This window comes from Mustelus asterias, chromosome 12 (assembly GCF_964213995.1).
Source record: "Mustelus asterias chromosome 12, sMusAst1.hap1.1, whole genome shotgun sequence".
In the NCBI taxonomy this organism is placed as follows: Eukaryota; Metazoa; Chordata; class Chondrichthyes; order Carcharhiniformes; family Triakidae; genus Mustelus; species Mustelus asterias.
The window spans coordinates 74,341,225-74,485,403 of NC_135812.1; the positions used below are offsets into that span (position 1 = coordinate 74,341,225).

Sequence of the window (144,179 nt, forward strand, 5' to 3'; positions counted from 1 at the left end):
AATGCTGCTACTCCACCTCTTTTCCCAGCTTCCCTACACTTGCTGAAACATCTATACCCCGGAACGTCCAACAACCATTCCTGTCCTTGTTCTACCCACGTCTCCGTAATGGCCACAACATCGTAGTCCCAAGTACCAATCCACGCCCCAAGTTCATCTACCTTGTTCCGGATGCTCCTTGCATTGAAGTAGACACACTTCAACCCACCTTCCTGTCTACCGGTACCCATCCTTGACCTTGATACCTTCCCTAATATCTCACCACCCTCAACACTGACCTCTGGGCTACAACTCCTTTTCCCACTCCCCTGACAAATTAGTTTAAACCCCCCTGAAGAAAATGGCTGCTCATTTCCTACAGTCCAAAGATGTGCGGGTTAGGTTGATTGGCCAGGTTAAAAATTGCCCCTTAGAATCCTGAAATGTGTAGGTTAGAGGGATTAGTGGGTAAATATATGGGGGTAGGGCCTGGGTGGGATTGTGGTCGGTGCAGACTCGATGGGCCGAATGGCCTCCTTCTGCACTGTAGGGTTTCTATGATTTCTATGATTACAACTGGAACTAAAGTTCAAACATACTTCATTGTCTGTAAAGTGCTTTCGACATCTGGAGGACTTGAAAGGTGTTATACAAATTAAAGTTTCTTCATTTGTTTCCAATTGTTCATGTTGTGTGAGGCTATTAACGTTCCCTAGCATTTTGGCTGTTAGAGTCAGTGAATCACCAGCATAGAAGGAAGCCATTTGACCCATCATGTGGGAGTTGGCTCATTGAGCTATGCTATTTGTCCCAATCTCCTGTTCTTTCCCCACTGCCCTGCTCAAGTTTCTTTTTCAAGTACTTATCCAATTGCCTTTTGAATGTTATTAATGCAATCTGCTTCCACCACTCCCATTTAGTGCATTTTATATCCTAATGACTCACTCTGTAAAGAATTTCTCCTCATCTCACCTCGGCTCTTAATGCCAAACATCTTAAATCTTATCCTCTGGTTACCAACCCTTCCGCTTGTGCGGATAGAGGGAGGAGACAATCATCAGGAGAGGACAAGGTTCTTTTAAAAAGAACACATTAAATTAAAATAATGTACTTTTGACTGGCGCCCATAAGCAGCACCAAAGAATTCTGATTGGGGTAGGCCCTGATTGGGGTAGTTATTGTGACTGTTATTGTAAAGGGGTCTTTCAATGGTTGTTAGGCGCCGTATTGACATACTAAAGAAGCCCTACATGGAATCGACCCATGATGCTTAATTATAGCCCCAGCCAATGGCAATGAGAAATGTGTAGAACATCCCATTGCTGAGTTGGTTTGTTTGTGCCCAAAGGAAGTGAACAATAAGTGCCAATTTATAACTGACTGCCTCTAGGAGTGAAGAGGAAAGTTGCCAGGGAACAACTGGTGACAATTTGTTTTTGAATAGCCCTCCCAAGGAGCCTGGGATTTGTCACGAGCTGTCAGCCGCAACAAATAATAGCAACTCTCAGGATACTTGAGATTATACTGGATATAGGAATGTTTGTTTTCCTTGCACTGCTGGAGTCAATAATACATCTAAGCTATTTGCCTTTCAGAGTTAAAATGGACCAGAATTCACTGCACTGGTGATATTGGCAACAAAAGCCCTAGGTTAGCCCAAAACCCTGCTCTTTGATCCTCTAGCGATGAATTCACACCCCAATTTGTTGGGAAAATAATCAGAATGTGTCGGGGTAAATATAGTGGCAGATTGGTAACCGTGTGGCCTATCCACATCTTGGGTACTGAGGTGGATTTAGAATGAATGAATGGACTACTGAATGTTTTCATATGGACAAAAGAGCCGGACAATTTGCTAAAGTTGGCCATTTTCATATTTTTGAGATTGATGGGCATGACTGGAGTTTGTTTTCTTTCTTATTTTGTAACGACTGGTAATTTTTATTGCCTTTGATTGGTAATTCACTAAAGGGCGCCGGTCGGCTGAAACAAGGGCCGTTCATTGCAGCTGCAAATCCCAGTGTCTGTTTAATTTCATTTCTGGCAGTCTGTCTGCGCAGTAAGTGGCCGGTTGCATTATTTTAAACAAAGTTACAACATTAAAGTGAAGCCAATTTGACAAAGACTGAAGCTGTTATCACTTTGTACAAGTACTCCACACCTCCATATCGTACTGGTTTATATCAATTCCGTTATACCCCACCGACATGATTTTGGGTTACAGATGCTTTATTAGTCTAATGCTGAGGGTTCAATATATATTTAAGACCTATACTTCACAACTTCAAAAGAATCACTGCCTCTCTGGGCCATGGGTCTCAGAAGTGACAGAAGTTAATTGATTTGCTTTTGAGGACAATTTGGTGAATAAACTGCAGGCTGCGGCGAGGGAAATAATTTCAATAGCCACTTGTTCACTGTGGTTTCTGAGGTTTCATATGAATGGCAGCATAGGCGCTGGTCTTAAACTCTTCTTATAGATAATCACAATATTTACTGATTTAAAGGGAACTAGGAAGCAAGTAATTGCTGACAAAGAGCTCCGATATCACAATGACCTGTTACATTTGAGACAAATCACTTCCCAGCTGCAAACTTGAGAGAGACATTTAACTTTCCTTTGCTGAATCTTTACTTTAACTGATTGAATTACACAACTTCAACAAATTATTTGATACTAAACCTTGAATTTGATAACCTTTCATCAAAATAGAGCAAGAACATGGGAGGGCAGTGGCACAGTGGTATTGTCGACTTGTAATCCAGAGACCCAAGGTAATGATCTGGGGACCTGGATTCGAATCCCACCACGGCGGATGGTGAAATTTGAATCCAGAAAAAAATCTGGAATTAAAAGTCTAATGATAACCATGAAACCATTTTCAATTGTCGTAAATATCCATCTAGTTCACCAATCTGCCGACCTTACCTGGTCTGGCAACCTGTAACTCCAGATCCACAGCAATGTGGTTGACTCTTAAAATGTCCTCTGTTCAAGGGCAATTAAGGATAGGCAATAAATGCTGGCCTAACCAGCCAGACCCAGATATCATAAACGAATAAAACAAATAGAGTGTATTCACAGTACAAATATCTTGTTATTAAAAACTGGCATTTACTATGGTGCTGTACTTAGTAACCATAGCAATTCTTCCTTGTAAGTGTTCAACAGCCCCCTATCTTCAGAGGTATAGCCCCAGATCAATTCCTGATATGTTTGAATCTGATACGTAAAACAAATTGGACTTGTTTTATCCTTGGAACTTCACTGGGAATCAGAGTTTGGATCCGATCTCAGACTTGTATCTTGAGGATCTAATGACGGGATCATTTAATATCAAGGCTTAGGTTTGCCTGCTCTTCTGGTGATCACTGTATACTGAAGCATTATGCTGTTGACTGACCCAGCATACTGTACATTAAACAATACTTTGCACAATTCTCTGCAATATTGAGTGTGATTTCTTTTTCATTTGAACAAATGACTTCAGTATAATGGTGGAAAAGTTTGATACTGACGAGTCAATCGCCGGAGTTCTACCGCCTCGCCCGCCACAGCAATCAGAGCGCATGAGGGGCGGACAATGGAAATGTCCGTTGACCTTGGGCGGGATTTTCCAGTCACGGGTTGTGCGAGGCCATAACATCCTGCCCAGTAAGCTCATACTAATATTGAACTGCATGCTTTCAACTCTTTAATTTTGCATATCTAAAAGTTAACTACTAGAACAGTAAACAAGATGAAAAGAGACGGAGTACAGGAAAGACATAGAGAATCTGGTGAAATGGTGGACGACAATAATTCTCTCTCAGTGCCAGTAAAATGAAGGAGATAATCATCAACTTTAGGAAATGTAGTGGAGGACATGCCCAGTCTACACCAACGGAGATGAAGTGGAAATGGTCGAGAGCTTCAAGTTTCTCAGTCTCCAGATCACCAACAACCTGCCCTGGTTGACGCCATGCCAATCTGGCAGTGCTACCTAGTGCCAAGGGCAGACCCCAGTGGGAGCTTCATGGTTGGAAGGTGGACTCATTTTTTTGTGGTGGTGGGAGCAGACGTGAGAGCTGGGGATGTCGATGATGTCATTTGGCTGTGGGTGGGGGTGGGTGGGGGATGCCGGCAGTGAGTGTGTGGGTGGCGGGTTGGGGGGGAAGAGTCTGATGATTGGTATTTTGCCGGCGTGTTGAGACCCCACCCCCGGACTCGATGGCGTGAAACACCTGTTTTATTGTGGCAGAGTGTGGTGAGATCTGGAGAGAAGACTGGCGTGTTTCTATGGAGAGATACACATTGTTTTTCTCACCGGAACCAACACTCTGCCATATTTCGGTAAGACTTTGTCCTATGTATGAGCAGACTAAAGCGGGTTTGTTGATTGGAGATATATGATATGCAATGTCTCTGTAAATAAAAACTCTGAATGTCTTAAATTTCTAAAAAAAAAGTGACATTTTCCACCAGCATTGTAGCTTTGTAAAATATATCCTCGTCTGATCTCTCCTGTGGCTGCGACACTGTAAGTGAGAACGGAGAATTTGGCGTTCCAGCCAAAACTCCTTTCGCTCTCGGCAGCACCGTATAATCCCAGCTGTGAACAAGGATGAAGGTTTTTGATGTTTATCTTCATCCAACCACATAAAACAGAGCTTTGTTCCTTTAGTGGACGTGTCTAGTGTCTGTCAACAACATATGTCATTTTTCATCTTTGGAACAATATTCTTCCTCATTATTTTGGTGTCGTATTGTTCCTCTTAAGTATCTTTGTTTGTCCCTTTTATAATTGGCTGTTTTCTATTTTTGTTTTCCACCAATCATTTTATGCAGTTTCCCAGCTTTCGATTTACCCCCATTGTACCTTACCATGGAAATTCTGCTCCAATGCCATGCAGCCAATGAATTTTCTCATCCATCACAATCCTTCAACATGCATCTGTAACCTAACCATAAATCTTAACACTTCTGCTCTCTTTAAAGTACAAACAAGGTGGGTGAAATGACTTCAATTATGCCATCGAGGTTGGCCTATTGGAGTATGAACTTCCTGATTAAGGGTCCAATTGATGGCCAATCAGGGAGTCTTTGCTTTGTATTTAACTGGGAGTGTCAGTTCCTCTGACACCCCCAGAGACAGACTGCTAACAGATAAAACTCTGTGCACCTCTATTAGAGTTTGTAAATAAAGGGATTTTGGTGAAGGGACTTCTGCCTCTGCAGACTTATTACAGTAAGGATATTTCTAATCCGAATTTGTTTCACTTTGTACAGTGAAGATAGACTCCCACTGGCCTAGTTTCTGGGATTGCGTTTGATGGTCATGGATTAGTTTGACTATAATGTGATTTCTGGAGCAGAGTCAGACCAACTCAAAACACTAACTCTGTTTCTCTTTCCGTAAATGCTGCCAGACCTGCTGAGTTTTTCCAGCGTTTTCTGTTTTTCTTTCAGATCTCCAGCATCTGCAGTATTTTGTTTTTATTATTTATTATATATAATTTGATTTCTGCTGGCTCAGTCCTTTAGTTCCTGCCCAGAACTCCCAGCTAGTACACACCATGTTCAAACAGGCCACACAGGAAGCTTGAACTATGAGTGAGAACAAGGACTTCACCTGATGAAGGAGCAGCGGTCCGAAAGCTTGTGATTTCAAATAAACTTGTTGGACTACAACCTGGTGTCGTGTGACCTCTCATCTTGAGAACAGTAGATTCATCTGTTTGTCCAGTAAGTATTGCTATAGGTCTCCGTCAGTGAACAATATTGTAGTATAATGACCATTATCAATCTTAGCAAATATGCAGCTTAGGTTAATATTAAATTACATTTTGTGGTAGATTTTTATCATCACCATACAAGTGGTTGGGTGACCGAGCAGGTCATCTGCTATTTACATATACAGCTGTATTTCCATTCCACATTCAATTAAATGACTATCAGATGGTTTCTGTAAAGACTTGGCAATCTGTTCTGTCAGATCATTACCTGGACAGCAAAGAATAAAATCTGACAAAGGGTCACTCAGACTCGAAACATTGGCTCTATTCTCTTTCCACAGATGCTGTCAGACCTGCTGAGATTTTCCAGCATTTTCTGTTTTTGTTTCAGATTCCAGCACCCGTAGTATTTTGCTTTTATATTATTTATTAGTCACAAGTAATACTTACATTAACACTGCTATGAAGTAACTATGAAATTCCCCTAGTCGCCACACTCCAGCGCCTGTTCGGGTCAATGCACCTAACCAGCACGTCTTTCAGACTGTGGGAGGAAAACGGAGCACCGGGGGAAACCCATGCAGACACGGGAGAGAACGTGCAAACTCCACACAGACAGTGACCCAAACTGGGAATCGAACCCGGGACCCTAGCACTGTGAGGCAGCAGTGCTAACCACTGTGAGGCAGCAGTGCTAACCACTGTGCCACCGTGCCGCCCACATAAAATGTACCTCTTTAATTTTGCACATGGAATAATGAGTGAAGATTGTGAGCTCATTTCTAACATTTATGCAATCATGGAATCTCTACAGTGCAGAAGAGGCCATTCAGACCATCGGGTCTACACCCGTGCTCTAGGGTGGCACAGTGGCACAGTGGATAGCACTGCTGCCTCACAGCACCTGGGACCCGGGTTCAATTTCCGGCTTGGATCACTGTCTGTGCGGAGTCTGCACATTTTCCCTGTGTCTGTGGGGGTTTCCTCCGGGTGCTCTGGTTTCCTCCCACAGTCCGAAAGACATACAGGTTAGGTGCATTGGCCATGCTAAATTCACCCTCAGTGTACCCAAACAGGAACCAGAGTGTGGCGACTAGAGGATATTCACAGTAACTGCATTACAGTGTTAATGTAAACTACTTGTGACACTAATAAATAAACTTAAACTTAAAATACCGACTCTCTGACGGATAATTTTACCCAGGCCTCTCCCCATCCTTTCCCCGTAACCCCACACATTTCCCATGGCTAATCCATCTAACCTACACATTTTGGCAGACTAAAAGGCAATTTACCATGGCCAATCTACCTAACCTGCACATCGTTTCTGAATTTGAATTGATCTGATGGATACTGATAAGACCCATACCCTGGGTTGCTGGACCTTTGATTAATATTCATCTCTCGTTATTGTAACCATATTTGTGAGCTGTAATTTTTTTCTTGACTGTGGGCTGGGATTCTCCAGTCCCGCTGCGTTGAATGGAGATTTGGCTGAGCGCCAACTTCTCCGTTATCACTGGCAACGGTGGCAGGACGTGAACAGCTGGAAAATTCCGGGGCCATTGTCACATGCTCGTCTGAACTATCCTGTCCACTCCAGTCATCGGATCCTACGTACATTCCATCTTCCTTACAACTCTGCTGTGTTGAAAAATCAAAATAGAATTAGATTCTCTTCCTGTAACTCTTTGCCTCTGGAATCTGAAAACTGGGTAAGTTCTTACCTTCCTCAGTCCTTCCTTCCACTGCCAATCTTCAAACAGTTAAAGCCCAAGCTAATGACATTAGGTTACAGAACACCTACAGTGCAGAAAGATCCCATTCCACACATTGAGTCTGCACCGACTCTCTGACAGGGCATATTAGTCAGACCCTATCCCCATAACCCCACATATTCACCTCACTATTTCCCCTAACCTATACATCTTGGGACACTGAGGGAGAATTTGGCACACGGAGGAAACCCACGCGGGCACGGGGGGGTGTGGGGGGGAACGTGCAAACTTCACACAGACAGTGACCCAAGGCTGTATTTGAACCCGGGTCCCTGGTGTTGTAAGGCAGCAGTGCTAACCACTGTGCCATCATGCCACCCAAAGGTCATTACTCCGGAATTAACTCTGTGTTCTCTTTCATTCTTTTTCAACCTTGCTGATGTGGAATATGCTTTGCTCCTTCACTTTAGGTTCTTACCTTTAAAACATATTGACAAGGCAAAACAAAATTGTAATTATACTTTTCTGTAGCAATTAAGGCCAGATTGATTGGCCGAGATTCTCCCAAAAAAATTTCTGAGTCCCCAATTCGCGCGAAAACGAGAATAACTTCCGCTGTTTTTTTCAGTATGATTTTCAGAATGAATCTCCCACACTCTGTGCTTCCCAGAGTGCCCTGGCGGGATTGACACTGAAAATCAGTGGGCGGGGCCTATTCCGACCCGAGAGGCCAGCAACATAGCGCTGAGCGGGCCACTGCGCATGCGCCGATCTGTCAGTGCAGAGATCGGTGCATGCGCACCAACCCGCATTGCCGGCCTCCTGATCGCTGGCCTCTGATCGCTGGCCGGTCCTGCACCTCCCCATCGCTGGCCCGATCTCCCCGACCGTCCCCCTCCCTACCCAGCCAGCCCCGATCTCTCGATTCCTCCTCATCCTGTCAGCCCTGACCCCTTCTCCCCGACAGTCCTGACCCAACCCTGGCAGCCCTAATCCCCCCACCCTCTTCCCCCGCCACACCCGCATGGCTGGCCCCAATCTCTCGTTCCCCCCCACCGGGCAGCCTCAACCCCTCCCCTAACAATCCCGAATCCCCCCCACACCCCGCACCAGATGGCCAACCCCGATCGACATCCTCCCTCCCTCTGCCACCAATCCGAAATGCAGAGTGGCAGCGGGACCCCGTCTCCACCTATCACACCCTCAATAGGCCCCACCCCTTCTAGCCCTGCCCCCCTGGCACTGCCCGATGCCCGGTGGGCTGGCACTGCCTGGCTGTTATTAGCCCAAGAGGCACCCCTCTCTTACCCCCAACCTTCTGGGAGGGCCTCAGTGTCCTCTGTTCCCTCCATTGGGTTGGTTGCCTGTTCTCTATTCATGGGGAGCAGTTGTAAACCCTGCTGGAGTGAGCCACTCATGGCAGCGGGGGAGATGCTAGCAGAGACTTCAGTCCCAGACCTGCTAGTGACGTGGAAATGAGATTTCCATATTGTAATCAGCTCCGCACTAGACGTCAAATCATTGCCAGGGGGACATGAGGAGGCCATGGCGCCCAGCGGGAAGCCCACGAAATGGCCTCCGCTGATGTCTCCCAGCCGGCAGCAGCGCAGCGAGCTGGGAGAATCGCCCCCATCAACTTCAGAATGTTCCTTCAGTGTGATTTTCCAAATATGTAGCACATTTGAATTTTCCAAATTCACACAAAGGTTTAAGAAACAGTATCGACTTTACCTAAATGAGTACTTAGCTGAGTTTCAAACTGTTTTGAATACAATTTCTGCAACATCAGAATGAAGAAACTCCACCGTTTAAAAGCTGGTTTGTTTGAAGTTTTCATAAAATATACTTCATACAAAATTACCAAAATGATCGACTCCTGAAACAGCTTTTGATGGTGCCCCTGAATAAAGCTGATAACTACTGGCTAGAAAACACTAGCCAACCACTAAACATCTGCTTGTCAGACAACCCTGCAAACCCTTTATTGTCAGAATGTCTCATGTGATCCAAGTATTTCTCTGGCACGATCAAGCAAACACACTCGGCCTGTGGTGTAAAGAAGATTTGTGCTTTGGCAAACTGCTTCAACGGTTGAAAAAAAAATGTTTCATTGACAAACCAGAATCAAGTGTCAGTCTGTGCTGTAACCATCCTATGATTCTATTTTAAAACTAAGGCAACCTCGAACCCCATTGAAAACAGATGGAAGTGTGATGTTTGTTTGTTGAAAATGTGTCCCTGCCGGGTAGGGCGGGAGAACTGGCATTGCTAATGGGCAGGTTAAGCATTTGTTTTGGCTGGGCATCCTACGTCTAATCTTTCACAAATGGAAACATCCAGATCTCCAAAGAAGTGTCGCTGCTGATATATTTTTGTGCTACTTGTCCATTCATCAACAGCAAATGAAAATAAATGGCTTTTCATTTGTGATTCCCCTCCCCCAGACCCTTAAATTTCCCCCTTTAGCGATCCCCCCCCCCCCCCTTCATGTTGGGGTGCACTTCCATGAATATCAGCAACTCTCCAATACTTTGCTGAAATTGTTACTGCTCATGTGTGACTCTGGACAGAGAGAGTTGCAGGCTAACCATTTAAGGAATGTGACGACACTGTGCCTTTAAGAAACGTATTTTAATCATGTTTCTTTGCAGGCTTCTTCGATTTTATTTTGGTACCATAGTGTCTGCAGCCGGTGTCCTCTAATTGTTACTGAAGCAATATAATGAACATCGTGCTGATTTTAATCTGGATTAATGTAGTGTTGTGGGGTTTTATGATCCTTTTGGAATTGCTAGGTACCACATGATTGACAGCTCAGCTGATGCCTGTGGATAGTTTATTTCCACAGCAAGGTCCAAAATTTTAGTTTCAGTTTTCTCAGATGCTGTTTGGACTGGAGACAGAAAGCAGTGTCTCTTGTTTTCCCCTCTCTCTGGAGTTGGAAATTCTGCTGTCTGTGAGTTGCTGTGAGAAGCTGGTGAAGGCAGGCAGTGTCTCTGTCTCTCTTTCTCCCCAGAGGCTTTTTGCAAAATTCCAGGACTGGGAAGCCTCAGAGACTTAATCCAACATTGAAAGGACCAATACACAGCAGGTGTTAAAAAGCTGCAAAATCCAGCATCATGTGAACATACTTGCTTTTTGTGCCAAGTCTAGAAGAGAGTGTTTGTTTGTGGGATATTGTTTGACTTGGAACATCATAGATAGCTAGCTGTTAAGGTTTATACTGAATCACATTTGATTCTTGTAATTGGTAAAAGTTATGCTCATTCTTTTTACTATATTTTAACTGTGTTCTTAAATAAACTTTGTTTGATAAAAGCTTTCTCAAAGGTCACTTGAATCATACCTGGAGTGAAACACTTTATGCTCACCAATGCCAAATTCAAATGTAAATCATTAGGGTCTGGGCTTTCTTCATAAAACACCCTGGAATTTCTGGCCTGGGTATTAACAGGAGTATCACTCAAACGTACCTCATTTCAGTCTTTTTCACTTGGTTTAGAATTGACTTATCACATGCTTCCATTTATTGATATCTTCTCTTTCTTACAATCAGAAAGGATAACAAGTCATTGCATCATTTAACTAAGTCATATTCATTATTCTATATTTTTGACATGAAGGATGCGGTTTTGAACAAAATGTTCCAAGCCATTTTAAATTCTGGAAAGTAACGTCACATGTCTCAAAAGCGATTTATAAAAACTGGACGATATTACCATTGAACCCCTTTTTCAAATCTCAGTGTCCAGCTTTATGTTAACTCGCACTTAAATCTAAAAAGGCAACTCACGGTATACCTCACAGCCGGATTGCAGCAGTCTCTCCTTGACCTTTATGCACACACAAAGAGAACATTCAGTCTCAGGCACTGAGTTTCAAGGATAGGATTTACTTGAAGTTCCTCTGGTTAGGATCTTATTATTTCTTTGTGGAGGTCTGTAATTTGTGCAGTTAACGTATATGCCTGTGGAACACATGTCTTACTCTACACAAAAAGGCTACTGTAGTAGGAGCAGGCTGTACTTCAAAGTTCCAGCAAATTTCCAGTTGGTTCATTGCAATGCAGTTCATAATATATACAGCGTGTGATCTGATTCGGATAGTTGTTTCACAACTATTACATTCAGGCAAATTACTGCAGACTTTCTTGCTTGTAATTGAGTAATATGCAGTTGCAGTACAATATGGCAAATATACTTATAAAGCATAAATCAAAGTGGCCTATTACAATGTCTATAGTCAATAACTTTGTTAACTTATACTTAGAGCAGTAACTATAAGCTATTCAATAGGAAGTCATAATAATACAGCTACTTCACAAGTGAAAAGGCCTGATAATATATCAATAGCAATTTTCTAAATGTTTGATTTAAGTTATTGCTCATGAGTGAAGTCATGGTTTGCATTCCACAGTTACATAACTGATTTATTTCAAGAATTTGTCTACCAGGGCATTTCATGTACCATGTACAATCTTTTTCATAGTTGCACAGGTATTCTCACCAACTTTTACAGATACACCATAGAAAGCATCCTTTCTAGATGTATCACAGCTTGGTATGGCTCCTGCTCTGATCAAGATCTCAAAAGACTAAGCAAATGCAAAGGGTTGTGAACAAAGCCCAGTCCATCATGCAAACCAGCCACCCATCCATTGACTCTACCTACACTTCTCACTGCCTCGGGAAAGCAGCCAGCAAAATCAAGGACTCCACGCACCCCAGACATACTCTCTTCCACCTTCTTCCTTTGGAAAGAGATACAGAAGTCTGAGATCACGAACCAATCAGCTCAAGAATAGCTTCTTCCTGCTGTCATCAGGCTTTTGAATGGTCCTATCAATATATTAAGTTGATCTTCCTCTTCACCTTATTTGTAGCTGCAACACCCTATCCTTTTCCTTCTTTTCCTTTTCCCCTATGTACTCTATGAATGGCATGCTTTGTCTGTATAGTGCACAAAAAACAATACTTTCCACTGTATCCCAATGCATGTGACAATAATAAATCAAATCAAATTTTGATTTTTGATTGACTTGAAGCTTCATATATTCAGACATCCATGGAGTCAAAGTTCAAGTCATGTTTTCAGAAGGGAAAATTAGGCAACTGGATGGACGAGAAACACACCTTTGCCAACAACTTTGGAATTTTCCATCAGTGAACAGCTAATCATTACTCCAGGTAGAACATGCTTGCATTGAAGGATAGTATTTGATGAGTGAGTTTTTGTCAAGCTTCCGGAAGAAAGCAATCCTGCAAATGCTCACCCACAAGCAGTGCTACAAAAGCACTTAAGCTCTGTATCCAATCCTTCTCTCCTCCTTTTAACTGCCACATTTCCTGTGCCCTGAGAAAGCCATGCCAGAAATGTTAAATTTTAAGTTTTAAAGTTCAATGGAAAAAGACCCGGATGGCTTGATCCATCCCGCCTGATCCAAGACCAGAAATTTTCACCCACAGTCAATGGCCTTTTTGCTGATCCATCTAAGTTTCCATCCCATCCGAGATGATTCCCACAGCAAGCAGGAATTGTTGAGTTTGGCACCTCCCTGGTCTGCACTAAATTAAACTCCCATTGTGTAGAATACTTGCAGACCATATCCATATGTGCCTCCATTAATCCTGGAAATTAGAGGCAGAATTGTTTCTTGGCAAGTTCTTATGGTCTGGCAAACATGGAGTCATATTCCAGTTCAATTTGTGCTTTCAGAAGAGAAGAATTGGATGGATGGGAAACACACCTTTGCCAACAATTTAGGGATTTTTCCATCGGTGAAAATTCTCCAAATAGAACAACCATGTTTAAATTGAAGGATAGTATCCCGTGAGTGCATTTTTGTCAAGCTTCCAGGAGCAAGCAATCCTGCTTTTCTTGACCCACAAACAGTGCTGCTGGGTGGAGAGGTGTCCATGGTGTTGAGGAAGCCTACCTGATCTTCCTCTGCACTCTGCTCAGGTGATGTTTTCTCTAAGCAGTGAAGGTAAAATGTTTATTCATTTGCATTTTTCATGAATCAGTATGATTTAAAGAAAGTACTTGTTTCCATATTATCTCAGTTGAATATATAAAACTGTCAACATAAGGCACTTGCAGTCTCCACACATTTAGCCTAATCATTGACAAGGGATTTGTGCTGGTTCTTCAATCTGAATCTAACTACTCCTCTGAATAAACTGTGAATGACTTTCTACTGACAGTGCATATAGATTAGTACGTGCTTGTGAAGATGTTTTTTTACTCCAGGCATCCGTTTTGAAGGTTTTCCTGCTGCCTTCTACTGCACCCCTTCATTTTTTCTAGGAAGTTGGTGGTGGGCAGTGTTCTAGAAAAAGTGGCAGAATGCTGCTCTGCAAATAAGCATTTGTGTGAAGCAGTCATTTAAGTTGTCTATTTTCCTGCTGAAACACTGTAGCATACGAGGCTACTGACCAAGTGCTTGCAATTGGGATTAGAACAGATAGATGCTCGATGGCTGGCGCAGACATGATGATGGGCTGAAGGGCCTCTTTCTGTGTTTTAAAACTCTATGAAATGTTCCACATAAACTATTAATAATTGCGGTGAGATTGCCCTCATGTGTGCTTCAGATTCAAACTCAAGCTGGAGTGTCCCTTTCAACTGGAGCAGTGCCTAGCACTGCTGCCTCACAGCACCAGGGACCCGGGTTCAATTCCAGCCTTGGGTCACTGTCTGTGTGGAGTTTGCTAGTTCTCCCTGTGTCTGCGCGGGGAGTGATCCGGTTTCCTCCCACAGTCCAAAGGTGTGCAGGTTAAGTGCATTGGCCATGCTAAATTGCCCCTTAGTGTCTCAAGATGTGTAGGTTAGGGAGATTAGCGGGGTAAATACTTCAGATTACTGGGATAGGGTGAGGGTAAGATGCTCTGTCAGAGAGTCAGTGCAGAGTCGATGGACCAAATGGCCTACTTTTGCACTATGGAATTCTACATTAATTCAGTTCAGTTCAATGAATGGCACAGCAAGCAATAGTTTTCCTGGTGATATTGGAGAAATTAATACTTTTTCTACATGTTGATTAACAATCTGACTTCTTGAAAAAAATAAGCACTTTCTGGTGAGCCTGTAGTGAAAACTGTCGTATTTCATTTCATTTGAAGATATTTCAACTAACAATCTTTAACACTCTTGACTGTTACCAATAGCCTGTCAAGAACTAGCTATGAAAAGCATCATTCTTCCTTCTGTCTCTGGAATGCTTCAACAGGTATATTCCGAACAATGGGATATGGACCTATACTCATAACTGATTTAAAATGTCCTGCTGCTCCTTTCACTTATGAACTGGATGGTGGGATATGCCATCCCATAATGACATTTTTTCTTTTTGCTTCACTGGAGTAAAGACAACCCAAGACACTTCACACCTTCGTAACCAGGCAAGAACAGATGTTAAGGTAAAAAGTAAGTAGGAGGGGTTCATAGAATCATAGAATCTACAGTGCAGAAGGAAGCCATTTGGCCCATCAAGCCTGCACTGACAACAATCCCACCCAGGCCCTATTCCCTTAACTCCACATAGTTACCCTCCTAGACCCCCAACACTAAGAGGCAATTTTTCATGGCCTTTCATCCCAACCCGCACATCTTTGGTGTGTGGGAGGAAACCGGAGCACCCGGAGGAAACCCACGCAGACACGGGGGGAACGTGCAAGCTCCAAACAGACAGTGACCCAAGGCTGGAATTGAACCCGGGTCCCTGGCGCTGTGAGGCAGCAGTGCTAAGCAGTGCAGGGTTATCTAAAGCATGATCAAAAAGGTAGGTTTAAGGAGGATCTTAAATTAGGATTCAGTGTTGGGTGAAAGTGCTTATCTTAAGGCACAGTTATCAATATTGGGTGAAGCATGCACAGGAGGATATGGAATTGGAGGAAGGTAGAATTTTGGTCCGGCAACAGTGGGATGGTATAACGGCTGCAGTGGGGACAGGGGTGGAGAGGTACAAGGCCATGAAGGGATTTAAATAACGAGTGCAGAGAAAGGGTGGTGCAATGTCTGTAAGCAACAGCAGAGCAAATGAATGGGTAACCCATGGAATGGGCAAAAGCGGAAGAGTATTGGATAAACTGAAATTTATAGAGTGTGAAGGTTGGGACTGTAATGATTTCAATCAGACCATTGAGGTTGGCCTACTGGAGTATGAACTCCCCAATTAAGGGGTCAATTGATGGGCCAGTCAGGGAGTCTTTCACTTTTATTAAACTAGGAATGTCGGTTCCTCTGGCACTCCCAAAGGTAGACTGCTGACTGACAGCACTCTGTATACTGCTGTTGGAATTGTAAATAAAGGGATTTTGGTGAAGGGATCTCTGCCTCTGAAGACTTAATGTAGAACGTGATCAGCATATCATTGCAACAGAGTCCTGTAGCTGAAGCAGCTTTCAGAAGAAGTAACGGGGTCAGAGGGAACTGAAAAGGAGAGATGTGAGGCTCACATGCTATCTAATAATTGCCACAGCTCCAGATGAATAAAACTCTGGAAATCAGGGATTTGAACCAACAAAGTTAGCTTTTAAGTACTTGGTCCACATTTTCATGCATTTATGAATTCATGAGATTTTAAAAATGCATTCATGATAACTGTCTGCCATGATTTTGTAAGTGAGCAGATTAATCATTTTAAAATTTAAAACCCAGCGCTATTTGAAGTCTATATTTTTTAACTTTATCAAATATTGATTAAATAAATCATTGATGGATGCTACAAAACAGATGTCTTACTATTAACAGAAGAAGTTGGGAGAAAATTCTTAGCAGGTTGGGCAGCATCTGAGAAACAAGATTAAGGTTTCATGCCCGTGACCTTTCACCAGCATTTACGACTAACTTTTCTACTATTAACCTTACCTTACCAAAATGACACTAATGCCATTAGCACAGAATATTTGTTGTATTAATAAAGTGCAGTAAGTAGTCTCAACACCAGGTTAAAGTACAACATGTTTATCTGGTGGCACGAGCTTTCGGAGCGTCGCCCCTTCATCAGGTGAGTGATGAAGCGGCGCTCCAAAAGCTCGTGCTACCAAATAAACCTGTTGGACTTTAACCTGGTGTTGTGAGACTACTTACTGTGCCCACCCCAGTCCAACACCAGCAACTCCACATCATTAATAAAGTGATTAATCCTTTTCCTTCACTAATTTTTAAAATGGTGTTTATCCCTTTTGGGCATATGTTATAACACAAAGTAAGTGCACTGAAAGATTTTAGGGTTAATACCTTTTCAGTTCAATCACCCAATAATAAACAGAACAGGACAAGTTTAAGGAAACTGCTTTATGTTAAACATCACCAAATAATTCACAACTGTAACAAAGAGAGATGAGTTGTCGCAAGATTGTCTTTTGATTATCACTGCCCTAAAAGAAAAAGTCTTACAAAAATAAAGTTGTACACTATTGGAGGCTATTTGGCCCATCAGATTTGTACTGGCATTTTGAAAGAGCAAATCAATTCTTCTTACACTCCTCTTTTTACCCAGAGCTGCAAATTTCTTTTTCAGATATATATCCAATATCCTCTGGATCATTACTGTGAAATGTCTATTCTAAACTGATCTTTTTCATGGTTGATCTGCCCACGTGTAAAAATCAAAAGTGATAATTGGTTGTGTGATATTATCCATAAAATGTCAGCGCCATGTAATGTACCAATATGCATTTCAAAGATTATTCTATGAGGAACAGAGCACCCATAAAGTTTTCTCAGTGATAACGCTGAGGTTCAGATAGTCTTTAATTTGTCAAAAGATCATAACTCGCCGGTGCTTGCAGCATTTGTGAATTACGTCTTTTAAGCCCAGTAAAGAACTACAATAGCTCTCCAACACCAATGAAATAGTCTAATCTTAAGCAATCGAATTTATGATAATGCATAGTAAATCTGTTCATTGTGAACTAATGGAAAATTATTCACGTGTATCCAACCAGTCTTGGGGTGCTTGGAAAACTTTTGCGCATTCCCATACATTTTTCCTGGTCAATGAAGAGTGAGTTTGCTTTAACAGAGAGGTCATACTCCAGGGCTGATTTTGTGTGTACCAACACTTGTAGAGTGTCTTCTGCGTCCTTCAGCCTCTGCTGCAAGGCTTGGATGGTGTTGTCAAGTTCCCGGACTTCATTAACAAGGCTATAATAAACATAATGAAAATAATGACCACAAGATACTTTGTAATGTGTGACTTTAAATGAAAAAATAATTAAGTGATTTTTTTTTTCCATTCCATTGCTTTCCGCTCTTTCTATCTGACGACGATGAATATTCCTTACTTGTTTATTGAACCTCTGATTGGGAATTACTGGGCGGAATTTTACCAGTTCACCACGCCCATCGATGGGCGAAGCGAACCGGTAAAATGGCTCGGGCGATCTTACGGGAGCCAGATTTCTGGCGAGAGGCTGAATAATGTATTTAAATCTATTTAAAGGAAGATTTGCATGTGTTTAGCAAGCCCGGTGCTCAATTGTCCGGGCTCGCTTGCCTTTATGGCCTTGCTGGGAGAGGTTCTCTCCAGGGAGGAAAATACTTGCTCTCCATGAACAGGAAACAGTTGAGTTGGCCTCGCCGGTAGAACCAGAGGCCATTGAGGCCCCCCATGAGAAGTCAAGTGCAAGGGGGGGTGTCCCTTGGGTGGTACCAGCCTGGCACCTTGAAACTGCCAGCCTGGCATCTTGGGCAGGCACTGGGCAATGCCAGGTGGTGGGACCTATGGGGGCAGTGCCTACAGGGGGTGTGGCCTGAAGGGCAGGGCCTAAAGGGCATCCCGATTGGGGAGGGAAGAAGGGCCCGTTGCCACTCTGCCTGCATTGGGTATGGGGGGCAGTGGGGTCTGCTGCCACTCTGCATCCTATTGGTGGGGGGGGGGGCACGATTGGTCTGCCAGCAGGAGGGGGCAGCAGGGGCTACATTTCCGGGTGGTGTGCGGCATGTGATGGGCTGCGTGCCCCCACGATTGCAGGGTGGGGACTGTGTTCAGGGTGGCTGCGACATCAGATTCCAGACAGCTGTCTCTCTCTCTCTGTCAGGCCTCTGCTGTTGCTATTGCGTATGTGTAGCATCAGAGGTCTGCACATGCGCAATAGCTCCCTCTGCTGCTGGCTGGTGAATTAAGCCCCGTCCACTACCGTTGGCAACTAGCAATGATCTAGCCCACTTTTTCATGCACTATGTGTACAAGATTGGGCGTAAAACTCACCCATAAAATGGATCTGCAGCTCTCCCATTTTCACGCTAACTGGACACTTAGAATCATTCTCATAAAATTCTGCCCACTGAGCAGGCTTCTTTGGTCATTCATGCTGGTGGGATTCTCTTGTCCCGCCTGCAGTGCACTGGGTTTCCCGGCAGTGTAGGGTGGCTTCATGAGAAATCACATTGACAACCGCGAGGCCAGAGAATTCCACCACCAGTGAACAGTGCGCCACCGAGAAACATGCAGCTGGGGGGCCGGAGAACGGCACCCATGCTGTTTACTTATTTGGCCCATGTTGTATCATTCTATTATCGAGGAATAGGATTCTTATTTAAGTCATGAATCTCCTGCCTTGATGATGGAAGTACCTAAGGACTACATTTATCCACAACTCCTCCTAAAAGAAGATAGGTGGTTTAAATGAGTGAAAATATTGATCAGTCTCATATTAAATTAATCAGATTTTTAGGTCAGTGCGGTGGACAGTGCAATTTCTCACAAATAATTGTTTGATTTTACATAAAACCTTAGTTTTAATCATTCGTTTTTCTAACTGATTTGCTTTCTAATTACATAAGCTGTATTCTAGAAGCTCCTATAGTGCATTATCCTGTGCCCAGTTTCATTACGTACGTATTACATTAAGAGTAACAGAGAAAAATAACTGGCCTAAGTAAATGGGCAAAGAGGACAAGGGACCAAGACCACAGTGAATATGAAATTAATTACATAGGAGGGTGAACAATGTAACAAATGCCTTTATCATTATGGGTTAGTTTTGCGTTAATCTCTAATAGTACCAGAAGATAACATTCTCCACATGAGTTCTTTGGTGCCACAAAGTCCAAACGTTTGATTTAATTCCATCAGACATCAGTTATAAGTAACCGAACAAAAATAACATGGTCTTCAGTATAATCCAGCATCTTACGAGTCATCTTCCTGCACTTAACTGTGTAATAAACTTGGAAATAACTATAATTTTGCTAATCTGTGAAAAATAACATTTTTTGGGGTTCTGACAAATCTCACTTTGCAACAGCCAAATCAAATCAAATACAACCAAATATCACTCATTTTTGTGAATATAATTTGTGAGAAACATGAGCTAACATTATTACAAGTGTAACTAACGATTTGTGCCAACAGCAGTTTAATAGCTTATTTCTCATGGGATGCTGAACTTTCTCACTCTTGCAATAAGCTCCATATTTCTGCTGCCAATGAGTTAGCCTTCAGGCAATATCTACTTGGAAAAATAATTTGTTCAACAACAACGCCGTTTCTTAAAATGGAAAATAGAAGTATAAAATGTGTTTGGTACTCTCCCATAATAATATGTTTAATGTCTATTAGCTCTGCACGATGTAAAAATGATTTTCAGGAGTCAAAACTGTGACTGCTCACATTTCACTGCGGGATAATAGATTCACTGGAAATCTCTCTATTTATTCAGAATATGGAGGTTCCATACCTGACCCAAGCACAGTGGTACACACTGAGCACTTGGTCCAGTACTGCGTAAAAGTAGGCTCACAAAATAGCAACAAAAGCAGAAAATGTTGGAAAATCTCCGCAGGTCTGACAGCATCTGTGGCGAGAAAAACAGAGCTAACATTTCAAGTTCTGGATGAATCTTCGTCAGAGGGCAAAGAGTCATCCAGAGGTGAAACGTGAGCTCTGTTTTCCCTCCACAGATGCTGTCAGACCTGCTGAGATTTGCCAGCACTTTCTGTTTTTGTTTCAGATTCCAGCATCCGCCTTTATCGTAAAACAGAAAGTTAGCTTCAATATCCTACCAATGTGGGAGTCTTCCACAGTTGTAACTGTATTTACATCTCAAGTTGGAAGGGTTTTGTTTTTGAAGTTCAAACAGGTTCAAATCTTTTGTGAAGAATTCATGCGTGAGGCACTTTGAAAAGCTGCAGGGTTGCCTTGTTCATAGCAACAGTCTCTGTGTTTCCTCCATTCACACTGTTTCTACCTTTTTACAACAAACATTTCACAATGCGCTCAGTGACATCTTGGTGACTTAGATGGCACAATGGGGCAGTTTGTGTCATTTACTTAAAACAATGGATGGAAGCCGACAGACTGAGTTGGCACTGAGTTTTTTTGGAATTATTAAGAAGCAAACTTGTAATTTAAGAGATGAAACATTCAAATTTTGGATCCTTAGTTGATTGGGCTCATAGGAGATTCTAATCTGACTATTCACTTCGAAACATTATTTTGACTATGTGAAGAATCCTCTGTCTGACAATAAATATTTTCCTAACATTAAGTCTAAAAGAACGTGGGCAAAGGGTTTTGGTTTGATTTATTACCATCACATGTATTAGTATACAGTGAAAAGTATTGTGTCTTGTGCGCTATACAGACAAAGCATACCATTCATGGAGAAGGAAAGGAGAAGGTGCAGAATGTAGTGTTACAGTCATAGCTAGGGTGTAGAGAAAGATCAACTTAGTGAGAGGTAGGTCCTTTCAAAAGGTTTTTATTTATATATAATTATTAACACCACTGAAGAGCATGTTATCTTTTATATATAAAAGAAGCATTCTTCAGCTCACCCAGTGGCTTTGTGAAAAATGCACTGTTCAGTGTGTCACTGTGCAATGTCATGAAGGGAAATCCGAGATTTGATCTTCAGCCTGTGCTGTGTTAATGATTTCATTCAGGATGCCAGTGCGGGTGTTGTATTTGCCTGTGTTCCATGAAGAAAGAGGATGTGATCAGCTTCCTGATAGGAATGCACTGACTAATGCAAGGCTTGAGTGTATGGACTTTGCGATGACCAGATAGGGCTCAGTCAGGATGTTCCTTACGTTTGAAAAGCCTCCTGATACTGACTGGCTTGACACACAGGAGGAGCAACAACTTTATCAAGGTAATGGAGGGCTGCAACTACCCATGGAACCATAGGGGTTGATCCATCTGTGGAAGGGCTCTTTAAATTACAATTCCTGTTTCAATCCATTTGTTAAAGGGGCAATCATATCAATTGACAAGAAAAATATTTTGTTTGTTACACTGAGTACATGCCACATATCCATTCCAAAGTTTCCAAATATATTGAGCAAAGAACAAAGAACAGTACAGCACAGAAACTGGCCCTTCGGCCCACCAAGCCTTCGCTGATACGTTGTTTCTATTCCGTTGTTTGCCTCCCGTTCATGTATGATACACCTTGATCATTGCTAATGTGCCTGCTACCACCACCTCCACTGGCAGTGTGCTCCAGGCACTCTCAACCCTCTATGTGAAAAACTTTCCCCGCACGTCTCCCATAAATTTACCTCCTCTCATCTTAAACCTGTGCCTTCTTTGTCGACCCTTCCACCCTGGAAAAAGCCTCTGACTACCCACCCTATCCATGCCTCTCATAATTTTGTAGACATCTGTCAGGTCGCCTCTCAGCCTCTGTTTTTCCAATGAAAAAAATCTAAGTTTATCCAACCTCTCCTCATACCTCAAACCCTTCAGACCGGGCAACATCCTGGTGAACCTTCTTTGCACCCTCTCCAAAACATCAACATTCTTCTGATAGTGTGGCGACCAGAACTGCATTGTGATCCCTAAATTCTCAGTTATCTATTCTGGGTAGTTTTGTGAACTTTCCATGAAATAAAAATATTTCCTGTACAATTATCTGTAATGTAAGTAACTTTGCCAAGAGACACAGAACTGTTTTCATAGCCCTGAGTGTGACCTGTTACAATGGTTTACCGAGATAGAGCACAGTTAGTTCAAACCACAGCACGTCTCTCTTATGCTCAGATGATTGGCATCCTTTGCTGTGCAGCAGGTCACCCCACCTAGTGGATTTGATTAAGAACTGGCCAAAAATATAATCACTGAGGTTAGAGTGTCAGGCTTTGCTCTCTTTGATGCCAGAGACCCAAGTACTGTGGTGCGTTCAACGGTTCGGGCTATTTCTCTCCCGTGTTTACTTTAATTAATATATTATAGCGTATGGTTTTATGTGTTGCTTAAGGGGAAATTCCCCTGTACCGATTCATGTTAACCACAATATCAACAGATGTAATAGATAAAATACATGTTTAAAAAAGTGCATTTAACAACCTTTTATTTATTTTCTCTTTATTTGGGGTCAAAAATTGTGTAAATAATAATGAAATGATGAAAGCCTAACCAGCATGGTGGAAGCAGGATAATGGATGTGGTTAACATGAGCAAATAAACAGTTGTACAATGAGGCCTCACACTCCTTGATTAGTTTGTCAGGAGGTTTTTTTGCTCAATTTTGAATATTTTAATTTGAATCATGACTCTGTCTACACTTCCCGCTGCCTTGGAAAAGCAGCCAGCATAATCAAGGACTCCATGCACCCCGGGCATACTCTCTTCCACCTTCTTCCATGGGGAAAAAGATACAAAAGTCTGGGGTCACGTACCAACCGACCCAAGAACAGCTTCTTCCTTGCTGCCATCAGACTTTTGAATGGACTTACCTCACATTAAGTTGATCTTTCTCTACGCCCTAGCTATGGCTGTAACACTATGTTCTGTACCCTCTCCTTTCCTTCTCCCCTGTTTACTCTATGAACAGTATGCTTTGTCTATATAGCGTGCAATTTTCACACTCTACCAATACATGTGACAATAATAAATCAAATCAAATTGAATGGGGGAAATCATTTGGGATAAAATTAATAAACATCCACTTAGATAGAGAAGACCAGATCAAAAACTCCAAATGCAGTTCCAGGAGACGAAGGCCATCTCAAACCAATCTGATTAATTTTTACATTTTTTTCTTATTTTCTAATTTTCTTATCTGGAAAGACACCTGAAGAGATGGGGAATAGAGGGATACAGGCGGTTGGTCTGGATAGGACAACATGATCGGCGCAGGCTTGGAGGGCCAAAAGGCTTGTTCCTGTGCTATACTGTGCAGTTTGCACTACAATTGTACAGGGCGTTGGTGAGGCCACACCTGGAATATTTTGTGCAGTTTTGGTGTCCTTGTCTGAGGAGGGATGTCCTTGCTATAGAGGGAGTGCAGCCAAGGTTTACCAGGCTGATTCCTGGGATGACAGAACTGTCATATGAGGAGAGACTAAGGGCCCGATTTTACCAATCAGAGCCTAAGGGCGGGATCCGGGCGTGATATGGATCCGAGCCTGGAATCCTCTTTGCAGCGCGCCCATACGCGTTTTGCCGGCTCCAGTCCGATTCGCGCTGTGGGCGGGGCTCAGCGCTGCCGGACCGATCGGAGCTCTGAACTGCTCATGCGCAGTTCGAAAAAAAATCTGAAGCAGCGCGCCCGGGCACGAAAGAAAAAAGCAGAGGGAGCAGCTCTCTGACACAGACCATCTGCGGGGGGGGGAGGAGGAGAGGGGGTGTGACGTATCATCCTCTGGGGTGGGGGGGGGGTGGAGAGAGAGGGATAATCACAGGTTAAAGAGGTGTGAACTGTCTCAGGCCAAGACAGTACTTCCCGGAGTGGAGAAACTACGACATCTTCTTCGGAGCCTTCAACATGTCATGGATGAAGACGAACATCTCGCCAAGCCCTTCCCCATACCCCCACTATTTGCCTTCAAACAATCTCATAACCTCAAACAGACCACTGTTCGCAGCAAACTATTCAGCCTTCAGGAGAACAGTGACCACGACACCACACAATCCTGCCACAGCAACCTCTGCAAGATGTGCCGGATCATCGACACGGATACCACCATCTCACGTGAAAACACCATCCACCAGGTACACGGTACATACTCATGTGACTCGGCCAACGTTGTCTACCTGATACACTGCAGGAAAGGATGTCCTGAGGCGTGGTACATTGGCGAGACCATGCAGATGCTATTACAATGGATGAACGGACACCACGCGACAATCACCAGGTAGGAGTGTTCCCTTCCTGCTTCCTATTTCCATTCCTGACCCGACTGAAGGGGTTGGAGGCACGAACCACAAATTTGTAAACCATATGTTACATGCAAAGGTTTGGAATTTGTAAAGGATGCTTGACTACTACAAGCAGATCTTGTTGTAATGGGCAATTAGGCCGTGTTTGGCAAATGATATTTGAGTTAGAAAACTGCAATGCTGTACATTTAGGCAGGTCAAATCCTATACATATGCATACAACTCTACAGGGCAAGCAATTTTAAAAACTCATAGGGCAGGATTTACCATACAACCGGGAGCTAGCCCACCTCAGGCTGATGGTGAGATCTTCTAGTCCTGCCATTTTCAACACGGTTTCCCATTGAATGCACCCCTTGCTGTTGGGAAACCCGCTGCGGGGATGTGCCACTGGCAAGACTGGAGGATCCCACTAGCCTGAACAGCTGGCAAGTTCTGGCCATGATGTAAGAAGGAGATCTTGGCATGTTCAATTCATAGCATACTATGGCAATTGTGTGAACCAAAACAGATTGAGCAAATCGCCAGCATTTGTTTTTTCCAGATGGTTTCATTATAAATGCTTGGCTGAGCTCCAAAATGGATAATAGACTCAGGCCTGAAGGCCATGTTAATACAGTCTGCAGAGGAGTGCTAGCTTTTACTGATTAATATATTTATTAACTTGTTTTTTCTTCGAAGTGCTCTTTAACACCTGTGTATTTATTTACACAAAATTAAGAGATGTGAAGTAAATCAACGTTTTTTGTCATTGATGCTATGAAAAGCTGTATAAAACTGATACTTTTATGAAGGTGTAAGATAAGCACGTTTTTTTTTCCAAAGGAGTTTTTCAAAGTATATTTGCTTAAGTTATCAGATTCTTTTCGGAGCATTTCATGGAAGTGCCAGATTTGCCAATGGCACATTAGTTCTATGCATTGGAGACACTGGAAGAATAGATAAGGAAGAAGTACTTGGGGCATGGGGTAATGGGAGGGGTTATGGAAGAGACATGGGGTGGAGAATGCATCAAACCATGGAGAGAACATGACTGGCGTAGGGTAATGAGGACCTACAAGGGGACATGGAGGAAATGGGGCTGGCATGGAGGGGACATGGGTCATATGAGGAGGGGATGAGGAGTGACTGCTAGTGGTCCTAGCAGTAATGATTACAATTGGGCAGGTCTTCCAGTAAACAGAGGCAGGTCTAATAGCTTGCCAGTCTCACCAGCTGCTGACCTCTGTTGCTACCTCAGGCCTGCCTCTGGACATGGTGGGCCCGTCTCCCGTCCGTGCTGGCTTTCTCAACACAAAAATAGAGTGGGCGGAAACGGGCCGGGAAAATTCCCAACTCCTGATACCCATCTGCTTGACAAAAATCCAGCCCTAATATATTTGTATGGTGGAGTTTCTTATGTCTTTGGAAAAGGTGCAGAGGTCCATAAGATTAATTGACAGTGTGAAATACCATTGTTACCTAGATTGGGTCGCTGAGCTGCATCTCTATACTGCATAATTTGAAGAAACATAGATCCAAGGATGGTCTGATTGTGGCTTGTAAAATAATGAAAATGCTAGATTGGGTTTACATTGACCAATCACTGCAACGAAATGAGCTAGGGAGGACCAGGGGTCAGACTTACAAACTCTGAGAGGAGGTAACTGTTTAAAATTATTTCTTCATGAGACATGAGCATTTCTGGCAAAGCAAGCATTTATTGTCCATCCATAATTACCCTTTAGAAGGAGAGTTTCACGGATAATAGGTGTTTTTCTTTTCAGACAATTACGGACCTGGGGAATAAGTCATTGGCTACTACAGTAAATGTTAAATTATTTTATTCCTTCATGCAAGAGCAGGACCTGAATCTGGCTGGGGTGGAGATCTCCACACAAGAGGGAGGTATATTGGAATGTAAAGTTAGATCAACGAGATCTTCTGGACTGGTTTTGATTGTTTATAGGATTTGGAGCGGAATTTTAACATTCTGAGCATGAATTGACTGGAGAGAAGACTTCCGTCCCTCACTCAGAAGGAAGTCCCACCTCAGAAAGTTTGATTGAGCAACAGGTCTGTAGTCTCAGCAGTGCCAGAAGCCACAATGGACAAGGCTGGGACTACAAGCAATCCCTAACGTCTCGGTCCAGGACCAGGTAAGTGTGGAGGTCTCAGTGTGGGAGGCGAGGGGAGGTGAGGCCTAGGTGGCTGAGCAAGGGGTGCAGTGTGGGGATGTTGGTGCAGAGACCAGGGGAGCGGAGCACCTGCAGGGACCAGACCTTGTGGTTTCAGGGAGCGGGGCGATGTGGAAAGGAGACTGAAGGGTGCTCCCCCAACCTCACTTCCCACCCAAAGCCTGAGCAGGGTCACTTTCTGAGTTTCCCTCCTGGCCTTGAACTCTTCCCACCAGCCACAAAATTAAGCCTGGGTTACAAACAGCCTTTACATGGTCATTAAGTGGCTACTTAAGGGCTTCAATTGATCATGGGGCTGGCTTATCCCTCATCCAACTGTAAAGCTGTGTGTTTGGAGCAGGGGGCCAGTGGGCAGGCCACTTTCACCCCCTCCCACACATGCTTATATCTATTTCCAGAACCAGTGCTTCCTGAAACAAGTCACTAGTTAGAGGCTACAATTTGTGGCGGAGAAATGGGGGGGCGGGGGGGTGGGGGGCACCACTCAACAGGAGACTCTCCCACTCTTGCTGCCTGGCATATTGGAAGCGTTTAGAAGTTGGTAATTAAACTGCCTTTCCAAGCTTTGAATGCACCATCCATGGCACCTAGTCCCGGGGTGGGACTCGAACCCAGAGCCTTTGACTCAGAGGCAGGAACGCTACTGACTGTGTCAAAAAGACCATCCCTGAAAGTGTATGACAGGATCTTTATTTATTGACTTACTGAATCTGGGCTGCATCGCGGCACAGTTCCACGTTTGGTCTCCGAGTGCGTTCATCCAAACGAGTTTGGGCTACTTTCAGGGGTGCCTCCTTGTCTCTGATTGCTCTTTTGATGCTTTCGATTGTCAGCTCAGTCTGGAAGATCACTTGAAGGGTCTGCATAGCCAGAGAAAATACAGAGGAGGAAAATGATGGATGTTGTCCTTTGGTGTTGACTGGGAATGGTGTCCAGCTGCTTTTATTTTGTATCAAAAAAATATGTTGAGAGATCACAGTATCCAGTTTATTGGTCTTATCAACAGTAGAACGCAGCAATGTGCAATAGCATTTTCTTCATCCACAGACGAAACTGAGGTGACCTGCAATCTTTTTATTCTTTAGAAAAGAAAATTCTATGGCTAACCTCGGGATTGTGTATTGTTCAGCTCTACATTTGTCAGTGCTATTTATAGATAGGTAATCCATAAATCGATGTAGGAATTGGTTGTGTTCTTTTCTCTTTGAATACTTTCCTCCTTTATAAATTTATGTGTCTAGCAGACCATAATAATATTGCAGTTCTTATTTTGGTGAGGTCTTTCCTACATGTTAAGTTAGTACCTGGAGTAGTAGGTCGAATACCTTTGCAATGGGAAGGCAATGTTGGAGTATATTATCCACTAGCTTTTCTATTGATACGTTAGTAAGGAATGTAATGGTAAACTAAGTCTGTCTTATTCCTATCATTTGGTTAAATATGTTCTTAAATTTAGCAGAGCTGGTAAGATTTTCACAAACTAAAGATAATGAAAGATTCAAAGGGGAACACTCTTGTTTAAACGTCATTTTCTTTTGTACTTTGTACCTTGTGATTTTGCTGTGTTTATCTTTGCTTGATAATGTTTTATCTCTCTTTGAAATAACTTTGTCCCTTTGTTTTCTTTTAAAAATGCTTTCTGCCTTCCTACAAATCCGAGGTATTGTTTCCGAGAGGTATTTTATACATCTTCTATTCAACTGAGCCTTTCAATGTTATACAATCTCTCAAGTCACTTCACATCATTTTTTTCTTTGCAAACATAACTTGTAAAAGAGTTCCTGTATCGAGATGGTCCGGTTTATAAATGCATATCAAGCGTGTCACTAAGACCTTCAGAGCTGGTCCAACCAATGGGCATATTGCCCTAACTCACACCCACATTACAAAACCTACTCTTGAATGTCGACAGATACGATTGGACTGAATTCTATGGCCCTCATGGAATGGGGTGGGGGTGGATCTGGAAAATGCAGCCAGCCATTAAAAAATCCATTGACTTCGGCGGGAGCGGAAAATCCCTCTGGTGGAAAATTCCACCCGTTAATTTTAATTTTGAAACCTCCATCTAGTAAATGATGATCTGGGATTGGCAAATGTTTCATTTATGTCACCATAACTGCATTGTACAATATTGGAAGTAAACACTTTATAATGTTTATGAGAAGTTTCCTTTGTCTGCTGTTTTATATTTTAACATAACCACTGACCTATTTAACATAAGCATCTTTTACAAACATTGTATCAAAGCCATTTCAACTCATGCAGTCTCGTTTCAATAGATAATGAACAACATGAGAAATGTCGCACTCTATCCAAGTCAGAATTTTTAACCAGGGTTTTGTGGACACCAGACGATCCATGGAGGCCTTCACAGGCTTGCTTTACAAGTTAATGGAGAGGACTATAAGGATACATGGTCAAGAGTAATCGAATGGCCAGCAGTGGAGGCATGCTCTGTGCCTATCACCATGTTTCTGCTCTCCGATGCTCTCTCCATGCACTGTTTTCCCCCAATCTCCTACTCTCTCCGTACTTGGCCTCCTCCGAGCTCTTGCCCTCTTTTTGAACTGCCCTCTCCACACTCCTGCTCTCTCTGTCCCCCTGCCAAGGACAGACAGGTCGCTGTGGGAAGCAGGCACACCCAACTTACTGATAGTTATAAGTAAATACTTGATGAGCTGAAGGCGTCATTACAACACTCTTTCATGCATCACTCTCATTTTATGAGTCTAATGTAGTATTAGAATTTAGAGGGGTGTGTTCATGATAACTAATCCATTTGAAAAGGGTCCCTATAATCAAACAAGTTCGAGAAGCACTGATTTAAGTCACACTTCAGTAATGATCGCACGCTAACAAGCAACTTCCTAGTAATCTATTTGTGTTGTAAATTACTGATATATTTAATTCATTAAAGCTATTACCACAAAAATGTCAATGTACTGTTTTGGATATGATGCAAAAATGCTTTTACAGACCTCGCAATACTCCCTAAAACTGGATGGTACGTGGCTCCTACATGTCAACCTGAATCCTTCGTTTACCTTAGCAAGGTGTGTCTGCAGCTTATTTTTGGCTTCAGCTATCTCAGAGATGCGGTTTGTAAAGGACACATTCAGAGTATTGAACTGGTTCCACATTTCGCTGGACGTCGAATTAAGGAGATTTTCTATATCATCTCGGAGTTTAGCAGATGCAGCCCGTTCGCTCTGCGATCGGAGGATATTATTATCTGTGTACTTGGCCCAAGACTCTGGAACTGAAATTCTGTTTTAAAAGAATAACACGTATTACAAAAAGACTTCAAGACATCTCTAAATGAGACTGCCATTTTGAACGATTTGCAAAGGACGAACACCTGAAAGAAGAGAAATGTGGGATCCTTTGTATGGTTTGCTTCAGTTAACGCAAAGACTTCATTTTAAAATATTTCTGCCTATGTAACTAACTCTGCTAAGCTTTAAAGCTAACTTAGCCACATTTTAAAACTCAGCTGGGATGAGCTTAGGAATTGACTGCATTCTTTGAAAGTACAATGCAAGCAAGGCTTTCTCATAAGCAAAACAAAGTTTTTTTTATAAACAAAAGCTTTCGTGGCCACAGCTGCAAATTGTTTATGAAAGTTAGAGAGACAGTTTGTACCAAGTAATTTCATAATACAGATAACCGAAAAGTTATAATGCTCTTGACAGCTATATGTGTTCAGTGAGTGTAAGGTTTGGGTCAAGTCTGTGTTGGGACTGACTTTTGCTGCTCTCTCTCTCTCTCTCCCCCTCTCCAGTAAATTAGTTTTCTTCACTTTCTGTAATGTGTTAATTTTTAAATTCTGCTCAATAAAAGACATTCAACGTACTAGTGCTGGCTACGTCTATTCTGAGGAATGAATGGACCCTACAAGAAATAAAAAGTTTTCTCTCCTAAGTCAGGCAGCAATACAGAACATCTCCAATTTATCCTGAGTGTGGCTGGATCCATGTGTGTGCTTCTCACCTTTTTTCCAAAACCTCTTTGAGTGAGATTGACAAATGTTAGTGGTTTTGTCACGTTATTTAGTTCAGGGAACTGCCCTATTCTTTGACATATTTAACTGTTGTATCAGGTTTGGCAAGAAACTATTCATGGAATAAAAAACAGATTGCAATTAGAGGACTGTAAAAACCAAACAATCAGGGTTATTATGGATGACTGAACGTATATTTATATGAATTCCTTCATATTATTGTGCACATTAACAAATAGCATAGGAAACCTATTAAGAAATGGCTGAGATACAACCAAACTGTTTAGCGATGTTGCTTTGTAAGTCTGGGACGTGTTTAGCCCATTCAGCATCACAATTATTTTCACTTCATTGTTCACAATTGGAACGTACCTCTTCATTACAAGAGGCTTACTTACCCATAGTTCAGAGAGACACCCTCGACTTTAACCACCTCAACAGTAGTAAATGATCATGGAGTTAAAATATCAGGATCAAGCAACCTGACACCATTTTACCCCTTTGAATTTTAAAATGCAAATTTCAGGACCTCAAATGGCATATTGGATGTCAACATTGGAGCCGCAACTTAAATGAACAGGTAGCGAGCAGGGTCTGAGCTGCTGGATTCCTGGCAGCTGAACCCAGGTGGGAGCTGCTGCCTCCTCAGGTTATACACTCCTTGTGGACCAGTAGGAGCACGGTTCCTTCCCTCCTGACCCTCAAGAGCACCTCAGGTCTACCCCCACCCCTGTTTCTGGCTTCCCTCGCTATCCCAGATCTTCAACCTCCTTTCCCCAGCCCTGATCTCCAGTCTCTATCATGCCACCCTCTCAATTTTTGGGGCTTCCCTCCCCAGGTGGCTCCAAGGGGGAGATGTCCTTGTAAGATGCAAAGAAAGGTCTGTTGTTAAGATCAGTTGGACATTCCCTCCCCCTCAACTCCCGCCACCCTACATCTCAGCCAAGCCAGGTTTCCCAGATGTCTTCAGCCTCTCCCCTATCCCCAACTCCCAGAAAATATCGGAGCCATCATTTGTTGATTTTGTGTCATTAAGTCATAAATGTCACAAAGCTCAATCATTGAACCTGATTAAATCTAAGCAAAAGCTTTTATCACATTGGTTGCCAAATGTGCCTGAGCCCTGGTATCTGATAAGAAAAAGGATTCTGAAATATTACTGATTAGTTACTCATCTCTTTTTACACTTGAACAAAAATGCTTGTAAATAATGATTAACACACTGATTGGCCAAAAGGCCTGAACAGATGAGCATTACCGAAATAATACACAGGTAGTAATTATTATTGAGACTTTTGCAATATGCTTAAATGCTTCATTCATTTAGCAGGGACAGTAATTATTTGAAAAGAAAAAAAGAGACTTTTGCTCAAGAATTTTATTTTTTTCAATGTTTTATTCTATCAACAGATATTTATGTAAACATGACTGGTGGTTGTGCACTGATCTTAATTGGGCATTAATATTCTTAAGACAATGAGCAGGATTTTCCAGCCACGATCGCCCCAAAATTGGAAAATCCTGCCCAAGTTCAACGGACCTTTGCACGGAAAAATTCTGCCCAATATATTTAATATCAGTTTTTATAGGCTGCATAATTCAAAATATAAAATGAATAACTATATCTTATTGGTAATTTAGCATGATTAATTAATGGCCCAGATTTTGCATGAAGAATAATGGTGAGGGTAACAGCGCTCACTGTTAACACAGAGCAAATTGACAACAATCTTTGCAGTTTGCACATGCACAGTTAACATGGCTATCTGGAGGTTTCTGCCTGATTGCCCTGTCCCTCCACAAGTCTTTCCACACTGCTAACTTCCCAATAAATTTGGTATTGAGATCCACAAAACAGTGTGAAGCTGCAATAATTGCCCACTAGTTACCTTATGTCAGACTCCTATTTATTGACTACAGCTTAGCCTTCAACACCATTATTCCTACAAAACTCTCCAAACTCTGTGGCCTGGGGCTTGGTTCCTCCCTCTGCGATTGGATCCTAGACTTCCTAACCCACAGACCGCAATAAGTAAGGATAGGCAACAACACCTCCTCCACATTATCCTCAATACCGGTGCCCCGCTAGACTGTGTCCTCAGCCCCCTTCTATACTCCTTATACATCTATGACTGTGTGGCCAAATTCCACTCCAACTCCATTTTCAAGTTTGCTGATGACACCACCCTAGTGGGTGGGATCTCTAACAATGATGAGACGGAGTTCAGGAAAGAGATAGGGAATCTGGTGAAATAGTGCGACAACAATAATCTCTCCTGCAATGTCAGTAAAATGAAGGAGATAATCATTGACTTCAGGAAGTGTAGTGGAGGACATGCCCCTGTCTACATCAATGGGGATGAAATGGAAATGGTTGAGAGTTTCAAGTTTCTAGATGTCCAGCTCACCAACATCCTGTCCTGGTCCCTCCACGCCGATGCTGTAGTTAAGAAAGCCCACCAACGCCTCTACTTTCTCAGGAGGCTAAGGAAATTTAGCATGTCCGCTTATGACTGTCACCAATTTTTACAGATGCATCATTGAAAACATCCTTTCCAGATGTATCACAGCTTGGTATGGCTCCTGCTCTGACCAAGACCGCAAGAAACTACAAAGGGTCGTGAACATAGCCCAGTCCATCACGCAAACCAGCCTCTCATCCATTGACTCTGTCTACACTTCCCACTGCCTCGGAAAGCAGCCAGCATAATCAAAGACCCCACACATCCCGGACATACTCTCTTCCACCTTCTTCCGCCGGGAAAAAATATACAAAATTTTGAGATCACGTACCAACCAACTCAACAACAGCTTCTTCCCTGCTGCCATCAGACTTTTCAATGGATCTGCTTTATATTAAGTTTATCTTTCTCTACACCTTAGCTATGACCGTAACAATGCATTCTGCATTCTCTCCTTTCCTTCTCCCCTTTGTACTCTATCAATGGTGTGCTCTGCCTATACAGCACACAAGAAACAATACTTTTCACTGTATACCAATACATGCGACAATAATAAATCTAATCAAATCAATAAACATGCCATAAAAGTTAGGGATGTTAGGGTGGGTTTAGGTGTAAGTGGTTTTTTAATCCACTAGAAGATTCTTTGGCACTGAAAAAGTAATTTAACAAGTGTGGAGTCTCATTTCCTTTTGGAGGTTTGTCAATCTTTTAATATTTGTTTTCTGTCTTTTGATCTCTATTTCTTCTAGACCAGCATCAATTGTCCATCCCTAATTACTTTTGAGAAGCTCCTTTCTTAAACCACTGCATGTAAATTATCATGCAAATTAACTATCTAAATTAATCCTATTTTTCTTTCCATCATTTTATTTTGCTTTCTATATATGATTTCACAATTAATTCAATATTCAAATTCATATTTTCTGGTTTGGAATCTGCATCTAAGTGAGGGTACTTCAATCTGGTTGATTAAAGAGCCACAATGTTGCTTGCCTTGCTCATAAATGGTAGAGATGCTCTGCACTGAAGTAGATGCAAGGCGACAGAGGCATCCACTCAAAAGCTCATGAAAAGTCTGTGGGCTGCTCTAAACCTGATCAACAATGAGGGCTGTTCTTTTTCCTTTCACTGCATCCTCCAGATCAATGTTACCAACTTAATACATTTTCAAACATAATGCAATAGAACAGCTGATTCGGCAGAATTTATATCTATCATAGACTCATAGAATGCTTCCAGTGAAGAAAGAGGCCATTCAGCCTATCGAGTCTGTACTGACCCTCCGACAAAGTATCTTACCCAGGCCCTATCCCCGTAACTCCACATATTTACCCGCTAATCTCCTTAATCTATACATCTTTCGGCACTAATTTAGCATGGCCAGTCCGCCTAACCTGCACATCTTTGGACTGTGGGAGGAAACCGGAGCACCCGGAGGATACCCACGCAGACACAGGGAGAATGTGCAATCTCCACACAGACACCCAAGGCCGGAATCGAACTTGGGTCCCTGACACTGTAAGGCAGCAGTGCTAACCGCAGTGCCACCCTGCCACCCATAGCAACATAGAACATTACAGCATCGGAGACCATTTAGCCCTTAATTTCTATGCTAGGTCTTTGAAAGAGTTCTCTAATGAGTCCCATTCCCAACTTTATTGAGTCACGTATTCCCAATTCAGTTATGGGAGGATGCTGAGGAGATTTAAAAGAATGTTGGCAAGACCGGAAAATTTTAGCTATGAGAAAAAACTTTGGAATGGAGGAAGCTGAAGGGAAATATTAATTGAGGTGCATAAAATTGTGAACAGTTCAGATTGAATAGATAGGAAGGACCTGCTTCCAGCTTAAATAATCAGGCAGACATAGAGTAAATGTAGTTGGTTTAACAATATTAATCTGTAAGGACTGTTGCCATCAAAAAGATGGTTTAGCTCTGAGTTTATCTGAGCCAATATTTTTTCAGAAATGTTTAAATAGTACAGTTAGCAGTGTAATGGTGTTCTTCTGGTTTAAATGTATTTTTTGTTTTAAATGTTAAACTTTAATACAAAATCACCACATTTCAATGGTCTGAAAGTTACCTCTTGACTGCAGAAAATCTCAATGTGGAGTTGCCGGCGTTGGACTGGGGTAGGCAAGTAAGAAGCCTCACAACACCAGGTTAAAGTCCAACAGGTTTATTTGGAATCATGAGCTTTCGGAGCGCTGCTCCTTCATCAGGTGAGTCTTCTGTATCTGGTGAAGGAGCAGTGCTCCGAAAGCTCGTGATTCCAAATAAACCTGTTGAACTTTAACCTGGTGTTGTGAGACTTCTTACTCAGAAAATCTCATAATACACAAATTGTAAAATCGCTCTGGCAGCTTGTTTCGTTTCACGTTGAGATATGGGCAGCCTGTTACATGCCATCTGCCATGTTCTAACAATCATTCAACATAATGAATTTCAAGTGAATGCATTAATAGCCACAGAGGGTAAAGAAGATGGAAAGGAAGTTAGGAAGCTATGGTCATACATTGTCTTTATTCTTTCAAAGATATTTTCATGCAGCTGTTCCTTCTAAGACGAGCGTTAATTACAAAGACGTTATAAAAATGAAAGGATTAAAATTGAATAAACTTTCCTCCAGTCAGGAGAGTAAAAAATTGGTCCAAATCCAAATTGTTTTTCCATTTTATAATATCATGATCAGTACACCTTGGATAATACAAATTTTCACACTTGATACTCTGCACAAATGAGAGTTTTCTTACTTTAAAAGGTAATGATTCAGTAATTAATCAATATTTTTATAGCTTACGTAGCATCCACACGATCCACCCCTCTGTAGTAGCTGATGCCATCAGATGTGTTGCGTAGCTGGTGACACTTCCCATCAATCCTGTGAGCTGTATTTTTATCACCGATATCCTGTTCCAGCTCATGCTGGGTGCCTCTGTTTGCTCTGCAAAAATGAACAACTTTGTGTTTTAGTGCTACAAGATAGGAAACCAATTGGGAAGGATAGCACCCGAGCAAAATACTGTGGATGCTGGAAACCTGAAAGGAAAAACAGGAAATGCAGGTTAGGCAGGACCTGTGTAGAGAGTTAATGGCCGGAATTGTTCGAACTCACCCACAGCTGGGATTCGCCAGTCCCGCTGCAGTGAGTGGAGATTTGGCTGAACGCTATATTTTTCGTTCTCGCTGGCGGCGATTGTGGCGCATGCAAGACAGGAGAATTCCAGCCAATGTTTCCAGTCCATAATCTTTCATCGGAAAATCTGAATCCACAATATTACTTAAGACCCAATGAGAATGGCAAAAACCAACCCTGCTGAGTTCATGTTACTAAAGAATGGAACATTTCCTAATTTTCTATCGAAGCATATGCAATTGTTAACAACAGTTGTAGATGGTTTGTGCTTCAACGGTGACAGTTGACCAAGATACATGCACAATATTTATTAGATTCTTGAAAAAGGTAATATACCTCAAACAACTTACTTCACAGCTTCACAGTTAATTTGAATGATACTATAGACAGTATGATCAACTATTTCAGCCAAAGTTCTTCTTTCATGGGGGAACCCATTGGACCTCCATTTTGATTCATATACTGGGTTGGAATTCCTACCTACCTACTCCAATCTGCCCCCCGCACTCCCCCCATCCCCCCCTCTTCAGCCTCCCCACCACCGCACAGATTCTCTGGCCTTCCAGCAGTGTGTGTCCTGTCAGCAGGAGGTGGCGCATTGTTTGCTAGCGGATGGATTCTCTGATCCCGCCGCTGTCAATGAGAATTCCCACTGATGTCACCCCACGCCGGCGGGAAATCCGTGGGTGGGGGTGCACTGCCGGTGGGACTGGAGAATCCCACGGGCGTGAATGGCTGTAGAATTCCAGCCAAGATTTGTCAACCCTATTGGAGTGATTAATGAAATATATAAACCTTGAAAAGCAATTAATAATCAGCACATAAATTACTAATCAATCATGTTCATCTTTGATCACATTGGCTATTTCATTCTAAAGTTATGTTTGTAATGAAATGCCTTGTTGGCAAACATCAAATAATGGAATAATGTAAAGCTTTATATAAGTTAGCCATGAATATGCATGATATTAGTTTGCAAAGTCCGAATTACAATTCTAAACCAATCTTTCAACTATAAAAATGTTAAGAGATAGAATTATCATTATAATTCTGCTTAAAAAGTTCCTTCCCAGCCGCTTTGCTGGATCTGGCAAGTTTACTTTGATGTTTCCCCCAGATGGCATGAGGCCCCACACATCGGACCTGATTAAACTGGAGCCATTTAGTGTAATTTCAAAGCTGCATTGAAAGCCAACTATGAATTGAGAAAATTCACTAAATTGGGACATGTGTATTCAAAGGACAGTCAAAGCCTAGGTGCAATTTATATGGGGCTCCAATACTCTACCATCACCCAGCCAAGTTGTAGGACTCATTTCATTAAATTATTGTGTGTGGGCAAGTTGACAATGTAATCACTGTGCAAAAGCTAATATTATTGTAGTTAAAGGTTGCTGCTACCTACAAAAGTCAGAAGCACCAAGATATTTTGCAATTAAAAGTCATTTAAATTGTTACTTCCTTTGTAATGTCCATGGTTACTACTTAATGCCGCAGTAAAAAGTAATGACCAATAAAAATAGATTAACAGGAAGTTTAGGAACTTTATTGTGGTTTAGAGTCTGAGCCGGTTGATGTCCCATGGCAGTTCACGTTGTGAGCCAGAGATGGGAGTCATGAGTGGAAAATCTGGAAGACACCCTTACAAGCGAGCAAGTATTCCCAGATGCTATATTAGGATAAATTACCCATAGTGTTTTATAGGTCTGCTTCCTTCTGACAGCAATCACAGCTCTCATCGCTATCAATGCCATTGGAGGTCTCACTTTATAACAGGGTTTACCCCACCTCCTCCAACAGGTTATTTTACTTCACTCGTTACCAGATATTCTTTTTTATCACAACGCCATCAGTCTTTTGGTTTCCCTCTAACCCACTTAATCAGATCTCTCAGATAATCTCCTTCAATTTCCTGTCTTTCATTTTAGTAGAGTATTTCTCCTTCTAGTCCTCCAGAAAAATTTTGCCCCACTCTTACCATGCTCCACCATCTTGCTCTTCTCTCCTTTCTCATCACATTGTGGTGAACCATCGTTGATTCCCACTGTGGGGTTGTTCTAATGTTGTTGTTGGGCTAGGGTGTTCACACTGTGGGATTAATACACCTGTGGTTGTTACTGTTGTGGCACATCCCAGTCGGGCTCCGCCTCCTGGGAGAGGTATAAGACCCCCTGCTCGGGCGGGACCTCGTCAGTCTGGGGTGGTGTACTTACGTTCTAGTAGTTCCATTGTTAGGCAATAAAAGCCTTCAGTTACCGAAGCCTTGTGTCTTGAGTTCGATTGACGTGCATCAATTTTATTGCCTAACACTAAGCTCTCGACGGAAAGGAGAGTATGGAACAAATCCTAAAGCCAGAGCGTCTGACGCTGGAACCACGTGCGGTCGGCGCCTCTAACACCTTCGACCACTGGCTGAAGTGTTTTGAGGACTACCTGGCAGCCTCTGCAGCGGTCATCACAGATGACGACAGACTCCGGGTCCTCCATGCGAGGGTAAGCGACACTGTCTACCTCGCGATCCGTGCGGCCACCACTTACCCGAGGGCCCTCGAGCTTTTAAAAAAGCGCTACACGAGACCTCCCAACGAGATCCACGCTCGTTACCTCCTCGCTACACGACGTCGGCAGTCGGGCGAAACCATGGAGGATTACGCCAATGAGCTCTTGCAGCTTGCCAGGGGCTGCGACTGCAAAGCTGTGTCGGCTGAGCAGTATATGTATGACCTCGCCCGAGATGCGTTTGTGGCAGGGGTAGGGTCTTCGTACATCCGTCTCACGCTGCTGGAAAAGGGGAATCTCAACCTGACCCAAGCTATGGAGATGGCTGAAATGCTTGAGGCGGCTTCAAAGAGCTTGGTCCTGTATCCGGAGGACCACGTGGAGACAACGTGGCAGGAGCAGTCACAAATCCCTCCTCGCCCCACGGGCTCGAAGTGCAGTGTTATGGCGTGCTCCCATGTAGACCCGACGACGGCGGCAGCCCCAGGCGGCCCGCGGTGCTACTTCTGCGGAGGAGCCAAGCATCCACGACAAAAGTGTCCTGCTAAAGCGGTGGTCTGTAATCAATGCAGTAAAAAGGGGCACTACGCTAAGGTCTGCAGATCAAAGCCCAAGAACGGCAGTGCAGCCTGTGACCCTTCAGAACGGGGATCATCACCATCGACGTCGAAGTACCCACGGGGTTCGTCCACGTGCGAGTCCAGGACGACGCCATTGTGGTCGACGGAGTCGGAGGAGGATGACCACCAGGAGTCGCTACGCTTGGCGCCCTCAACCATGTGCGATTCATGGGGGCGGCCATTTTGGTCAACGACGACCAGGAGCGACCAGCAGGGGTCCTCAGCATCGACCTCAGCTGCCTGTAGTGACGTTCAAGGGCCAACGGTGGCGTCGATCACCCTGAACCAGGCTAAGCACCACAGGCTTGACTGTTCAATGATGGACATAAAGGTAAACGGTCGTGCAGTTTATTGTCTGACAGCGGGAGCACTGAGAGCTTTATTCACCCTGACACTGTAAAGAGGTGTGGACTCCAGGTTCAACCTGCCAAGCAGACAATTTCTATGGCATCACGGTCCCGGTCTGTCCCTGTTCAAGGACGTTGTGTGGTAACTCTGAAAGTGCAGGGCACAATTTACGAGCGATTCAGGCTCCTTGTGCTGCCGCATCTTTGCGCACCAATTCTCCTCGGACTAAACTTTATGGTCCACATGAAGAGTGTGATCCTACAGTACGGTGGGCCACTCCCTTCGCTGACAGTAGGGGACCAGCTGCAGCCTCCAAATTGTCCAAAGCGCCCCGCATGCAATCTTTCCACATTAAAGATCACCACACCCTCTTTATTCAAGAATCTGGTACCAGGCTGCAAGCCCATCGCTACTAAAAGTAGGCGTTACAGCACTGAAGATCGGATCTTCATCAGATCTGAGGTTCAGCGGCTCCTCAAAGAAGGGATCATACAGCCCAGTGTTAGTCCGTGGAGAGCACAGGTTGTGGTGGTTAAGAGCAGGAACAAACCCCGGATGGTCATCGACTACAGTCAGACCATTAATCGATATACGCAACTGGATGCGTATCCTCTCCCGCGCATATCTGATATGGTCAATCAGATTGCGCAGTACTGGGTGTTCTCCACCATAGACCTTAAGTCCGCCTACCACCAACTCCCCATCCGCCCAGAGGACCGACACTACATGGCTTTTGAGGCGGATGGTCGTCTGTATCAGTTTCTTAGGGTTCCATTTGGTGTCACCAATGGGGTCTCGGTCTTCCAGCGTGCTATGGACCGAATGGTGGACCAGAACGGGCTGCGGGCTACCTTCCCGTACCTGGATAATGTCACCATCTGCGGCCGTGATCAGCAGGACCATGACACAAATCTCCAGAACTTTTTACGCACTGCATCTCGCCTGAATTTGACCTACAACAGGGAGAAGTGTGTATTCCGTACGCGCCGGTTAGCCATCCTGGGATATGTAGTTGAAAACGGGGTCATTGGCCCTGATCCCGACCGTATGCGCCCCCTTGCTGAACTTCCTTTGCCCACTAGCGCAAAAGCACTGAGGAGATGCCTAGGCTTCTTCTCCTATTATGCGCAGTGGGTCCCCAACTACGCGGACAAAGCCCGTCTGCTTATTAAGTCCACGACTTTTCCACTCACGCCAGAAGCCCAATTGGCCTTCAAGGCATTGAAAAGCGACATTGCGAAAGCCACGATGCACGCGGTGGACGAATCCATCCCTTTTCAGGTGGAAAGCGATGCATCTGATTTCGCCCTGGCCGCCACACTAAACCAGGCAGGCAGGCCCGTCGCGTTTTTTTCCCGCACCCTCCAAGGTCCCGAAATTCGGCATTCAGCGGTGGAAAAGGAGGCCCAGGCCATTGTGGAGGCCGTCAGACACTGGCGCCATTACCTGGCGGGGAAGCGGTTCACCCTGATCACGGACCAGCGGTCCATGGCGTTCATGTTCAATAACACGCAGAGGGGCAAGATCAAGAATGACAAGATCTTGCGGTGGAGAATTGAGCTCTCCACCTATAATTACGATATCATGTATCGTCCAGGGAAACTCAATGAGCCCTCGGATGCCCTCTCGCGCGGAACATGCGCTACTATGCAGGAGGATCGCTTGAACGCCCTCCATAATGACCTGTGCCATCCTGGGGTCACTCGGCTCTACCACTTCATCAAAGCCCGCAACCTGCCTTACTCGGTGGAGGACGTCAGGTCAGTGACAAGGAGCTGTCGGATTTGCGCGGAATGCAAACCGCACTTTTACCGACCTGACCGGGCACATTTGGTCAAGGCCACTCACCCCTTTGAGAGGCTGAGTGTGGATTTTAAGGGCTCCCTTCCCTCAACAGATCGGAACGTGTACTTTCTTAACATCATAGACGAGTACTCCCGGTTCCCGTTTGTTGTCCCCTGCGCGGACACGTCGACTGCCACGGTGATCAAGGCATTCCGTGATCTCTTTACCCTGTTCGGGTACCCCAGCTATATACATAGCGACAGGGGCTCGTCGTTCATGAGTAATGACTTGAGGCAATTCCTGCTCTCATACGGGATTGCCTCTAGTAGGACCACGAGTTACAACCCTAGGGGCAATGGACAGGTGGAAAGAGAGAATGCTACAGTCTGGAAGGCTGTCCTATTGGCGCTGAAGTCCAGAGGCCTTCCAGTCTCCCATTGGCAGGAGGTCCTCCCAAATGCGCTTCACTCCATTCGCTCCCTCCTGTGTACGGCAACCAATGCTACTCCCCACGAGAGGATGTTCTCATTCCCTCGGAAGTCGTCCTCGGGGATATCTTTACCAGCCTGGTTGACGTACCCAGGACCCGTCCTTCTGCGGCGACATGTAAGGGCCTGCAAGTCCGACCCCTTGGTCGAACAGGTCCACCTCCTCCACGCCAACCCTCAGTATGCCTATGTGGCATATCCTGACGAGCGAGAGGACACAGTCTCGATCCGAGACCTGGCGCCCGCAGGGGACGTAGCAACTCCTGTCGCTCCCATACCCCCAGTGACGAATCCCTTATCCCTTATTTCTCCCCCGGACGTGGCGCAGTCAGCACCGGGACCAGTGCATAACAGTTATACTCCACTGTACAGCTTGCCTGAGACCCGGAGATCGGCGCCATCGCAGAATGTACCGGGATCCCCTGCACTACCGCTTCATCAGGGTCAACCGGCCCGTGAGTCCGCGAGAGGACAGCCGGACGCTGTTTTGGAGAGAACGCCACCGCAAGCACCTACTCCGGTGTCACCGCCGGTATTGAGGAGGTCACAACGACGGTGCGGTCCTCCAGACCGTCTGGACTTGTAATCTGTTGACTTTTTTTTAGTCTGTTTTCGCACCCCGCCGGCCTTTGTTCTCAAAGGAGGGGTGAATGTGGTGAACCATCGTTGGTTCCCACTGTGGGGTTGTTCTAATGTTGTTGTTGGGCTAGGGTGTTCACACTGTGGGATTAATACACCTGTGGTTGTTACTGTTGTGGCACATCCCAGTCGGGCTCCGCCTCCCGGGAGAGGTCAAGACCCCCTGCTCGGGCGGGACCTCGTCAGTCTGGGGTGGTGTACTTACGTTCTAGTAGTTCCATTGTTAGGCAATAAAAGCCTTCAGTTACCGAAGCCTTGTGTCTTGAGTTCGATTGACGTGCATCACACATCACAGTGTTATTGAAACCCTATGGCCAGATTTTCCAAACATCTTATCGCATTGACAGCTACAAGCCAATAGATCAGCCAATAAATACTCCTTTTTTTAAAATCATGGTGGCAAATGTGAAATAAATGCATTGTCATTTTGTGCACGATTTAATCTAAAACAGTTCAGCAGCAGATAATTAAGGCGGCAAATGGAATGTTGTCCTTTATTGCTGGAGGGACGGAGTTTAAAACAGCGAGGTTATGTTGCAGCTGTAAAAGGTGCTGGTGAGGCCACACCCGGAGTACTGTGTACAGCTTTGGTCTCCTTACTTGAGAAAGGATATACTGGCACTGGAGGGGGTGCAGAGGAGATTCACTAGGTTGATTCCGGAGTGAGGAGAGACTGAGTGGACTGGGGCTATACTCATTGGAATTCAGAAGAATGAGGGGAGATCTTACAGAGAAACATATAAGATTATGAAGGGAATAGATTAGAGGCAGGGAAGTTGTTTCCACTGGCAGGTGAAACTAGAACTAGGGGGCATAGTCTCAAAATTAGGGGAAGCAGATTTAGGACTGAGTTGAGGAGGAACTTCTTCACACAAAGGGTTGTGAATCTGTGGAATTCCCTGCCCAGTGAAGCAGTTGAGGCTACCTCATTGAATGTTTTTAAGGCAAGGATAGATAAATTTTTGAACAGTAAAGGAATTAAGGGTTATGGTGAACGGGTGGGTAAGTGGAGCTGAGTCCACGAAAAGATCAGCCATGACCTTATTGAATTGGGGACCAGGCTCGAGGGGCTGGATGGCCGACTCCTGCTTCTAGTTCTTATGTTCTAATCAAATAACAGGACGTGATATTTGTATTTTCACTTTGGGGTTACTGTAGACTCTCTTCCCAGCTTATGTAAATGTTTCCTAATCTGGACCGTCATTCCTCTATTTTCTCCCTTCATTCTTTCTTCATTTCTACAAATTCAGTGATTCTCAAGATTGTAGAGCTGGAATTTTCAGCTCCCAATCACGTTGGGCGGGATTGGCGATGGGAGTGGAAAAAACATCATGAGAACAGCCAAATCCTATTTTACAGCGACTCAAAGTGCATGATGCGATTATCCCTTCCCTTCATCAGTGACAATTTCCGAATGTTCAACATCGGGAACATTATTTGCATTCATTAACATATAATTAACAGGCCCCCACATCTGAATCAGCCCCCCTATTCAGAAAATCCATCCACATCGGTGTGACGGCAGGACGGTGAGAAACCTAAGTAAGGTAAAGTTTATTTATTAGTCACAAGTAGGCTTACATTAACACTGCAATGGGTATATGGAGGGAGAATTTGGCATGGCCAATCTACCTAACCAACACATCTTTCGGACTGTGGGAGGAAACTGGAGCACCCGGAGGAAACCCATGCAGACGTGGGGAGAACATGTAGACTTCGGACAGACAGTGACCCAAGCCGGGAATTGAATCTGGGTCCCAGGCCCTGTGAGGCAGCAGTGCTAACCACTGTGCCATTCTGCCACCCTCACTGTGCCACCATGCCACCTTCACGACCTGATTGGTCTCCCAAAGAGTTCACCTGGTGAGCAGAACTCCAAGGGGAGCATAGGCGAGTGCAGCACTCAGGGGAGGGGGAAAGAGGGTCATGCCCGGGCAACTGCCCTGACAGTGTGCCCTAGCACTGTGGGACAATGTCAGGGGCAGTGCCGGAAAGAGGTTCCAGGGTGAACGCCTTTGCATGGTGTGGCTTTTAAAGATGGTGCCCCGATCCTCAAGTTACTAAGCTGCTGGTGGGACAGATGAATCAGAGACCACCCACCAGCAATATGTCATGCAATGCGCCCTTGATATTTTTTGTCATGTTCTGCACTATAAGGCGGAGAAAGCCGTTGCTGTTGGCAGCTTCAATGGTGCTTTTCTTGCCGGTTATTGGCCTTTGCTGAATTTCTGGGAAAATCTCACCCCAGTGTATTTCTTCTTCTACAATTCCTGTAATAATTTCTGTCTTAAACCTTTTCAGGTTTTCTGTAACCTTTTCTTTATTGTTACCTGTCTCTGACTCACTGAAGTATTTGTATTTTCTCTCCCTCCCTAATTATCTTCACTTCATCTGCTATGATTCCTCACCTTCCTTAAAAATATTGTTTATTATCTTATTTGGTGCATGGCTTGGAGTCTTGGCGACAATGTGGCACCTGGAAAAAGTAGGGTGGAATTTTCCTTTTTATCTCCTTCCTGTTGGCTCAGAGAAAAAAAGCATCATCCAATCGCTGGCTGCATAGCCAGCATTTGTCGCCATTTTGTGCAGCGCTTGGAAGAAAACTATCTGGAGACGTAGTCCAGGCTGTCACGCTGGTGGGCTGAGGCTGGAAATAGCCCATATCATTAGGATTCCTGGGATCGGGATGACATTTTTAAAGAGCACCCCGATTTATGCTTAATAAGAAAGAGAAAAGCCCCCATGCACAAGGAGAACTCCACCATACACACACACACACATGGGCAAACCTCGACCCCACAGAGCATCCTTCCCCAAGTACATGGAATACCCACCCCATGGGGAGTCCCCACGCACGCGGCACCCTACCAACCTTAGGTAACTCCTGAGAGGGTCCCCCCCAACACTGCCCCTTGGCACTGTCAGGGGGCATTGTCAGGTCACCTTCAGAGCATATCCCTCTCCCTGTGGGGGATGTACTTATCTATGCATCCATGGCAGGTACCCTTGGCCTGGTTCCCATTTTTAAAAACTAGTAAACCTGGTCAATGTGAGATTCTAATGTGGGGGGGGGATGATACGACAGAGAACCCGATAAGGATATGTTAATCTATTTAAATAAGGTTCCCAACGTTTCTGGGTGGGAACATCATAACCTCATTGATAGGGGGGGAGCTGAGATTTTGCCAGCAAGATTCTCATTATTTGACTCTTGCAGGATTTTGTGGTGAGCGCATGTGCAGAATCCCAGCCGTAGCTTTGTGCAACAGTGATAGTTCTCTGGTAATTAGCATCTCAGTTGCTTATTTTGAAAACACTGCCTTAGTATTTGAATGGAATCAAAGATGGGGAATCATCTGGCAAGGTTGTTTATGAATTAATCAGAGTCCAGTGTGTTTCAGAGGTATGCTAAAGTGCATTAAGGACTGTTTGCAGCAACGGCTGGTAGATTGGGGGGTGGGGGGAAGAAGAGAGTTCTTGAGGGAAGCAAAGTTGCTGGAGCAAGATGTACAATGTTATATGGTTAGCACTGCTGCCTCACAGCACCAGGAACACAGGTTCAATTCCAGCCTTGGGTCACTGTCTGTGTGGAGTTTGCACGTTCTCCCTGTGTCTGCGTGGGTTTCCTTCGGGTGCTCCGGTTTCCTCCCACACTTCAAAGATGCGTGGGTTAGGTGGACTGGCCATAGTAAATTGCCCTTTGGTGTCAAGGGAATTAGCAGAGTAAATATGTTGGGTTACAAGGATAGGGCCTGGATGGGATTATTGTCGGTGCAGGCTCGATGGGTTTAATGGCCTCCTTCTGCACTGTAGGGATTCTCTGATTCATTTATATACACTGAGCTTGATTCAGTATGTCGGATTAAATTCATCCTCCTCCTACCCTGTATCACTCAAATCTCAATCTCTCTGAATCTTACATCTGTGCTTTGCTTTGTAATTCAAATTGTTACCCTTACGAAAATTGGGCTATTGCCTTGTTCAGGTGTCTTCTCATTCTTTCTTGGCAGGACTTTATACCTTCAACTTCCTATTGAAAAGAAAGTGCAAATATTGCTTCAGTGAAATGACCTTACCAATACAATGTACTTTTAACATAGGAATTCTGATTTAGTCACACCAACCTTTAGCAACTGCTTCTCTACGCCATCATGTACAAGATCGATACCGACCCTTTTCTCTCTGTGGTATAGACATTCTTGTGACACCTGCGACATTAATAATTAAACTGCAAATTAAGAATACAAACTGCAACTGATGCTTTGTAACACTATGCAATACAATTATTTATTTCGCAAAATTAATGTGCTTTAATTGATAATAATACCAGCACTGAGTTGTTAATCACTGTTATCTTACACCAATTGAACATTTTCTATTGAGGTTAAAAAAACTGATGCTGCACAAATTTTTAAAATTCATTCAAATTTCTCCTCATCTCAGTTTTAAAGGAGCGTCCCTTCACTCTGAGGTTGTGCCCTCGAGTTCTAGTCTCTCCCACTAGTGGAAACATCCTCTCCATGTCTACTCTATCTAGGCGCCTCAGTATTCTGTAAGTTTCAATTAGATCCCCCCCTCATCCTTCTAAATCAGTTATAGACCCAGACTCCTCAACCGCTCCTCGTATGACAAACCCTTCATTCCTGGGATCATTCTTGTGAACCTCCTCTGGACCTCCTCCAAGGCTAGTCCATCCTTTCTTAGGTATGGGACCCAAAACTACTCACAACATTCCAAATGGGGTCTGACCAGAGCCTTATACAGCCTCAGCAGTACATCCCTGCTCCTTTAAAACTGAGATGAGGAGGAATTTCTTCAGCCAGAGGGTGGTGAATCTGTGGAACTCCTTGCCACAGAGGGCTGTGGAGGCCAGGCATTGAGTGTCTTTAAGACAGAAATAGATATGTTCTTGATCAATAAGGGGATCAAGGGTTACAGGGAGAAAGCAGGAGAATGGGGATGAGAATCATCATAGAATATGAGCCATGATTGAATGGCGGAGCAGACTTGATGGGCAAATGGCCTAATTCTGCTCCTATATCTTACGGTCTTATGGGATGTGGACATCACTGTCTGTGCCATCATTTATTGCCCATCGCTAATTGCTCTTGAACTAAGCAGCTTATTCAGAAGGCAGTAAAAAGTCAACCAATTTTCTGTGGCATCACATGCTAATGAGGCCAGGTAAGATTTTCTTTCCTAAGGGTACATTAATGGACCCAGATGTGTTTTTGCAACAATGGTTTCATGGTCATCATTAAACTTCTCATTCAGAATTCTTATGCATTTCAAATTTCACCATCTGCTGTGATGGGTTTTGAACCTGGGTCTCCGGGTCATTACCCTGAGTCACTAGTCCAGTGACAATACCATGATGCCACCATCAAGGCCGTTTCAGTTTAAGTGTTTTATTTTGAAATTTCCAACCCTATAAAGTTTTAAAGTTTAAAGTTTATTTATTAGTGTCACAAGTAGGCTTACATTAACACTGCAGTGAAGTTACTGTGAAAATCCCCTAGTCGCCACACTCCGGTGCCTGCTTGGGTACACTGAGGGAGAATTTAGCTTGGCCAATGCACCTGACCTGCACATCTTTCGGACTGTGGGAGGAAACCGGAGCAGCCGGAGGAAACCCACGCAGTCATGGGGAGAACATGCAAACTCCACATAGACAGTGACCCAAGCCGGGAATCTAACCTGGTCCCCGGCACTGTGAGGCAGCAGTGCTAACCACCGTGCCATTGTGTTGCCCACAAACTGTAAAGTATTGGGGCAGGAGGAAGAAGGGAACTGCTTTAATCACTATTAGTGTGATATCATAAATGCATTCAAAATGGTGTTGGCAATGCCGTAACATAAAACAGTCAAGCTTCTGGGTTCTAACTCTTGGGCACTTCTCTCTTCTTCAGCATGTCAGTGTGTTCTTGTAGGTCAACCTTCATTCCCTATGTTGCAGACGTTCCTTTACCTGTCCAATATCCAAGTTATATTTCGCATGCCCAGGATTGAACAACTTACAGATGATATTTCATCAGTTTACATAATTCTTTGCTTTTTTTAAACAGGAAATAAATCTCTCACTGGTGAATTGCACCAGTTAGAAATCCCAATAAGTTCACTAAATAGTAAATGGATAACTGAAGAGATTTAAATATTCCTTCTCACTAGATAGAAAATGACTGCCACATTGGCTGTGAATGATGGCAAAGCAAGCTGCCCTGGCTCTATGACCTTTGATTATTAATGTTTATATTGAGTTTTGTTTTTGCTTGTCTGTATAATGATGCTGATTTATCTCTTTTCATTGACTTCATGCAGACTGTCCAATTTGAATAACACAGCCTGAAAGATACTTCAAACATTGTTGGCACAGAACCAATTTTATTATTTATCTTCCAAGCTTGAGTTTCCAGTTAAACATATAAACCTCACAAATGTTTGTCTTTGAATTGAATGACTGTCCCTCCACAAAGACCAGACTATCTTTCTGGGATGATTGTGTGAAACAACCCAGACTATTTTCTGTGGCAGAACATGGTTTCTAACCCCATGTACACCATGTACATTAGAAAGAACAAAGCTAATATTGTGATCTATTATTGACAAAATGTCTCACTTTTCTTATAATGGTGACTAAAGCAATTCTTTGCCCCAAGTATATCAACATTCACCATTTTATTGGGTCATAAAGCGAGAAACCTGATCGTGAGAACTAATATGACTTCCATTAAATGCAGCATGCGATCTCAATGCACTTGAAAGTCACTTCCTCCACTCTCTCAGCTACAGTGGAAAAAGATTTATAATTTTCAGATGGTGAACAGACAAAGCAGGCAAAGATTGGCAAATAAGACTATTCATTAAGCAATTACACTGTATTCCCATTAAAACAGCTAATTCATCTGCATTTTACTTATCCTTTTACTTACTGACACTGTCTACACTTCCTGATGCCTCGGAAAAGCAGCCAGCATAATCAAGGACCCCATGCACCCCAGACATGCTCTCTTCCACCTTCTTCCATCGAGAAAAAGATACAAAAGTCTGAGAACACGTACCAACCAACTCAACAACAGCTTCTTCCCTGCTGCCATCAGACTTTTGAATGGACCTGCCATATATTAAGCTGATCTTTCTCCACACCCTAACTATGACTGTAACACTATACTCTGCACCCTCTCTTTTCCTTCTCCCCTGTGTACTCTATGAACATTATGTTTTGTCTGTATAGCGCGCAAAAAATGATACTTTTCATTGTATCCCAATGTATGTGACAATAATAAACCAAATCAAAAGAATTGTTTCTAATTTGGAATTGACATCGGTAAATAATGAAAGCAACTGCAATTTTAGACATTTAAAATATTAAATAATTCAGCATTAAGATGCCTTTTACCTGGAGAGGACTTTCGGTTTCTGTCAAGGCACGTTCTAATCGCTTCTTGACCTCCAGGAGAGCATTAGTCTCCCCGATCATCTGCTCAATCTCATGAGCTAATTCAGATTTCCAAAACATAATGTCGTTGACACGTTCACCTAAATTCTTGCTAGTTTCAAACTGTATTTTCTTTGTAACATTTTCCTTGTTCTGGATCAGACGAGCAGTGTCAGCCCGTAACCTCTCTGCACTGTGTCTGGAAGACTCGGACTCTCTATAGTTGGTCTGGTTCGATTCATACCAATCCTGAGGACTGTATCTGGTAAGTAATGTTGTTCTATTCGATGGGATATGAGCACTTTTAGCTTCAGTGCGTCCAGGGACATTAGTAGTAAAAGAAGCCATGGTAGGAGCAACGCATGCCATTTTGTAATAGGTGCTAGGTCTCCAAGGCAACATTAAGCTCTGTCTAAGCAAATTGAGAGGATAGTGGCCTTTGTAACTTGACGCCATTGTTGATATGGCTGGCAGAAAATTAGCACTAGCTGCTCTGGGACGGTAGTAAGTAGCAGTCATTGTTCAGCCTTAAAGTGCAATTGGGTCTTTTCCTATAAAATACACAAATTATTACTTTTAAACACAATCATATTCACTTTTGCTATTTTACAATAGGTGCAGATATCATGGAAAAGTAACTGATTCTGCATTCTCAACACTGCAGCTTTAATTCCCCTTTTAAAAGCAGCTCCTAACTGGAAGCACTGAACTTACCCTACTTCCCTTTGTAAATCTTTAAGGATTCAGCAATAACAACTTGAATTTATATTGTGCTTTTTAACCACAGAAAGTGGTTCAGGAATTCAGGAATTACAAGAGTATTGTGTGAGAGGGAAAACAATACATTGAGGGATGGGACCAAAAGAAGAAATAAGCTTTAGTAGACTTTTGAAAGTGGTGAGGGCAGCAGTCTGGTGACTGGAGAATGGTAACCAAACATGGGGCAAATAGGTTTGAAACAAGGTGTAAATCAGTGTCACTGGACCCAAGAATGAACACAAGGCTGAAAATCATTGCAGAGTTTGGGTGGTGCAAGTTTATAACAAAGCTTAAAGATGAGGATAACGATGAACATGATCCAAAGGATGGTCTATTCAGCCTCGGGCAGGTGAAGATAGATGTCAGGCTTTGCGTGGATAAGAATACAGGCATCTGCATGCTGAATGAGTTGCAGTTTGTGCAGATTGGCTCACAGGAAGCTATGAGGAAGATTATTGGAGACATTAGGCCTTGAAGCAACAAGGACAACGATTAGGGTTTTAGGGACTCTGTGCAGAGGGTGGGGTGGAAATAATTAATGTTGCAAAGTTTGGAAGAAGTTGGTCTCGAAGACACATTAGATACAGGGGAAAAATCAGGATGTTCATATTCTGCATCAATGGGCAGCACGGTGGCACAGTAGTTAGCAATGCTGCCTCACAGCACCAGGGACCTGGGTTCAATTCCGGCCCTGGCTGACTGTCTGTGTGGAGTTTGCACATGCTCCTAGTGTCTCCGTGGGTTTCCTCTGAGTGCTCCAGTTTCCTCCCACAGTCCAAAGGATGTACAGGTTAGGTGGATTTGTCATGCTAAATTGTCCCTTAGTGTCCCGTGATGTGTGGGTTAGGGGATTAGTGGGATGAATAAATGGGATTACAGGAATAGGGCCTGGGTGAGATGCTCTGTTGGAGAGTTGATGCAGACTCGATGGGCTGAATGGCCTCCTTCTGCACAGTAGGGATTCTATGAGACTAGACTTAACTTGAAGTGCCTGTGAGGAGATTATGGATTCAAGCCCAGAGTCGTCTAGCAGCTGACAGGAGACAAAAGAAAAGATTGGGTTTCAATATTTCCGACAACAAACACATTCTGAATGACCGACTCATTAATTTTTAGCAGGGAGTTTAAGAATCCAGCAACACCTTTGGAATTAAAACAGGTTGCAGAGCCAAACTTTCAATAGCATAACCCGTAGAACCAGAGAGGTTTACAGGACGGAAGGTCAATCAGCCCATCATGTCTGTGTCAACACTTGGCAAGAGCAATCCAAAATTAATCCTTGCTCTCTCTCCTCACCAACAAAGGAGAGCTGGCTTTGTGAAATCCAGCAGGGGGTCTCACCTGTTGAAAGAACAAACAGAGAAACAATAACTGGGCCCCAGCTGGCTGTCTATTCATCAACATTAACGTGCGTTACATGATCCCGCTGAGAGAGTACTGAAATTAATCCAAACCCACTATTCTTAGAAATAGATAACTCATTAAGTAATAAAAGGTTTCCTGTGGACAATATGGATGATTTTGCCTGTTAATAGGTTAGGCATTATCGGCAATAAATGCAACCGCAATTATACCTCACTCGCTGAATTCTTTATTATATTATCCATTTAACATTTTTGTAGGTACATGAATATCATTGTCATTCTCACTACCTTTATAAACTTTGCTGATACTTTTACTGTGCTTTTAATCCTTAGACACCACAAATATCTGTATCTCCAGCCAACTGCGTATCAAGGCCTGAGTGAATATAGACTTAGTTTAAATTCTATAAACAACTGGAACTATAGTAATTGCATTGTTGGAATTAACACCTTAATCCCATTGATTTAATAATAACCAAAGCAGCCTTTCTATACGGTGCACATGTCCCTGTTTTTCGTTCACGATTTTTCCTATATACAGACAGATTGATCAACACCGTTCCAATACGTGTTTTGTGTGTACAAAGGAACTTATTGACAAAAAAAATCGAAGTTATATTGTTCAAATATTGTTCAAATGCAAACTTTGATAATAATCTGGACACGGTGATATATTAATATGTAATTTACGCATTCAACTAAACAATAATGTCTACTTGTCAACTGTCTAAACATTCTGACAGTAGTTAGGCATACGTATCAAACCACTTTTTTTCCTAAACTTGCAACAATACAAGAGGATAATAAATCAATCCTATAAACCTTCATCAATCCTTATTGATGTATGATACAGAACCGATACTTTTCAGCTGCTAAAGTCAGATTATTTCAATGCATTTTTGCAAAAATAAATTAAAACCCGAGGTTAAGTTATTCTTGTTGGACATTCAGGTAAAAGTCCACCTAATAATCATGACTTTGTCCAATTCAGTAAAATTATTCAAAAGACTAATTTAATTTTTTAAATCTATATTCAAAATGAAATTAAAATGCAAGTAAAATATGCATTTTGCACTGACCAGATAGCTACTAATGGTCGCTGTCTTCACAGAGTCCAACATGCAACAGCAGCAGCGGCAGCCAGCGCTGCAGGTTAACCATACCTGATAGCTCGGGGCGGGGAATGATTGATTGACAGCGGCAAGATTCAATCCCCGGGCCCTGCCGCGTTCAAATTTGGACTACTGGGCAAATGAGAGCAGGAGTGGGGGGCGGGCCTTGGCCATTAAGCTAGGCTGTACTGTGTGTACAGTGAAACCTGGCTATCTGTTGCCATGGACGCCGTGGGTTGGCAACAGAGGGGAGAGAGAGAGAGAGAGAGAGGAAGGGACAGTGCCGCTAAATTACAGACAGAATAATGAAGGTGGTGCAGGAAGTAAAGAAATGCACACACATGCGAGGATAGAAAGGGAGAGACTTTACATCTTGCAGCACCGAGGTATCAAGTTGTCTTACAAATAAATGAATTACTTTATGCGCGATTAATATTAGCAAAAAAGGTGATAAATTCAAAATACTTGCGAAGGGCTGAATAGCCTGCTCCTATCTCCTATGTTCGTATTGACTCCAACTCTGAGAAGTGTTACCATGCAAATCATTAGCTTGGCACCCCGGGCTGGTGCAGACAATAGGCAAGTAATGAATTGCAATTACTGTGGCTTAAATGATCAATGGTTGAAAATGTAATTCCAGCTAATCATTCCTTTTACAAGTCCTCTTTCAACCCTACAGCTCCTTTGAATTGCTGGGAGGCAAAATAATGCTGAAGTGCTAATGTACCACCACTGATGATGTTTTAATTATAGCGTGACAAGTTTACACAGGGAGAATGTGGAAATTTATAAAGGAAAGTTCATACAAGAGTGTAATGAAAAGTGACAACAGGAAGCAAGGTTTTCTAGACAGGTAGGGTGCAAAGATCACAGAAATCATAGAAACCCTACAGTACAGAAAGAGGCCATTCGGCCCATCGAGTCTGCACCGACCACAATCCCACCCCCCATATCCCTACATATTTTACCCACTAATCCCTCTAATCTACGCATCCCAAGACACTAAGGGGCAATTTTAGCATGGCCAATCAACCTAACCCGCACATCTTTGGACTGTGGGAGGAAACCAGAGCACCCGGAGGAAACCCACGCAGACACGAGGAGAATGTGCAAACTCCACACAGACAGTGACCCAAGTCGGGAATCGAACCCAGGTCCCTGGAGCTGTGAAGCAGCAGTGCTAACCACTGTGCTACCGTGAAAGAAAGATTTTTCATACTGATATCATTTCTGGAATAATGTTTTTGATGAACAATATTTAATTACCTATGTAAATAGGTAATTTCTAGATAATTTGTTTCTAGATAGGCTGAAAAAAATAGGTTGTTTCTAGATAGACTGAAAAAAAATCCACTACTGGCTGCTGAGTGAGGCAGTACAGGTATTGCGGGTGGCACAGTGGCTAGCACTGCTGCCTCACAGCACCAGGGACCCGGGTTCAATTCTGGCCTTGGGTCACTGTCTGTGTGGAGTTTACACATTCTCCCCATATCTGCATGAGTCTCCTCCGGGTGCTCCAGTTCCCTCCCACAGTCCAAAGGTGTGGCAGCTTAGGTTGATTGGCCATGCCAAATTGCCCTTTAGTGTTCCTAGATGTGTAGGTTAGGTAGATTGGCCAAGGTAAATGTGTGGGGTTACAGGGCAGGGTGGGGGAGAGGGTTTGGGTGAGTAGCCTTTACGGAGAGTCAATGCAGACTCGATATGATCAATCATATCATTTTCCTACCAACAATAAATGTATTGATTTTGTTTTCGCAGAAGAGGCCAAACCACTAACTGGTGTTATTGGTTGGTCTAGAAAGCTATGTTCTCAGGACTATGTGCAGAAAAAATAGGGTTGTTGTAGTGGGAGACTTCAATTTCCCTGGTGTAGACTGGAAAGTGCTTAGGGCTGGGGGTCTGGATGGGGAGGAATTTGTAAAACGCGTACTGGAAGGTTCTTTGGAACAGTATGTAGATAGCCTAACTAGAGAGGGGGCTATACTGGATCTAGTTCTGGGAAATGAGCCCGGTCAGGTCGTCAAAGTTTCGGTAGGGGAACATGTGGCAAATAGTGACCACAACTCTGTTAACTTTAGGATAGTAATGGACAAGGATGAGTGTTGTCCTAAGGGTAGGGTGCTAAATTGGGGGAAGGCTAACTATAGCCGGATTAGGCAGGAGTTGGTGGCTGTTGATTGGGAGAGGCTGTTCGGGGGTAAGTCCACGTCTGGCATGTGGGAGTCTTTTAAGGAACAGTTGATAAGGCTGCAGGACAGGCATGTGCCTGTAAAAAGGAAGGACAGGAAAGGTAGGATTCGAGAGCCGTGGATAACCAGGGAAATTGAGGATCTGATCAAAAAGAAAAGAGAGGCGTATGTTAGGTCCAGGCAACTGAAAACAAATGGAGCTCTGGAGGAATACAGAGAGAGTAGGAAAGAACTAAACAGGGAGTTAGAAGGGCAAAAAGAGGTCATGAAATGTTCTTGGCAGACAGGATTAAGGAGAACCCTAAGGCATTTTATTCATATGTTAGGAACAAAAAAGTTGTCAGGAAAAAGTCGGACCTCTCAGGGACAAAGGAGGGGAATTATGCTTAGAACCCAAGGGAATAGGGGAGATCCTAAATGAATACTTTGCATTGGTATTCACAAAGGAGAGGGACTTGTTGACTGGGAGTGTCTCAGTGGGAGGTGTTGACCCATTAGAGAGAATCTCCATTACAAGGGAGGAAGTGTTAGGTTTTTTAGGTAACATTAAAACTGACAAATCCCCAGGGCCTGATGGCATCTATCCTAGACTGCTCAGGGAGACAAGAGATGTAATTGCTGGGCCTCTGATGGAAATCTTTGCCTCTTCGTAGGACACAGGTGAGGTCCCTGAGGATTGGAGGATAGCGAATGTGGTACCGTTATTTAAGAAGGGTAGCAGGGATAACCCGGATAATTATAGGCCAGTGAGCTTGACGTCCGTGGTAGGGAAGTTGTTGGAGAGGATTCTTAGAGACAGGATGTATGCGCATTTAGAACAGAACAATCTCATTAGTGACAGACAGCATGGTTTTGTAAGAGGGAGGCCATGCCTTACAAATTTGGTGGAGTTTTTTGAGGAAGTGACAAAAACGGTTGACGAAGGAAGGGCCGTGGATGTCGTCTATATGGATTTCAGTAAGGCATTTGACAAAGTCCCACATGGCAGGTTGGTTAAGAAGGTTAAGGCTCATGGGATACAAGGAGAGGTGGCTAGATGGGTAGAAAACTGGCTTGGCCACAGGAGACAGAGGGTAGCAGTCGAAGGGTCTTTTTCCGGCTGGAGGTCTGTGACCAGTGGTGTTCCGCAGGGCTCTGTACTGGGACCTCTGCCATTTGTGATATATATAAATGATTTGGAAGAAGGTGTAACTGGTGTTATCAGCAAGTTTGCGGATGACACGAAGATGGCTGGACTTGCGGATAGCGATGAACATTGTCGGGCAATACAGCAGGATATAGATAGGCTGGAAAATTGGGCGGAGAAATGGCAGATGGAAGTTAATCCGGATAAATGCGAAGTGATGCATTTTGAAAGAACTAATGTAGGGGGGAGTTATACAATAAATGGCAGAGCCATCAAGAGTATAGAAACACAGAGGGACCTAGGTGTGCAAGTCCACAAATCCTTGAAGGTGGCAGCACAGGTGGAGAAGGTGGTGAAGAAGGCATATGGTATGCTTGCCTTTATAGGATGGGGTATAGAGTATAAAAGCTGGAGTCTGATGTTGCAGCTGTGTAGAACGCTAGTTAGGCCACATTTGGAGTACTGCGTCCAGTTCTGGTCGCCGCACTCCCAGAAGGATGTGGAGGCTTTAGAGAGAGTGCAGGGAAGGTTTACCAGGATGTTGCCTGGTATGGAGGGTCTTAGCTATGAGGAGAGATTGGGTAAACTGGGCTTGTTCTCCTTGGAAAGACAGAGAATGAGGGGAGACCTAATAGAGGTGTACAAAATTATGAAGGGTATAGATAGGGTGAACAGTGGGACGCTTTTTCCCAGGTCGGAGGTGACGATCACGAGGGGTCACGAGCTCAAGGTGAGAGGGGCGAGGTATAACTCAGATATCAGAGGGACGTTTTTTACACAGAGAGTAGTGGGGGCCTGGAATGCGCTGCCAAGTAGGGTGGTGGAGGCAGACACACTGGCATCGTTTAAGACTTACCTGGATAGTCATATGAGCAGTCTGGGAATGGAGGGATACAAACGAATGGTCTAGTTGGACCAAGGAGCAGCACAGGCTTGGAGGGCCGAAGGGCCTGTTTCCTGTGCTGTACTGTTCTTTGTTCTTTGTTCTTTGACTGTTATGACCTGAGTTAGAGAGGGTTCATAGAAGTGCATGTTGCTGATCATAGCCATATCCGTGGAATTTGAAGGTGAAAGTTGTGGTCGGTCAGAACTCCTAACGTAGCTTGCTGAATAAAGAACAGCATATTGTGGAGTTGTATTGTATTTCTTTGTTTGCTTAATACAAAGTTACCAATCTCACGCATGACTAGTAGACTAAATATAGATTTGGTTTATTTTAAGATGCAGTGTATAGCATTGTTCAGCAGACAGATTTACGATAAAGATTCAACAGTTATTGTTAACGGAAGTACAGCTTCAGCTCCATGTTGCTAGCGCTACTGAACAATGTCTGCTGGTCACATGATTTACATCCTGGCTCTTTATTCATTTGCATACTCCCTTAAAGTGACCTCACAACATGTGTAACTATGTAGTGCTACTTTTGTGAGGAGAGTGACGGGATTGTTTGTGGTTACAAAAGACATACCATGGAATCATAGAATCCCTACAGTACAGAAGGAAGTCATTCGGCCCATCAAGCCTGCACCGACAATAATCCCAGCCTATCCTTGTAACCCCACATATTTACCCTGCTAACCCTCCTGAAACTAGGGTCAATTTAGCACGGCCAATCAACCTAACCCGCACATCTTTGGACTGTGGGAGGAAACTGGAGCACCCGGAGGAAACCCATGCAGACAAGGAGAGAATGTGCAAACTCCACACAGACAGTGACCCAAAGTGGGAATTGAACCCGGGTCCCTGACTCTGTGAGACAGCAGTGCTAACGTTTGTTGTATCAACCACTTGAAGTAATTTTTTTTTAAATTTGCCTTTTTATGTCTAATTTGCTTTGTTTCTAATTCATTTTAAAGTAAAAGCCATAAAAAGTGAAATCTTCCTGGTAATTTCTTCATTTGAGGACACAATCAGTAAATTGGTTATTTAGGTCTATGGTTTCCTCTTGGAGATTGTAACATTTTAAACAACTGTTCCACTCTCAATATTCCAACCTGCCTCCATCATTACCTTATAATGCCCATTACAGTGCAAATGTGATGTAACAGCAAAACATGATCATGCCAAGACAAGTTGTTGTAGTAACAATCTGTCATTGAGAAAAATCAATCATTTGAATTTGCCTTTGCTTCTGAGTTCCTCTTATTGGTAATTGTGCCCTTCATTGGTAATTTTGCTCATTAGGTATTTCAATAAAGCAAATATCAAAGAAGTTAGGTTATCTTTGGAATTGGCAAAATAAATGAGATGTCATTGTGTTTGAGGTCTTTTCAGATCTTGGGACAATCTAAATATAACTATTTGACTTCTTATCCTTTACCTCAATGTTTTTGGATCAGTGGTTGGTTTTTATGTTGTTGTGGGCAGGTACATTATGATAGTCTTGTTTGAACTTGCATGGAGTGACTGGGCCCTGCCTTAAAACTCTGCTGGAGGTTGTTGTGTCAGCAACTCTTCTCCCATTTTCTTAAGAATTCTGACTAATTGGTAAAGCAAAGTTAAATTGTATGAAATTCCTGCGATACATTCACCTCTTTGCTCTGTCTTGTGTTAGCGCTGCATGTAAATTATTAAAACATACCAAGAATCAACATATATTTTAGTATAACAGTTTTTCTATTTCACACTTTGCATATATCTTATGTGCAGTTCCAGTTGCTGCTTGCAAGAACAGTACAGTGTAAAAAAATCTCTTTGCATTCTGTAAAGAAGAATCGAAAGTATTATAGCATCTCAGGTGGAGTTTTATCATTCTTCCCGCTGGCGAGACATTCCAGTCCCACCAAAGTCAATGGAGTTTTGAATGCTCACTGTACTTTACTGGTCCCAGCCCTGCCCCGGAGGAGCCATAGAATTCCATCCCTTGTTGACACTTGACAACCTTCCAGTGTCAACACTGAATTCAACTGTTTTTGTTTTGTGTATTCTTTCATAGGATGTTTTTGTGGCTAGCAAGGCCAGAATTTGCTTCCCAACCCTAATTGTCCTTGAATTGAGTGGGCTGCTCGGCCATTTCAGAAGGCACAGGTTTCTGTCGGTCTGGAGTCACATGTAGGTCAGACCGGGTAAGGATGACTGATTTCCTTTGGTTTTATGAAGGGTAAATCCTGTTTGATTAATTTGCTAGAGTTCTTCAAAGATGTAACAAGACTAATGGATGATGGGGATCCTGTAGATGTAGTATATCTGGACTTCAGGAAGGCATTTGATAAAATGCCTCACAGAAGGTTAATGCACAAGGTAAGATCGCATGGGATTTGGGGTAATTTATTAGCTTGGACAGAAGACTAGCTAACTGACAGAAGGCAGAGAGCTGGGATAAATGGTTCTTTTCCTGGTTGGCAAGATGTAATTAATGGTGTGCCACAGGGTTCAGTCCTTGGGCCCCAAATATTTACAATCGATATCAATGGCTTGGATGCAGGGATAGAAGGTACTATAGCCAGATTTGCAGATTAAACTAAAATAGGTGGGATTGTAAGTTGCAACGAGGAAATAAGACATTTACAGATGGGTTTTGTGAGTGGGCCAAAATGTGGCAGATGGAGTTTAATGTGGATAAGTATGAGGTTATCCATTTTGGATGAAAAAAATGGAAAGGCAACTTATTGTCTAAATGGTGAGAGACTTTGGGGTGCTTTGGTGCAGAGGGATCTGGGTTTTCGCATGCATGAGTCATAGAAAACTGGTATGCAGATACAGCAGATAATAACGAAAGCAAATGGAATTTGGCATTTATATCGAAAGAAATAAAGTATAAAAGTAAGGGAATGTTGCTACAACTATACAAGGCATTGGTGGGACCACACCTGGCATTTTGTGCACAGTTTTCATCCCCTTATTTGGGGAAGGATGTAGTGGCATTAGATGCAGTTCAGAGGAGGTTCACTAGATTGATTCCAGAGATGAGGAGTTTGTCTTATGAAGAGAGATTGAGCAGTTTCGCCTTATACTGTCTAGAGTTTAGAAGAGTGAGACGTGATCTAATCGAGATATATAAGATGATAGACATATCGACAAAGTAGGCGTAGAGTGGATGCTTCTTCTCATGGGGCAATCGAGAACAAGAGGTCATAGTTTTAGGATAAGGGGTAGCAGGTTTAAAACAGAGATGAGGAGAAATGACTTCTCTCAAGGGGGTTGTGAATCAGTAGAATTCACTACCCCAGAGTGTGGTGGATACTGGGATATTAAGTAAATTTAAAGAAGAGATAGACAGATTTTTAATCAGTAATGGGTTGAAGGGTTAAGGAGACGAGCAGGAAAGTAGAGTTGAGGCCGAGATGAGGTCAGCCATGATCGTATTGAATAGCGGAACAGGCTCGAGGGGCTGAATTGCCTACTCCTCCTCTTACTGTTGCTCTTATGTTGTCATGTTCTATAGGATATCAGTGAACCAGATGGGCTTTTACAATGATAGTTTCATGGAAACCGTTACTTAGAATAGCTCCCTATTCCAGATCTATTAATCACATTTAAATTACACCTCCTGCTGTGGTGGTTTGAACCCATGTCCCCTGGGCATTAGTCTGGGCCTCTGGAATACTGATCCAGTGATGTTAATATGATGTTACCACCTCCTCTCTCAGATCACAACAACAGGTAATGGTTCTGCTGTTGCCAATTGTAGTTCCTGTAGACCCAGTATTTATTTATTTATTATTTCATAACCACCACCAGCCCATCCCCACCAATCCCGCTTTTTCTCTTGCATCATCAATCATTTTTGCATATAGTTTTTTTCGCCCCTGCTCTCCAGCCTATTCCAGGTGTTCCCTTTTGTTCTGCGACCCCTTCCCCTGGTTCTATGCTTGCTTACAGACCATTACATCTCGAACCTTTTTCATTTCTGATGCAAGATTATTGACCTGAAATATTAACTTAGTTTCTCGGACCACAAGTGTGACCTAAATCTGCTGAGTGCCTCCAGCATTTTCCATTTATTTGGAGATTTCTGACATCTACAGTATTTTGCTTTTGTTTCGGTGTCTTGACTGTTTGGCCCCAGGAGTCATTGTCTGAACAAGAAAGAAATAATTAGCAACCACTCTCTCCGGGACTTCCCCCTCATTGGATATTCAGCGGGCACCAGCTGGCCGTCATGCCAGAGCTGGTTCACCTAAATGTGAACCTGTCGCGGGGGCCTATCCATGGTTGTAAAGGTAAGTATAGCCCCTGAGGGAGAGAGACATGGCCAGTACCAATGATCGGGGCGGAGGGAGAAGGAGCCGATGATCAGGAGGTGTAGAGAAATACCAACTCCAATTGGGGGTTGGGAGGGGGGCCCTTAGACCTCTAGAACATAGAAACCCTACAGTGCAGAAGGAGGCCATTCGGCCCATCGAGTCTGCACCGACCACAATCCCACCCAGGCCCTACCCCCACATATTTTACCCACTAATCCCTCTAACCTACGCATCCCAGGACTCTAAGGGACAATTTTTAACCTGGCCAATCAACCTAACCCGCACATCTTTGGACTGTGGGAGGAAACCGGAGCACCCGGAGGAAACCCACGCAGACACGAGGAGAATGTGCAAACTCCACACAGACAGTGACCCGAGCCGGGAATCGAACCCGGGACCCTGGAGCTGTGAAGCAGCAGTGCTAACCACTGTGCTACCGTGCCGCCTCTGTGGTGGGTTGGAGGTTTACTCAGTTTCTGTTCGGAGTGCCCCTTAAAGATAGCACCCCAATCTCTGAGCAGCCGGGTTTGGCCAACATGTTGAGGCCTCGCCCTCATGCATAACAGTGTGAAACACACCCCTTGATTTTTTTTTTGACAGATTGTCGTAAGATCTGGAGAGAAAACCAATCAGTTTCACTGGAGAGAAACACACCGGAAACAATATACTGCTATTTTTTGTCAAGATTTAGCCATTGAGAAATTATTCTACATTTAGTATATATTGCATAATATAATCCTCAAACATGCAGGCTTGTTCAAATGCTGCATTAACTCCCAGTGAAATACATATTCGTAACAGCTTTCTAGCACAAGGAGTGAATCCAGTACCTTGAAATACAAGAGTAAATTCACTAATTCTTGTAGCGTAGACATTTTGGTGTTGTAGCCATATCAATGTATATACTCCATTGATAGATGATGGGCAAGTGAAGAGGCATAATCCTTAAATTTCAAGTTTCTAAATCTAATCTAGAGGTTAGTATTCAGTGAAATATAACACTTTTCCTTGTCTGGGAGAGAGTTAACAACTTGCTATATTTTTCCATCCAGTGCTGGGGGGGTGGCGCCGGGGGGAGCTCAGCATTACTCTACTTGCAGAAGCTACAATTAGATAAAGACAATCCTAAGGCGACTCACTACTTCACACAAATACATACTTGTAATCTTAAAGAACCTTTTCTGAAATGCTGAAGAAATTCCATGAAGTTTATTTTGTGATTATACGCTGCTGCAACCTTAAGCATTGAGGATTAGTCACCCGATAGCACCAATAATTGCATTTAATGCCATGTTGTTGAAGTGAAATTTAATGTAGAGGTGAATAGAGTAGATTATAATTTTTGAACCGGATATATATAAATATCAGTTGTGTTGGGATCGGGTCGACATGAAAATTAGCGCCAAGAGGTGCAAACTTTGCCCTCTCTTTCAACCTCGAGTTCAGCTAATTAGAATTCCTGAAAGTCATGAAATTATTACAGTTGCAAAATATTTTGTGCATTTCTTCCTGGTGGCAATAAGCTGTTAAAAGAACATAATGTGATGTCTTGGCATGTCTGGTTTTGCATCAAATTTGATGTTGTATTATCCAAGCTGTGTTGTTCCCAATTGCCTCACTGACTCACTATTGATGAGCAAATTATGATTTCATTTACAACCACATGAACACTAGACATGGACAATGGCAAATACACTGGCTGGAATTTTCCGACCGTTCACACCAGCACGATTTTCCCATCCCGCTGCCGTGGACGCAGATTTGGCTTGGCGCCTAATTCTCCATCTTCGATGCAGTGGGAGCGTGGCGTGAATGATAACAGTGAACCGTAAGATCAAACCCAATGTTTTTGTACAGGATTGTGGGACATGAATTATAAGGCACTAGTTTGAACTCAAATATCAGTAAAATCCTGGAAGTTCACTCTTTTGATGCATGTAGGAGATGAGATATGTTTACTGGGGAGATGGTGGTGTAGTGGGTATTGTCACTGGGCTAGTAATTTAGAGAACTAGGGTCATGCTCTGGGTACTTGGATTCCAATCCCACCATGGTGCGTGCAAGAAGTAAGATATATTTTCTACACTGGGGGTGATTTTACTGCTATAATTTAAGGTGATATTGTGGATTTACATTTTCTATTACATGAAAAATCTTAAACAATACAATCCTTTGTCTGAATCCTCCCAGGTTGAAAAGTTCAAGTTTCTGCAGTCTTCCCTCTTTCCTGACTTAAATCTTTGCCACTGAGCATCAGGCTTTTTTCTTTGCAGTGCCTCCAACACTTCAATGTTTTTTACTGTGTCCAGGCAACCCAAATTGGATGCTGTACTCAGGGTATGGTCTGCCCAGAGCAGTGTGCAGTTTGATCTCACTTCCTCAGACTCATGTTACACTGATTACTGTTTGTAGCCTGGACACTTGCGGGCCATCGCTCCTGCTGGATCTAAGTCAGACATTACAATGCGTACAAAGACAATTTGGTGACAGCTCCTTTCTGATTTAGTGTGTGAAAATGCTTGGCTTCAGCTCAGCACTGCACGGAGCTGAGATAGGCAGTTCAATGGTTTAAGTGATTGTATCAGCGCACTATCTAATCAGCCATAATTCAATTAAATATTTTTGTGCCTTTTAATTTACTAGTCTTAATGAGTGTCAATTTGTATTATATTTAATCCCTTTGCAGTTCTGCATTTAGTTTATGTTCTTGACAGAGTGAAGACAAACACACCCTTGTGTGTTATGTGAGCAGTGAATTGTTTCCAAAGGTTTACCAAAGAGAAGAAAGGGTAAAGAACAGAAGAAAAAAAGATGCTTTGAATTCAGAATTGATATCGTCATTAAATCCTGAGCATGCACAGTGGCAACCAACTGCTTCCATAGCAACCTCTTAATTGTAATTAAATATTAATAAAGTTAGATACATCCCAACACACTGACTGAAAAGGAATACCTTCCTGGGAGGCAAATTATTCTTTGGGGAACTGAAACCTGGAGACTGTACAATGTGCCTTTATCAAATCTAAAGAAATAACATTTGCAATATAAGCTGAAATGAAATGTTTAAATTAGCTTACACTGGACAAAGGAAAAGACAGTACTTGGGAGGACACATTAGTTAACTTAGTTAAATATTGTGGTCATCTGAGGTGTGGGGGATTTTGAAATTATCTGTCTCATTGGGTGGACATTATTTACATTATTTTGGGCTGGAGGAAGGTTCTCCCTGAAATCCCTGAATTTCCCCAGGGATCTGTGTTGGAGGCCTTACTTTTTCTGATATATATTAATGTCCTTGACCATGGTGTACAGGGTACAATTTCAAAATTTGTGGATGATATGAATAAACTTGGAAGCATTGTGAACAGTGAGGAGGACAGTGTAGAAATTCAAAAGAACATAGTGGAATGGACGGGCAGATGGCAGATGAAGTTCAATGCAGGAAAATATAAAGTGAGTCATTTTGGTACAAAAAAAGATGGAAAGAATGGCCCATAACTTTTGATCAGCGGCAGAAAGTCATGGACCACTAGAAATAAAAGAATTATCTGCGTACTTACCTGAGCTTAAAAATTGCGCTGGAAGCAGCAGCCTTCATCCTTCAGTGCAGCCATCTCCGCAGGTCCCAGCACGATGCAGGAGGACCCTAACCATGTCCCCTTAGGGCGCAGCCAGACTGGGAACGCCCATAGAGGTTCACCTTGCAAATAGTGGTTTTACATGGAAAACAGAGAAGGATTTCCCTGCTGTTATAGAAGATATATTGAAGCATTTAAATTTTTTAAAACTCTTTATTTCTAAGTCTTATTGTTATTGGCTCATTTAAAATGTAATTTTTTTTAATGATTGACGACGAGTATTATTTAATGTATAAATAAACATAGATTTTGTTATTTGTCCTAAATCTGTGAAACTATTATTTAAATCTGCATTATATTATTATATAGATTTACATGCTTAGAAGTGCTTGTATGTTTTAATTTAGAATATGAAAACTGAAAATTTAAGTGGCAAGATGAGAGGTCAGAATGAGAGGTCAAAACTTCCAGCCAGAGATTACGGGCCAATGTCAATATAAAAGGGTGTAAGACTAAAGATGTGTGGGTTAGGTTGATTGGTCATGCTGAATTGTTCCTTAGTGTCAAGGGGATTAGCAGGGTAAATGCATGGGGTAACAGGGAGAAGGCTGGGGTGGGATTGTTGTCAGTGCAGCCTCGATGGGCCAAATGGCCTCTTTCTGCACTGTCGGGATTCCATGATTCTATGATTCTATGAACATCTCGGACCATGATTTGGATACCTTATTGCATGTAGTTGGGCAAAGGAGAGTTCACATAGAAAATCTAAATGTGTTTATCATTAGTATTCTTCTGCCTTGTTTACTTCATTTATAATTCTCATATTTGGCTGTTCTGTTTTGATGTTTCAATAAAACATTTGTATAATTCCATAGTTACATGTTTTGCTTTAATGTTTCAATCAAGCATTAGTAGAATTTTTAAAGTTCATTGGAAAACATTTATTAAGAAAAAAAGTTACAAATACAAAAGTTCGACACCATGTTAACATTTAACTAAACATTTCACTTTAACAGATGTACTATGCCATTTTGTTTAATTGCCTCATCTTTTCAAATTTCTTACAAAATATATTTTTCTCTTTAACACAACAGTCAACAAAAGATAGTTATATATTGACACAACAGTTCTGCTGTCTCTAAACAAGGAGGTAAAGGAGGGAGGGATATGTGGAAGAGGGTGAGTGGGGGGAGGGGGAAGGGAGTGGGAGGAGGGAGGGTGGAGGGGAGGGTTCAGGTATAAAAATTATATATTTCACACATAGTATGTCTCTTCTGCGCCTATGTCAAAGTCTCAAAGTTAAGAAACCAAGCTAAAACAGCAGTGGTGGTGGAACATGACTTCAGATTTTCAATTTGCACTGGATTTTGTAATACCTATCCGACAGAGAGTTCACATCAATTTACAGGAGATTTGCATATTAAGGAATACTTTCCTAAAGGGTTTGAACTCGTTAAGTTGCATACATCCCACTGTAAATGTAGAACTCATTTCACCAAGAGGCTTTTAAAGATCAACATTGCATCAGGAAAACTCTTAAAATTGGGATAAAACAAATGGAATTTAACTGGTGGCACAGTGGTTACTGTTGTTGCCTCACAGCACTAGGGACCTGGATTCAATTCTAGCCTTGGGTGACTGTCTGTGAGGGGTTTGCACGTTCTCCCCGTGTCTGCGTGGGTTTCCTCTGGGTGCTCCAGTTTCTCCCCACAGTCCAAAGATGTGTCGGTTAGGTGGATTAGCCATGCTAAATTGCCCCTTAATGTCCAAAGATGTTCGGGGGAATGGCAGGATAAATGTGTGTGGTTATGGGGATAGAACATGGGTGGGCCTGGACAAGATGCTTTGTCGAAGAGTCAGTGCAAATTTGATGGGCTGAATGGCCTCCTTCTGCACTACAGGGATTCTATGATTCCAGACACTAACATCCATCTGTTACATATGAACGTACTTTTTACTGGAATTAGTATGTTATCACAAATTTGTAAAACATTTTTTAAAACCTTTCTTTCACTTTCTGTGCATTACATATATGTTAAACATCTTTTTAATACACTTTCTAAAAAAATTAAACCACCCTGATGCGCGATAAATCACACGGGAGGCAGGATGTACCTGGGAAATAAAGGCTTTTATTGCCAACAATAACGGAGCTACTATATACAATATACAATCCCAGACTAAAGGGTCACCAGGCAGAGCAGTGACCTTTATACCTCTCCCAGGAGGCGGAGCCAACTGGGGTGTGCCATAGGACTATATTAACAGGTAGAACAGCCCAACCCTAACCCCAACAGTAACATATCTACAGACTCATAGTACTGGCCAAACCATGGCTCAGCACTCCTGGTGGTAACCAACAATGGTTCACCACACACCCAAAGAATGTCTGCTGCCTCCATCTGCTGCAGCTAGACCCAACAAAAGGTGTGCAAATAAATAAGTGTAAATCCTCACCTATTGTCAGCATGAGTGATGGAATTTAGGGAGAGATTGCAGCTCAGCGCTTCAATAACAGCAGCTTATTGCTTCTCGGCCTTTTGGCTAAGATCAAGTGTAGTTATGCGGATGCTGCACTTGGTTGAGGTCATTGGGTTGCATTTAAGCTTCATTTTCATATGAAGCAATTTTTAAAAGCAGCATCTCGGCCTTTTGGCTAAGATGCAAATGAGATCAAGCCTTGGAGGAGGAAGACCTGCGCCTACTCCAATCAGCTTGGCTCATGTAGATCAGGCCCAAGACAGGGTAAAGAGTTGCATGCCCTGTCTTGTCAGCTTGGATCGGAAATGTCTCAACTTGTTGAGACTCTGAATTGGATTTGATTTGATTGAATTGGAAAAGTATTTAAAAAAACAACAGCTTTACAAACCCCAGTTGGAGGTTTAAGTAGGGAAAATGCTGGAATCCATTATTAAAGAGGAGATAGCAGGGCATCTGGATAGAAATGGTTCGATCAATCAGACGCAGCATGGATTCATGAGGGGAAAGTCGTGCTTGACGAACATGTTGGATTTTTATGAAGATGTGACTAGGGCGGTTGATGGAGGAGAACCGGTGGATGCGGTGTTTTTGGATTTCCAAAAGGCGTTTGATAAGGTGCCCCATAAAAGGCTGCTGAAGAAGATTAGGGCACACGGAGTTGGGGGTAGTGTGTTAAAGTGGATTGGGGACTGGCTATCCGACAGGAAGCAAAGAGTCGGAATAAATGGGTGTTTTTCCGGTTGGAGGAAGGTAACTAGTGGCGTGCCGCAGGGATCGGTACTCGGGCCGCAACTGTTTACCATTTATATAGATGATCTGGAGGAGGGGACGGAGTGTAGGGTAACGAAGTTTGCAGACGACACAAAGATAAGTGGAAAAGTGAATCGTGTGGAGGACGGAGAAGATCTGCAGAGAGATTTGGACAGGCTGAGTGAGTGGGCGAGGATATGGCAAATGGAGTATAACGTTGAGAAATGCGAGGTTATACACTTTGGAGGAAATAATAACAAATGGGATTACTATCTCAATGGAAACAAATTAAAACATGCTACCGTGCAAAGGGACCTGGGGGTCCTTGTGCATGAGACGCAAAAGCCCAGTCTGCAGGTACAACAGGTGATCAAGAAGGCAAATGGGATGTTGGCCTATATTGCGAGGGGGATAGAATATAAAAGCAGGGATGTCTTGATGCACCTGTACAGGGCATTGGTGAGGCCGCAGCTGGAATACTGTGTGCAGTATTGGTCCCCTTATATGAGGAAGGATATATTGGCATTGGAGGGAGTGCAGAGAAGGTTCACCAGGTTGATACCGGAGATGAGGGGTTTGGATTATGAGGAGAGGCTGAGGAGATTGGGTTTGTACTCGTTGGAGTTTAGAAGGATGAGGGGGGATCTTATGGAGACTTATAAGATAATGCGGGGGCTGGATAGGGTGGAGGCGGAGAGATTCTTTCCACTTAGTAAGGAAGTTAAAACTAGAGGACACAGCCTCAAAATAAAGGGGGGTCGGTTTAAGACAGAGTTGAGGAGGAACTTCTTCTCCCAGAGGGTGGTGAATCTCTGGAATTCTCTGCCCACTGAGGTGGTGGAGGCTACCTCGCTGAATATGTTTAAAGCGCGGATGGATGGATTCCTGATCGTTAAGGGAATTAAGGGTTATGGGGATCAGGCGGGTAAGTGGTACTGATCCACGTCAGATCAGCCATGATCTTATTGAATGGCGGGGCAGGCTCGAGGGGCTAGATGGCCTACTCCTGCTCCTATTTCTTATGTTCTTATGTTCTTATTAAACTTGGTGTGCTTCCAGCACACATGTTCACGCGTTGGACTTCCATATTGTTCCGACGCGTATGTGCGGCACACAACCAACTTAAGTCGGGATTCCGGTCGGAGGTTACGGGCCAATGTCAATCTAACAGGGTACAAAGACTAAAGGGGTGCAGGAACAGATGTGTGTTCATGTGCATAGATCATTGAAGGTGTGAAGACAGATTAAAAAATTGGTTAATAATGTATATAATATTAATACCGGCATAGAGTACAAGAGCAAGAAGGTTATGTTGAACTTGTTGAAAACTGGTTCAACCTAAGCTGAAGTTTTGCATCCCGTTCTGGGAGCCACACTTTAGAAAGGATGTGAATGCATTGGAGAGGGTGCAGAAAAAAATAACAAGAATGATTCCAGGGATGAGAAATTTCAGTCATGAAGATGGGTTGGAGAAGTTGGGACTGTTTTCCTTAGAGAAGGAACTGAGAATGGATTTGATAGAGGTATTCAAAATCACGCGGGGTTTGGACAGAGTTGATAGGGGGAAACTTTCCCGCTCATGAAAAGCTTAAAGTTTATTTATTAGTGTCACAAGTAGGTTTACATTAACACCGCAATGAAGTTACTGTGAAAATCCCCTAGTCGCCACACTCTGGTGCCTGTTCGGATGCACTGAGGGAGAATTTAGCATGGCCAATGCACCTCACCAGCATATCTCTCGGACTGTGGGAGGAAACCAGAGCACCCAGAGGAAACCCACGCAGATACGGGGAGAACATGCAAACTCCACACAGACAGTGATCTAAGCTGGGAATCTAACCCGGGTCTCTGGCGCTGTGAAGCAGCAGTGCTAACCACTGTGCCACTGTGCTGTCCTTAAGGATGGAGAACAAGAGGGCACAGATTTAAACTAATTTGGAAAAAAAGCAACAGCGATTTGAGAAATAAAACTGTTTCATGCAGCAAGTATCTAAGGATTGAAATGCCATTCCAAAAGAAATTAGACTGCTATTTGACAAAGAAGAATGCGCAGTGGTATGGGGAGAAGGCAGGAAAATGGCAGTAAGCAAATTGCTCATTCGGAGAACTGGTGCTGACATGATGGGCCGAATAGCCTCCCTCTGAGCTGTAACTATTCTCTGACTCTATGACCTCAATGGTATGGTACGGAAGATATGAATTTGTTGATATGTAAATGGATGTTCTTTTGTTGTGAGGAAATTCTAAGTTTATATGAAACATTTGGACAGTTAATGCAGTTATTAAACTCTGTAATTTAATCAATTTTGATTCTTCTCGATGGAAGGTGCACACTTTGTCCCTGGACATGTATCTTTATTAAGCTCAGCACATAAAATTGTTTTTAGGAATTTTAATTCTATTTTGCAAACAACAAATATTTAGGGCATTTGCTTTAGAGCTTATCATGACCTTAAATGAAACCATTAATGTTACCTTTTTATTCCAGAAAGTATAGTGATTTTTCATTAACAGTAAATAGTTTTAAAGGTAAAATTTTCCTCATCTTCCGAACCTGCCTGCAGCCGTTGGCATGGTTGATTATGGTGTCCTCCTCTAACACCTCTCCACTGTTGGTCAGAACAATGGGATGGTTCCCAAGTGGGGGTTCCATTCTTATGTCGCTAATCGTAGCCAGAGAATCACTTACAAACGTTCCTCTTCCTGAGTCCATATATCTCCAATATCCCTCAAGGATCTATCCTTGGTTTCCCCATCCCCCCCCATTTACCATCTACATGCTGCCCCATGGCGTGTACACTGATGCCACCCAGCTCCAGCTCACTGTCATCTCTCTCAATTCCTCCATAATTGTTAAACTATCAGACTGCTTATCCAACAATGAGCAGAATATCACTCACATTAAATGTTGGGAAGATTTGGTTACCATTCCAAGCCAACTCCATCTGTCTCTCTAACAGCAGTCTGAAATAAGCATGGTGGTACAGTGATTAGCCCTGCTGCCTCACAGTGCCAGGGACCTGGGTTCAATTCCGGCCTTGGGTGATTGTGCGGTGTCTGCACGTTCTCCCCGTGTCTGCATAGGTTTCCTCTGGGTGCTCCGGATTCCTCCCACAGTCCAAAGATGTGTAGTTTAGATAGATTGGCCATGCTAAATAGTCCCTTAATGTCCCAAGACGTGTGGGTTAGATGGTTTAGTCGTGGTAAATGTGTAGGATTACTGTGTCAGGGTGGGGAGACAGCCTGGGTAAGATATTCTGTCAGAGTCAGTGCAGACTCGATGGGCCAAATGGCCTCCTTCTGCACTGTAGGGATTCTATGATTCTTTGTAACCTTGGTATCACATTTGATCCTGAGATGAGTTTCCAACCTCATATTCATGCTATCGCTAATACAGTTTACTTCCACCCTCGTAACGTGGCTTGGCTTTGCCTGTCTCAGCACATCCGCTGATGAAATCTCATTTAAGCCTTTGTTACCTGTAGACCTGACTATTCTACTCAACTCCCGATTCTCCCAAATTCTAAGAGATCATCCAAAACTCTGCTATCTGTATTTTAACTCAGAACAAGTCCTGTCCCCCTATCATCCCTATGTTCCCTGACCTATTATCTCCCAGTCAAGCAAAGTCTTGCCTTTAAAATTCTCATCCTTGTTTTGAAATCCCTCTATGGCCTTGCCCTCCCCGAACTCTGCGATGTCCTCTAGCCCCACAATCCTCTAAGATATCTGCACTCCTCTAATTCTGGCCTCTTGTGCATTCCCATTCATAATTTCTTCGCTAGTGGCTTTGCTCTCAGTTGTTGAACTCTCAAGCTCTGGAATTTCCTTCTTCTACCTTGCCTTCTACCTTTAATGTACTCCTTAAAACCTCTTTGACCAAACATTTGGTCAACTGATATCTGCTCATGTGGCCCAGTGTCACACTTTGTTTTATAATGTTTCTGCAAAATGCCTTGAGACTTTTCATTACGTTAGAAGGGAAGGAAGGGGGAGGCAATGGCCTAAATGAGACTATAAGTCCAGAAACTCAGCTAATGTTCTGGGGACCCGGGTTTGAATCCCGCCACAGCAGTTGGTGGAATTTGAATTCAATAAAAAAATATCGGGAATTAAGAATCTACTGATGACCACAAAACCACTGTTAATCTCTCCCTCAATGTCAACAAAATGAAGGAGATTGTCATCAACTTCAGGAAGCGTAAAGGAGAACATGCCCCTGTCTACATCAACGGGGACAAAGTAGAAAGGGTCGAGAGCTTCAAGTTTTTAGGTGTCCAGATCATCAACAACCTGTCCTGGTCCCCCCATGTCGACACTATAGTTAAGAAAGCCCACCAACACCTCTACTTTCTCAGAAGACTAAGGAAATTTGGCATGTCAGCTACGACTCTCACCAACGTTTACAGATGCTCCATAAAAAGCATTCTTTCTGGTTGTATCACAGCTTGGTATGGCTCCTGCTCTGCCCAAGACCACAAGGAACTACAAAAGATCGTGAATGTAGCCCAATCCATCACACAAACCAGCCTCCCATCCATTGACTCTTGTCTACACTTCCCGCTGACTCGGCAAAGCAGCCAGCATAATTAAAGACCCCACGCACCCCGGACATTCTCTCTTCCACCTTCTCCCTTCGGGAAAAAGATACAAAAATCTGAGGTCACGTACTAACCGACTCAAGAACAGCTTCTTCCCTGCTGCCATTAGACTTTTGAATGGACCTACCTCGCATTAAGTTGATCTTTCGCTACATCCTAGCTATGACTGTAACACTACATCCTGCACTCTCTCATTTCCTTCTCTATGAACGGTATGTTTTGTCCGTATAGCGCGCAAGAAACAATACTTTTTACTGTATGTTAATACATGTGACAATAATAAATCAAATCAAATCAAATGATTGTCGGAAAAATCCATCTGGTTCACTGATGTCCTTTACGGAAGGAAATCTGCTGTCCTTACCTGGTCTGGCCTATGTGTGACTCCAGAGCCACAGCAACGTGGTTGACTCAACTGTCCTCGGGCAATTAGGGATGAGCAATAAATGCTGGCCCACCAGTGATGTCCTACGAATGAATAAAAAACAGGCTCTGTTTAAATGTAAGGTGTTGTTGTTGTTTTAATAGAGGCGCTGTGCAAACTCTTACTGAAACAAACATTATTCGTGTAGAGAAGCATGGGCTTCTGAATGTCATAGAGTCATACAGTGCAGAAAAGGCCATTCGGCCCATCAAGTCTCCACCGACAATAAAGCCGCACTAATCCCATTTTCCAGTAATGCAAACACTTTTATCCCGTGTCACAATCCCAGCTGATGTTACTGCTGAACAGATCAGATTGCAGGAAGGAAACTGGCTACATCCTAATTTTTACTTTTTCTTTAGACATATGGATGGCGGCTACTGAACAGAGTTTAAGGATTGCTGATGAACTTTTAACAAAAGAATAAAACTTCCAGAAATAGGTTGTAAATTTTCTATTAATGTAACAATCTGAAAACGTCAGTGACAAAGTTGTGCAATGTTGCAGATATTTTTATGGTTCCTCCATTGTCCAACCAAAGAGGCGAGCAGGAAGCCTGTTCCTTGACCTTAGACTGACTGTCAATTGACCACTCGACTGGTTTTCCTTCCAATCTTCCTCCTGTCTACAAATCATACTTGTGAAAGGAAATCCAGTTGCAGAGGGTTTGTGCCAGTCATGTACCCCACCTTGACATATCTGCCGCTGCTCTATCTGTGGAATGCCATTGGTGTTGTATCCAAAATAACAGTTGTGTCCTCAGTAGAAATTTAGTTCTGAGGGTAGTTTTTTACATTTTGACACACAAGTGCTAATGTATTACACCATGTTAATGAGGCATTTTTCAGATAAGGGGGTGACTAAATTTCAGTCAGTTTGACCTGCTTCTGCAGAATTGGATAGCTATAGATTTTTGCTAAATCATGATTCTTTCATTGAGAGATTCAAAAAACAAAAGAATGAATCTGAATCGTAGAAACAGAATGGTTAAACTAGTGAGCTGGAATAGCAGAATTACAATTAATACCAATTATGCAGGATATTGAAATTGTTGGATGCTTAAATGTCAGATTAAGTATTGCTTATCATAGAGGGAGAGTGAATCTGTGGAATTCACTACCACAGAAAGTAGTTGAGGCCAAAACATTTTGTGATTTCAAGAAGAAATTAGATATAGCTCTTGGGGCTAAAGGAATCAAGGGGTATAGGGGGAATCAGGATATTGAATTCGATGATCAGCCATGAGCAAAAAGAATGGTGGAGCAGGCTCGAAGGGCCAAATGGCCTTATCCTGCTTCTAGTTTCTATAATTGTATAAAAATTGTTTAATTCTGTTGTAGTTTCCTGTCCAAAGGTTGCTGCCTCTCTTTTTTAAAACATCCTCAGAGCCAAGCACTTCAGTGAAAATTACCGCCTCTATTTCCTTGTTGGGCTCGACACCAGATTTCCTTATGATTATCTGTGAAATGCCTTAGGACTGTTTAAAGTTAAATTTGGTTAATAAATGGGAGTGATTGATCTTGTTACTTTGCCTGCCAGAGTACGAAACAAACAATCTGCAAACAAAATATACCCTGTAATCAATTATTCACTGCCTTGTTACATTCTCAAGATGAAGGTTTGTTTTCTTTTTAAAGTTTATTTATTAGTGTCACAAGTAGGCTTACATTAACACTGCAATGAAGTTACTGTGAAAATCCCCTAGTTGCCACACTCTGGCGCCTGTTCGGGTACACAGAGGGAGAATTTAGCATGGTCAATGCACCTAACCAGCATGTCTTTCGGACGGTGGGAGGAAACCGGAGCACCCGGAGGAAACCCACACAGACACGGGTAGAATGGCTTGGGCACAGTCACCCACGCCAGGAATCGAACCCGGGTCTCTGGCACAATGCTAACCACTGTGCCATCGTGCACGCTGTGAGAGGACAAATTTTGACAAGCTGTAAAGCCTCCAGTGTTGGGCCAAAGGACCTGTTTCCATGCTGTAAACCTCTATGACTCTATTGCCTGAATTTTACCCGGCACGCCCGCCCTGGAATCGGGGCAGGCATGGATTGCAGAACGGAATTCTCCGTTGGCCTCGGGTGGGATTTTACGAGAGTTGCCCGAGCGAGGTTGTAAAATACCACCTTATGACTCTATGATTCCCAGCGGAAGTTCTGGATTATCAAACATTCTCTATAAAAATTTCTGATGTTATTTCCAGTCAAATAGGTTGATTTGTGCATGTGCATTGGAGCTGCTATTCCACGCCACAATGGTTTTGACGGTCCTTGTGGAATTTTCTATGATAACCGTACGTGCAAAATTATAGCCGGGGGTATTTTACCTTCAGCTTTTCTTGCCTGTGTTACTTTGGGAGGAGAAGGGAACAATTAGTAACAGTTTCCTTTTCTTAAGACAAATTCAATCCTGTAATATTCAGAAAGTGTCTGACAAACTTCAACCCTATGTTTTGCAACATCTCATTGTAATACTCTAGAAAGAATTGTCTAGACAATATAAATGTTATGTTAAGTTGCTTTAAGTCTATTCACAACACTCTCTCACAACATGTTGAGATCATTCCTGCAATTAGCATTTACGAGTTTGAAAATGGGCCATATGTTTCAAATCAGTGCCTAATGATGAACATATAAGGATTGTTCCATGTATTTTTAAAGCAGAAGCAATAGGAGCAGGAGGAGACTATATAGCTCCCTGAGCCTGCTTCACTATGACCATGGTTGACTTTCCATATCAACTCCACTTTCCCACCTGGTCCCCATATCCTTTGATTCCCTCAGAGTTCCAAACCTATTGACCATTGCCTTTAATGTATTCAATGACCGACCATCCACAGCCCTATTGGGTAGAGAACTTCAAAGATTAACAACTTTCTGAGTGAATCAATTCCTCCTCATCTCAGTCTTAAATGGCCAATTCCTTACCCTTAGGCAGTGCCCCCTCAGTCTAGACTCTCCAGACAGGGGTAACAACCTCTCATAACATAACCACTATTATAAAGGCAAAAATAGTAATTGGTATAATTTCAAATCAAAAGTTGAAACCTGCAACCTTTGTGTAGAGATTAAATAAGTAAGTGGCAAGGTGGCACGGTGGTTAGCACTGCTGCACCACAGCGCCAGGGACCCGGCCTTGGGTGACTGTCTGTGTGGAGTTTGCATGTTCTCCCCGTGTCTGTGTGGGTTTCCTCCAGGTGCTCCGGTTTCCTCCCACAGTCGGTGTGTCGATCAGGTGGATTGGCCATACTAAATTGCCCCTTAGTGTCCAAAGATGTGTAGGTTAGGTGGATTAGCTATGGTAAATGCCGGGGTTACGGGGATATGGTGGGGGGGATGGTCCTGTGTAAGATGCTCTTCAGAGAGTCGGTGCAGATTGATAGGCCGAATGGCCTCTTTCTGCACTTTATGGATTCCATGCTATACTTCGAAGTTTTAGGAATCCAGTCACTACCTATTTTCATTATGTGGGTTATTCTTGGAGAAATCATTAACCCTCACTTATAATGGACAAAACATATTTATTATGGGAATTGAAACAGATGTTTGCTATAAGTGAGGCTGAGACATCATGAAGTGCAGATGTCACAATTTAATCAACTGGATGTTGTTTTGCTCTTTGTTAGGAACAAAGAAGACTGAATGGAAAAGGAATAAAACTTTTGGAAAACACCAGGTTCATAATTCATTAAATCAATCCAGCTACATTTATAAATAATTAGTATCTTTAATTTCACAAATTCATTTGAAGTGTCCCATTGTTCTATAATTGTACAACATGAAGTGAATGTAATAATAATCATTTTGGTAGTCACTAAACTATAGGAGCCTCTGTTGGAAGGCCTTGAATTGTATCCTTGACTCATGCTTTCAATCGGCCTGCTCCTAGATGGCTAGGTTTTGAAGAACAAAGAAAGAACAAAGAAAATTACAGCATTGGAACAGGCCCTTCAGCCCTTCAAGCCTGCATCGACCATGCTGCCCGCCTGAACTAAAACCCCTTACTTTTCCGGGAACCGTATCCCTCAATTCCCATCCTATTCATACATAAAGAAGTTCAGCTATGTTGCCGAGGGAAGGAAACAAACCTCGGAGGTATATCCCTCACTGACCAGTCAAGTGACCCTCCAGGCAGGCCGAAGGACTGGTATCTATGGAGATGACCACAAACTATCATTCAGGAAAATTAAAAATAAACATCAGTTGATTTTAATCAGTCTACTAACTGAATCCAAGTTGGGGTTGCTGAGGAATGTAGCTGCCACACAACATTAATTCTTTAATCAGTAAGCTTTTGTGGAATCATGCTTCTTCTTTCATTATTAGTAGTGAATTAAGTGCTGTTTTTTGATTTCAGATACTGATTTACATTTATATTTCTATATTGGAAAACTTCTCAGAAAAAATTCCACACATTTATATTTCACCTTTTCGCTACGGCATGGTGGCACAGTTGTTAGCACTGCTGCCTCACAGTGCCAGGGACCCAGGTTCGATTCCCAGCTTGGGTCACTGTCTGTGTGGAGTTTGCTCATTCTCCCCGTGTCTGTGTGGGTTTCCTCCGGGTGCTCCGGTTTCCTCCCACAGTCCAAATTCTGTGCAGGTTAGCTTGATTGGCCATGGTAAATCGCCACTTAGTGTCAGGGGGACTAGTAGGGTGGATGCGTGAGGTTGTGGGGATAGGGCCTGGGTGGGATTGTGGTTGGTGCAGACTCGATGGGCCTCCTTCTGCACTGTAGAGATTCTATGATTCTATACTAAGTTAAATGCTCAATAAAGACCACATATTGTTCATCCTCTTCCTGTGAGCTATTTAGGTTTGGAATATATTTTCACATTTCCCTGTTTTCATCAGATGATGCCTTTATGCCATTAAGCAGCATTTCAAAACAGTGCAAACTTGGTGGTTGCAAGGTGTCAAAAACATCCTCTCATTAGAGATCAATGGAATTGGGTTAACTACGGAAACTGGGAATTTTTACTTCAATCATTGACCCAAAACTTCCAATCAGTGTCGGAACCCCTGTGCCTGACACTGATCTGACAGAAAATACTCACTCACCTGGATGTGTTGAAAGAGCTCTGACTTCTGATCTACTATACATAAAAACTCCCTCCACGCAGGGGAATCCATGCAGAATGCAACAAAGAGAAATCAGCCCAGAAGCCACGGCCCGTTTTACAAATTGCTGTAGCCTGGTAATTCTTCCCAAGATTCTTAGTGAATGAGTAGATGATTGAATGGGTGAGTGTGCAGGTGGGTGAGGTAAGTGGACGAGGTGGTAGTTGGGTAGAGTTCTAGTTGGGTAGGGTGGTAGTTAGATAGGATAGTAGTTGCAAAGGGTAGCAGCTAGGTAAGGTGACAGCTGGATAAGGTGTTAAGTGGACTCGGGTGACACCTCAGCAGGATGGCAGCTGGGCAGGTGGCAGGCGGATAGGGTGGCAGGGTGAAAGGTGGGTGAGGTGGGTCAAAGGAAATCAATGGTGAGTACTTCCGATCTCCTACCATCCGGAGACCAGAAGATCTGACCCATAGGGCACGATCTTAGCTGCCGTTCAGGCCACGCTCCCGCTGCAGCAAAGCCCAGCCAAATGTTTGTTCACTGTGGCGGGATAAGAAAATCCCACTGATGTGAACGGTGGTAAGATTCGGCCATTATGTTGTTATCCCAGCAAACCAAAATCTCCAAGTTCCAAGTACAGACTTTTGACAGTGATACCTTGTTTTGGATGTGAGTATTGCTGACAAAGCCAGTATTTGTTGCTCATCCCTAATTGTCCTGATGAAGATGCTGGTAATGCACCTTCTTAAAGTCCATAGTGCTGTTAAGAAGAAAGCTCCAGGATTTTGACCCAGTAACTGAAGGAATGGTGATATAGCTAAAGGTCAAGACAGTGCGTGGTTTGGAGGGGATTGCTAGATGATGGTGTTCCCATGCATCAACTCTCTTTGTCCTTCAATGTGGTAGTGGTTGTAGGTTTGGAAGTGCTGTCGAAGGAACCTTGTTGAATTCCTGCAATGTAAGTCATAGATGCCACAGTGCATCAGTGATAGAGAGAATGAATGTTTAAGATGAGGAGAATGTTTAAGATGAGGGGATTGCCTATCAAGCAGGCTGCTTTGGCCTGGATGGTGTCAAGCTTCTTGAGTGTTGTTCAAGCTGCACTCATTAAGGCATGTGGAGAGAATTCCAACACACTCCTGATTCGTGTCTTATAGATGGTGGACAATCTTTGAGGAATCAGGAGGGGGTTGCACTCCACTGAATTCCTAGCTTCTGACCTGCTCTTGTAGCCACAGTATTTATATGTCTGTCCCAATTCAGTTTCTGGTCAATAGTTTCCCATGATGGTGGGGGATATGATGATGGTAATGTCCAATGAATATCAAGGGGAGATAATTTGATTCTCTTGTTAAAGACTACGGAACTATCTGAGGAGTTACAAATGGTCCTGAACACTGAAATCATCAGCAAACATCCCCACTTCTCATCTTATGTTGGAGGGAAGGTCATTGATGAAGCAGCTGAAGATGTTTGGCCTAGGACACTATCCTGAAGGACTCCTGCAGTGACTCCTGGAGCGGAAATGATTGGCAGTCAACAATTTCAAACATCTTCCTTTCTGCTAGGAATGACTTTAACCACCGGAGAGTTTTCCCCCAATTCCCATTGACTTCATTTTGCTGGCATTCTTTGATGCCACGCTTCGTCAAATTCACCCAATTAGCTGCCCGAATCATATTTTCAAGCAAGTCTTCAAATAGCTGCCCAGCATACCCACATAAAACACTTGAAACCGTTTAAATGTGCAAATCAAATTGTTATGTCTGTATTTGGAACCCAGTGGTGAATCCTGTGCAAAACTGTATACAGTATGCATGTTGGGTATATGTTAGGCGTACATTGGTACCACATTTTCCAGGTGCCCAACTGATTGCTGTGTGCCTTGCAAAAATGTCTATTTTTGCTGTCTTTAATGTTTACTGTCTGGCCAGAAGGAAGAAGAGGAGCATTCCTTCAGACTCCACAAATATCTACTGTCCTACTGTTGACCCATTCTCCTTTCCCTGTTCCTTGGCAGCCAGTCTGCAACACCCCCTTGCCGCCCCACCCCCCTCCCCCACCCCCATGGGCTTAATTGCCAGCCAACCTCAGCCAATCGATTCTGTAATAATTCTTCTTCACCAGCTAAGGGAAAAACAACACCTTTTTTGACAGGTAAAGTCTACACAAAGGCTTGCAGCCTCATGACTATAGGCAGTGCCCAAGGAGATTCTGGAACAGAAACCCGAGCTCACTAAGGTGACCCCCTACCCTGCCCCCCGGTTGGTCCCCTGGACCATGTGACCCTTGCTCTGCTGATGGGACAATCTTCATAGGTTCTCTGCCGCAAGAAACTAGCATACTCCTGTGCAACATCTGCAGCGTTGAAGCTTTAGGGGAGGCAGTGGTGTGGTGGTATTGTCGCTGGACGAGTAATCCAGAGACCCAGAGTTTTGCTGGGGACCCAGATTCAAATCCCCCCACAGCAAATGGTGAAATTTGAATTCAATTAAAATCTGGAATTAAGAATCTACTGATGACCATGAAACCATTGTCGCTTGTTGTAAAAACCCATTTGGTGCACTAATGTCCTTTAGGGAAGGAAATTTGTCATCCTTACCTGGTCTGGCCTACATGTGACTCCAGATTCACAGCAATGTGGTTGACTTTCAACTGCCCTCAGGTAACTAGGGATGGGCAATAAATGCTGGCCAACCAGCGACGCCCATGTCCCATGAATGAATTTTTAAAAATCTCTTCCAGAGCAAGAAGCAAGGATTCATTCCTGAGATAAACTCGTAATAACAGATGGTGACAGCAGTGGCTACACCCACTAGAGCAACATAGAAAGAGGCAGGAAATGCCTTAAGTGAAGCCCAGCAACAGTGCAGAGCAGCGAGTGAAGAACTTGGAGGCCAATTCAGCAACCACACTAAAGATGATTAAGTAACAAGGGCAGCCCAGCACCAGCATGACAAGCAGTGTGGAACCAGGGTGAGAAATGGTTACTACTTTGCCCTGACCAGAACCCTTTCAGCTTATAGATGGCCCCAGACAGGCTCAGCAGTGGAAAAATTTGCATTGGCATTTTACGCAGCACTGCAATGCCACAGGTCTTGCGAATAAAAAGAACAAAGGTCAAGCTAGCACTTTGTTATATGCTGTTGGGAGCATAGCAGACGATGTGCTGATCGGACAGGGGTGCATGAGGATGCGTGCGTGCGTGTGTGGGTGGGGGGCGGGTGTGGGGGGTGTGGCGGGGAGGTGGTGGTGTTGATTGAAGAGACAGCCTCGTATGAGGATATCCTTGGAGCATTTTGACTGATAGTTCAGTCTTCAGACAAATATTGTTTGGAGAGTTCCTTCAAAAATTGTGATTTTGGATCACAAAAAGATCAGAGACAGAATAGTCACTGGTATTTTAGTTGGCAATTTCTCTGACTTCTTAAAATCTTGAGAAGATTTAAATTTAAGCAAGGTTGTAGATACAGACTGAATAGTGGAGGAAGCATAAGGATTTTGTTTATAATGCGAGGGAAATTTCTCAAGAACAGCCTAATGAAGTTGTTCAACATGTGGATGTAGACCAGGGAAACACCCTGAAATGGTGCCAATCGATATTTTACAATGTTCCCTCTGTGGTGGGAAGTATGCCCAGCGATGTCATTCACTGAGAGGAGATGCGTGTGAAGCATGTCAGGAAAAAGGTCTGCAGGTGGAAAACATGTCCCATCCAAATTATGCTGTGCTCTGGGTATGGCAAATTGGAGCACTTTAAAGTGGTCTGCCATTCCAGAAAATCTACTTGCCAGGCAGCAGGAGAAACAGAAGGAACCTCCATTGAAGAAGCGCAAGTTGACTCAGCATGCTGTGAACCAGTCTTCATAGACAAAACGCCATACGACCACATGAGGAGATTGTAGATCTCTTTGAGGTGAGGCTCAATGCAGCGTAAACATGTGCACCAAGGATGAAGGTGACCCACCACAGGATGACATTCTAGACCTTAATTTGCTCTTTGGGGAAAGAGGATGATAGCCAGGATGCCACTGATATCGATAATTGTCACAGGAGGAAATCCTGAACCTTGCTTTACGTTTTGATGTTGCGGACATGTTCAGGCCCACTGAGGAGCAAATCACACTGAAGAGAGCATGCAAATTGAACCACCACCTACCAGAAGAAGAAACTCCTACAGTAGTAACATGGGTAAGATGGGTATAAAGGGATATGGGCTAAAGGTGGGCAATTGGTACTAGCTTAGTGATAAAAACTGGACGGCATGGACAAGTTTTATGAAGCTATGACTCTTGTAGCTGGACAACCATCATATTGTCCTTCTGAATAGTCTTCATCTGTGTCTTTGACTATCTGATTTGTTCATGGTTAAGGCATTGCATAATACTTCATTTGTTACAGCATTAAAAGTTTTAAAGTTTATTTATTAGTGTCCACAAGTCAGATTACACTCATACTGCAGTGAAGTTACTGTGAATATCCCCTCGTTGCCTGTTTGGGTACATTGAGGGAGAATTTAGCGCAGCCAGTGCACCTAGCCAACACATCTTTTGGACTGTGGGACGAAACCGGAGCACCTGGAGGAAACCCACGCAGACACGGGGAGAATGTGCAGACTCCGCACAGACTGTGACCCAAGTTTGGAATCGAACCCAGATCCCTGGCACTGTGAGGTAGCAGTGCTAACCACTGTGGTAGGAGAATGTGTGTATACTAGTGTGGGGATGAAGATTGGGGGGACATTATAGAGTAAAGGGTTAACTCTAATAATAGCTACTGAGCATGTGCACAAGGAGCTGAATGTACAGCAAAGCAGCGACCAGGGAAACGCCCTGAAATGGTGCCAATCGACATTTTACAATGTTCCCTCTGTGGCAGGAAAAAGGTCCACAGGTGGGAAGTACGCCCAGCGATGTCGTTCACTGACAGGAGATGCGTGTGAAGCATGTCAGAGAGCTGCTCCAGCTATGACTTGGTTTCATTTAACCTGTGTAAATAGTTACTGGTAAATAAATATATTTGAAAAAAAGACCATTTGCCTCCAGAAAGACCTCTTTGAGAGTGAGAAGCCAACAAATCCCTAAATAAACTCACAATAACAGAAGAGTGACCCCATTTTAATGCCTCAGGCTGCGTGGGACTCTGGAGTGAAAATTCAGTCGGAAGAGAGGCTTTAGATGTTGAGCGGGGGTAAGAAGGGGGAGTAAAGCGTTGTGCGCAGCTGATGAAACAACCGATTTAGTCCCCAAAAAAAAGCTCACCTACCATTTCACAGGCCTTCTTTTGTCAGAGCAATCAGCCCTCAGAGACCAGTCCAATAGGCCACTCAGTCAGAGTTCCACAGCTGCCATAGTTGCTTCAGAGCTCACAACCCCAAGACCTTAGACTCACAACCCCAATGGGGGTCACCAGCCAGCTGTTTGGGAACCCCTAATGTAGACCATAGAAACAATCAATGCCCAGCCAAACATAGAGACTGAGGTGCAGACTACACAAAACATTGTGGTAACAGGGTGGAGAATCACACTGCAAAATGAATCATGATGTTTGATGGAGGTTTTGGCAGGATACGTTTCTCAAATAAAAATATTTGTACTTCAGTGAATATAACCACTCTTTGTGAATAGAACCCAGTGATTCTTTTTAAGAGCTGTTGGAACTCGATTGTTCTCATAAGTATGAATGATAAGAGACTTGTGCTTTCATGTCAAATGTACTAATATTTGTCATTGCACTTAAATGGTGAATATGAAATTGCTATTCATTTAAACTGTAGTTCCACAGTTAATCCTTCTAAGATGTTGGGGCTGTTTTGTGATCTGTTGTTGGTAGCTTCTATGGAGATTCTGTTGAAAGATTAAAGCATGAAAAGATAACCCTCCATCATGACCTCCTTGCTCAGGGATGGCACGGTAGCACAGTGGTTAGCATTGCTGCTTCACAGCTCCAGGGTCCTGGGTTCGATTCTCGGGTCACTGTCTGTGTGGAGTTTGCACATTCTCCTTGTGTCTGCGTGGGTTTCCTCCGGGTGCTCCGGTTTCCTCCCACAGTCCAAAGATGTGCGGGTTAGGTTGATTGGCCAGGTTAGAAATTGCCCCTTAGAGTCCTGGGATGTGTAGGTTAGAGGGATTAGCGGGTAAATATGTGGGGGTATGGCCTGGGTGGGATTGTGGTCGGTGCAGACTCAATGGCCTCCTCCTGCATTATAAGATTCTATGACACTAAATTCTTCCTTTTCAGATGAGAGGAGAAGGCGGGAAAATAACACTAAGTTCATTTGCAGAGCCAGTACAGATACAATGGGCAGAATGGCCTCCTTCTGCACCACAACAATTCTGTGATCCTGGTTCCTAAAGGATGCGAGTCTTTTCACATCAACTACTTCACACAGAAGTCCTTTTCATTTCTGATTGCTCTTTTTATCAAAATCTTCCTGACCCGAATCCAAAATTTTCCCTTCACTAGTTTGAACGTATGTTTTAATTTTCTACAGTTGCCATTGAAGTTGAAGCTCTGCTCTGACCTGTTCCGAATTATCTACTATCTTTCATTTCAGGGCCAAAAAAGCTGAAGCATCTCCTATCTTTTCTTATAACTCAGTGTTATAATAATAGACACATGGTACTTCTCTGAACAGTCTCCTATTTGTCACCATTGTCTCACTGTGGCCAGAGTGGGACAGAACACTTTACTTCATGCTAAGAGAATCATTTCCACAGACTTAACGCCCAATCTTTTTGCTTATATGGGCAAAGTTTTAAATCACTGAAAAGCCATCTATTGTACAGAGTTACAAAATTGGGCCTATAGTTCAGCCTTTTTGTGGGGGTGGGTATGCAGAGGAAGCAATGGTGGGATGGGGTGTGGGACATGTTTGATGGGCCAACTGGTCTATTCCTGCCCATCGATTTTATATGCTAGTATGAGGCGATGGATCCTCAAGATTCATCCTGAGCTCATTCATTCAATGATGTACATGGAACAATGCATTTTGGCTCAGATTTCCCCATATCAGCAGTTAGGGCAGCACGGTGGCACAGTGGTTAGCACTGCTGCCTCATAGCGCCAGGGACCCATTCTTGGCTTGGGTCACTGTCTGTGCGATTCTCCCCGTGGGTTTCCTCCGGCTGTTCCGGTTTCCTCCCACAGACTAAAAACATGCTGGTTCGGTGCATTGGTCTCAGTGTACACGAACAGGTGCCAGAGTGTGGCGACGAGGGGATTTCCACAGTAACTTCATTGCAGTGTTAATGTAAGCCTACTTGTGACTAATAAATAATAAATGCTGTCTCAACTAGATGCCACCAAATGAATAAAACATACCTCATTCATTCCAAATTGTCTGAAATGGACCGAAAGTCTTTGTAAACCAATGTTCCATCATTCTCTGCCCCCCACATCACAAAAATAAAATCTCTGCTAGCCTCTGTAAGGAAACCTCACCAGAAATTGAATGAAAATGTACACAAGTAGTAGAAATCTGCCAGAATAACACTGCCCTCTAACATATCAGCGCTTCTGCATGCAAAACACAGGGAGTCGTTATTTTAGATTTGATGAATACCAGAGCACTCCGATGCGATAATAGGAGGTGATATAAAGTGCAGTTTTTCAATAATATGTGTGTTGGGAGACAGGTGGGAGGATCAGTGCTGCCCAGCCAGGGAGAGTTTGGCAACTTTTATTTACAGGTGTGATGTTAGGGCATTGCCCGTTGCTACGTATTGTCTAGAGATTTCACACTGGAAGCGAGCAGCCTTCGGAATGTTAAAGCGTGGTCTGAAAAGCATTTAAGAAATTTAAAAAATGTCCCTGCAAAATTATGCAAGTTTGAAAGGAAAAGGGAGGGCAGGAGTGTTTCTGAGAAACACTGGCGTATGAGATAGTAGATCAGAACTGCTTAAAAACAACAAAACATTCGTGGATAGCACCAATCAAAAGGATTTTCTCCCTTGTTTTCTCTTCCTCTTGTCACCACTCACCTAGAATCATAGAATCTACAGTGCAGAAGGAGGCCATTCAGCCCATCGAGCCTGCACCGACAACAATCCCACCAATGGCGGGTGAGGCAGTCACCACACAGGGAGCCCAGAAAGCAAACCCTGTCATATTTGCTTACGGATTCTCAAGTTGGGGTTGGGGAGGGGGGTGGGGTGGGGGGATTGTGTGGGAGGGAGGGAGGCGGGTTAAGAGGGGGGGAGACATGGTGTTTCTCATTGTCAGGAAGTCAGTGCTTGAACAAAAGATATAGCCTTGGGAAGGGTTAAGCTGCTAAAAGCCACCTACACCTTTTCTTCTGACTCTCTGCCACCCACACTGTGCCCCCACCCCCCTTCCCCCCCCTCCATGCTTGTGATCCCAATCATGTCCTCACTCACCTGTGGCCTGGGTCGCTTGCTGATCCTGGGTTACAATTAGGTCCGTTGCTGGCAAGTACCACTGTTTCCAGTGACACTGCCTGCATTGGAGAACTGCTGGCCTCATTGGCTGACAGCCCTCAGGCAAGGGATTTCTGTCCGCCGGTGTCCTTGATGCCTGGGAAGGCACGCCACTGACACTTCATACAATGGGTCTTCCCCAACAGGAGGTGACGCTGGGCTTTCACCAGCTATCTAGTCGGCGGGTGAGACTCCCAGTGTCTGGGCTAAATGCTGCCTTAAATATCTGAGTACTTTTGATCATGAGTAAATGATCACAAGCCAGCTGAAAGGACGGTCAGTTCTCAGGATAGAAAATAATAATCATAACTGAATTTATTTAAGCCAAAGTATAAGCTTTTTTCAATCAAAAAGGAAATTTGGCAGATTTTATTTGAAAAAATACTCTGTCGATAGCAAATACGTACTGAGTTACAATGCAAAAATATAGCCAAGCGGTTCAGATGAACCAGGGAGTTTGACAAATGATTCATACATAAGAGATCGACACAAGTGTTGGCTTTTCTTTTAATAACTTTTGAGATTTACATTTGCCACATTTGCACTGTTGCTTGAAGATGCTATGTGATACTTGAAGGCATGCTGAAGCTGCCATTGGTTAGGTAGCATTCCTTAGTGCGTGAAAAGAACAAGTTATCACCATGTGTAAACAACAAAAAAAAGGCAACCCTACAGAGTGATCAAAGGTGCATGAAAACATTCTCCCAAAATAACCTTGTACCTTTCTCACTAGAGAAGTTAAAAATACCACAGTCTACAAACAATAGCAACCTTTGCTATCTGGTAACAGCTGAATGTTATGCTTAGTAACCTTCAAAGGAGAAGTGACATTTTACGCCGGGATTCTCCGATCTCGCCCACGGCTGGGATTCTCTGGCGCTGCTGCAGTGAATGAAGTTTTGGCTGAGTGCCAAATTCTCCGTTCTCGCTGGCAGCAGGGCAGAAATGATCAAGATCAGAGAATCCCGCTCTTAAAGCTGCTTACCTTCCTGTTAAGGGATATCTCTTAACTTGATGCAGTAGGCAGTCACAAGCAACAGGACATTTGATCCATCTCTTTGAACTAATCTACTTATATTTGTTGTACGAAAAATGTCTAAGCATGGTAATTATATTTTCTGGTTGTATTGTAATACTGGAAATAATGCATTTTCAAATGTGATGAATGAATATTGCAGCAGAGCAAGTTCTTACTTGGCACGACTCGCAGAGGATATGCTGCTATATATGGATGCCTCATATTTTTCTGTTCTTAAAAGGCACTAACGTACAACATGTCCCGTCTCCTTAGGGTCACGGGGTCTAATTCATATAATTGTTTTCTTTTGGTTTTCATACAATTATTAGGAAGCCATTCAGCCTCAACAAGCCTTTTTGCTGTCTGCAAAAGCAATTTAACTAGTTCCACTCCTCATCCCTTTTAATTGCTGCATCGCATTGAAATCAATTACAGGAAAATCGTTTACTGGGACCTGCTGATCAATCTGCTGACCTCTTCCAAAACTGGGTGTGTTTGTTCAAACCTGACCGCTGCTTTCGAAAGGTATTTTGGATAGCCATCCTGTATGTTCCAATTGTCTGTTTGTGGCCACCTTCACTGCAGAGATTAAACTCACTGGTTTATAGTTCACAATAGTCTCCTTTTTATCTCTTTCCTTAATCACCTGCTCAGTGAGCCAATGAGAATATCAACAGGGGCACTCTGGAATCTAGAAGATGCCGTATTAGACAAGAGCTTGGTGATCAATGGCAGATTATCCTTTGATAAACATGCTGCAATTAATTATTCATCCTGTTACGCGAATATCAACAAGCACTCAGACCACACCAACCTCTACACTGGCATTTGGCAAGAAAACCGCTTGCAAAAAATAATCTACCTCAGAAACCATAATCAATATCAGAAGGTCACTACAATGGCACAGTTTAATAGTGGGCTCAGATGTTGGTTGTAAACTCCTCAAGTTTCAGTCTCACAATATCTGATGTCACTGATAATCATCCCGTGACCACTTCAGTGCATCCATTATGCAATCTGTAATGTATGTAAGGCATCTAGCACAATAATGGCTGATCATCACAAGCATATGTAAAAGTGTTCATGGAAAGTTTTAACGCAAGAATGTTGCACAAAATAACTTTTAGAAGCAAGGAACAATGTTAGTCATCAGCAGGCAAGCTGTGTAATGATTTCTGATTAAGCATGAGTTCACACATAGATCTCATTCTGTCCGGAGATTGATATAACATTCCAACACTCTTACACTCATTTTCATACCAAGAAGGAAATGTACAGATGTGTTTGCGGCACGTGTGTAATCAAAAAAATGAAGATATGATGATTTTATTTTTATTAATTTATGGGACTGGCCAGCATTTATTGCCCATCCCTAGTTGCCCTCGGAGGGCAGTTGAGAGTCAACCACATTGCTGTGGCTCTGGAGTCACATGTAGGCCAGATCGTGTAAGGACAGCAGATTTCCTTCCTTAAACGACATTAGTGAACCAGATGGGTTTTTCTGACAATCAACAATGGTTTCATGGTCGTCAGTAGATTCTTAATTCCAGATTGTTTTTTATTACATTGAAATTCCACCATCTGCCATGGCAGGATTCAAACCCAGATCCCCAGTACATTAGCTGAGTTTCTGGATTAATAGTCTAGTGATGATACCACTAGGCCATTGCCTCTCCAACAATATTATTGTTATCCGTCTAACCAGTAAATACACCCAGCAGAGAAAAGTAGAAACTGGTAAGGCTTGAAATAGATCAAAAGAAAATTAAAATCCACGCCATGCTCTTGAACAAGTTTGATATAGTAAAATCAATCATCAACAAATAAATGGCCTCCTTCTGCACTGTGGAGATTCTAATTTGATTTGATTTATTATTGTCACATGTATTGGGATACAATGAAAAGTATTGTTTCGTGCACATTATACAGACAAAGAATACGGTTCATAGAGTACATAGGGGAGCAGGAAAGGAGAGGGTGCAGAATATAGTGTTACAGTCATAGCTAGGGTGTAGAGAAATTTCTATGGTTCCATGAAAAGAATATAATATGTTCCTTTGTATAATGAATTACATATTTCAGCAATAATAAACCAAAATGCTGCAGATCTGAAATAAAAACAGAAAATTCTGGATAAACTCAGCAGGTCTGGCAATATCTGTGGTGAGAGAAACACGGTTAATGTTTCGAGTCCCTTGCTTCTTGCTACAGTTCCGTACCATGGACTTGAAAAGTTAATTATGTTTCTCTCTCCACAGATGCTGCCAGATCTGCTGAGTTTATCCAACATTTTCTGTTTTTATTACATATTTCACCATATTGACTCTGTTTATACACTGGAAAAATATCCTGCATGTGTCAGGATCTTTGTTTGCAGTACTCTGTTGTTCAACTCTGTATTTTTTAATCCATTAGTTCATTAGCTTAGCTGTAATAGTTATAAAATAGGCTTGATGTACGAACTGTGATATGCTCAGTGTTGTTAAATCAGTATTTTAAAATACTTTTTAATACATGCACAGAGAACAGAAAATATAAACTGTTATTGATGATAAACGTATGTATGGAAAGTATAATTAAAATTCAATCAACTTGGAGTTGGTCCCGTTATTGTAACTCCAAAATGATTCAGCTGTTAATAACTTTTATATACTATCATATGTTCACGAAGTTCACTAAAATACAGATTTCTCTAACCTGACTTAGTAATAGTGCCAAGCATCAGAAAGTGCATAACTTTACCAGGCAAGAGCCTATAATAAATACTGCCTCTACAAGGTAATTTAATGCATTGCAATTTTGACATTCTCTTTAACAGAATAAAATATGTTAGCTGAGAAATTGGACAGCTGAGCATCTGTTTTTTTCGGGCACTATTAGGGCACTTAGAGTTCCAAAGTGACATTTGTGCGCGTGCATACTTTTGAGGCAAATCACACTAGATGCCATATTGGTGAGGGCGGAAGTATACAGAGCAGGCTGGTCATGATGCCATATTGATGAGGGTGGAAGTATACCGAGCAGGCTGGTCATGATGCCATATTGGTAAGGTAGAAGTATACAGAGCGGGCTGGTCATGATGCCATATTGGTGAGGGTGGTATAATGCAGAGAAGGCTGGTCACGATAGTAATCAGCCTGCAATACTGATTTGAGGTCAGCTGTACCTGTTTGGGACTTAACATCCTCTTTTAACTGTGCACAGTGAAACACACATTCAGCAGCAAAAAGAATCACCCACAGCACTGTTAAAAGAATTATCAACTCTCTGCTGGGTTGTTGCTGGTTGACTTTTTTCTGACTGTTGCTATCATTCTACAAATGTTTGGTGATTTCTATTGTTTCAAATTTTAAAAGTTTACAGGCAGTCATGTGGGAAGTATCAAAGGAGATTTTGCTTTGCTGACTTCAAGAGCTGTGCATGAACCAGTTGCCCCCAGACTTGAGGTCATGACAAAAGGTCATGGAGAACATGACGGCTTGCTGGAAGAGGAGGAAGAGGAGGAAGGGGAGGAGGTAAGGCTCTCAGCAGGAAATCATGTCTGCCCCGCGGTTAAGGGAGCAATTTTCCTACCTGAAGCTCTGCAATGAACAGTGTGTCAGAGGTCTGTGCTTCAATAAGGATGTCCTCACTGAGATTTGCCACAACCACAACCTCAGAACCAGGAAAGGGTTATATTACCAGTTGGTGTGAAGGTGGTTGTCGGCTGTGCAGCCTGCGAGCTGCACACTGGTTTTACTCGCCTCAGCAACACTCTGAGCAGAGAATGAAAATTCTGTCCTGTGTGTTGACCCTATTTCAACAAGACCAAATAGGTAATAGCCATCCTCCGGTTCATTCCCCGGGACAATTCCTTGACTAATCAGAGTCAAAGCTTGGCAGTTAACTGTCAGTCATCAGTTAACTAGTGCATTCTTCAAAGCAATGACTCTATCAATCAGAATCCACTTTACAACTAATCAGTACTCTCTTCTCATGAAGTATAAATTGTTGTTCCCTGTACAGTTGGCGTTCTTGCGAATGTCCTGGTTTGTGTAAGACAACGTGTCATTATTCAGCAACACTCAAAAATATAATTAGTTGATACGAAATAATGAAAAGAGCAACACTTTTCTTCTTCTTCGCTACATACTTTCCATTAAGCTATCCAGCTGCTATTTCTACTGTCTTGGTATCTTCTTCCATTTCCATTGGCTTGATTTGGCGCCATTGTGCTTCACTGAAAGTTAGACTTGGGTTCTTGTTGTCAAGATAGGTATAGAGAGGCTGAAATTGCCATGTATTTTTCATATAAATGGTGTTGAGGAAGTTCCAGGGTATGAATAATGACATTCTCCTGGAACATAGGGCTGCACGGTGGCACAGTGGGTTAGCACTGCTGCTTCACAGCGCCAAGGACCTGGGTTCAATTCCTGCTTTGGGTGACTGTCCGTCAGGAAGTGTAGAGGAGAACATGCCCCTGTATACATCAATGGGGAGAGAGTAGAAATGGTCGAAAGCTTCAAGTTTTTAGGTGTCTAGATCACCAACAACCTGTCTTGGTCCCCCCATGCTGACATTATAGTTAAGAAAGCCCACCAACACCTCTACTTTCTCAGAAGACTAAGGAAATTTGGCATGCCAACCATGACGCTCACCAACCTTTGCAGATGCACCATAGAAAGCATTCTTTCTGGTTGTATCACAGCTTGGCATGGCTCCTGCTCTGCCTAAGACCACAAGAAACTACAAAAGGTTGTGAATGTAGCCCAATCCATCATGCAAACCAGCCTCCCATCCATTGACTCAGTCTACACTTCCCGCTGCCTCGGCAAAGCAGTCAGCATAATTAAGGACCCCCATGCACCCCGGACATGCTCTCCTCCACCTTCTGTCGGGGAAAAGATACAAAAGTCTGAGGTCACGTACCAACCGACTCAAGAACAGCTTTTTTCCTGCTGCCATTAGACTTTTGAATGGACCTACCTCGCATTAAGTTGATCTTTCTCTACACCCAAGCTATAACTGTAACACTACATCCTGCACTCTCTCATTTCCTTCTCTATGAACGGTATGCTTTGTCTGTGTGCAAGAAACAATACTTTTCACTGTGTACTAATACATGTGACAATAAATCAAATCAAATCAAGTGTATGCCTGGGTTTCCTCCGGGTGCTCCGGTTTCCTCCCACAGTCCAAAGATGTGCAGGTTAGGTGGATTGACCATGGGAAATGTTGCGGGATAGGGCGGGGGAGCGGGCCTGGATAAGATACTCTGTCAGAGAGTCAGTGACCTGATGGGCCGAATGGCTTCTTCTTCACTGTCGGGATTCTGTGATAACAGACCACTGAATATCCCTCAGTGAGTTTTTTTTTGGCCTCAATGGCATGAATGGTGATGCTTCTCCAGAAGTAGATAATTGGCTGTATTTACGACTTCCTGAGATTGTGAAAGTTGCCAAATAAAAGAAGGCCACTTCTCTCTAAATAAATAATAAATAAAGTGAGTTTACTCCAACCATCATTGTTGAAATGCATACTGTTTAAAAATGAATGCATAAAAAACATGCATGGCTCTTTGATAAGGCTGCACTCATTATTATAAATGACTGTTAAATGCTCACTGATTTACAACTGCTAGAACATTTATTTCTAATCCTCGGTGACCTAGCTGTGTAGGAGTATGGTTGTGATAATCCAGGCAGCCTTTTGTTCATTTCAAAGCACAGCTGCTTTGCTCCAATTTGTGTCATTTTGTGGAACCGAATTAACGTTGGTTGGCATATGTTACAGATTTTAAAAATGTAATACCTCACATTCCTATCACATCTGGTTAAGCTTAGGAAAGCTGTTGTGAAGTAACAGGAAGTGTTAAGTGTTAACAGATACTGCAGTCTCAACTTGGCCATTTTAAATATATTCATAAATGTCTAAATTTGGCCCAAATTTGTGGGTTTTTTTGTTTTTCCCTTCGTGAGAGTGTGTGGGTGGATGGATTTTCAACCTCGGAATCAGGAAAAATCTCGGCTCGGCCCAGCTCGGCTCCATCCGCCTCGGGATAGAGTGACCACAAAGGCGGGATCTTGGTTGCTGGAGCGGGCGGGTTGGGCTGTAATCGGGCCAGCCAACCAAGCAAGGGGCTTTGGAGGCTGAGGGCCTGCTGCATGTGGAGGCGAACTGTTTCAAAGAACCCCCCTTGGTGCTGTGGGACTTTGTCGCAGCTGGAACGAAAATACATAAGGTGGCACGGTGGCACAGTGGTTAGCACTGCTGCCTCACAGTGCCAGAGGCCTGGGTTCAATTCCCAGCTTGGGTGGAGTTTGCATGTTCTCCCCGTGTCTGCGTGGGTTTTCTCCGGGTGCTCTGGTTTCCTCCCACAATCTGAAAGATATGCGGGTTAGGTGCATCGACTTGACCAGGTGCCGGTGTGTGGCAACTAGGGGAATTTCACAGTAACTTCATTGCCGTGTTAATGTAAGCCTTACTTGTGACTAATAAATTAGCTTTAGACCTTCCAGCCCTCACCCCTCACACTGCCTCACCTGCCAAACAATCCCTAGCCATGCCATCTCCTGCCCTCAGCTACTCCTCATGCCCCGTATCCCAAATTCTGCTCTTCCAACCACTCCCAATGGCCCCTCATGCCCCCCAGGCCACGTTCTGCCCTTTCACGCTTGCCTATGGCCCCTACATCAATTATTTATTTTTAAAGCTTTCTTTTCACACATCCCAATATACACTATTGAGTTTTTTTGGTTATAGACTCTATATAGTGGTTCAATGGTCATGGAAGTGCCATAGTTTGCATAGGAACATGAGTGGCCACAGGGTTAGGTGGAAGGACAGAGCTTGGTACAGGGGATATGGGAGGACCTTTGCAACTTGCCTTTTAAAAGGCCCCTCATGCAGACTGGGATTCACAACTCTCTCTGAGGGGCCGCGAATCATGTAGGACTCTTTAAAAACATGGCACAGCTCCAATGAGAATTGCGGAGAAATGGAACATGCCTATTCCTGCAATGAAGCCACCAGGTTGTGGAATGGGGACGGGAATCCCTGAATCTGGACCCGCCAGCCATTTTTAAAGGGTTCCCATGTCATTCCGACTTGGTGAAAACCCAGTCTGAAGTAGGAATAGGGACTGGGTGGGATTGTTGTCGGTGCAGGCTCGATGGGCCGAATGGCCTCCTTCTGCACTGTAGGGATTCTATTCTATTCTAAATATCACATTTACCACTGATCTCTGCGTGGCTGATTTAAATGTTAATGAAAGAAGGGAAAAGGCATAAAATTGTATGGAGTTGGAATAATATAGATGGATAATTTATATAGAGGATGGATGAGATGGGGAAAGTAAGCAGAGATAGATTTACATGCCTTTTTATATTTTGTAGTTGGAGAGTTTGGTTCTCTCTTGGGGGTGTAAAGACTCTAAAACTATATAATGGCAGTTTAGCAGGTGAAGCTCCATCTAATGGTAGAACTGAGCAGCTTCCAAACTGACAATGTTGTTATCGTGGTGATGCCCAAATAAGGAGAGTGCAATATGCATAGGTCATTTAAATAGATAGATGTTTAGAATTAAAAACATTAAATTATTGGTGGGCAACCTGCAGCCCTTCTGCGTTCTGAGTGTGGCCCATCCGGGTTCAGAGTGTGGCCCATCCGGGTTCAGAGTGCGGCCCTTCTCATAGAATCATAGAATCATAGAAACCCTACAGTGCAGAAGGAGGCCATTCGGCCCATCGAGTCTGCACCGACCACAATCCCACCCAGGCCCTACCCCCACATATTTACCCGCTAATCCCTCTAACCTACGCATCTCAGGACTCTAAGGGGCAATTTTTAACCTGGCCAATCAACCTAACCCGCATATCTTTGGACTGTGGGAGGAAACCGGAGCACCCGGAGGAAACCCACGCAGACACGAGGAGAATGTGCAAACTCCACACAGACAGTGACCCGAGCCAGCGTTCTGAGTGCGGCCCATCCGGGTTCAGAGTGCGGCCCATCCGGGTTCTGAGTGCGGCCCATCTGGGTTCAGAGTGCGGCCCATCTGGGTTCAGAGTGCGTCCCATGTGACATTTTGTTGACCGTTACCCATGCGCAGGGCTGCCACATTCCACTGATTTCTGTCCGCGAAATTTTTTTCCTACTGGTATGGCTGAAGTGATACGTGCATAAAGCAAGGGCAAGTGAAATGAGGTGAGTGCTGATTGCTCACATTGACTGTGAGAACCGTGCGCTCCCTCTGCATCCAAAGTGTAAATATTACTTTTGTTTTTAACCATTTGAAGTTGATGATATTAATATATTAATGACTAAGCATTTGCTATAACTTGTTATGAAATATTTGGCCTGTATTAAATGTACTTATACTTATTCATGGGGTCATGTTTTGTGAACATTTCAATCTTCCAGCCTATTGAGATGAAGGAGGTCGTTCATGCGCCCACTCACTAGCCTAGGATGTCCATCACTGTATGGGGCGGCACAGTAGCACAGTGGCTAGCACTGCTGCTTCACAGCTCCAGGGTCCCGGGTTCGATTCCCGGCTCGGGTCACTGTCTGTGTGGAGTTTGCACATTCTCCTCGTGTCTGCGTGGGTTTCCTCCAGGTGCTCCGGTTTCCTCCCACAGTCCAAAGATGTGCGGGTTAGGTTGATTGGCCAGGTTAAAAATTGCCCCTTAGAGTCCTGAGATGCATAGGTTAGAGGGATTAGTGGGTAAAATATGTGGGGGTAGGGCCTGGGTGGGATTGTGGTTGGTGCAGACTCGATGGGCCGAATGGCCTCCTTCTGCACTGTGGGGTTTATATGAAACTATATTAGCCATTGCTTAAAAATAAGGGATTGTCCATTTTAGACAGAGATGAGGAGTTATTTTTCTCTGAGTCATGAGCCTTTGGAAATCTCTTCATCAAAAGGCAGCGGAAGCAGAGTCTGAATGCTTTTAAGGCAGAGATAAATGGATGCTTGACTGGCAAGAGGATGAAAGGTTATTGGCGGTAGACAGGAATATGGAATTGAAATTACAATCAGAGCAGCCATGATCTTACTGAACGGCGTAGCAGGCTGGAGGGACCACGCAGTCTACTCGTGTTCCTAATTTGTATGTTCATCCAAAAACCAGACACATGTGAATGTGTTACACCAATTACCTGAAGGGGTAAACAAATTTCAAGGTTAGTTTATGAAATGCCTCGTATACAGTAGATGTGACACATCGCTTCTCGGCCTTTTGGCTAAGATCAAGTGTAGTATGGATTGGATGCTGCGCTTGGTCGAGGTCATTGGGTTGCATTTAAGCTTCATATTCATATGAAGCAATTTTTAAAAGCGGCATCTCGGCCTTTTGGCTAAGATGCAAATGAGATCAAGCCTTGGAGGAGGAAACCTCCCCCTCCTCCAATCAGCTTGGCTCATGTAGATCAGGCCCAAGACAGGGTAAAGGGTCGCATACCCTGTCTTATCAGCTTGGATCGGAAATGTCTCAACTTGTTGAGACTCTGAATTGGACTTGATTTGATTGAATTGGAAAAGTATATAAAAAATAAATTTGCATTTCTATTCATTGTGGTTAAATCTGAGATTTGGTGCGATGAAGGATGAGAACGATAATTGAAAAGGTTTCCCTATTGGTTGAGTTTGCAAAGAAGAAGATATTTTCACAGTGGGATAGATTTTTCTTTTATTTTTCAAAATTAGCTGTCTAGTTCATGAATGACTGATGGATTTATGTTGCTTTTTTTGCGATCTCAGGATGCTCTATGACAAATGAAGATTAGACATTGTTTGAATGGAGGAAACTTATGATGCAACAGCAGTGATTGGCTGGGTTACAAATTATTCAAAGGAGCCTCTCCCAAGATGTGACAATGAGACTTACTCAGAAAATAACTGATATGCAATTTAAAGAAGTAATAATGAACAATAATGTTTCACTTACAATACACAGAGTTGGTTAATGAATCTCCGTCTCATGTTTTTTATTAGAATCCTTTGACAAAGAAAATTGTCCTCACACCTGTGTCAAAATGGATGTTTTACATCAGGGCCGGAATTCTCCGGCTGTTCACGTTGATGGGATTCTCCTGTCCCGCCGGCAGCGCACCCCCACCCATGGGATTCCCGCCAGTGTGGGGTGATATCAATGGGAATTCCCATTGACAATAGCGGGACCAGAGAATCCTGCCACTGGCAAACAATTCGCTACCTCCTGCTGGTGGGAAACACGTGGTTGGGAGGCTGGAGAATCTTGCTCCAGATATTCCAATGCAGGGACAGGATTTTGCGGTAGGAATGACAGAAAAACTGTCAAGTAAGGATTTTTCAGCGCTCTCATGTTTTCTGATGGTGGAGGTGATTCAACATTAGCCGCCATCAAGGTCTTCCTATCCCGCCAAGGTCTACGGTACCACAGGGGATTCTTGGAGAACCAAAGGACCCCACTGCCGCGAAGGGCTGGAAAATCCCGCACTCAGTATTAATTGGCATTAAACCTCTAAAATGGACAGCAACTTTTGAGTTTGCGCATGATCAGCTTGGTATGGCTCCTGCTCTGCCCAAGACCGCAAGAAACTACAAAAGGTTGTGAATGTAGCCCAATCCATCACGCAAACCACCCTCCCATCCATTGACTCTGTCTACACTTCCCGCTGACTCAGAAAAGCAGCCAGCATAATTAAGGACCCCGTGCACCCTGGACATTCTCTCTTCCACCTTCTTCCATCGGGAAAAAGATACAAAGGTCTGAGGTCACGTACCAACTGACTCAAGAACAGCTTCTTCCTTGCTGCTGTCAGACTTTTGAATGGACTTACCTTGCATTAAATTGATCCTTTTCTACACCCTAGCTATGACTGTAACACCACATTCTCCACTCTGTCATTTCTTTCTCTATGAACGGTATGTTTTGTCTGTATAGCGCGCAAGAAACAATACTTTTCTCTGTATGTTAATACGTGACAATAATAAATCAAATCAAATCAGATCAGTTAAATATAAAATTCCAGAAGTCACTATCAGTGATTCTATACTTCGCCCAACTATAATTAATTTGGAATCAATAAACTGGTGAGAACTTCCACTATGTGTGTGATTATAAAAACCTTTGAGAAGAGGTTGAAGTTTATTAATTAGTGTCACAAGTAGGCTTACATTAACATTGCAGTGAAGTTACTGTGAAAATCCCCTAGTCGCCACACTCCGGCGCCTGTTCAGGTACACTGAGGGGGAATTTAGCAAAGCCAATGTACCTAACAGGCACGTCTTTCAGACTGTGGGAGAAAACTGGAGCACCCAACGGAAACCCACGCAGACATGGGGAGATCATCCACACAGGCAGTGACCCAAGCCAGGAATCGAACCCAGGTCCCTGACGCTGTGAGGCAGCAGTGCTAACCACTGTGCTACCGTGCTGCCCCTCAGATATAACTGAGTTTATAGTAGCATATTTAAGCTAAACAACCTCATCAATCCTGAAAAACTAATTTTATGCATATGAAATGAATAAATTCTCTATTATGATTTTGAAAACCCACATATTTTTAATGATAATTTAAAGTTTGTTTAAAAGATTTCAGTTTCTACCACATCCCTACACGTCTGTTTGAATCTTTTTTTCACTCTCCGTAAAATGAAATAAAAAAGTTATAATCAATGCTTTTAAATTTCCAGTTTGCTGTCTGTATGAATACCTCAGTGTAATTGACTATTTATCCTGCTTGAAGGACATCTAAGTTGCTGTACGCCTGGAAGTCCCACTTGCCTTGGCGGCAGATTCAAATTAAGATGGGGGGAAAGGAGAAATCCGCACCACACAAATAGTTTGAACTTTGCAGCCAGCTTTTTTTGATATCAGCATTTCTTCATTGCTAACAGGGAATCTAAGCCAATGTAACTGCAAAGATCCTGCCATGCTGGTACATCAGTAATATGCATCTTCTGAGGGATGCTTGCCTGAAACATTTTCAATGGGGGCAGTATGGGATGAAATTCCAAACATCTGACAGGATATTAAAATTAGAATTATCTAGAAGCATATAAACCCAAAATGCAATGAAAAGTCCATGAGATCATCAGAATAGGATGTTACATAATAACGCCTCTGTCAGTGATGAATAAATACATTATTTTTCAGGAATGCAAGCCTCAGTAAAATGTCAGAATACTCATATAAAAATGGTCGCTTTCCTTATACTGGCGATATAATAGCTGGAGTTTTCTCTCTTAGACTGCAGACCCTTTTATGAAATAGTTACCATTAAATACACACAGGAAAAGTTAAAATGAAAGTCTTTTTGCAGGGGTGCTTATTAATGAGGGTCATAAAATGAAGACATTTGCTTCAATCTTATTATTCCCAGTCAGGGATGAATGATAAAGAATGCCGTGTTCAGTAGATATTCTGAAATCGTCACATGATTGCCTTCAGATGTCAAGGAAAATCTCTCACAACTTTGTCTTCGTGGGAGGTTTACCTGAAGTTAGCCACTTCCCTTGGGAGCACTAAATAAATTGGAAAGATTCCACACTACATTCATATATTACTGTTATACCTTTGCAATGCCGCTTCCAATCTCAGAATGGGTCGAGATACGATTTGTCGAAATTTGTGACACAAAACCATTTGTGATATTAATCATCGTGATCTCATTACAAAATAAAAACCTTCCAAATATGCACAGTGGTTACACTGGGGAATGATACTAGAAATTATAAATCCATAGACTGCAGCAATGCTCAGGTGTTCTGATCAGTCAGCGTTCATTGAAAACTGTACTCCATGAGTTGCTGAATCTCTTAAAGTTTATCGGATTAAGCTATTCGCTAGATTATCAGTTAAACGCTCAATGAATTGTCTCATTGTGCTTGCATTGCAACAGAGAAATTAGCGTGGTTCTGACTAAAGATAATTTCTTTTGTTGACAGTTTGATGTTCCACAGTGCTTGCTTTCCTACGTTAATAACGCCCATGTAACTCAGATGGTGATTTGCGGACAAGCATTTTGTACCAAGTGGCTATTGTGCTTCATGAGTCATCAGAATATTTTTATATTGACTGCTTGCAGAAATTTCTTGACCATGGGTGGCAATTTGAACTTTGACACTAGAATTAAAGCTGGAGTGAATCCAGCAGTTTAATGGTGTGGAAAATGCCCTCGGGCAGGTTTTACTGTGCTTGTGCCCAGGGCTGTGGAGTCATCTGGAAGCCGTGAATACAGGAAAATCGGGTTGGGAGAAGTGGCTGCCTGTAAGGCAGTAAGTCAAATTTTTCTTCACATTTAAGCATATGAGTGTAAAATCAGGGGTTGAGGAGGGTTTATTAGGGGCATGAGTTCCTCCCATTCACGTCCCTCTATGCTCATTGTGTAATGGAAATCCAATAGTCCCACGTGAAGAAAAGGAAAAAATCAGGCCACTTTGTTGCTTTTCCCCAAGTTATTATGGGAAAGGGAATACCAAATGATAGATTACACACCCAATTAGTAGGATATTTGGAAGACTACATATTGAAATATATGGCTGTGAAACCATGGCAGCACACTCATTCAAGCACCGATTAGTAGTCCGTTACAACAGTAAAATGTCTTCATAGAATCACAGAAGCCCTACAGTGCAAAAGGAGGCCATTTGGCCCATCGAGTCTCCACCGATCACATTCCCACCCAGGCCCTATTCCTGTAGCCCCATATATTTATCCTGCTAATCCCATAACACTAGGGGCAATTTAGCATGGCCAATCAACCTAACCTGCACATCTTTGGACTGTGGGAGGAAACCGGAGCATCCGGAGGAAACCCACGCAGACACGGGGAAGAATGTGCAAACTCCACACAAACAGTGACCCGAGGCTGGAATTGAACCCGGGTTCCTGGCGTGTGAGGCAGCAGTACTAACCACTGTACCACCATGCCGCCCCACTTCTGTAGACATACTGGTGGAATCTTTCCACTCCATACATAACAGTCTTTCTTTTTTTATCTGCGAATAGCCTTTCTCAGCTTCTGAAAGGGTTCTCGACATGTGTGCAATAGGCCTCTCAGACCCATTATCCATTCTGTAAGATTAAACTGCCCCCATGTTGTATGGGAATTCATCACACGTTAGCACTAACCTTTTGGAAGGCTCAAAATGTACCGATAGACAAGAGATAAGAGCTGCTTGACCTTACAAAATGCTGCTCTCTCTGGTGCTTTCCTCAACTGTTTCTGGTGTTTCTTCAGCAGCACGTGGAAGGGAGCCAGTAATGTTAACAGATTTAGCAGGAAACACCCATAATAATTAACCATCCCCAGGAATAGTTTAAGCTCTGGGGCATTCTTCGGGGCTGGTGCCTCCTTGATTGCCCTTACCTTGTCCTCCATAGGATGTAATCCCTGGGCATCGACACGGTAGCCGAGGTAAGCCATTTCTCTGGCCTGCAAAGTGCACTTTTCTCTTTTTAGGTGAACTCCCACCTCCTGAAATCTTCTCAGAACTTCTCCTAGATTCTTCAAGCATTCTTCTTCAGTTGCACCAGTCATCAATATGTCATCCAAATATAAAACAACATGCAGTAATAAACCTTCTGTGGTTCTTTCAAATATGACGCAAGCTGATGAAACACTGAAAGGTAAGCATATATATTGATATAATCCCTTGTGAGTGTCAATAGTCATGTAACCTTTGGAAGCATCATCCAACTCCAACTGTTGAAATGCATGGCTCATATTTAATTTCATATATGACAGTCATCCAACCACTCTCGCATATAAATCCTCTACTTTAGTGATAAGTTATTTGTCCAGTTTTGCTGCTTGATTTAATGTTAATTTATTGTCTCCACAGACGTGGGCTGTTTTGACTGATTTTACCACAGGCACTATGGGGGTTGCCCATTCTGCAAACTGAACTGGCTAAATTATACAGTGGAGCCCCGATTTAACGTGCCCCGATTTAGCGTGAATTCGCATATAACGTGATGGTGTCATTGGACCCTTTTTTTTCCGCTAATAGTTGGCAAATTTAGCGCGACCCCGCTTTTTTCGCGACCCTGCTTTTATGGACCCCAACCATCGTGTTATAACGGGGCTCCACTGTACCTAGTTTTTCTAGTCTTTATAGCTTGGTTTCAACTTTCTACAACAAAGTGTAGGGCACAGGTCTAGCCTGAAAAGGTTTGGAATAGTTCCTGGGTCTATGTGAATTTTTGCCTTTAGGTCTTTAATTTTCCCAAGTTCATCTTGAAAAGTGTCCCAATAGTTCCACATTACTTCGTGCAAGCCTCTTCCCTTAGGTTTGAACATTTCCAACCAGTTTAGTTTAAATTCTTGAAGCCAATCACACCCCATTAGACTTGGTCCTAACTACCCGATTAATGGAAGTTGGAAATATTGTTGCGCATAACTCACCAGTGTTTCGGTCATCCCCGCTATCTTAATGGCCTCTCTGTGTAGACAGCCTATTTAGTTGACGTGTTCTTCAAACTCAGAGGCTGAAGCCTTCTCAGAAATATCTGTAGGTCTGCAGCAGACACTCCTGTGTCTACTTCCGTTCTTAAAGCTTTGCCATTGACAAATAACACCATTGTAATGGGTGCTACCTTGCCTGTTTTCACATTATTCATCAGAAGAAGATTCCAGTCACTCACAGGAAAATCATCAACACTATGTACTGATGCCAAACTGTTCACTCTATTGCTACTAGGCAGGCTCTGCTTACTCTTGTATCTGTGCCACTCCATGTAACTGGTTGAGTTGTTCTTTATCTTGGTCATTCCCAATGTAGAGCAGCAGTGATGTCATCAGGCTGTCCGACTAGCCAATAACATTAAAAGATTTTAAAGGGGTGACATGTTGTCAGAGCGCCAGGGACCCGGGTTCAATTCCGGCCTTGGGTGACTGTCTGTGTAGAGTTTGCGTTTTCTCCCCGTGCCTGCGTGAGTTTCCTCCGGGTGCTCCGATTTCCTCCCACAAACCAAAGATGTGCGGGTTAGGTGGATTGGCCATGCTAAATTGCCCCTTAGTCAGTCAGAGGGATTAGCAGGGTAAATACGTGAGGTTATGGGGATAAGGCCTGAGTGGGATAGTTGTCAGCGCAGGCTCGATGGGCTGAATGGCCTCCTTCTGCACTATTGGGATTCTATAATTTTCACAGTTACCCAAACAGGAAACAAAGAACAGTAAAATAAAATCACTTTTCAAAATCTTTAAATGACGAAAATTAAAGATTGGGACATACAAATGGGATGAAGGTCGATTTAGTTTTTTAAAAATCTGCTAATAAATCATTTGACAGCACTCTCCAAGTATTTTGTTTAGGGCCAGTTCTGTTGGTCGTTACATTTTATTAATCCTATTGCTGTTAAAAACTCACCTGGCTGAACCAGGGGTAACAGTTAAAGGGTTTAAAAAGGCAATGTCGAGTGGGTGGGATGGGGGGGAAGGGCTGCTGTTTGGGTAAATCGAAATTCTTGCTGATTTCAGCAATTGCCCCTTGTGGGGTCGCTTCCACAACACAGCCTGTGTCAAGGCCCTGAATGACAGACTGAAACTTCAGCATTTCTGAGTTAAACTGTGCATGTGAGATATCCTGAAGTCGTGGTCAGTTTCAGAGGGCTAACGATGGCAGACACATCTTTTCAGACACTGAAAATTCACCATCAACCCCCTCCACTCCCCAACGAGACCGGCCCATTATATATTAACTTTGGAATAAAATGCTACAATGCAAAATATCAAAAGGTTGATGAACACAAGAAAATATTCAAGGATCTGATTTCCCTTCTGTGCTGTGCAAACATAATCTCATGTGAAAAACTGAGGAGTTGGCACAAAAGCTGCTCTTGATTTGTTTTTCCTTTCCTGATGGACCATATGGCTGGTTACCCAAATGTTAAACAGATTTAAGTGCTAATGTTGCACATATCAGACGTGCCTTAGTGTCTGTCTTATTGTAGGCACACAATCGTAGCCTGGGTACATGTTAAAGCAAAGACTTTCCTTAGACTTTAGCAGTTTTATTCAGCACAACCGTGACCGAACAAAATAGGAATGGCGTTGGCATGAGGAGCAACAGGAGTGCTGAAAGCAAATCAGTAGTCTGGCTCCCTAATAATTGGCACGGTGGTTAGCATTACTGCCTCACAACTCCAGGGACCTGGATTCAATTCTGGCCTCGGGTGACTGTGTGGAGTTTACACATTCTCCCTGTGTCTGCGTGTGTTTCCTCTGAGTGCTCCGGTTTCCTCCCACACTGCAAAAAGATCCATAGAATCCTACAGTACAGAAGAAGACAATTTGGCCCATCGAATCTGTACCGACCACAATTCCACCCACATCTTATCCCCATAACCCCATGCACTTACCCTAGCTAGTCCCTCTGACACTAAGGGGCAAGTTAGCATGGCCAATCCACCGAACCCGCACATTTTTGGACAGTGGGAGGAAACTGGCGCACCCGGAGGACACCCATGCAGACACGGGGAGAATGTGCTAACTCCACACAGACAGTGACCCAAGTCAGGAATCCAACCTGGGTCTCTGGCGCTGTGAAGCAGCAGTGCTAACCAGATGTGTGGGCTAGGTTGATTGGCCATGCTAAATTGCCCTATAGGAAGATTAGCAAGGTAAATACATGGGGTTACAGAGATAGGGCCTGGATGGGATTGTTCTTGGTGCAGGATTGATGGGCCAAATGGACTCCTTCTGTACTGTAGCGATTCTGTGGTTCTATGATTATTCTATGATAATCAGAAGATGCAGCTCCCAATATAAGAGTATCTGGCATAGCAAGGATTGATGTGGGACTGGGAAACAGTGTACTGTACTGAGACACATGACCTGAGATTACAGTCGGTTGTGCACTGGACAGAGACCCTGTGTAAAAGCAAGCATGGAGTTCGCTCATTGCTTGGGATGTACCCTGGATATATGTTCATAAGTATGTCTTATCAATCAACACTTAATGTTCAACCATATAAGACTCAGTTCCTCTTTGTGGGACTTACTGAACATACAACAACAACTGGGCCCAAGCATCCCCCGATCTTGCGGTTAAGGAAGATCACTAGAAGTTCACACTTTCAGTTCTAATCAAGTTCAGAATTTTCACCTAAAGACAATGGAAGTGGAGAATCTAGCAGTCAGGCATAAAGACTTGAATGAAAGAAGTTAAAGATTAATTTCCTGAACAGTGTTACAAGTGATGTCCAGGAGAAAAATCAAACGGGCTTTAAAATAAAGCTTTTGTTTTCATTTCCTTTTAATGTTTTGTTTATTAGTTATAAAAATATTGGGATTGGACCTGTCCAATCAGATTTGGGAAACGTAAAGCACACACTGAAATCCCATTTATACTCTCGACCTCACAGAGGTCACACAGTAGGTCAGGGTGGCTTGAACAAACTGCAATTGGCATTGATTTATGAAATGTCTGCTCATTAAATCACTGACTGGATGCAGGGTTGAAATTTGCAGCAGGTTTGCTGCAGCCACAACTCTCCCATTACCCCCACACCCTCTGAAAGGAAGAAGAGGCAATTTGTTTCACTGTGGAATCCTTATCATCTCACACTTGCTGCAGGCTCACTGATAATAAAAACCTGTAACAGGGAAATTAGTAACACCACACTAAGGAGATTCAAAGGAAATTTTAAAGAAAAGTTCATTTTCAGCTATAGGATAAATAAACTTCTAGTAGTTAAACGAAGGGAAAACATTTTATCACATTTTGGTTTCGTTAATTCATTGATTTTGCAGTCCATTAATATTAGCTAATGTGCACCCAATACTTGTGATTCTGATCAGAAGTTCCATAGAATTCCTACAGTGCAGAAAGAGACCATTCAGCCCATCCACTTTGCACTGACTCTCCGAAAGAGTATCCCACCCACACCCCCCCCCTCATCTGCCCAACCCCATAACCCCATGGATCTACCATGGCTAATCTAACCTAGTAAGAGTTTTAACAACACCAGGTTAAAGTCCAACAGGTTTATTTGGTAGCAAATGCCATTAGCTTTCAGAGCCGTGGCGAAGGAGCAGGGCTCTGAAAGCTAATGGCATTTTCTCCCAAATAAACCTGTTGGACTTTAACCTGGTGTTGTTAAAACTCTTACGGTGTTTACCCCAGTCCAACGCCGGCATCTCCACATCATAATCTAACCTACACATCCTTCGGACACTAAGGGACAATTTAGCACGGCCAATCCATCCAACCTGCACACCTTCGGACTGTGGAAGGAAACTGGAGCATCCAGAGGAAACCCACACAGACATGGGGAGAATGTGCAAATTCCCCACAGTCACCCAGGTCCCTGCACCCATCCAGGCAAGTGGGGGGTATTACATCATACTCTTGACTTGTGCCTTATAGATGATGGATAGGCTTTGGGGAGTCAGGAGGTGAGTTACTCACCACAGTATTTCTGGCCTCTGACTTGTTCTTGTAGCCACTGTGTTTATGTGGTGAGTCCAGTTGAGTTTCTGGTCAATGGTAACCCCAAGGATGTTGACAATGGGGGATTCAGTGATGGTTACACCATTGAATGTCAAAGGGCAGTGGTTAGAGTGTCTCTTACTGGTGATGGTCATTGCCTGGCATTTGTGTGGTGTGAATGTTGCTTGTCACTTGTCAGCCCAAGCCTGGATATTGTCCAGATCTTGTTGCATTTGAACACGGACTGCTTCAGTATCTGAGGAGTCGCGAATGGTACTGAACATTATGCAATCATCAGCGAACATCCCCATGGCGATTAATACAAGAATGTAGTGTGCAGACGGAAAATAATTAAAAACAATTAAAAGTCAACAAACTAGCCACCACCGAATTGTAGAATGCGATTGTCTGCTTTATGGGGAGGTGATGGTATCATGGTATTGTCAATGGACTATTAACCCAATGACCCAGGGTAATGTTCTGGGGACCCGGGTTTGAATCCCACCACAGCATGTGATCAAATTCAATAAAAATCAGGAATTAGATGTCTAATGATGATCATGAAACCATTGCCATAAAAACTATCTGGTCTTTTAGGAAAGGAAATCTGCCGTCCTTACCTTGTCTGGCCTACATGTGATTCCAGATCCGCAACAATGTAGTTGACTCTTAAATGGCCCAGGAAGCCACTCAGTTGAAGGTTAATTAGGGATGGGAAATAAAGACTCACCCAGCCGGCAATGCCCACATCAAATGAGTGAATAAGAAAAAACATGTCCTTTCTTTATCTGGTAAGAAGGTATGGATCCCTACAGTGCAGAAGGAGGACATTCAGCCCATCGGGTCCACACCGACTCTCAGACAGAGCATCTTACCCAGGCCCTATCCCCATAATCCCATGCATTTACCCAACTAATTCCCCTAACCTACACATCTTGGGACACTAAAGGGCAATTTAGCATGGCCAATTAACCTCCCGCACATCTTTGGACTGTGGAAAGAAATCAGAGCATCCAAAGGAAACCTACGCAGACATGGGGAGAATGTGCATACTCCACACAGTTACCCAAGCCAGGAATCAAACCCAGCTCCCTGGCACTGTGAGACAGTAGTGCTAACCACTGTGCCACCATGCTGCCCTATTATTCCTGTTAATTTTTGTGCAAACAGCAGATGAACCTCAGAGTTAAAGGTTTTCCACAAAGCAATAGTGTTTTTTGGTTACAATGTAAAATAAATTGAAAGTGCTGGAAATGGTGCGGCGTGGTGGCACAGTGGTTAGCACTGCTGCTTCACAGCAGCAGGGACCTAGGTTCAATTCCGGCCTTGGGTGACTGTCAGTGTGGAGTTTGCACATTCTCCCCGTGTCTGCATGGGTTTCCTCCGGGTGCTTCGGTTTCCTCCCACAGTCCAAAGTTGTGTAGGTTAGGTTAATTGGCCATGCTAAATTGGCCCTTGATGTTATGGGGATTAGGACTGTAAAAATGTGGGGTTATGGGGATATGACCTGGGTGTGATTTTTGTCGGTGCAGGCTTGATGGGCCAAATGGCCTCCTTCCGCACTGTAGAATCTATGATTCTATTCAGCAGGTTAGGCAGTAACTGAATCATAGAATCCCTACAGTGTTTCTTCAGAAGGAACTCTTCAAATGCAGACAACAAAAATATAACAAAACTTACTTCAACTTATAAATCAAAGAAAAGGTTTAATAAAGAAACTTCATTACTCCAAACTTGGGGCCTTGCCCTGGGCCAATCCAAGTTCCCCACAATTCCCAACAGGTTCGTATTTATAGTGAGTGAGCTGGCCAGCTGACCATCACATCATTCTGCAATTGGTTCCATGGTTTACTGGGTCAGCTGACTCTTACAGCTTGTTACCATTGGTCACATGACATCCGATACAAAGTTGTCACCGGTTGCATTCTAACATACAGGGGAGAGGAGGCCATTCAGCCCATCAAGTCTGCACCATCAAGGAAGAGAAAATGTTACTGGCACGCCATGGGTCCTGCCGCCAGGGCCAAATGTGCATCCTGGGCCCGCGAACAGTGAGACTGGGGAGGGCGTTTTACCGGTGATTAAGGATGGAGGCCTGCATCTTGAGTTGCAGGCCCAATCAGAGGGCCAATAGCTTTGCAGCCTCAGCAATGCCAAGTGAAGAGGTGACGACTGCTGAGGCTGTAGGCAGAAGGAGGCGGCATTTCCACGTTGAGGCCCTCCCAGAGCCAGTAAGAATGTTTTTCAATGTGTGAGGGCAGGGAGGCAGACCCTGACAATTGGAGGTGCAAATCCTCCAGCAGCATGAAGGAAACAAGTGTGGAAATTGCAGGGCCGCTGGCCATATCTTCCAGTTTTCCCTAGATTCAAGGGAGGTGCCAGAGGACTGGAGAATTGCAAATGTTATGCCCTTGTTCAAAAAAGGTTGTAAGGATATCTCCAGCAATTACAGACCAGTCAGTTTAACATCAATAGTGGACAAGGTTCTCAAAACAATTATTTGGGATAGAATTAGTAGTCACATGGAAAAATGTGGGTCGATTAAGAAGAGCCAGCATGGATTTCTGAAAGAGAAATTGTGTTTAACTTGCTGGAGTTATATAAGAAGGTAACAGAAAGGGTTGATGAGGGTAATGCTGTTGATGTGGTGTACATGTGGTGTATATGAACTTTCAGGAGACATTCGATACAGTGCCAACAACATACTTGTGAGGAAAGTTATAGCTCAGGGAGCAAAAGAGATTGTAGCAAAGTGGATACTAAATTGGTGGAATAATAGGAAGCAGAGAGTAATGGTCAATAGGTATTTTTTGGGTTGGAGGAAGGTTTGTAGTGGTGTTCCCCAGGGTTCGGTATTGGGACTCTTGCTTTTCCTGATATATATTAATGATCTAGATTTCGGTGTGTAGGGATCAAATTCAAAGTTTGTGGATGATACAAAACTTCAAAGTCCCTGGAAGCATTCTTGTAAACCTTTTCTGCACTCTCTGAATGTGTTCATCTCCTTCCTATAATGTGGAGCCCAGAACGGTGGGCAATATTCCAGAAAGGATTTCCCAAACAAGAGAATGAAGGTGATGTGAGGAATATTTAATGTCCTTTGATTTTTTTTACCATAAAAGGAATGATAATAATGTAAATTATTGTTGACAGGAGGACAAGGAAACGTGAGTTTTAACTGATGAAAGTCAAGGAGGCCAAGAGAGAGGTCAAAACTTGGAGTGGACATCCAAACAATGGGCGGGATTTTCTGGCCGTGCTCTTCCCAAAACTGGAAAATCCCACTGGAGGTCAACGGATCTTTGCAAGGCCCGCACCCCCTCCTCTATGATTCCCGCAGCAGGTGGGACAGGACAATTTCACCCACGATCGTGGAATAAAGTCAGACTTTAAGTCTGTTGAGACTGTTCCACCTTGAGTGGCACGGTGACATAGTAGTTAGTGCTGCTGCCTCACAGCGCCAGGGACCTGAGTTCAATTCCAGTCTGTGCGGTGTTTGTACATTCTCCCCGTGTCTGCGTGGGTTTCCCTGGGTGCTCCGGTTTCCTCCCACAGTCCAAAGATATGTAGGTTAGGTTGATTGGCCATGCTAAATTGCCCCTTTGAGTCTCAAGATGTATAGGTTAGGGATATTAATAGGGTAAATGCATGGGGTTATGGGGATAGGGCCTGGGTAAAATATTCTTTTGGAGAGTCATTGCAGATGCGATGGGTTGAATGGTCTTTTTCTGCACTGTAGGGATTCTATGATTCTATGATAAGAAACAGTTGAATGCTATAATTGAGATGCCTTTAGGTCTTCTTGTATGGATAAATTTATGTACTAAAGTGATTCAAATGATCCTCTTCATTCTTTTTATCTGCCCCCATAAAGGGAAGCGAGAGGATTTTAGGAACCATTTGAATGATATTAGTAAACAGACAAGAATATACTGCATCAGAAAGAATAGCAATTTGTGGGAGATTAAAACTCTGATAATCGAGAAGAAGGCAGCTCAATATTGCTGACCCGTGTAAAGTGTTGGGAAATAATGCCTTGTGTTTGTTCAATCAGTGTAATTACAAAACAAAGACAAACGGATAAAAAGAGTGCTTACTTCTACAATAATGGTAGATATAATTTAAGTTTGACAAATTGTGAAAAACCCAGTAGCTTTAAAAACACCATTAAGTATTATGGCTGCCTGATAACTGTAATTTACAACATAATAAAGCAGTCCACTACAAACAACTTAGATTTTCTGATAGGCTGGGGTCTGAAACACTGGTGTATTACTTAGATACCCAAGTAAACATTCATGTCTGCTCTGAGTTTTCCCTTTAATCATTGCTCAGGTGACTATTCTGAAGAAGAAGTGATGGAATTGGAAGCAGACACATTCTGGAGTCAAAGGTAGGCTGATTGCTGAAAGAATATTCTCTAGATTTCTCTCCCCCTCAGGGACAGGCCAGGTGATCAGGCAGAAAACTAGAAATATAATTGACTTGGTTTCTTTTGGAAAGCCTTTTTCCACATTGTTCAATTTGTCATTTGTTGCTGTTTTATAAATATTTGAGCCAGTCAGGTGAAACTTAAGAACAGACTTTGCATCTGTAACAAAGTAAGACATTTTGCAGTAAGATAGATCATAGAATCCCTATAGTGCAGAAGGAGGCCATTTGGTCCATCAAACCTGCACCGACAACAATCCCACTCAGGTCCTATCCCTGTAACCCTAATTATTTATCCTGCTAATCCCCCTGACACAAAGGGGCAATTTTAGCACGCCCAATCAACCTAATCTGCACATCTTTGAACTGTGGGAGGAAACTTTGTGTCGTCATTGTCTACAAGAACAGTGCCAGAAGACTGGAGGATAGCAAATGTTGTCCCCTTGTTCAAAAAGGGGAGTAGGGACAACCCTGGTAATTATAGACCGGTGAGCCTTACTTCTGTTGTGGGCAAAGTATTGGAAAGAATTATAAGAGATAGGATTTATAATCACCTAGAAAGGAATAATTTGATTAGGGATAGTCAGCACGGTTTTGTGAAGGGTAGGTCGTGCCTCACAAACCTTATTGAGTTCTTTGAGAAGGTGACCAAAGAGGTGGATGAGGGTAAAGCGGTCGATGTGGTGTATATGGATTTCAGCAAAGCGTTTGATAAGGTTCCCCATGGTAAGCTTTTTCAGAAAATACGGACACATGGGATTGAGGGTGATTTAGTGGTTTGGATCAGGAATTGGCTAGCTGTAAGAAAACAGAGGGTGGTGGTTGATGGGAAATATTCATCCTGGAGTTCAGTTACTAGTGGTGTACCGCAAGGATCTGTTTTGGGGCCACTGCTGTTTGTCATTTTTATTAATGACCTGGATGAGGGCGTGGAAGGATGGATTAGTAAATTTGCGGATGACACTAAAGTCGGTGGAGTTGTAGACAGTGCGGAGGGAAGTGGCAGGTTACAGAGGGACATAGATAAGCTGCAGAGCTGGGCTGAGAGGTGGCAAATGGAGTTTAATGTGGAAAAGTGTGAGGTGATTCACTTTGGAAGGAGTAACAGGAATACAGAGTACTGGGCTAATGGTAAGATACTTGGTAGTGTGGATGAACAGAGGGATCTGGGTGTCCATGTGCATAGATCCCTGAAAGTTGGCACCCAGGTTGATAGGGTTGTTAAGAAGACGTACGGTGTGTTAGCTTTTATTGGTAGAGGGATTGAGTTTCGGAGCCAGGAGGTCATGCTGCAACTGTACAAAACTCTGGTGCGGCCGCATTTGGAGTATTGCGTACAGTTCTGGTCACCGTATTATAGGAAAGATGTGGAAGTGTTGGAAACGGTGCAGAGGAGATTTACCAGGATGTTGCCTGGTATGGTGGGAAAATCATATGAGGAAAGGCTGAGGGGCTTGAGGTTGTTTTCGTTAGAGAGAAGAAGGTTAAGAGGTGACTTAATAGAGGCATACAAGATGATCAGAGGGTTAGATAGGGTGGACAGTGAGAACCTTTTTCCTCTCTGGCTGGCACGAGGGGACATGGCTTTAAATTGAGGGGTGAGAGATATAGGACAGATGTCAGAGGTAGGTTTTTTACTCAGAGAGTAGTAAGGGCGTGGAATGCCCTGCCTGCAGCAGTAGTGGATTCGTCAACATTAAGCGCATTCAAATGGTTATTGGATAAACATATGGATGATATTGGAATAGTGTAGATTAGAGGGGCTTTAGATTGGTTCCACTGGTCGGCGTAACATCGAGGGCCGAAGGGCCTGTACTGCGCTGTAATGTTCTATGTTCTATGAAACTGGAGAACCTGGAGGAAACCCACACAGACTCGGGGAGAATGTGCAAACTCCACACAGACAGTAACCCAAGCCGGGAATTGAACCCAGGTTCCTGGCGCTGTGAGGCTGCAGTGCTAACCACTATGCCACCATGTTTGAATGTAGCATATATGTAGATAAATGCTACATTCAAAGCATTTACATATGAAAAGCAACATTTGCATTTATGTAGCATTTGCACGACTACTGGATGTCTTTACAGACTGTGAAGTACTTTTGAACTGTAATCACTGTTGCAATGCAGGAAATGTAGCGGTAAATTTGCACACTGCAATCTCCCACAAACAGTGATGTGATAATGACCAGAAAATCTGCTATTGTGATGTTGATTGACACCTAGGTATTAGCCAGGATTCTGGATACAAGTCTTCTGTTGTTCATCAAGATAGTGCCTGAGCAGGCAGATGGAACCCTGGATTACATTCTCATCTACACTCTGACAGTGCAGCGCTCCCTCAGTACTGATCCTCAGACAGTAGGGCACTCCCTCAGAACTGATCCTCTGACAGTGTAGTGCTCCCTCAGTCCTGATCCTCTGACAGTAGGGCACTCCCTCAGAACTGATCCTCCGACAGTGTAGTGCTCCCTCAGTACTGATCCTCTGACAGTGCAGCACTCCCTCAGTACTGATCCTCAGATAGTATGGCGCTCCCTCAGTACTGATCCTCTGACAATATAGCACTCCCTCAGAACTGATCTTCTGACTGTATGGCACTCCCTCACTACTGACCCTCTGACAATACAACACTCCCTCAGTACTGATCCTCTGACAGCGCAGCACTCCCTCAATACTGAACCTCTGACAGCGCAGCACTCCCTCAGTACTGACCCTCTGACAGTGCAGCACTCTCTCAGTACTGATCCTCTGACAGCGCAGCACTCCCTCAGTACTGACCCTCTGACAGTGCAGCACTCCCTCAGTATTGATCCTCTGACAATACAGCACTCCCTCAGCACTGCACAGAAGTGTCAGCCTTGGTTTTTGTGCTTCAGCAGAAGTAGAAATTGAACCCAGAACCTTAGGACTCAGTGCTATCAACTGAGCCTCAGCTGATAATGTGTAGATAGTTCTTTTTAGACCTTTAGGCTGATGAATTATTTGTGACTGTGCAGTGTAAAATGAAAATGGTCAAGCCAGCCATATACAATGAACTGAGTGAATGTGTGTATAGCTTGAAATTTACTGAGTTCTTGACAGACACTTGTCTAAATGTAAGATTTTTCCCAGTTATTTTTTTTCGCTAAGGCATAAGAAGTCATTTACAACAGCCTCCTTCCAGTAATCCATGCCCACACTAACATTTTATTGAGCCTTGGAGAGAATCCACAGCATTAGGGAGACTAAATTGATTCCTCAGTGGGGCATCATCCAGGAAACTATCAGGAGTTCAAGTGCTGGCTGATGGAAAAATCACTCAGCACATTAGGTAAATGCCAGCAAAATAATATCAGGTCCTCTAATATTTGTACATGTATCTTTGATACATTCCCCAATCAATTATTGGCATACAGCAGAGTTTTGGCATCATCCACTTTGTATTTCGATTGATTTCTGGACACTATAATGTTGAATTTTCTTTTAAAACCGAAAACAGCTTACAGACCGAAATTCACTTACAGCTGACTTGGGACTCAGTCGATATCTGTCCAGTTTTGGGGGCGTTTTCTTTGACCAGCATCATTTGGGAGTCCTCATCAGACTGCAAAGATCGAATTGAATTAGGATTTTGTAACCCTGGCTCCAAACTTGGCCTACGCTAACAAGACTGCTTGTTCCTAAGGTGCATCCTGTTGAAGCTTTCTTGAAGACATAATATACTTTCCTTTGGACGTTTTCCATGCTGAATGAGTCTGCCATCTCTTCTATCTGTACTCAGTCCAATCCCTATATTGCAGCAGGGAAAAACCTATTGTATTTGTGTCGAGGGCTCGAGCTGCCTGGCAAAATCCAGGACGTCGCAAAAAAAAAACAAAGCATGTGTTTAAACTTAATTAAAACGTCCATCTTTATTGTGTTTCTATTTAGGCATTGTATACAAATACCTGTACCCAATAATGACCTATTTAGGGTGTCAGTCTGAAGAAACCAATTTGGAGATTAGCCATAGAAAAGGGTGGAGAAAATTCTAGAAAACAGCTGCAAGAAAGTATCTGGAGATTTAAGGGTGGTGCAATTAAATAATATGTTTGTTTCAATTTTCTTTGGGATATTTTTTTTCCGAGCTTCTGCAGTCAATTTACCTCAGCTGCCGAATTTCAAAAATGGGGCCAAAGCCCTTGTGGAGGACATAATAAGCTACAAACATAGAAGGGAGGCTTTTTGAAAACTCTACTGTAGCATGCCACACATCTAACAGTTTCTCTATACCAGTGTAGTAAATTATGTATTAAATTGCCTCACATTTTCCCTTAGTTGGACCTCGGCTGCGATTCTCTCAAATTGGGACTTTGTGCCCACAGCAGCGGGAAACATGGAGGGTTTCCCACTGGTGCTAGCAGCGTCTATCAGGTGGGATTCTCCCAACTGATAGATGTTAATTTATTCATATTGGGCAACCCGCCGGCCAACCCCGCTGTTCCGAGACCATTTTCAATGGTGACCCAATCTCCACACTCGGAGATAGGACTCCCTCTCACACAAACATAAATGGTGGCTCCACACCGACCAGTGGAGCACAACCAATCCCTCATCAAAGAGGGACATCCTTCCCCACCATCCACAAATAATGGGTAACTCCCCCCACACCATGCTGGTATGTGGGTGACATGACCTAACCGCCCCACTCAGCTCCCCTCCTTCCCTCAGACCCCCAGCTCAGGCCCCCTTTATCCATCAGATCCCCCACTCACCCCCCCCTTCCCCTCAGACACCCCCCCCCCCCCCACTCAGTCCCATCCTTCTCCTTCAGAACCCCACTCAGCTTCCCTCAGGCCCCCAACTCAGGCCCACTTTCTCCATCAGACCCCCCCACTCAGGCCCCCTTCCCCTCAGACCCCCCCACTCAGGCCCACCTTCTTCATCAGATCCCCCACCCAGCTCCCCTCGACCTCAGACCCCCTCCACCTCAGACCCCCCCCACTCAGGCCCACCTTCTCCATCAGATCCCCAGCTCAGCACCCTTCCCCCCCACCTCAGATCCCCCACTCAGGCCCCCTTTCTCCATCAGAACCCCACTCAGCTCCCCTCCTCCCCCTCAGACTCCCAACTCTGCCCCCCTTTCTCCATCAGATCTTCCATTCAGGCCATCTTCCCTCTCAGACCTCTCCACTCAGGCCCCCTTTCTCTGTCAGAACCTCCTCTCAGCCTCCCTTCAGGCTAAGCATCTTGACAGTGCCAACAGCGCACTGCCCGTTGGCACCCTGGCACTGACACCCTGGCCCGGCGCCTTGGGCCCTGAGGAGGTAGGTCCAGTGGCCATTTGCCCCTCTGCTGCTGCCAGACTGCAGAGGAAGGGTCTCCAATGAAGGAAACTCATTGTGATGCTGCAGGAAGGCACAGAGTTTTTGTTAAAAGTAGCAAAGGTCCTGAAATGATGTGCAGTGGAATGCTTAAGAAAGCCCTGGATCCAGAATTTTGCCACAATCGCCTGTGAGGTGACTATCACACTCCTGTCAGATCTTCCTGCCTACTGCCACCTGGTTCCTCTCCATTTTGCACCCTCTCCCCATATTTGTTTTGTAACAATGCTTGATATAAGGATAAGCAGCTGGGATCCCAAGCCCTGCCATCGTTTAACTCCGTGGTGACAGTCAAAGGCTGTGCAGCTGACATTCCTGCTCAGGGAGGGAGGCAGGAAAACATTATTGGGCCAGTTCAAGGGCAGGCTTTCACCGATTGACCTCCCTATCTCATTGCTTCAAGCTGCTTTGCTCCAGGATTGCCCAAAAATGAATACTTGCTGCAGGGAAAATCCAAGACAATGTTTGATAAGATAAATTCAAAACGGCAACTCGATCGTCCCAATGTTGATACACTTATAACGATGTGCATCCAAGACGCTTGTAGCACGATTCATTTTTCTATAGCAATGGTTTCACTATGTGAAGACAAATAGCACTGCGTTTTAATGATTTACAAATAAAGCACTGGGATAAAGAACAACAAGTTGTATTTAGATAGCACCTTTAATATAGTTAAACATCCCACATTGTTCCACAAGAGTTTGGGGGCTGATTTTAATTTGTCCCGATTTGTGTAAATGCGCCAATGATGCTGTTAAAGTGGTGGTTTAGTACTTAATGTTCTTCCGTATCTCTTTCAGCTGCCGCCATTTTGAAACATTTGCTTACAACTGGGCAGCTAAATGCAGTCTGCTCCAGGCAGTAGGCATCTTTTAATATGCAATAAAGGTCCTATGACAGACAGTGAGCCCTGAATGCTATTTTAGCAGAGAACAAGTCAGGGCCTTCATTTTGGGTGGAATGAATGCCCTTCACTGAGGAGTTCGAGGTGGCGGGGGGCGGGGGGGGGGGCATTTAATTGGTCTAGAAAGTGAGGGATGGAGAGGCCACCAACTTTGATTATGGTCTGGGGCTGTAAGGCTTTTGGGTGGCATTTACACATTATGTTCCTATTGAGGTTCTCAAATATGCATTTAACGCCCACCTAAAGGTCTCATCCCACACCAGTTGGTATTCAACCAATGACAATGGGAGAGTCGTTATCCTGGAAGTCTGAAAAGCGAACCCCTGTTGGGTTTTCTTGCAGAATCCTGGAGGGCAGTGATGGGCAGGAGGGGGGAATCTCTTGATGTAATACACTAAATGCCTGATCGAGGGGTCTGACATTGGGAAGGTGGGGCGGGGGTGTGGGGTGCTGGCATTGAGAGCCACTCTTTCCCCCTCTTCCTGTCCGCCTGTGTACCCCCAGCCAGCAAACCCCATCCCCCCGAGCCCCATTCCACTCTCACTCACCTGTCATCCTGGAGGGGGGGGGGGGCTCACTGATCCTGGGTCTCAGGTGAATGCAGTACCGGCACCTCGCACCACCTGACCAGAGGCGCTGACAGCAACGATAACCTGCCAGCTTCTAATTGACCAAAAGCTCTTGGGAGTGTCAGGATTGCCACCCACCTCCCCACCACCCCCCCCCCCCCCCTCCCCCTGCCCCCCGCACCCCCCCTTGATCCCTGAATAGGACCACCGCTGTTCACCAAGTGCCTGAATGGCATTTGATGTAGTGAGACTGTGCGGAGGGGAAGGGGAATTGCCAAGACTGTGGAAGGGGGTGGGGATTGATCCTTGCCTCAGATGTGTTAGTCCACAGCCTCAGTCGGGTGACGTTCTCCCAGTCTGAAACTGCTGGTTCAGAACTCCCCCATCCCCACAGAACAGCCTCTGGAAATGGTCAAACCCACAGCAGCAACTTGCCTAGTCCAAGGCATTCACATGAAGAGGTAAGAAATCCAGGACACAGTGCATCCTGGAAAAGGCCTGACCTGGAACCTGGGACAGAACACTAAATTACAGGACAGTCCCAGAAAATCCCAGATGCTTGGTTACCCTGGTGGCCTTCCTCCGAAGGAGGGGAAGTGGGGCTCTCGCTATCCCCATCGCCTGGATTAAATTCCACCCTACAAATGGGGTAAATGCACCCTAAAATGGAATGAAAGCCCAACTCGGCACCAGATCTAAATGGATTCCCCACACTCTCAAACAAAAATCAAATATAATGGAGGCTGGAAACAAAAACAGAAGCAAATGCAGGAGATACTCATCAAGTAGGCAGGACCTGTGGTTGAGCACATGAATGCTTCAGGCATAAACTTGCATTAGAACCAAAATATTTACTTCTCTCCACAGAAGTGGGAAGTCTTGCTGACTGCTTCCAGCACTTTCTGGTTTTGGTTTCGAGTCTCATTGTACCTCACTCTGGGATAACGCCAAACATTAACTCCAGTTACCAAGCACCAGTTTAACTTAAAAAGTTGATTCCATAAATTGGAACCCGCTGTGCACTGATTCTATACGTGCTCTGTAAAGTGTAGTATTAATGAGAGAATATGATCAAAAGCTTGGTTAAAATAGAAGCGTGGCTCTCAAAGGTTTGCATCGTTCATCGTCGTAATAAAGTACATCTTGCGTAGGAAATTAACATGAGGACACTCTATAGTCAAGGGTCATTGGGGATCTTCAGAATTATAAGCAGCATAGATAGGGTAAATAGTCAGAGGCTTTTTCCCAGGGTGGAAGGGACTACAGGAGAGTACAGGTTTAAGGTGAGAGGTAGTAAGTTTGGGAGACGTGTGGGGAAAGTTTTTCACATAGAGGGTGGTGGGTGCCTGGAATGCACTGCCAGTGGAGGAGGTGGTGGAAGCAGACACATTAACAACATTCAAGGTATATCTTGATAGACACACGAAGGGGAGACAAACAGGGGAATAGAAACCATGTATTGGCACAGGCTTAGTGGGCTGAAAGGCCTGTTCCTGTGTTGTATTGTTCTTTGATCTTTTGCTATGCAGGAATATGGAGTTAAGGCCACAATCAGATCAGCCACGATCTTATTAAATGCTGGAGCAGGCTAGAAGGACTAAATGGCCAACTCTGCTCCTATGTTCCTGTGTGTAGTAATTGGGCACATACAAAACATCCTGATGGTATACTTGGGACCAGCACTTTCAGGTGTAATTGAACAGCCTGCTAGGATCCCTTGTCTGTAAGTGAACTGATCTCAATCTGGTCAGTTGTGGTGACACTGTAATTAGCCTCAATGTCTTTTGGAAGGGGAGTTGTCACAAATGATAAGTGTCCAGCAGCCTGTAATTCAAAGTTTAAGTTTAAAGTTTAATTATTAGTGTCACAAGTAGGTTTACATTAACACTGCAATGAAGTTACTGTGAAAATCCCCTAGTTGCCATATTCCGGCGCCTGTTCGGGTACACTGAGGGAGAATTTAGCACCTAACCAGCATGCTTTTCAGACTGTGGGAGGAAACCAGAGCACCCGGAAGAAACCCTCGCAAACACAGGGAGAACGTGCAGACTCTGCACAGACAGTGACCCAAGCCGGGAATCGAACCTGGGTCCCTGGTGCTATGAGGCAGCAGTGCTATTGTGCACATTGTGGGAGGACACGTTTTGACAAATCTCTGAAGCCTCCAGTGTGGAATAGCTACCAGCACACATATACTATCTCAGTATATGAGATAAGAGCAGATCATGTCAGCAAAACCATATCCAGCATAGACCAGGGTCAAAAATAGAGGAAAAAGGGAGAAATAGGGAACAAGCAACGTGAGTTTATGCTCAGAGATGTAAATCCATGCGGCAGCTGATGCAGAATGATATCAAATCAAAATCAACATTCTCTTACACATTAATCGAAGAGCACGTGCTAATTTTCACAAGCGTTTGGAATGAGAAAAGATGGGGTAATTATCTTTGGCACAGTGGTTAGCACTGCTGCATCACAGCTCCAAGGACCTGGGTTTGATTCCTGGCTTGGGTCACTGTCTGTATGGAGTCTGCACGTTCTCCTTGTGTCTGCGTGGGTTTCCTCCGGGTGCTCCAGTTTCCTCCCACTGTCCAAAGATGTGTGGGTTAGGTTGATTGGCTATGCTAAATTACCCCTTAGTGTCCCGGGATGCGTAGGTTAGAGGGATTAGTGGGGTAAATATCTGGGGTTACAGGGATAGGGCCTGGGTGGGATTGTAGTTGGTGCAGGCTCGATGGGCTGAATGACCTCCTTCTGCACTGTAGGGATTCTATGACCCAGCTAAGCAAATATTGACATTGACAAGGACATCAGTGCGTGAGGGAAGATGTAGAAGGGCAGGATTTATCAATGTGAAAACGGCTGTGGGAATTGGATTTAAAACAGCGTGCTTCAAAATCCAGCATAAATTACAAGGGCATTAATGACAAAGTTAGCTTTCACCTTCAGTTGACACTGAACAAAACAAAACGTGGAAATTCACAACGCGCTAGCCGTGCCTGTGATCCTACGTCCTCTCCGAGGGTGTGTCTTTATCAATGGAATTTACTATGCAGCCTCATGGGATAGTCTGCAGCTCAAATGTTTGAATGCTTGGGTATATGAGTACACTATTTCTGGCAGGCTTCATTGGAACATATGTGATGTACCTCTGCTCCTCGGCTATCCTCAGTGAAATGGGTTAACACCCATTTGTTTTATTTCTCTGGTGCCTCAGATGAATCAGGGCAAGGTCCTTGTTAATAAAATAAAAGCATTCTATGTACTCAGGACAACGGGCCAGGAATGGTACGACTATTTTTGGTACATTATTTTGGGTAATTGCATTGGTGATGCTGACATTGGGTTGAAATCTGGATCTCTTAAACTTTGGGATGTTTCCGGAGCATTTCTGAAATTTCCCTGGAATTTCTTTCAGAAGTGCCCTGAAGTTCTTTGACAGGGCCTGTGGGATCTGCTGAGAACACATGTTCTTTCCATTTTTGGCTTGGGCCTAAAGTCGTAAAGGCAAATGCTGAACTATCCCAGGCATTGTGCGATTTAGACATTTTTTTGGTTAAGTACCCTCTCCTTGTTGACCTAAGGGTGTCCACTCTGATGGACACCTCTGCTGCACCATTCCAGATGATGGCACTGACCATATTATTTCACTGAGCCCATCGCTGTGATGGAGAGACGTTAGCAGTGGGTGGAATTTCTGTCCTACCAACCTTTTGATAGCAAAATAACACACAACATTTAGGGTTTGAAGTCTGATGTTAAAATGACTATGTTCTTTCAAAGCCAATACTTAAAAATGATAACGCAATTACAATAGACAATTTGCTTATGTGAGAACAATCTAAATGTTTCCATTGATAATTGACTTGTTCTAGCATGTCAAGGTAGTAAAATATTTAGTTGTAGGTAGTTGTGAATTAATTGAGAATTTGCAAAGAACATGCTCTTTTACATACATTACAGGGGGTGGCACAGTGCTTAGCACCGCTGCCTCACAGGTTTGATTCCCGGATTAGGTCACAGTCTGTGTGGAATCTGCTCATTTTCCCAAAGTCTGCATGGGTTTCTTCCAGTGCTCTGGTTTCCTCCTACGGTCCAAAAGACATGCAGGTTAGGTGCTATTGGCCATGCTAAATTCTTCCTCAGTGTACCCGAACAGGTGCCGGAGTTTGGCTGCTAGGGGATTTTCACAGTAACTTCATTGCAGTGTTAATGTAAGTGTGCTTGTGACACCAATAAATAAACTTAAACCTCAGTTTATAAAGCAGCCTGTTAAACTCAGGTTTGCCTGCAAAACACACCAGTTAGTGATTACACCAGTCTTATTCTGGGAGTCAGACTAGCGACCTGTTCCAGGAATAACTAGCTATGGAAACAAACAAAAGTCTGCCTTAGTGCACCATTAAGTGCGGGAAGAGGATTGGAACAGTCCGTGAGCAAAGTGGGTCTGTGCACGGCTTTTGAGAGCAGACGCACTTAACCATACCTTTAAACCAGAATGATAAAGTGAAAAGATTTTTTAAATAGTAAACAAAGTTTATCGTCACTTTTTTTAGTTGTTCAATAAAAATGTCGACCGAATAGTCATGATCAGAATTAAGAGCTTAATTGGCTGAATAGTGAGTCTATTTTAGCTGACTAGTAGCTTCTGCGTTCATGGCATATCAACTGCCTCACAAACGTGTCGTGTGCTAGTTGAAAGATGCCGGTATAAAGACTGGGGGAACATTCTGAGCAATGACTGTAGATCTGGGTTGGATTTCATTGTTGTTGGCACCAGACCAATATGCAGCAGCCCTGTGGGAGAATCACAACCTGAGCAACCTGAAACATGATCATAGTAAGCACGGGCACGTTGAATGTAAGTAGGACACTGGCTGCAACTCACCCTGTACAAATTTTGTTTTGGCATGTTATTTATAAGATGTAATCTGGTTTGAACACTAGTCAGTGGGATGAATTTGTAGATAATGGGTGGGATTCTCTCCGGCCTTCCTGCCACGTTATTCTCAGGATGGGAGGCGGTGCGCTGTTTGCCGGTGCTGGGATCTACTGGTCCCGCTGCTTTCAATGAGATTTCCCATTGGTTCCAACCTTACGCCGCCGGGAAACCCACAGCCAGGCTGCACCGTCAGTGGGACCAGAGGTTCGCACCGGCGTAATATTTTGTCCAATGGCTGTGACATTTGGGTCTGTAGAGATGCTGATGTCGGCTCTGTGAGGGCAACAAACTGCAAAGCAAAATTCACCGGTATTCTTCATGCCGCTTCTGATATGGCCCACGTGTGCCAGAAGAATCCAGCATAGGCAGAGCGTGATGCCAAACAGGCTCAAACACTGTCCTTAGCGCACAATCCATCATTTTGGGTCCAGTTCACGCCCTTTCATCATCACTCTGAGGTTACATTCAGCTGTACAAAGGACTCTAATCCCAGCACAGGTGCTATTTTAAAGGGCGAACCAGATGAGGTGCTTTTGATCTTCTTTTGCTGGTGTGAAGTTAGTGGAAACATCGCATTCTGTGTTATTAGAGGAGCTTTGCAATCCTTCTGGTTTTTTCAAGTGTTACAATCCCAGTTAATGTTATAATTGGATGGGAAGATCCCAGAATGGAACACTGGCTCAAAGGACTGTAATTTTCGTTGTTTCTTACAAAACATGGAGGAATAGAATCACATGACCTCGAATTAGTTTTAACAACAAGAACAATATTAACCATGAACAAATTGGATTATGGTACAATACTCCTTTACTCCCCCCTTACCTTAACAATTGCACACAGGTTTTAAGATTTACACAGATTACAAAGTACATCTTAAGCTACAATGATCTCAGTAACAAAGTCCCTTTTAATCATACAAGGTGACTGTGGTCAAACACACGCACTCTGCTCTGAATCCAAGTTATTGCCTATGGATTTCTCCTCTGAATCTCCCCAAATATTTGACACATGAGAGTTTCCAAACTCCACTCCCAAAACATGCTTTGAAATTGTCTCTCACCATAATGCTTTCCCTTAGCAGTGTTCATTCTGAAATACAGTCCACGTATTCCAAATGAAACTTTTAAATAAATCTTCCACTCCACTTTTAACAGTGAATCCAGTCTAGGTTTTACACCAACCCCTGTAGGATTTTTTTTATCTTGACTGCTGTCCAAATAGTTCACAATTGCTTTAACTCTTGATTCCCAAACTGTATAAAAATTTTCCACTTTAAATCTGGTTACTGCAATTGTCTCTTTAATTCAGAATACTTCATTTACTTTTTTGATTTGATTTATTGTCACATGTATTAACAGACAGTGAAAAGTATTATTTCTTGTGCACTATACAGCCAAAGCATATCATTCATAGAGAAGGAAACGAGAGAGTGCAGAATGTAGTGTTACAGTCATAGCTTGGGTGTAGAGAAGGATCAACTTAATGCAAGGTAAGTCCGTTCAAAAGTCTAACAGCAGCAGGGAAGAAGCTGTTCTTGAGTCAGACTTTTGTATCTTTTTTCTGACGGAAGAAGGTGGAAGAGAAAATGTCTGGAGTGCATAGCGTCCTTAATTATGCTGGCTGCTTTTCCGAGGCAGCGGAAAGTGTAGACAGAGTCAATGGATGGGAGGCTGGTTTGCGCAATGGATTGGCTTACATTCACGGCCTTTTGTAGTTCCTTGCGGTCTTGGGCAGAGCAGGAGCCAAAGCAAGCTGTGATACAACCAGAAAGAATGCTTTCTATGGTGCATCTGTAAAGGTTGGTGAGAGTTGTAGCTGACATGCCAAATTTCCTTAGTCTTCTGAGAAAGTAGAGGCATTGGTGGGCTTTCTTAACTATAGTGTCGGCAGTGGAGGGGGGGATCTGGACACCTAAAAACTTGAAGCTCGCAACCCTTTCTACTTTATCCCCATTGATGTAGACAGGTGCATGTTCTCCTTTATGCTTCCTGAAGTCAATGACAATCTCCTTCATTTTGTTGACATTGAGGGAGAGATTATTGTTGCTGCATCAGTTCACCAGATTCTCTATCTCATTCCTGTACGCTGCCTTGTCATTGTTTGAGGTCCAACCCACTGTGGCGGTGTCGTCAGCAAACTTGAAAATCGAATCAGAGGGGAACTTGGCCACATAGTCATAGATGTATAAGGAGTATAGTAGGGGGCTGAGAACACAGCCTTGTGGGGCACCGGTGTTGGGGATGATCGTGGAGGAGGTGTTGTTGCCTATTCTTACCGATTTGTGGTCTGTGAGTTAGGAAGTTCAAGATCCAGTCGCAGAGGGAGGTGTTGAGGCCCAGGCCATGGAGTTTGGAGAGGAGTTTCGTGGGAATAGTGGTGTTGAAGGCTGAGCTGTATTCAATAAATAGGAGTCTGACATAGGTGTCTTTATTATCTAGGTGTTCCAGGGTTGAGTGCAGGGCCAGGGAGATGGCGCCTCCTGTGGATTTGTTGCAGCAGTAGGCAAACTGTAGTGGATCCAGGTAGCCCTGGAGGCTGGAATTGATTCGTGCCATGACTGACCTTTTGAAGTACTTCATAATGATGGATGTCAGAGCCACCGACCGATAGTCATTAAGGCACGCTGCTTGACTTTTCTTAGGTACCGGGATGATGGTCATCTTCTTGAAGCAGTTAGGGACCTCCGATTGTTGGAAAGAGAGGTTGAAGATGTCTGCAAATACCCCCGCCAGCTGATCCACGCAGGATCTGAGCGCTCATCTGGGTACCCCATCCGGGCCAGTCGCTTTCCATGGTTTGACCTTTGAGAAAGCTGCTCTGACATCTGCAATGGTGACCCCAGATACAGGTTCATCCACGGCTTCCAGGGTGGAGGCATACTCTTGTTGACCTCTTGCTCAAAACATGCTTAGAATGCATTGAACTCATCAGGGAGGGGTGCGTTGGAGCTGGCGATTTTACATGCCTTCATCTTGTAGCCTGTTATGTCTTGCAGACCTTGCCATAGTTGGCAGGGGTTGGTATGGCTAGTCTGGGACTCTAGCTTGGTCCGGTACTGTCTTTTGGCATCTTTGATTGATCTCCTTAGATCATATCTGGCTTTCTTGTATAGGTCAGGGTCGCCTGACTTGAACGCCTCAGACCTGGACTTCAGCAAGCAGTAAGTATCCCTGTTCATCCATGGTTTCCGGTTGGGAAACGCACAGATTTGCTTCTTTGGCACACAGACTTCTACACACTTACTAATGAAGTCAGTTACTGTAGTGGTGAACTCGTTCAGGCTGGTCACAGACTTTTTAAATACTGACCAGTCCACTGACTCCAAGCAGCCCCGCAGGAGATCATCCGATTCCTCAGACCAACATTGCACGACTTTCTTTGATGGATTCTCCCGCTTCAGTTTTTGCTTGTAAGCCAGGAGCAGGAGCATAGCCTTGTGGTCTGATTTGCCAAAGTGAGGGCAGACGATAGAGCGGTAGACATATTTGATATTTGTGTAGCAGTTGTCTAGGATGTTTGGGTCTCTGGTGGAACAGGAGACGTGTTGGTGGTAACTTGGTAGTACGCTCTTGAGCTTGGCCTGAATGAAGTCCCCGGCCACAATGAACAAGGCCTCGGGATGTTTCGTCTCAAGGCTATTCATGGTGGTGTATATTTCGTCCAGCGCGATCTTCACATCCGCACGGGGTGGGATGTAAACTGCCATCAGGATAACGGAGGTAAACTCCTGCGGAAGGTAGTAGGGGTGGCATTTTAGCATCAGGTATTCTAGGTCTGGGGAGAAGAAAGTTGCCAGTGTTACATCTAGGCACCACGAGGTGTTGATTAGGAAGCAGACCCTACCTCCCCCTAGCATTGCTGAGGCTGCTGTATGGTCCATTCGATGGATTGAGAAGCCTTCTGGCTATAGGACACTGTCTGGTGAAGCAGTAGTGAGCCAGGTCTCCGTGAAACAGTACACAGCAGTCCCTCAGTTCTCTCTGGAAAGTGAGTCTGGCTCGAAGTTTGTCGAGCTTGTTTTCCAGAGATTGGACATTTGCAAGCAGTAAGCTGGGGGGGGAGGGTCTTGGGACCACCTTGTTTCACTCTCCCCTTCAGGTCTGCGCGTTTTGCACGCTTCCTGGAGTGTCTGCTTCTTTTCATGCCTGAGCGAATTCCTTGAATTCTTCTGATCAATTCCTTGGTCTTTGTTCTCTTAGCTTCACTTATCTTATGAAATTATTTCTGTCCCAATTCCCTGGACAGTAACTGGTACGCCAGGAAGCCTGCTGGTTTGCAGCTCCCATCCTGACTTCTGACAGAGTTGAGAGATGTTCACTCCTCAGTGTCCTGTCTCCACCTGCCAATAAATTAAGCTAGACTAAAAACAAAAAGCCTTCCTACTGTAAAATGGCCTCCAGTTGCTAAGCAACATCAGCACACTGCTGTTGGTTTATTTACTCTTCATGCCGTAGCTCTCTCTACGCACATTAGAAACACAGTTGGAAATGAACCAACCCCCACACATACAAACACTTTTGCCCAGAATTAATCTAACTATAGATTTTACCCTTCCTTCTGCAGAAACAATAAATTAAACCCACTTAAAACTATGCCTTATTTCTAATGTTTAACAAAAGTATAAATCACTTAATATCGCAACCTTTGTGATCCCAATGGAAGAGGCAAAATGTAGATTGATTGGTGTGTCGCAATTGATCAGGTTGTTCTAAATACTAGGCCAAGGAGCATCCAATAAGGAAATACACTTGGAAGAGTCCTGGTGACTTCACCAGAAATCAAATTGACGATGTGACTTATTGCAGATTCCAAAACGCAGTTCAATCAGACAAGGCTTGCCCAGAATTTGATTGCAGAAGCAAGTGTGTACCTGTAGTTTGCACCATCAGAATCGTACATCAAAAGCTGAGGAAGTTGGAAAAAAAATAGGGACTTTAAAGAGATACAGGGAAAAAATTGAAGTGGAATTTCAAGACCAAGGAAACCATTCACCATGGGAAATGTTCAAAGCATCAGTGTTAGAGTCATTAAAAAGCAATCCCCTCCCCACGCAGCACACCCCCCACCCCCTCCCTAGCTGAAGAAAAGAGAAATCAACAAAAATAGAGGACAGCACAGTGGTTAGCACTGCTGCCTCACAGGGTCCCGGGTTCGATTCCCGGCTTGGGTCACTGTCTGTGTGGAGTTTGCACGTTCTCCCCATGTTTGTGTGGGTTTCCTCCAGGTGTTCCCGTTTCCTCCCAGTCCAATTGGCCACGCTAAATTCTCCCTCAGTGTACCCGAACAGGCCCCGGAGTGTGGCGACTAGGGGATTTTCACAGTAACCTGATTGCAGTGTTAATGGAAGCCGACTTGTGACACTGATGAATAAACTTAATGGAGCACAGAAGGAAGGTGAGGAAAATGGATCAACGAAAATGCCAAGAATTGGATAAAAGGATCAAACAAAAATGTGTTGAAGAAAAGGCAAAATTGTTGAACAAATCCGTGAAAGGGATGAACCATGTAAAAGCAGAAACTCGAGAAGAATGCAGCAGGGAAATCACAGGAAAAGTTGGTTGTACATCTGGCGGATGCATCAATGGGAAAGATGGGGAAACTATCAAGGAGAAAGACAAACTGCTTATAAGATAGACTGAATATATACAAGACTTCTTTGAGGAAAATAGACAAGAAGAAAAGCCAACAATTAAGAAACACATGGGGCAGGATTTTCCAGCCGTTCACACCAGCCAGATACTTTGGTCCCACTGCAGTGAACAGAGATTTGGCTGAGCTCCAGGTTCGCCACCCTTGCTGGTGGCGTTGGGGCAGGAATGGACGGAGAATTCCAGCCATGGGTCACCCAAAGATCATATAGGATGAAGTAGGATCAGCAATAAATAAGAAGAAAAACCAAAGGCCCAGGTGAAATAGTCACCAAACACATTAAAAGTTTAGAAGACTTTGGAATAGACAAACTGACTCTCATCTTTAATGAAGTCTACAACACGAGAGAAATTCCAGAAGATTTAAGTAAATCAGTACTTATTGCGTTCCATTGAATGTGAATCCCAATGCACCATCAGTCTGATGGGTCATGGTACTAAGATCCTCCTTCGAGTAGGGCCAGGAGCAAGATAAAGCCAGAAATTTCAGACCTACGGTGTGGTGTTGTAGAAGGCAGAGGAGCGAGAAATGCTATCGTTGTGGTACCCATTCTATCAGAAAGGGATTAAAGAAAGATGTATTCATGTTTATGGTCAGGCATTGATGAGATGGAATATGAAGAACTGATGAGCACATTAGAGTCTTTTGACCTTGATGGCAAAGACCTTAGAGTCACAGAAAATCTGTATTGGGAATGAACTGCAGCTGAAAAAGTTGAGAACGTGTTTGTGAAGATTAAAAGAGGGGTGTCAGACAGGCATGTGTTTTCTCCCCAGATTTATTCTGTTTGTATGGTGAAAATATTCTTAGAGATTAAGGACCTTTCTAGGATTGTTAATTGGAGGTTATAGCAAGGTACACCGATAACACTATTCTTATTGCTGACTCTGAAGAAGAACTCTTCATGATTTTGGGCAGCATGTGATATTGAGAAGAAGGGTTGAACTTTAATCGTAAGAAAACGGAGTGTCAAAAAGATCCAAAAAGAAAACCCTGCACCGACAACAATCCCACCCAGGCCCTATCCCCATAACCATGTATTTACACTGCCAATCCCCATGACTAAGGGTCACAGGGGTGGACAAATTTAGGAATTATGTTAACATCAGACAGAAAGTGCGTCCAAGAAATAAGACAAAGGATTGGAACAGTCAAAAATGCAATTTCAAAACATTAAAAAAAGATTCGAGGACTAACTCAGAATTATCCATGAAAACAAAGCTGCGAATCCTGCAATGCTCCATCACACCAGTTGGGATACATGAAAGCGAATGTTGGAAAATCAGTGAAGCAATGTGGAGAAGAATTGAGGCTGTAGAGTTACGGTTTTTGAGGTGAATGATTAAGATATCTCAGACAAGTCACACTACCAATGAAGAAGTGCTGGTGAAATCTGAGGCTAAAAGAACTCTGTTAGCCAAGATCAAGAAGAGAGAGTTTGAATTTCTTGGGAACCTAATGAGAAATCATGATTTAGAAAGTCTGATGTCTAATCTGTCTGTTACCACCTCAAAAGTGCAATAAGGTTGGTTAGACAGGATTTTCCCTTTCGAAATGCATGCTGATTGCTGCTGGTTATTTATTATGGGCAGGATTCCCTGCTCCGCCCCCCCCCCCCCTCCCCCCTCCCCCCCCCAATAGAATCCCTACAGTGCAGAAGGAGGCCATTCGGCCCATTGACCCTGCACCGACGACAATCCCACCCAGGCCCTATCCCCATAACCATGTATTTACCCTGCTAATCCCCATGACTAAGGGTCAATTTAGAATGGCCAATCAACCTAACCCGCACCTCTTTGGACTGTGGGAGGAAACCGGAGCACCCGGAGGAAACCCACGCAGACAGGGAGAGAATGTGCAAACTCCACACCGGCAGTGACCTGAGGCCGGAATTGAACCCGTGTCCCTGGCACTGTGAGGCAGCAGTGTTAACCGCTGTGCCACTGTGCTGCCCAGTCTTCCAATCCCACCACTGTCAACAGGGCTTCCCACTGTTTGCAAACTCTGCCACCGGGGAACCCATTATTATGGACGGAATTCTTTCGATCTCGTCCTTTCCTACCCCACTGCCAGTGAAACCGGAGAATTTGGCGCTCAGCCAAAACTCCATTCAGTGTGGTGGTGTCGAGAATCCCGGGTGAGGTCCGAGTATTTTGCCGTTTCTGGATGTTCTCCCATTCTCTGCATTAGTGAGGGTTCCATTATTTTTGCTAGCACTGGTGCGGAGTAATTCTCTTGGTATGTTCTGTCCCATTTCTTAAATGTAGGATTTACGTTGGCTATTCATCAGCCCTCTGGCGCTACACCTTTTTCTGATGAATTATTAAACAAGAGTAGCAATGCCCCTGCTATCTCTCGCCTCTCAAAATAAGTGGATGCACTCCATGCCTCTAGTCTTTCAGCAGTTTTTCTTTTCATTTCCTCCCCTTTCAGAAGAAGAGCAATAGTTTCCATTACAACACTGCCAAGTGACAGATTGCTTGTTATTACTTTTGTACCAACTGGTTAACCTGCCCTCTCCAGAATTCAGACAATTATCTTATTTGATGTATTTTTGGCATTTAGTCATTTTCTAGAGCAGTCTGATGTGTTTTTTCAATGTTATCCATCTGTGAACTAATCTTTCCATCCATTTTCAGATTCTTGACAGCAAATAATTCCTTGTTGATGCAGCACAGATTCTTAAAGATTGCCAGACACAGGGGTCAACAAAGTTCATCCTGCCTTTGCAGCAAATCTTATGTTGTTAGATAGTTTCGAGCAAGTGTGACAAATTATGAATCATGTTTCCTATCCGTTATTATCTTGTAATGTTTATTGAATGGTGTTCAGTATTCTTTTACTAATGGTACAATGCCTTATTTTAAAAAAAAACTCTCTCATTTTTTATGACGCATCCTGCTTCAAGTGATGAAGTTTTATTAGACAAAAGCTAATTAAAAATGAAAATGTTCCACAACAGGTTGGTTAGATTGAACCTCTGTCACCTAAATGGTGGCACAGTGGTTAGCACTGCTGCCTCACAGTGCCAGGGACCTGGGTTTGATTCCCGGCTCAGGTGGCTGTCTGTGTGGAATCTGCATGTTCTCCCCATGTCTGCGTGGGTTTCCTCCCACAGTCTGAAAGACGTGCTGGTTCGGTGTATTGGCCCTGCTAAATTCTCCCTCACTATCTGAACAGGCGCCAGAGTGTGGCGACTAGCAGATTTTCACAGTGACTTCATTGCAGTGTTAATCTAAGCCTACTTGTGACTAATAAATGAACTTTTTAATAGATCAAGGGAAGCAGACACATGGGGACACCTCCATTTGCAAGTTCCGCTCCAAGCCACACAGCATCATCAGTTGGAAATATATCATTTGCCCATCACTGCCAATGGGTCAAAATTCTGGAACTCCTGATCAACACTGTGGTTCTAACCAAGCCACAATGACTTGAGTATAGGAATAGGGATGTTTTACTGCAATTGTATACGGTGTTGATGAGGCCACACCTGGAGTATTGTGTGCGGTTTTGGTGTCCTTATCTGAGGAAGGATGTCCTTGCTATAGAAGGAGTACAGCAAAGGTTTACCAGGCTGATTCCTGGGATGGCAGGTTTGTCCTATGAGGAGAGATTAAGTCAATTAGAATTATATTCATTGGCGTTTAGAAGAGGTGAGAGGGGATCATAGATTCAGAAAGAATGTTCCCAATGGTGCCTGAGTCCAGAACTAGGGATCATAGTTTGAGGATAAGGGGTAAACCTTTTAGGATCGAGGTGAGGAGACATTTTTTCACCCAGAGGGTGGTGAATCAGTGGAATACATGACCACAGAAAGCAGTTGAGGCCAAAACATTGTGTGATTTCAAGAAGAAATTAGTTATAGCTCCTGGGGCTAAAGGGATATGGGGGAAGGGGGGATCAGGATATTGATTTGGATGATCAGCCATGATCAAAAGGAATGGCAGAGCAGGCTCAAAGGGCCGAATGGCCTACTCCTGCTTCTAGTTTCTATGACTGCAACAGTTCAAGTAGGCAACTCATCATTACCTTCTCAAGGACATTTAGGGATGACTGGTCTTTCCACTGATGTCCTGACCCCATGAAAGAATTTTAAAAAACAGATAAACATTTTAAGTCCATTTAATCCATTAATTGGTACTTTGTATAACATGTCTGTACTGACTCAAGATAAATAACTAGGATAAAGAAAGTAATTATAATGAAATTAAAATAACTTCAGAAATTCCAAGAAAAAGAGGCACTGGAGCAAAAAAAGTTACTTTGATTCGTAACATCGTGTGCAAATGCACTGATGCTACTAAGATTACTTTACTTCTTTTTGGCTTTGCATCGTTGCTGATGATTTGCATCTTTTGCTGATCTATTGTGAGTTTTTAAATAGGAGTGCAGTTTTATTTGAGCAAGGCAACTTTGGTTGCCATGGGGGCATCAGGGGTCATCATTGGCTGCTGAAGGCCTTGCTGCCACATGCTCCTTCTTGCAATGGTGCTTTATTGTGTCAACCCGAAGATGTAGGGTGGAACATTGCGCCCTCCCCATGCTGGGCTCTGTGACGTGGGCATTTATTGGGGTGGGGGGCCTTCAACATTTCCACCTCCACCCTCAACCACGGTGAGAAGGCCCATAGATTGCCTCCTGCTTTCCCCCATGAGTTGACGCCTTGTGGGTAATTAATAACTACGGTCCTCATCCTGCTGCCACCAGTATTATTAATCCAGCAGCAGGCAGGGAACTCACCATGCATGGGCTTGACGAGAAAACCCTGTATGGGTTCCTTGTGTCAACGTGTGTGTGTGTGTGTGTGAAGAGGGCGGGGGTAATCCTTTGTTCAAAGGCGCCCGGTGCCTGGTTGTAGGACCTGGCATCAGGAAGGTAGGTCCTCTGAGAGCCAACCTGTGCTCTTGTTGCCGGCCCTGTTCCCCATAATCCTCATCCTGCGATCCTCTTAATGCCACCGCTTCCCTGTGCGTTCATCCCGCCTCGATCCTGGGGGCTCGGATGGGTGCAGTACCAGCAGCAACTACTCCTTCCCTGAGGATGCTGCTGAGTACAGGAGAACTGCCAGGCTCCAATTGGCTGACTGCTCTCGCTGGGCAGGACATAAATCTCCAGGGTCCTTCATCTCAGAGGAATGCCCGATGCTGGCTGGCCAAGTGCCTGAGCGGGACAAGATAGGGTGAGCCATCTGAAAAATGCACAGCTGCCTCACAGCGCAGGGACCCGGATTCAATTCCAGTCTGGGATCACTGTGTGGAGTTTGCACTTTTTCCTTGTGTCTACATGGGTTTCCTCTGGATGCTCTGGTTTCCTCCCACACTCTAAAGATGTGGTTAGGTGGATTGGCCATGCTGAAATTTCCCCTTAGTGTCAGGGGGATTAGTGGAGTAAATATGTGGGGTTATGGGGATGGAACCTGGGTGGGATTGTTGTCAGTTCAGGCTCGATGGGCTGAATGGTCTCCTTCTGCACTGTAGGGATTCTATGATTCTATGGTGCGTGGCTCTTGCTGTCTCTCCAGCTGGTGGCTGAGGCCCCAAGTCTCTTTCACAAGATTTCCACCCGCCCCCTCCCCACCCCCCTTTAGATCATCTAGTTTCTCCGCTTCAGTGTGGAGACATTAGCACCACGTTTTTTGGTCATGAATATTGAAGTCAATCTGAATTATTTACAGTACATTGAATAATCTGAGCGACCATGTTGTTCTGTTTGGAATGAAGGAGGTTGAGAGGAGATTGGACAGTAATGTAAAAGAAAGTTACAGGACAGTTTTTGATAGGGTAGACAAGGAAAGATGGTTCCTGTTCATTGAAAGAACAAGTTCTGGGGGATGTAGATTTAAGGCTTTAGGCAAGACATGTCGGGGTGGGGGTTGTGAGGAAGAATCTTTAAAAGCAAAGAGTAGCAGTAACTTGGAACTCACTGTTCGTGAATGTGGTGATGATCTGTGATTTCAAAAGGAAATTGGATGGGCTCTTGAGGGGAATAAATCTACATGGCTCTGGAGATAGAGAAGGAAAATGGAACTGACTGAATTGTGCGATGGAGAGCCAGTATGGATGGGATGGACTGAACTGCCTCCTTCTGTATGGTTTAATGATTCTGTGACTCTATCGACAGTCCCACTCAGAAACTGTGCACATTTGAATAATTAGCAGAGACTCTTGTGAACGTATGGGTGATCCCACGTTACACACTTGAAGATTTCTCAACTGAAAGTGTCAGATTTGTACAGAACCTGAACATGAACTGGATTATTGGATCAAGAGAATCTTCAAATTGTCTGAAAATGACACAACTGCATAACAATCTTTTCCATTTTACTGGTGCTGCCAGATCTTGCATTATTTCGCTGAACAAGGCCAGTAGAGAGGGTCACATGTTTATCCTTTATTCTACAAGTCTTCCAGCTTCTCTGGATTTAATAATATTTGTCAGAAACAATTAAAAAATCCCTTTGTAGCCAAAACAGGACTTGGAAAGCATACAGTCCACCAGGAAATGCATTAATGTAAGGAAAATAAAATATAAAAGCATTCTACAGTCAAGCTATACGTTCAGATAATCGGATAAGATTTCTGGGGTTACTTTGCTATTTCAATGTGCTTAAACCCTCCAATTCTATGTACTATCCCTCAGTTGGTGTTGTTTCTTCAATGTTCATGAAATCCGGAAGTCTGGGGTAACTGACCTTCATATTTCTCTCTCTCCATTTAATAGAATTGAGGCTTACAGAGCAGTGTATCAAGATTGGAGTACAAAGCCCTGAATATACATTGCCCACAAGTAGATGGTCAACCATGAGGAGAATGCAATGCATAAAGCCAATTCCTGTCAAGGCACAGATTGTAATTTTTATAAGATATTGGAGGCGATTCTCCCAGCCCATTGCACTGCTCCAGCGTCTCCGACTACCAGATTTCCGACATCGTCCGCTCCGTGCGATTTGAATATTGAAATCCCCATTTAAATATCATTAGCGGGCCTGTGACTGAAGTCTCCAGGCCTGTTAGCCACTACACCCCGCCAGGAGTGATTCATTCTAGTGGTGTTTACAACAGCTCCTCACTAACGAGGAGCAGTTGGCCCTACCCCGCTGGAGTAAAGGGGGGTCATGGAGTCCCCCCGGAGGTCATGGGTAAGGCGGGTGCCCCCTGGGCATTGCCAGCTTGGCAGTACCAGCCTGGCCACCTGGCACTGCCCAAGGGGCAAAATGGCAATTCCCAAGGGGCACCTTGGTACTGCATATTGGGCAGTGCCAAGGGGGCAGGGCCAGAGAGGGACTGGGTATGTGGGGGGGAGATTGGTGTGGGTGGGCGGTCCCGCTGCCATTCTGCACTTGATCAGTGACAGAGGGAGGGTAGAGAGCGATCGGGGAAGGGGTAGTCTGCCTACTGGGGGGTTCGGAGCTGCCAGGAGCGGGAGGGGGGTTGGAGCTACAGGGGGGGGGGGGAAGGGGGAAATTGGGAGGGGGGGGTGGGGGGCGGATGGAGATCAAGGCAGGCCGGTGGTGGGTGGGGTGTCGAGGCTGGCCCGGAGACGTTTGGAAGGCCAGCAATCAGGGGGTGGGGGGAGTGGTTGGAGGGGCAGCGATGGGGGGGTTGCTGTGCTGGCCAGTGATTAGGAGGCCAGTAGTGCGGGGCTACTGCACATGCACCGATCCCAGCACTGGCAGATTGTCGCATGCGCATTGGCCCACTCAGCGCAATGCTGCCGGCCTCTCCGGCGGGAATAGGCCCCGCACACAGATTTTTATCATGATTCACACTCGGGCGTTCTGTGATGCTCAGCGTGTGGGAGATTCATTTTGAAAATCCCGCTGAAAAGATTGAGGGGTTTACTCCAGTTTTTACGCAAATTCAGCACTTAGGAATTTTTGGGAGAATCCCGGCCTACTTCCATTTTCAGTTTAAACAGTTCCTTTCAGAGTTACCAGGAATTTATCTAAACTGATTAGTGGAAGCAATACCTGTGCTTAAATTCTGTTCGTGAAGCACTGTGCTGCCATTTTGTGAACCAGCTTAAATATGACAAACCAACTCAGGTCAAGTATTACCTGTTGGAGAAGCAGGATTGCATATTCATTCATAATGTAACCAATGATAATGTTGGATTACTAATGATAACATTGGAATCTGTTATAATGTAACCAATGGTAACATACTGTGAGGGTCAGCTGACCTGGTTGACAATATAACCAATGGCAAAATGATGTGGTGGTCAGCTGACCCGGGTATAAATAGAAAGCAGAGGGGGGTTTGTGTGGTTCAGGGTATAGTTTGAGTGTTGTGCAATGAAGTGTGTTTTTTATAATTCAGCTGTTTTCTTTGGTTTACTTTGGGAAGTATGTTCTGTTATTGCTTACAACTGAAGTATCCTTACTGCTGGATGAATATCATCAACATCAGACTGAGCCATGAACAAATTAATTTGGGTAATTATGAAATTAATAATTGAAGTATTTTTTTGAAAAGGAACAGATTTCCCGATTTGTTTCCAAGAAACTATACACATGCATGTTCTTCTGCATTATTGTTCCTGGGTTTGGGATGGACAGGAGTTTGCTGTAAGGAATGGAATTAATAATTGCCTAACAAACCCATCTCAAAATAACCCAAACAAATTTCATTTGATGCAGCTTTCCTCAGCTACTTATGCCAAATATTGCATCCTTGACTGCTTCCAATAATTGTTTCCTTAAATTCACATTGCCCCCACTACAACTCTAACTAGGTGCTTCACCAACCCCCTCTCCCCAGTTGCATTTGTAGAATCACTACAGTTCAGAAGAGGCCTATTGGCCCATGGAGTCTGAACTGGAGGGGGAGCTAATATCCTGGTGGGGAGATTTGCTAGAGCCACTTGGGAGGGTTTAAACTAGTTTGGCAGGGGGGTGGGACCCAAAACAGTAGGGAGACACAAGAGAAGGTTGAGGACAGCACAGAAGTTAAAGAGAACACATTAAATAGCAAAGGCCGTGTCCGTAAACCTAGTACTAGACAGATCAGGCAAAGGCAAGACAGGGGACAAGGAAAGTCCAGATTAAACTGCATTTATTTCAACGCAAGAGGCCTGACAGGCAAGGCAAATGAACTCCGGGCATGGATGGGTACATGGGACTGGGATATTATAGCAATTACTGAAACATGGCAGCTTAATGTTCCAGGGTACAGATGCTAAAGGAAAGATAGAACAGGAGGTAAGAGAGGAGGAGTTGCACTCTTGATTAGGGAACTCATCATGGCAGTACTGAGGGGACATATCTGAGGGTTTGCCCACTGAGTCTATGTGGATTGAACTGAGAAATAAGAAGGGGGAAATCACTTTGATAGGGTTGTACTATAGGCCCCCAAATAGTCGGTGGGAAATTGAGGAGCAAATATGTAAGGAGATTACAGATAGCTCCAAGAAAAATAGGGTGGTAATAGTGTGGGATTTTAACTTTCCCAACATTGACTGGGACAACTGTAGTATTAGAGGGTTGGATGGGGAGAAATTTGTTGCGTGTATTCAGAAAGAATTTCTCATTTCAGTATGTGGATGGCCCGTCTAGAGAGGGGGCAAAGCTTGACCTCCTCTTGGGGACATAGGGAAGGGCAGGTGATGGAAGTGTTAGTGAGAGATCACTTTGGGACCAGTGACCATAATTCCATTAGTTTTAAGATAGCTATGGAGAATGATAGGTCTGACCCAAAAGTTAAAATTCTAAATTGGGGTAAGGCTAATTTTGATGGTATCAGGCAGGAACTTTCAACAGTTAATTGGGGAAGTCTGTGAGAAGGCAAAGGGACGTCTGGTAAGTGGGAGGCTTTCAAAAGTGTGTTAACCAGGATTCAGGGTAAACACATTCCTCTTAGATTGAAGGGCAAGGCTGGTAGAAGTAGGGAATCCTGGATGACTCAGGATATTGAGGCTCTAATCAAGAAGAAGAAGGAGATATATGAAATGCATAGGCAGCTGGGATCAAGTGGATCTCTTGAAGAGTAGAGAGGGTGTAGGAGTAGAGTTAAGAGAGAAATCAGGAGGGCAAGAAGGGACACGGGATTGCTTTGGCAGATAAGGCAAAGGAGAATCTAAAGAGCTTTTACAAATACATGAAGGACAAAAGAATAACTAGGGAGAGAGTAGGACTTCTTAAGGATCAACAAGGTCATCTATGTGTGGATCCACAAGAGATGGGTGAGATCTTAAATGAATATTTCTCATCAGTATTCACTTTTGAGAAAAGCATGGATGTTAGGGAACTGGGGAAATAAATAGTGATGTCTTGAGGAGTGTACGTACAACAGAGAAGGAGTCTTAAAGCGCATCAAGGTAGATAAATCCCCAGGAGCTGATGAAGTATATCCCAGGACACTGTGGGAGGCTAGGGAGGAAATTGCAGGTGCCCTAGCAGAGATATTTGAATCATCAATAGTCACAGGTGAGGTGCCTGAAGATTGGAGGGTGGCAAATGTTGTGCCTTTGTTAAAGAAGGGCTGCAGGGAAAAGCCTGGAAACTACAGGCTGGTGAGCCTCACATCTGGAGTGGGTAAGTTGTTAGAAAGTATTTTGAGAGCCAGGGTCTGCAGGCATTTAGAGACACAAAGACTGATTAGAGATAGTCAGCATGGCTTTGAGAGTAGAAAATCATGTCTCTCAAATTTGATTGAGTTTTTTTGGAGGGGTAACCAAGAAGGTAGATGAAGGCAGTGCAGTTGATGTTGTTTACATGGACTTTGACAAGGTACCACATGGTAGGTTGTCGCATAAGGTTAAATCTCACAGGATCCAGGGTGAGGTAGCTAAATGGATACAAAATTGGCTTGATGACAGAAGACAGAGGGTGGTTGTAGAGGGTTGTTTTTCAAACTGGAGGCCTGTGACCAGTGATGTGCCTCAGGGATTGGTGCTGGGTCCACTGTTATTTGTCATTTATATTAATGATTTGGATGAGAATTTAGGAGGCATGGTTAGTAAGTTTGCAGATGACACCAAGATTGGTGGCATAGTGGACAATGATTGCAATGGGATCTTGATCAATTGGGCCAGTGGGCTGATGAATGGCAGATGGAGTTTAATTTGGATAAATGCAAGGTGATGAACTTTGGTAGATTGAACCAGGGCAGGACTTAGTTAATGGTAGGGCGTTGGGGAGAGTTATAGAACAAAGAAATCTAGGGATACAGGGGTATAGCTCCTTGAAAGTGGAGTCACAGGTGGACAGAGTGGTGAAGAAGGCATTTGGCATGCTTGGTTTCATTGGTCAGAACATTGAATACAGGAGTTGGGACGTCTTGTTAAGTTGTACAAGACATTGGTAAGGCCACACTTGGAATACCGTGTACAGTTCTGGTCACCCTATTATAGAAAGAATATTATTAAACTAGAAAGAGTGCAGAAAATATTTATTAGGATGCTACCAGGACTTGATGGTTTGACTTATAAGGAGAGGCTGGGTAGATTGGGACTTTTTTCCTCTGGAACGTAGGAGGTTTGGGATGATCTTATAGAAGGCTATAAAATGAGGGGCATAGATCAACTACATAGCCAATATCTTTTCCCAAAGGCAGGGGAGTCTAAAACCAGAGGGCATTGGTTTAAGGGGAGAGATACAAAAGTGTCCAGAGGGGCAATGTTTTGGTGGTGAGTGACTGGAACAAGCTGCCAGAGTTGGTAGTAGAGGCGGGTACAATTTTGTTTTTTAACAAGCGTTTAGACAGTTACATGGGTAAGATGCGTATAGAGGGATATGGGCCAAATGCAGGAAATTGGGACTAGCTCAGGGCCTCTTCTGCACTGTAGGGATTCTATGATTTTTATGGTTGACATCAGGCAGGAACATATTAAAGGTGCGGTGTCAAATTGGTGAGAAGATTCTTTAGTAGCATCCATGCAAAGAATGATTTGAAGTGTTTGCTTTCATGGTATTGAATCTAAAAGTCCTTGAATAGTAACGGCAAGTCTAAAAAAATTGGCAGCACTGTGCAGAAAATCCAGAAGCGAATGTCTCACCTAAACGAGGAAGGCTGCGATATTTATGTCTCAGGCCCTTTTTATGCCAGTTGCAGTTTAATTGGACATTGCAAATGCGCTGATCTGTGTGTACGGACAAAAATAAACACAAGTGCATCCCCGCACCCTGCTCCCCGCTCTGGTTCCTGTCCCAGATAGACTGAGTCCTGCATCAGACCAGGGGGAGAGTATTCCTCATCTTGCGGTCGTCTTGAGAATTCGGGATGAATGGCAGCACAAACTAACTGAGTGAGATTTGGGAAATGGAGAAGAGTGAGAGTGACATCTGAGAGTTGCAAAGAGGAATAAAGTGTGAAGATTTGTCCCTGAGAGGACCCCGCAGGTGGAGGAGGTGGTTAAGAAGGCGTATGGTGTGCTGGCCTTTATCTATCGAGGGATTGAGTTTAGGAGTCCGGGGATAATGATGCAGCTATATAAGACCCTCGTCAGACCCTACTTGGAGTACTGTGCTCAGTTCTGGTCGCCTCATTACAGGAAGGATGTGGAAAAGATTGAAAGGGTGCAGAGGAGATTTCCAAGGATGTTGCCTGGATTGAGTGGCATGCCTTATGAGGATAGGCTGAGGGAGCTCTGTCTTTTCTCCTTGGAGAGACGTAGGATGAGAGGAGACCTAATAGAGGTATATATGATGTTTAGAGGCATAGATCAGGTGGACTCTCAGAGGCTTTTTCCCAGGGTGGAAATGGCTGCTACAAGAGGACACAGGTTTAAGGTGCTGGGGGGTAGGTACAGGGGAAATGTTGGGGGGAAGTTTTTCACAGAGGGTGGTGGGTGAGTGGAATCGGCTGCCGTCAGTGGTGGTGGAGGCAAACTCAATAGGGTCTTTTAAGAGACTCCTGGATGAGTACATGGGACTTAATAGGATGGAGGGTTATAGGTAGGCCTAAAAGGTAGGGATATGTTCGGCACAACTTGTGGGGCCGAAGGGCCTGTTTTGTGCTGTTGTTTTCTATGTTTCTATGAGAAGGAGGTAGAGAAGGAAAAAGATATCCATGAGAGGCACGGCATGGCGGCACAGTGGTTAGCACTGCTGCCTCACTGCTCCAGGGGTCTGAGTTTGATTCCCGGGTTGGATCACTGTGTGGAGTTTGCACTTTCTCCCTGTATCTGCGTGGGTTTCCTCCGGGTACTTTGGTTTCCTCCCACACTCCAAAGATGTGCAGGTTAGGTGCATTGGCCATGATAAATTGCCCCTTAGTCCTGGGATGTGTAGGTTAGAGGGATTAGTGGGGTAAATGTGGGGTATATGTTACAAGGGGCGGCATGGTAGCACAGTGGTTAGCACTGCTGGTTCACAGCTCCAGGGACCTGGGTTCGATTCCCGGCTTGGGTCAATGTCTGTGTGGAGTTTGCACATTCTCCTCGTGTCTGCGTGGGTTTCCTCCGGGTGCTCCGGTTTCCTCCCACAGTCCAAAGATGTGCGGGTTAGGTTGATTGGCCGTGCTAAAATTGCCCCTTAGTGTCTTGAGATGGGTAGGTTAGAGGGATTAGCGGGTAAATATGTCGGGATATGGGGGTAGGGCCCAGGTGGGATTGTGGTTGGTGTAGACTCGATGGGCCGAATGGCCTCTTTCTACACTGTAGGGTTTCTATGATCTATGAAATATGTAGGATTACAGGGATAGGGCCTGGGTGAGATTGTCGTAGCTGCAGACTTGATGGGCTGAAGGCCTCCTTCTGCACTGTAGGGAATCTATGTTTCTATGAGAGGAGGTGTTTCCACATCACTGTAAACAAATTAGAAAGATTAATTATATGTTACAAGAGTACTGATGCACATGCATATAACATACAATTTCTCTTCAAGAAACTAGGGCAACCTTGCATTTTTGCTGCAATCTTCTGCTATATATTTAATATTTGGTACATCTGCAACTTTATATGTCCTGCATCATTTTCACAGACACGTTCTCCCCGTGTCTGCGTGGGTTTCCTCCGGATGTTCTGGTTTCCTCCGACAGTCCAAAGATGTGCAGATTAGGTGGATTGGTCATGCTATATTTTATCATGCTTTCATGACATATGCATCATCCACTTGTATTTAGGGCTAGTTTGGAGTTGTCACCTTCTGTTCCAGGTGCTGTGTGTTGAACTGCATTGTTGGGCAGGGGAGGGGAAGGGACCTGCCAGCCAGTTGTAATTTTACCCTCAATTAGCCCAATAGTGGCCAGATGGAAGATTGGCCATCCAATGAAGGGTGGCAGCCAGCTGGAGGACCAATTGGAGATTTTCCAGCACTGAAGGAGGTAAGTGAGCGGACCTCCATTTTGAAGTGACATCTCTACAACTTTTTAAGGTTTTAAATAAACAAATGGAATCAGCAGACGGCCCAACTTTGTGTGTCGGAAGCTCCCCAACACCCCACAGGGCAACCTATGGCTCCAGCTGAAGCCTAGGGAGGTGGGGAAGGTCCCAAAGCCTGCCTGGAGCACTAGTCCTGCAGCCTGCCTCTTGGAAGTCATCTCTACCCTGCTCCCTAATGCCTCTGAGCGCCTGGTGGCTGACTAGAAAATTCCAGTCAACTTCTTTTAATGAGCCAAGAGGCCTTTGAAAGGGGCTTAGTTGGCCACTTCTAATAAAAACAAAGTGCTGGAAAAACTCAGCAAGTCTGGCAGCATTTGTGGAGGGAGAAACCTCCAGCCCTTCCCACCAGTGGGATCTTCTGGTCCCACCAAGGGTGACCACCCCCCCTCAACCTCCCAACC

General features: G+C 43.8%; 2 protein-coding genes and 1 non-coding gene across 3 annotated transcripts; 1 reads left to right on the forward strand and 2 right to left on the reverse strand.

Moving 5' to 3' along the window:
• Positions 1 to 17,344: 17,344 nt before the first annotated feature.
• tekt3 (tektin 3) lies at positions 17,345 to 50,664 on the reverse strand. The gene is made up of 7 exons (XM_078225981.1): positions 50,083 to 50,664; positions 46,811 to 46,894; positions 46,646 to 46,716; positions 35,972 to 36,115; positions 29,750 to 29,972; positions 27,408 to 27,562; positions 17,345 to 17,561 (listed from the first exon to the last, which is right to left on the reverse strand). Exons 1-7 carry the CDS (start codon positions 50,638 to 50,640, stop codon positions 17,345 to 17,347), a joined length of 1,452 nt encoding a protein of 483 aa, XP_078082107.1. The 5' UTR covers positions 50,641 to 50,664.
• Positions 50,665 to 52,114: 1,450 nt separating this feature from the next.
• Positions 52,115 to 102,720, reverse strand: LOC144502036 (uncharacterized). Its single transcript, XM_078226048.1, has 2 exons — positions 102,312 to 102,720; positions 52,115 to 52,221 (listed from the first exon to the last, which is right to left on the reverse strand). Exons 1-2 carry the CDS (start codon positions 102,718 to 102,720, stop codon positions 52,115 to 52,117), a joined length of 516 nt encoding a protein of 171 aa, XP_078082174.1.
• Positions 97,418 to 97,610, forward strand: LOC144502102 (U2 spliceosomal RNA). The gene has a single exon (XR_013499259.1). It is a non-coding gene; the product is annotated as a U2 spliceosomal RNA (small nuclear RNA).
• Positions 102,721 to 144,179: the final 41,459 nt, after the last annotated feature.

Excerpts from the sequence above, each read along its gene's own strand:
- tekt3 (XM_078225981.1), bottom strand. The coding sequence starts at position 50,640 with ATGACTGCTACTTACTACCGTCCCAGAGCAGCTAGTGCTAATTTTCTG. Across the intron at positions 46,717-46,810 it reads TAGAGAAGCAGTTGCTAAAG|GAAGTTGAAGGTATAAAGTC; the intron begins GTTGGTGTGACT and ends TCTTTTCAATAG. Across the intron at positions 27,563-29,749 it reads TGCAGACACACCTTGCTAAG|ACCCTTCAAGTGATCTTCCA; the intron begins GTAAACGAAGGA and ends CTGGCTATGCAG.
- LOC144502036 (XM_078226048.1), bottom strand. The coding sequence starts at position 102,720 with ATGACTGGTGCAACTGAAGAAGAATGCTTGAAGAATCTAGGAGAAGTT. Across the intron at positions 52,222-102,311 it reads CATTTTGAGCCTTCCAAAAG|GTGAGACCCCCTGCTGGATT; the intron begins GTTAGTGCTAAC and ends TTCTTTCAACAG.